This window comes from Canis lupus, chromosome 38 (genome assembly GCF_003254725.2).
Source record: "Canis lupus dingo isolate Sandy chromosome 38, ASM325472v2, whole genome shotgun sequence".
Classification (NCBI taxonomy): Eukaryota; Metazoa; Chordata; class Mammalia; order Carnivora; family Canidae; genus Canis; species Canis lupus.
In genome coordinates, this window is record NC_064280.1 from 18,330,458 (window position 1) to 18,437,688 (window position 107,231).

General features: G+C 46.0%; 1 protein-coding gene and 1 long non-coding RNA gene across 28 annotated transcripts; one reads left to right on the forward strand and one right to left on the reverse strand.

Annotated features, from left to right (window-relative positions):
* Positions 1 to 3,385: 3,385 nt before the first annotated feature.
* On the reverse strand, positions 3,386 to 24,451 carry LRRC52 (leucine rich repeat containing 52). Of its 2 annotated transcripts, XM_025420918.3 has the most exons (3): positions 24,153 to 24,451; positions 23,512 to 23,925; positions 3,386 to 3,861 (listed from the first exon to the last, which is right to left on the reverse strand). In XM_025420918.3, the coding sequence occupies exons 2-3, from the start codon at positions 23,921 to 23,923 to the stop codon at positions 3,536 to 3,538; spliced, it is 738 nt and encodes a 245-aa protein (XP_025276703.1). In that variant the 5' UTR covers positions 23,924 to 23,925; positions 24,153 to 24,451; the 3' UTR covers positions 3,386 to 3,535. The 2 variants fall into 2 exon arrangements, with proteins under 2 accessions (XP_025276703.1, XP_025276702.1); XM_025420917.3 differs by having other exon boundaries at positions 23,512 to 24,449.
* LOC112643077 (uncharacterized) lies at positions 17,852 to 86,094 on the forward strand. 26 transcript variants are annotated; one of them, XR_007409096.1, is made up of 19 exons: positions 24,485 to 24,579; positions 29,162 to 29,284; positions 29,542 to 30,874; positions 35,913 to 35,958; positions 41,020 to 41,167; positions 46,529 to 46,638; positions 46,809 to 46,958; positions 53,169 to 53,354; positions 55,984 to 56,578; positions 56,911 to 57,128; positions 60,500 to 60,634; positions 66,797 to 67,006; positions 71,758 to 71,840; positions 72,235 to 72,330; positions 78,963 to 79,160; positions 83,464 to 83,618; positions 84,058 to 85,365; positions 85,492 to 85,566; positions 85,677 to 86,091. It is a non-coding gene; the product is annotated as an uncharacterized LOC112643077 (long non-coding RNA). The 26 variants fall into 26 exon arrangements; XR_007409094.1 differs by having other exon boundaries at positions 85,700 to 86,091; XR_007409083.1 differs by having other exon boundaries at positions 84,058 to 84,549; positions 85,282 to 85,365; positions 85,492 to 86,088.
* The last annotated feature ends 21,137 nt before the right edge of the window (positions 86,095 to 107,231 follow it).

Genomic DNA, 107,231 nt, shown 5'->3' on the forward strand with positions numbered 1-107,231 from the left:
TTCTATTGCTCGCCCACTTTTTACAAAATGCAGTATGCCACGTGGCTTGCCCTGCCTTGGTGCTGGGGGGCTGCGGGCCACCTGGTTATCCAGGTCAGAAATTTGGGCTCCTTCCTTGATTCCTTTCCTCTTTCTCTGTCTACTCTGTCTCTGACAAAACTCTTAAACTCATTCACTTCCTTCTGTTCCCATTGCCACAGTCCCTGCTCTGTCACCCTCATGTCTCTCTCAGAATACTGCAATTATGCTGGTCTCCTGGCTTCCTGTCATCCCTCCCTCTGCTTTCTTCTTTACCTTACAGCCAGACTGAGCCTCCTAAAGCACAGATTAGACCATGTGATTCTCGTGCTTGAAACTTTGAGTGCACTTCAGGGTCCATGGGGGAAATTTCAAATTCTTGAGCACGGGGAGGGCGGTGGGGTGGACTGAGAACTTAGTTTACCATAGTGCAGTGTCTTCCTGGCACACAGACTACAACTGCTTGCCATTCAGGTTGGGGCCACGATGAATTGTGAGGGCAAGGGACCATGTCATGTCCAGGCCCGGGAAGTTAAGAGCTCCATGCCCAGGATACCTCTTGTCTCTTCTGCAGGGGGCTTCCCAGGCCCATGTTCTAGAAGCTGCCATCCCAGGATGGAGGAGAGCTGCCCTATCCCCATCAGACTTCGCCTGAGTGAGAAATAAGTCTCTGTTGTGCTAAGCCAACGGAGCTTTGGGGCTGTCTGTCACTGTCGCATATGATGGTGCATAGTTCTGTCATGACCTGGAGTAGCACAAGGTACATATGAGGCCCTTTGGTGTCTGGCCTGCCTTTTCCCTCTGATGTGATTTCTCTTCTCCTTTCCTCGGACTCTGTATTCCAGTGACGACATGCCAGGCTCTTACCTGCTCCCAGGCTTTGCACATGCAAAGTGATTGCTTAGAATATCTCCCTGTTACTCAGCCCCTCTTTGCCACCCATTGCCTGGCTGATCCCGACTCAACCTTCAAGCCTTAATTTACATGTCTCTTTCTCTGAGGAGCTTGTAAGATTCCCCACTGCCTCCTGGGTGAGGTGCGCCTCCTCTGTGTCCCTCAGCACCCCAAGCCTACCCTTCACTTTCCACCCCATCCCAAAGTTGCCAGTTGACTTTTGTCTCTGCCAAACCTGAGCATCCCTGTACACACCCTGCCCATTCTCTGTGGTGTCCTTAGGGCTAGTCAGGGTAGGTGCTCAGTCTGTTTTTTGTTTTGTTTTGTTTTGGTGGGAAGTTCCAGCGGATCTTAGAGGAAAAGTCATTGTGCAAAACTGCAATTCAGATTTCTTTTGCTAAGACTTTCTTGGTAACTTAAATTCCCGAGAGACTGTATTGGGTGGTCATTGGGGGAAATAGTCTATAGTCAAACACAGTAGGTCTGACTCTGGTCTTACTGGCTGTATAATGTTGAGCAAGTTACTTAATCTCTGAAGCCTCAATTTCATTATCTAAGGGGAAGAATAATAATAATAGTACCCACCTCACAGGGTCATTGTGGCAATGAAATGTGTATATATATATATATATAAATATATATGCACTTAGGACAATGCTTGCCCAATAAATGTTAAAAATATTAAGAATATCCTAAATAAGGGGCACCTGGCTGGCTCAGTCAGAAGATCATGCAACTCTTGATCTCAGGGTTGCAAGTTCAAGCCCCACATGGGATGTAGAGATTACTTAAATAAGTAGATAAACTTAAAAAAAAAAAACCAAAAAAACACCCTGCTCTCAGGAGAAGATGGAAACAACCTATAAATTGTGGAAAACCAATAAAACTTCAGAAATTACCAGTTGCAAAAACCAGAAGCCCTCTTAAAAAAAAAAAAAGAATGTCCTAAATGCAAATGTGGGATTATATCCTGCAACAGAAAACGGGGGAAAACTAGTGACATCCACATGAAGTCTGAAGTTAAGTAATAGTACTCCAGTTTTGGAATTGCTTCCTTTTGGGAGCTGAACCACTGTAGTGGGAGATAACTTTAGGGGAAACTGGGTGGAAACTCTCTGTGCCATCTTTGTGACTTTTCTATAAGCTCCAAATTCTGCCGGGATGGAACAGTATTATGATACTCATTTTATTCCTGCAATATCCCTGTATGAAGTAGGCACTGCGATGATGGCCATTTACAGCTGAAGAAACTGAGGCACAGGGAGGTGAAATAGCTTGCCCATGGTCACCCCTCACAGTCCACGTAATGGATGAGGAATGATTGGTGGGCTGGGGTTTCAATAGAAGGTGATAATGAACAGTCCCTGAGCCCCTACTTTGTGTGAGGCACCCCCGTATGCGCCGTATCAACAGAGAGTCCCAGGCGGTCTCTGTCGTCATGCTCATTACAAGCAGGAAGCCCAGGTTCATGCAGGGATAAGGATAGAATCGGGAATAGGAACCTAGCCCCAGATTCAGGAGTTCAGACTCCTAACCACTACACTGAACAGATCCAGGAGTCCCGTGGGGTTCCTGTGGGTTTCGGGACAGCTGGCTTCATGGGCAGGGCCTTTGGTGGGAGTCTTGAATGCGTCTTTGGGTTGGGCCACCCCTGTCTTCTGCTCCCTTTCCCTTCCTCTGACCAGTCGGGGTGGGGCTGGGGATCACACTGGTATACATCTCAGGAAAGACAGCAGCTTGTAGTGCACGGGGCGCAGGCTTTGGGGTCAGGCAGCCTGGGGTTCAGCAGTCGTTCGGCTTCTTTTCAACTCTTTGATCCTGAGCTGGTTACTTGGCCTCTCTGAGCTTCAGGGAAACAAGGGTAACAAGGACCATGTGACCCCTCCACGTTGTCGTAGGGGATGACCCAGTTCATTTTGTCCGCGGCTTGCATGATGAGCCCTGGGCTGTGTCAGGAAACATTTCCTGGGGAGGCGGCTTCATGGGAAGTAGAGTGTGTGGACTTTGGGGTGGTGGGCTGTGCTACTGACCAGCTGGGTGACCTCAGTCCCTTGTTTCTCCTGGGCTTCGATGTCCCACTGTAAACTAATGTCAGTATTAGAGAACTGTAGTGACGATCTTGAGATGGGGCGTGAGGTTGGCCGGGGGACATGTTTGGTCAAGTTCTCTTGATGGCAGTTCTTGTCATTGTGTTTTGTGTTTTTCTCCATTTCATTCATTCATATTAATCTCCACTCATCCCAAGTTGTTTGCTCTTTGAGGACAAGTCCTCTCAATCTTATGCTTCTCGCATCCCTCTGCCAGCACTTCAGTTAGAGGCATAGTAGGTGCTCATTATATTCATGAGTTGGCCTGCTTTTGGGGTGGGCTTCCTGAGCATTTAGATGCACGCACCAGCTTTCTAGGCTTTTCCACGCCATCCCGCTGAGCTCAGGGAAGTGTCCTGGGGCTGGTCGAGCAGGAAAGGACCAACTTGTGAAATGGCCACCACATATTTTATTTGTCTTACTAATAGGCTTTGGTGTCTAAGACAGCTGGGGTGGGGGGGAGCGGAAGGAGGAGGGCGGGAGGGAAGGCAGGGAGGGAGCCCGGGGAAGGCCTGTCAGATAGCAGTCTCTGGCAGCTAAATCAGCTGAGGGAACCCGTCCTGGCCCGAGTCCGCCCTGTTTTGGAAGATGCGCCCGCTGTCATCCCCCCTCTGGCCGTGCTCGTCCTCGGCCTCGTCCTCGCTCGCCTTGCGCCGGGCGTTCTGGTAAAGCACGGCACACATGCCCGTGAGCCAGGCGGCCACGGTGCCCGCGGAGAAGATGCAGAAGCCGATGAGCAGCAGGAAGATGTAGTCCTGGCGGTCCAGGTGCGTGATGCACATGTACCGGAGCGGGTTCCCCACCTGCGTGATGGGCCACCCCGCCAGCTCGGCGGGCTCCACGCACGTGGCGTTTTGCTCATCTACGAGGAAAAACACAGCAGGCAGAGCGCTGAAAGAGAGGCCCCTCCAGGGTCCTCGGCCCGAAGGGGACCCGGAGAGGCCATTTGGACCCTGGCTACTCGGGGCGCGGTCTGTGGACCCTGCAAGTACCTGGCCCTCATTGGAAATGCGCAGCATCTCGGGGCACCTGGGTGGCTCAGTGGGTGAAGCATCTGCCTTTGGCTCAGGTCGTGATCTTGGGGTCCTGGGATCCAGCACCACCTGGGGCTGAGCCCTGCTCATCGGGGGGCTGCTATTCCCTCTCCCTCTGCCCCTTCCCTCCCCACCCCCACTTGTGCTCTCCCTCTCTCTTGCTCTGCTCTACTAAATAAATGTAAACTTTAAAAGATTCAATTTGTAAAAATAAATAAATAAATGAATGCAGGATCTCAAGCCCCCCCGCCCCCCCCAGCTCCTGAATCAGAATCTGTGTGTCAACGAGGTGATATGTGGGCATAGGAAGGTGGAGAAGTACTGCACCTGCACCCACACTGCTTCTCGCCCCCGCGCCCCCCTTCTGACGTAGCTGCATTCAGGTTGCCTCCTGAAAATGGACTTCTCTTGTTTTCTTTTCTTTTTTTTTTTTTTTTTAAGATTTATTTATCTGAGTGAGAGGGTGGAGAGGGGCCAGGGGAGAGGGAGAGAGAGAGAATCTCCCGCCAACTCCCTGCTGAGCATGGAGCCCTAGCAGAGCTCAGTCTCTCGACCCCATGAGATCATGACGTGAGCCGAAATCAAGAGTTGGGGGCTTACGGACTGAGCCCCCCCCCCGCCCCCCCCCCCCCCCCCCCCCCCCCCCCCGCCGCAGCAGCCCTGTGCTTGGCTCCTTATGGATCCTCAAGGAACAAGAAACCATAGCAGGGGCAGGGAGGTTGGAAACAAGCAAGCGCTCCATGGAGTGTTGACACTCCACAGACCCCCACCCACACCTGTCACCTCCCTCTCTGCTCTCCCTTCTTGGCTCCCACCTCTCCCCTGCACCTTGTCCCTTCCCCTTCACCCAGGCCTCAGTCCAGCCAGGGACCACGAGGGCATCACACCTGGCCCAGCTCTCGGCGGGGACAAGATTCCCTGGAAGTGCCTCCCGTGTGGTCTCCGCTCAAGAAGTTGGGGTGTGGGGAGCTCAGGGGAAGGGATAAGCAGTAGGGGAGGCCGTTCTGCTTCCCAGTGGGGGGAGGTTGGCATCACTGGCTCATCACACGATCTACGTTGAGTCTTCAGTCCTTTTTAGCAGCTGACTCAGCCGCCTGGCTTCTTCTCTGAGCCCCTCCCTCTGTCAAATGCTATGGACTTGAGTGTGTAACAGAAAGCAAAGTGGGCTCCGGAGCCAGACACACCAGGGCTCAAATACAGACTGTCACTTACTAATTGTGTGAATCTCGGCAGGATATCTATTTCCCTCTCTGAATCCCATTTTCTCATCTTACACATGCAAAGAACGTTACCTGCTTGCAGGGTGATTGAGAGGACCTCATGGGCACAGGCGAGGAGGCAAAGCCACTGTGCCCGCTGCTCCGTGTTGCACACACAACTCAAAACTCTGCCCTCAGCCCTGCGTGTTCCTAGCTCCATATGCTCCGCAGCGCTGATGCAGAAATGCCTGTGTGTGTGTGTGTGTGTGTGTGTGTGTGTGTGTGTGTGTGTGGTGCCAGGGGAAATACATCCAGCAGGCATTACATAAATGAGCTCCAATGCAGAGTGGAGACCAGGGCTTGAGATAATCGTGCTTAAAAATTGTGACAGCAGCTAATATTTTCCCCGCCCCGACTACATGCTAAGCCATATACGAAACGTCTTGTTTCATTCTTCTCACGACTTGGGCCTGCACGATACTGTCCTTGTTTTGCACAGAAGGAAACTGAACCTCCCAGAGTTTCTAGACAACCTGAAGGAGCTAGGCGGGAGACGAGGTACAGGAAACACAGACGAGCGGAGGCGGGAGACACAAAGAAGCTAGCGTGGACAGACGCTTCCCCTAAACTTTCGGGGAGATACTCCAGGCTACGCAAAGGCATTCCTCTCCTCGGTGACCAAGGAGGTTGGGGAAGTCGGGTTTGGACTGGAGCTGGCAGCAGGGGAATTAGTGAAAGGCAGTGCAGAAGTGAGCGGGGTCAGGGAGAGGCAGTTGGGCCTGGGTGGCTGGAAGGAGCTGACCAGGCCGAGCGCCGTCCAGGGCCCCTGCAAGCCGGAGAACGTTCCCGTGCCTCACGTCTGTGCTGGGGCACCTGCAGTGAAGCCGTGGCTCTCAGGAAGACGGCCGAAGGCCGCGATGCCTGGGAGACCTGGCTGGTGGCAGAGGCTGTAGACACGGGACTGGAAGGCCACGCACAGTGGTCTCCTCCACTGTGCACAGAGATTACAGAGGGGAGGAGAGGAAGCTGGTCCTCTTGGGGGGCCCTGCCCCAGGGGGGAGCTCTCAGGACAGGAAACGGGGTGGGGGCTCCATTACACTCTGTCGGGGGGAGGGGGAAGGCACACGATTGCACCTGTGGTCCTCTCTCTCCGCTCAGCCTGGCTAGAGGGTGTCGGGGCTTGGGTCAGCTCCCCAGACTCCAGAGACGGGACATGGGACTATACACAGGTGTGTTGGGGACAGGCAAGTGTGGGATTCTGTGGGCCTAGGGCTTATCTCGTTCTATTTTAAGAAGATTCAGCTTTCAGCCCAGGGCTTGAGCGTCAGACTAAACATGAAACACGGCAGTCCCGTTTGGGAGCATTACCTTGAAAGGGGCAATTAGCAGTGATTTTAAGGCTTTGTTAGGTTGCTCTTAAGTGCGGGCATGTGGGTGGCTCTGCGGGGAGGGAGGCCTGGGTTTTCCTACCGCTGCCTTCTTTTCCCAGTCACTGCCAAGGTGGGGGACCGCTTGTCTCCTGGCAGGTCCCCCTAACCCCACTCCCCCCGTTTCCCAGCTCCAGACTATTTCACACACACAAGCCAGATTTCCCGAAGCCCAGCTCTCGTGGGGCTGACTCTGGCTGGAAACCCTCCTCCGCCTCCCCTGTAGGCCTGCGAGTGACATGCAGACGGCCTGGCCTGGCGTTCAGAGCCCCCAGCGTCTGCCCCCTTCCATGTCTCCACCACCCTCCCCGCTTCTTAGCGCGTCTGTGACTCACCCTTGGCTGCGCTCAAATTAAACTATTAATTCCTTGATTGCGTCTTGCCCGTCTTGCCCGTTGCTACACTGCTCTTTCTGTGTCGAAAACCTCTTCCTTCAGTGTTTGCCCGGATCAAGAGCTTCCTGTCCTTCAAAGTCTGTGTGACTGTGGTGCTCCCAGGAGCACTCCCGCTGGCCTCTCATCCTCAGAGCTCAGACCACCTGTGATCGCCCCTCCTGAGCCCGCCCTGGCACCCTTCCTGTCTCTCTGACAATCTCCCTTCTCCCTCGCTCGGGGGCTGCTTGCCAGAGGAGGAGCATATCTTTTCTTCTCAAGCAGACAGACAAAACTCTTGAAGACCTAAATCCGTGTCTGATCATTCTTGTTCCTGTTAATAAGACGTATCCTTCATTGAAGGAATACTTAATTTGAGGGGGGTTTTCTGGTAATATTTTTATTGTTGAATTCTATCGTTCTACAATGGCCAGAGACATCCTCTCCATGATTTCAGTCCTTTGAAATGTTTTGAGGGGGCGCCGGGCACCTGGGTGGCTCAGTCGATTAAGCACCTGCCTTTGGCCCAGGTCATGGTCTTAGGGTCCTGGGATTGAGCCCTGCATCGGGCTCCCTGCCCCATGGGGAGTCTGCTTCTCCCTCTCCCTCTGCCCCTTCCCCCTGCTTGTGTGCTCTCTCTCTCTCTCAAATAAATAAAATATTTAAAAAATTATTGAGAATTTGCTTTATGGTTGAGCATAAAGTCATTTTTAGTAAATTTTGCATGTGCCTCCCCCCGCCCCCGCCCCCCTGGAAAGTGTGTATTCTGTTTTTGCTGACTCTGTCATTCTGTGGATGCCAATTAGGTTGTGATTTTATACAGGTCTTCTGTATCTTTATTGACTTTTTTTTTTTTAAGATTTTATTTATTTATTTCAGAGGGAGAGAGACAGAGAGAGAGCAGGGGGAGGGAGAAGCAGACTCCTCACTGAGCAGGGAGCCCGACATGGGGCTTGATCCCGGGACCCTGAGATCATGACCTGAGCTGAAGGGAGACGCCCAACTGACTGAGCCACCCAGACGCCCCTTGACTTTTTTATTAATATCTTTACTGACTTTTCTTTTTAATCTATAAAAACTATTATTTCTTGGTTACTACTAGTCTATTAATTGTCTATTGGCTACTGGGAGAAGGATGTTTAAGTCACCCGTTTTTTTTTTTTTTTTAAGTCACCCGTTTTGATTGTGCATTTACGTACTTCATATATTTCTGTCATGTTTTGCTTTACATATATCGAAGATATGTTATTAGACGTGTAGAAAGTTCCTCCTGTTACCTGCTCCTGGCAGATTTGCCCTCTTTCCACTGAGCAACATCTCGTTATTTCCAGTAATGCTTCCTGCCTTAGAGTCTACTGCCTTTGACATTAGTAAGGCTCCATCAAATATCTTTTGGTTAGTATTTGCATCATTTATCTTTTGCCATCCTTTTACTTTTAATCTTTCTATGTTCCCATATTTAACATATGTTTTCTATAAGCAGCATGTAGCTGGGTTTTGTTTTCCATCCAATCTAGCAAAGTTTGTATTGTAATTATTCCATTAACATTTAATGTTAGGGACGCCTGGGTGGCTCAGCGGTTGAGTGTCTACCTTCAGCTCGGGGCGTGACCCTGGTGTCCTGGGATCGAGTCCTGCATCGGGCTCCCTGCATGGAGCCTGCTTCTCCCTCTGCCTGTGTCTCTGCCTCTCTCTGTGTGTCTCTCATGAATGGATAAATAAAATCTTGAAAAAAAATTTAACATTAGACTGACATGTTTTCAACCTGTCCCATTTATTTTATGTCTCTTTCTCTCTACTTTGTTGCCTTTTATTTTATGATTTCATTTCCTTTTCATTAGTTTGTTAATCAAACATTCTTTTCCTATTCTGTCCTGATGACATTAGAGACTATAGACCCATCTACTGATCTTGGAGTGCGTGCTGGGCATCAGAGAAGGTGCTTTTCAAAATTAAACTCTACTCTTGATCACCCCACCGGGCAGTTTTAGTTATTACTCCCATGCTACTACCAAATAAATAAATGGTTTATCAGTACTCCCTCTCTGGCTTTCTTGATTTCCTTTCCTCTGACAAAAGGCTACCAAGTTCTGTTGTACTGCTGTGAACTGCACAACTCCAGGGCCTTCATTCATATTAGGAACAGATGACTGGCCCCCTTGTCTCTCAGCCCCATTCCCTGGGCCCAGGGCACTTGTCCCAGTTCAAACTCCCAGGTACGATTACAGGTGTCATTAATGTTTAAATTCTTCCTGCAAATAGTTCCTAAGGAAACATAGACTCCCCACTTTGTTTATTTCCACACATAGCATGCTACTCACAGGCAGGAAACCTGTTTGCCAGACTCACGTGTCTGGAGGAGCAAGGGTTTCTGTGGCTCAGAATCACATGTTTTGCAGGAGCCCAAGAAGTCTCCCATTCAGAAAACTGGTTTGAACCCAGTTATTATAAGACAAACCAGCTTGTGGTCTCCTGTAGGTTCCCAAGGAGTCGAGTGCAGGCTCTGAGCCCCCCATGCTGAGTGGATGGTTGAGCCTCCCTGTGGTGACAACGTACAGTGAAGGATGGAGTTTGGAGGCTCCCTTCACCACTAAGCTGTCCCTGCCCCCGAGAGCGCAGCACTGGTTTCTAGCAGCTTACCCACTTTGTCCTAAGACTTCCCCCTTGAACCCCAAGAAAGACCTGATTCCCCCATTTCTCCTTAGTAGACTCTAGCTTGCTTGGATGTAGAGTACTAGATGCAGAGTACTTTGTCTCATTTTTTTTTCTCCAGCTCATTGTGTATTTGTCAAGGAAGTGGATTGACCTACTCCTTTGTCTGCCTCTTCCCACTAGATTAAGAGCTCCATGAGACACGGGGTTTTGTCTGCGTGGTTCACTGTTGTACCCTCAACACCTAGAACAGCACTTCACCCATACTAGAGCTCAAAGCATGTTTGTTGAATGAATGAAATGTTACTTGTTGTTAATACCCCTTGGGGTCAATGTCATTGATATCATGCTCGGCTAGAGGCTAGTGAACCTGGGGAGATAGAAGGCCAAAGGCAGGTCAGCTAATCCCTTGCCTCCTTGGACTCATTTATGCCAGATAAGTATTAATCCCTCATCCCTCGTGAGGATTCAGTGAGCCACGGGGTGTGAAGTCCTGGAGGAGTCAGGAAGAGGTGGTCCCCAGGACCAAATAGAGGAAAGACAGCCTTGAACTGGAAGGAGAGACTCCTCTGTCCTCTGAGGCTGCAGAGAGAGAAGGGAGGGTGAATGTGGATGGGGACAAGTGAGGATGCAGGTGTTGCAGGCATGGCATCAAAGGTCCCCAGTACTAGTCCCCAATTCGTACTAGAGAACTGTTTGAGAGCAGAGGCCCTCTTTGTTTGGCTTCATATGCCTAGTGCCTGGCACACAGTAGATGCTCAATAAATGTCTGTTGAATGCATACAGGGGAGAATGGGTAGGTTCATTGATCTGATCTCACACAAGCAGTTCTTAAACCCTTGTGTCTTTGGCCTCGTGGTTTAGGACCAGTTCCCGACTGGAATTTGAAGGGACCACTGTTATGTTTGTCTACATTCTGGGTGGCCCGGAGGAAATGACTCTCTGGGGGGGAACCTAGATTGGACCACACAGCAGCCCAACACCACCAAAGTCAACCAGCCAGAAAGGCCCCCTTCTCAGACCCGCATGCGGGGTCCTCTGAGCATTGGCTTCTACCTTTCCTATCTAGAGCTCATCACCTGTCTGTCTCCTCTGGATGGCGTGAGCCCAGGTTCCACAAACTCCATGGGCCAGATCCAGCCTGCAGCCTGTTTTTCCAAATACGTTTTTATTGGAACACAGCCATGCCCATTTACTTACATATTTCATTTTTTAGGTATTTATTTGGGAGAGAGGCACACACGAGAGAGAGAGAGAGAGAGGAGAGAGAGAGAGCGAGCAGAAGTAGGGACAGAAGGGTGGAGGAAGCAGCGGACTCCCAGCTGAGCAGGGAGCGTGATGTGACCCCAGGACCTTGAGATCATGCCCTGAGCTGAAGGCAGATGCTTCGCTGACTGAGCCACCCAGGCGCCCCTATTTATGTATTTTCTATGACTGCTTTCAGGTTACAGATGGCAAAATCGAGGAGTTGCAACAGAGATCCACAAAGCCTAAAATATTTGCTATCTGGCTTTTTATAGAAAGCAGTGCTGATTCCTGGTCTAAACCAGCCCTGGCATGAAAACTTAAAGGTTTGGATGATTTGGGCTTAGGCACTACAATTCTTCTCTAATACATTTTCCCCCCTTGGTTAAAGAGTCTATATTTTGGTAAAGGTTAAAACTGATTCATAGCCTCTTGGAACATTACAGGAAAGCCCTTCAAATCCAGCAAGTTCAACCCGATTGTTCCTGTGCTTTAGAGGTGCTCGAGGCTACAGGACTGGCCTTTTGGACAAATGGTTGTATATGGGCATGATGTGCAGGTGCAAAGACCCCTTTCCCTCATAATACCTCCTTACGCACTCGTCTTATGTACCCAGAATGCTGCCAGCAGGAGATAGACCTTCCATCCTGCCAACCAAATAAGGCTTAAAGAGTATGGTCTTGTGAAAAAAAAGCTAACAACAGAAGCCCCTTCCCCGGGGGGAACCCATGCTGTCATCTTCCTTGAGGAAGGTTTTGATGGGGCAGGGAGCCAGCTCCATGGCTGGGCTGGGGGATGGAGCCAGGTGGTTCTTGGAAGCTAAAGGCAAATGCTAGTTTCTGCTCAGTTGGGTCTAAAGCTGGGCCTGCTTAGTAACTATCCATCTGGGGTCGCCTGGGGGACTCTGTTGGCTAAGCAGTCATGGTCAAGTCATGGTTCCTGGGGTCCTGGGATTGAGCCTAGCTTTGGGGCTCCTTGCTCAGTGGGGAGTCTGCTTCTCTTTCTCTCTCTGCCTCTCTTCTGGCTTGTGCTCTCTCTCTCTAACTCTTTCCTTTTTTTTTTTTTTTTAAAGATTTTATTTATTTATTCATGAGAGACACACAGAGAGAGGCAGACACAGGCAGAGGGAGAATCAGGCTCCCTATGGGGAGCCCAGTCCGAAACTGGATCCCAGGACCCCAGGATCATGCCCTGAGCTGAAGGCAGGCACTCAATCACTGAGCCACCCAGGGGCCCTAACTCACTCTTAGATAGATAGATGATAGATAGATGACAGATAGATAGATAGATAGATAGATAGATAGATAGATAGATAACTACCCATCTGCTTGGAAAATCCCAGGTAGGGAAGGTAGTAGAACAGTGGTCCTCATGGATAACAGGCAACTTAGAAAAGCTCAGTAGCAGCAGGGCTACCACCGATCACCGGTCACCCACACAGACTTTGGGAGCTCTCCTTGCTTCCTCTCTCATATCACGAGCCGTGTCTCAAACCACGAGCCATTCCTGTTAGTCTTACCTTCCAAACACATCCCAATTCTTATATTTTCCCATCATCTGGACCGTTACCCTGGTCCAGGCCACTATCCTCCCTCACCTGAGCTGTGACAGCCCTCCTCATCTGTGTCCCTGCTCTGCCCTCAGTCTCTCCCCACCCAGCATTGGGAGCCCTCTGCAGGTCCTAGGTCATGCCCCTTCCCTGCTCAAAACCCTTTCGTGATTTCCTGTCACACTCAGGAACAAAATTGAAAGCCTCTCATTGGCCTAGAGGTCCTAACTGACCTGGCCTCTTGCTAATTTTCTGTCTCCTTCCTTCATCTGTCTCCCCTCTGCTCACCCTCTAAGATAAGCATGCTCATTCGACCCCAGGGCCTTTGCATTTGCTCTTCCCTCTGTCTAGAAAGTTCCCTTCCCCCACATCTTATTTCCACAGCTTGTCTCCTTACCTTACTCAGTTCTCTGCTCAAATGTCACCTCCTCGGCACCACCCAACAGAAACAATCTGCCTTGTCCTCCATCCCAGACACACTCTCTCCTTTCTCTTCCCATATTTTCCTCTTATTGTCCCTTGACATCAAGTCCTATGCTTAATTGCTTATTTATTCCCTTCCCGCTAGAGTGGAAGCTCTGTGACGGCACATCTGTTTCTGTTCTCAGCTGTATGCTCGGGCCTTGGCACCTGGTAGATGCTCAGTAACTGTTAGTGGAACAGGAGAACTCAGGGGCCAGGCCCAGCTCCTCCCCACCCCGTGCGGATGTCAGATCAGTCAACAAGGCCTGTGCCTCACCTCAGCCACATGCTGTGGCCCAAGCATTGTAGCTGTTGGAAGAAGATATTGAAAATTGCGAGGGTTTGTTAACATGACTCATCCTAGTCCTCACTACATTTTAATCGGATGTATCAGACATAATTAGCTGTTCTTTTATTTGGGTTGAGGGGAAGGACAAATCTATCACTGTTCTGATAAGAAAAAAAAAATCACCGTGTATGGGCTAAGCATCGCATTTCATTTTTAAAAATATAATGCTGTCATTTTGAAGGTTTTAAAACACCCACTCCCACCCCAAAAGCTCTAGCTCCCCCTCACCCCCGCCTAAATTGGACTCTCTGCGGACAGTGCACGCAAGCACACGGAGGGCAGCACCACAGCAGGACTTACCCTGTCTGTCTCGGTCAACCCACATGGCTGTCCCCCTTCTCTGCACCCTGTGTGGCTTTCGCAGTCACCACCAGGAATTGTCACGGCAATGACAGTAGCTAACATTAGCTGAACATTACTACGTGCATTTCTAAAACTTTCATCTGGGTCGTTTCATTTAATCAGCACAACAACCCGAGAAATAGGCACGAACCTATCGCCGTTTTATAGGCGAGGAGCGTGGTTCTTGTGTAGATTGCGGCCCAGCTGGTAAGTGATGGAGGCAGGATGGAAAACCAGGTAGTTTGAATCCAGAGCCTATCTTGGTTTTGCCTATTCAACGGGGAGTATGATCCTCTTGAGAACAAAGGGATATTTTAGGATCACCTACTTGGGCTGGTGCTACCAAAGCATCATAGAGAACAGCGTGTGAAACTTGTGTACTCTTCTAGATATAAAGTCATCCTTTGTCTTTTATCTCACTGAAAGTAGAATAGGGACTCTCGGGCAGGCCCCTCGATTCCTTTGCCCCATGTCCTCACAGTTATGCCATGTGCGCTTGCCCTCGCTTCCTTCTCCACAGCCCCAGAGGAGGGACCTTTTCCTGTTTGAGGCTGACCCTCCATTTCATTCTGGAGTCCACTCACTCCCGCCTCCCCAGGGGCTTTACCCCGTCAGTTACTCTCCCTGTCCTGTGTCTTTGCCCTGCATCGACTCTTCTCAGCAGCAGATAAACACCTCCATGGACCTCTTTGCTCCTAAGAAAATAAGTACCCGCTTTGTACAGTTCCCCTCCATCTATCGCCCTAGCTCCTCGGTCCACAGCCAAACTCCCTAGAAGAGTTTACATTTTTTTCAAGTAATCTCTATGCCCAGTATGGGGCTCGAACCCACGACCCTGAGATCATGAGTTGCATGTTCCACCAACTGAGCCAGCCAGGTGCCCCAAGTTTACATTTTTTTTGCACCTCTTTTTTTTAAAAATATTTTATTTATTTATTCGAGAGAGAGAGAGAGAGAGAGAGAGGCAGAGACACAGGCAGAGGGAGAAGCAGGCTCCATGCACCGGGAGCCCGATGTGGGATTCGATCCCGGGCCTCCAGGATCGCGCCCTGGGCCAAAGGCAGGCGCCAAACCGCTACGCCACCCAGGGATCCCCTTTTTCTGCACCTCTTTTCTTCCTTGCTATTCATTCTGTAGCTCACTGCGCTCTGGTGTCCACTCCCTCCATGCCATGGGAATCATCCAAGACATCAGGGACCTCTTGGTAGCTAAATCTGATGGACACTTTTCAATCCTTACTTGACCTGCTTCCACTCTTTGAAACTCTTTTCTTGGCTTCTGTGAGTCCACCTTTCTCTGATTTCGTTTCTCTTGCCTGGCTGCTTCTGCCCAGGACACCTTGTGCGTGGCTCTTCTTGGCCCTTCTGTATGTTGGCATTCCCCAAAGCTTCTGTCCTTGCCCTGTTACCCACCCCCTGCCCCTGTTCTAAACTCCTTTGCTGGCTTATCTCATCCTTTGTTTGATTTCAATGATCACCAGTGAGCTGATGATTCTGAAATATGTATTCTATTCTTCTGGATTTCAGGCCAGAATGTTCAAAGGCCTCCTGGTTCACGGGGCCCCTCCCACTCAACACGCTCAAGATGGGACATGTTCTCCCCTAAGCTCCTCACTACCCTTCCTCCAAGAGTGTCCATCTCAGGGAAGCCTCCAGAGCCATTGAAGCCAATTCTTTTCTGTTATTTTCCACATCTCATTTGCTCATTGATTTTTCTCAATAAATATTTATTGAGCCTTTTTCCTGTGTCAGGCCCTGAACTAGTTTCTGAAGCTTCAGACATGTTCTTTGCTCTCATAGACCTTACTATCAGGGAAGATAAATGTTAAATATACATATCTATTAATTACTTAGAACTTGCCAGAAGTCATGAAAGGAGGACTGGGAACTTGGGAGGGTCTGGTTCAGTCCCGAGTCCTATTCCTTCTACCTTTGAAATGGTTCCTTCTGACCTGTCTAGACTTCTTCATCTGCTGCCATAGACCATCTTCCTCCCTTACCTGGATGCCCACAGGAGCATCCTAGCCCTGCATCCAGGCTCACCTGCCTCCCAGAACTTTTCAGGATGTACTGCATGTTCCCCAGAAAATCCTTCAAAGGCCCTTCATGGCTGGATCCCTGTTTCTCTTTCTAGCCACATCCACACTCTGCTGGATTATCTCCAGGCTGGAGAGCTCTTCACTTCTAGAGATAAGGAAACTGAAGTTGGCTGCTTTGGCCAGCCTTGCACAGCTGCCTTCCAGAAACCTGAGTGGTGCTGGGTGACCAGAGAGGCCATGCACAGAGGTCTGGCATTTTTGAACTTGAAGGGACTTCGGGTCACCTACTTTCAGGGATTTCAAGTGGGTTGAGCTCAAGAGTGTGTGAGAATTACTCAGGATCCTTCCTAAGCTGCACGTGCTTGCCACCCCATCCCTCCTTGGCTTTTCTGGGTAGTTTAGGGATCACTGACCCACTTGCACCCCTCTTAGCCCCCTTATTGCCCTCATGAGGCTGCTCCTCTGGCTCTCAGCAGGGTGTTTGTGAGAAGGAGGGAGAGACAAGCTGGCAGAGCAGCTGACGGCCTTGGAAATGTCTGCTGCCCAGCTGTTCCCTTTCTGGGTGTCTGGTCCCTGCAGCAATTTCTCTGGTGGAGAAGATGGGTTAGCATTAATAGTGGAAGAGTGTGAGGACCTGAATTCATTCCGGAAATCTAAGTCTTGGCACAGTTGTAGATGACTTTGTACTTGGTGGGTTGAAATGGGGCCATTATCCTATTACAGCAGCCTTGAATACAGGATGAAGTAGCGCTGGAATGAAACGAAGATGTTCTCTGCTCAAAATGCCCTCAAGATGACGTGGACCTGAAACAGCATATGACCCAACCCATCTGCTCCCCGCAGATGTCCCCGAGTGGCTTTGTCCGCTGCCTCTGTAGCACTCCTGCCCAGATTCCTCTTTGATTCGTGGGCACCCCCCCATCGGGTCACCCAGGATTGTTTAAGGACTATAATTTAAGAGCTGACAGAGGGACACTCTGTCCCCAAACTACTCCCGCTTCTACCCCTGGTAGTCTGTCACTTTCTGAACTCTGTTTCTGCAAATGCTCCTTGAGGGAGACATGTCAAAACATTATTAGCCACTAACATCTCAGTGCAAATCAGTTTATTCACCAGTGGGAGCAGCCACTATAGATCTAGAACAGAAGTCATTGTCATAGGGTTTCTCAAAATATGGTCTAATGATCTGCACAGTCCAAAACCAGAATCTCTGGATATGGGGCCTGAGGCTCCTGTGCTCATTGGAATTTGAAAACCACTGGCTGAGGAGGCCAGGTCTGGGAGGACAGTCTAGGGCATCGAGTCTCCTGGGGATGGACGCACTGTTCTAGTCAAGTAGACAGGAGGTAGGACAGTGCAGGGGTTCCAGACTGCCTACTTCCTAATTATGTGCGTGTCCTAATTATGTGACTGTGGACTGCTTCTCCAGGAGGGCCTCCGCCTCAGCATCGATCCATTGCACTGCCCATTTGGGACCCCGTCTGCTGATCCCTGCTCTTCTCCCACAGTTAGGTGCACCTTGTCTTTCTATTTATGTCCATAGACTACCAGCTAGATGGGCTTTAGAGAGTATCTAATCCTACTACCTTTTTATTTCAAAGACAAGTGAGTCTCAGAGGGAAAGTGACTTGCCCCACATCACACAGTGCATTGCGGGGACCAGGACAGGACCTCTTGGCTGCCTGTCTTTCTTTCTTTCCTCCCTTTCTTTTCTTTCTTTCTTTCTTTCTTTCTTTCTTTCTTTCTTTCTTTCTTTCTTTCTTTCTTTCTTTCTTCTTTCTTCTTTCTTTCTTTCTTTTTTTCTTTCTTTCTTTCTCTTTCTTTCTTCTTTCATATTCCATTCATCTACTTGAGAGAGAGAGAGCAAGTGAGAGAGAGAGAGCACGAGTGGGAGGAGGGACAGAGGGAAAGGGAGAAGCAGACTCCCTGCTGAGCAGGGAACCCCCCCACCCGCCGACGTGGGGCTTGATCCCAGGACCCCAGGATCATGACCTGAGCCAAAGGCAGATGCTTAACTGACTGAGCCACCCATGCGCTCCAGGACTTCTTGGCTTTCAATTGCATTTTCTCTCTCTTGTATCCCAAGATTGTCTTATGAAAGATGGGAATTATGACGTCTTTGTGATGAAAGCACCCCAGCATTATGCCCAAAATGTTGGGCATATAATGATCATACAACAAATATTTCAGAGTCAAATGGACGGGGATGTATCTAGAGTAAGAAGAGTCATGGCATGAGGGGAAAACACTGAATCTGGATGTCAGGAGATCTCCGTGTTGGGCTTGGCTCTATAGCCACTTACTTGTGAGGAGGTGAGATTTTTTTTTTAGGAGGCAGGATTTTAAAGTTCCATCTCAAGCATCTTATATTAAAAGGCTACCCAAGGAATACCTGGATGGCTCAGCGGTTGAGCACCTTCCCCTGGCTCAAGGCGTGATCTGCGGTCTCAGGATTGAGTCCCACATTGGGCTGCCTGCATGGAGCCTGCTTCTCCCTCTGCCTGTGTCTCTGCCTTTCTCTCTCTGTGTTTTTCATGAATAAATAATTAAAATCTTTAAAAAAAGGCTACCCTAATATGGTGGCCAGTGGCCATTCATGGGGCTACTCACATAATTTAAAACAACATAAAAATTAAAAATTCAGTTCCTCAGTTGCTCTAGCCTAATTTCAAGAACTCCATACCCACGTGAGGCTAGTGACTACCATATTGAACAGCACAGATATAGGCCATTTCTACTGCAGCAGAGACGTTTGTTGGACAGCACTAGACGAGACTGTGGGAGAAGAGAGGATGGAGTCCAGGATCCTTATGTCCAGGAGCTTAGAATTGCGCATTTTTGAAAGCATCTTTGGAGGCGCTCAACCCTGTCCTACTAGGCAGTTCTATCCTGGGAAGAGTTCAATTGCCACTCTCACCTTCAAAGAGCATTAATGCCTGGGAAATTACAGTCCCAGCCAGGAATTAGTCCTCCTATCTGCTGACCAAGCCATAAAGAAAATGGAATCTGTGGGTCTGTTTTTAACTCTGCATTGATTAGAGCGTCCTGGTGACCAGCACTTTATTACTCACCCCTGTTTCTGCTGTGATTTTCATGTTTGCAAAGTGAGTATGTGAACTTTTTGAAGATGGAACAGTTTTCAGTGCATCTGGTGAGTATACCATCAGAGGGTTTTTTTTTTTTTTTTTTTTTTGATGAAGACCTTTGATAATAGCACCAAATTTCTTGCTAGTGTGGGAAAATTTTGATATTCCTATTCAGTATAGCTTTATGATGAAAAAAGGTGAATAAAAACAGTTTAGCCTTCCCCACAGGCCCTTTATGGGGGTGAACTGAGTCAACATGTGACATGGGGGAGGCACATATTACTGCCTTCATATCTTTTGTTTTAAGATCTCCCCATTTCTTTCCTGGACCTTGGCTTCCTTCAAGGTTCCCCTCTGTTGCCGAATTAATTTTAGCTAACTGTATTTCTCAAGAATTCACTTCTGCCTCTGATATGAGAGCTGAGAAAGGCTTGGGGACACTGGTATTATTCAGCCCCAGGGTTCATATATTTTGTAGGGTCCTCTTCCAAATTTGAGCACTTTTTGGGACTCAAAGGGATAAACCTCTAATGGCTAATTTTAGCTCAGTGGTAGACAGTGGATGGGGGAAAGTCCTCTTCAAATAACAAAATCACACCATGTAGGTGACTTCTTATACCACAGTTGGACCTCCTTGCCTTTATCCCTTGATAGCTGTCTGCATGTCTACACCTGTTGCTGGAAGTGGGGTTTGTCTTTAGGTAGAACTTCAGTTCCAAATTCAGGTGATTCAGAATCACTTTGCTACTACTACTGGCAAAGCCCTGAGTCTTATGATCTAGGCTGAGATCAAGCCTTGATTTGGCCTTCTGGTTTTGTTCCCCAGTCTGAACTCTTGTGTTCATAACTTGCCTAATACCCAGCTCCCTCTAAGACTCCCTCTGTCCCATTTTCCCAGGATTTAGAGCCCTGGGACCTGCTGATCACTTTTCAACATCCTATCTATATCCCTCCCTCCCCCCGCCCTCCCCCCACCATGCATCCCTATAGTCATGTTTACCAGACAGGGCACACTGTCCTCTTGTTCCTTGTGTGCTGAAACTTCCTGAAGTCTACTGCTTATCCCAGGGATCACCTGACTGATGTCTGCTATTCTCTTAAGTACCGTGTATCTTTCCCACATCTGCCAACCATTTGTTTATTGAATGCTTTTTGGTGTGCAAGACTCAATACTAATGGAAGTTTGTAAGCGTTCTCATCTCAGCAGCCTAGACAGGTTGGCTCTATTATTATACCTGTCTGAAAGATGAGGAAGTTGAGGTTCAGAGAGGCTAAGTAACTTCTCAGATATCCTACAAATAGCAGGCAGCAGGGCTAGGGTTATAATTCAGGTCTGTTTCACTCCAACCTGAGCTCTTTAACACTGGGCTCCCCTCCCTGCAGGGTGGTTGCCATTCCTCACCTGCAACTGAAGCTCTCCCAAGTGCCTCCTCTACCCAAAAGGCATATGGAGGCCTCTTTTGTCCTGCTCTGTCCAGTGGGGTTAGTTCTGCTGTACCTGACTGGACCAGGAGACATATATGGTGCAAATGATCATAGTCATGTGAGTCTCCACACACAGTTCAAGGTTCCCTCCATGAGCACTTGTTTGGCGCATAATAGGACTCAATAAATATTTAAATGGATGAACAGATGAACTAAGTGGTAGCATGGAAATTCCTTACTTCACTGCCTTGCTATTCAAGGGATCTATATCCTGCCCCTCTATTATCTTGCTCACCTTAATACTGGACCACAGGGAAAATCTCCCAATGCTAATGTTCAGTATCTTCCTGGATCTAAAGGGAAAGCCATCTTTAATTTGGATTCTTCTTTATAAATAACCATGTACTCAGCTCATTTCAGAGAGATTCTTCTTATATCTTGCAGTGTGGTACATGGCGAGATATGTACTCTCCATTCTAGAACATGCCAAAGATCACCTTTCTATAGCAGGTGTGGTCTAATAGGTGAGCCTGTGCTTTAGTGTTTGTCCGTAGCAAAGATATTTCCACTTATCAGGGGCATGAATCATGTGAGAGTCATACAAAATAAATCTTCCATTATGTTGAGGGCTAAAGGGCAAGAGAAGCACCTAATGAATTCTACTGTGTATGCATTCAATTTTATGTGTATATGTGTGCCCCTTCATGTACGGGTATGTATCTACACGTTGAATGTGTGTATGTGCATTATGTATGTGTAATATGTGGGTGATTGTGTGTGAGTAGCTGTGTATATGTGTACACATATACAGTATGTGTGTGTGTGGGCACATCTTCGTGCTTGTATGTATATGGGAATATGTATGTGTGTTTGCCCTTGTGTTTATGCATATGTTTGTGATGTTGTATGTGTATGTATGTGTGGGAACGGACAACCAGACTGACTGAGATGCAAAGGTTGGGCTCCTTCTCTGGGAGTTTGGGTGGGTCGGGGTGAACTTGGACTTATAGGAGGAGTGCAGGCCTGTGATGAGTTTACATTGGCTAGAGCTCATTAGCCAACGGAAATGATCTTGGGTGAGCTCCATGTGTAGTCAGATAGGAAATAAAGCTGTAATTTAGATGCCGTGGCCATATGCTTCTAACATGACTTATATTTATAACTAAGCTGACTTATAGGATCACAGTTATCATGTAATTTGGGGATTTAAGATCTAGTAGTCTCATGAAAAAAGACGAATCAGAATCAGAAGATTAAAAAAAATTTTTTTTTTTTTTGCTATTTACTAGCCATGTGATTTTGGGTCAGTCTATTTTCTCATCCACGTGATAGGGTTAAAAATACCAATCCTAGCCTCTTCCACAGGCCCAGGGAACAAAATTTAAGGGTTGGTATTACACTCAAAGTAAAGAAAATGAGACAGTATGTGTGAGAAAACTCTAGCAGCTGCAAAGCTCTCTACAAAGATAAATTGTTCTATGACTAGCCTTGGGCTCATTAGTGTTTTTAAGAGATAACAATTGTTAGCCAGGGCAATGAGACCATAGTTCTGCATGAAGTGGCCTGGGCAGGTTCCGCTAGGCCACCAAACAACAGAGAGAGATGAGCAGACCAGTTGTTGTGGGTGCGTGTTGAGGGAGGGGGCTCACACTGGCCAGCGACTAAAAGTTTGTCTATCTCAAAAGACAGACTCTTCATTCATGAGGAACTCATGGGCTTGACAAGATAGATACCCGCTTCTGATGTTTTTTAAAACGCACAGTGAAACAGATCTGGTTTATAATCCTATTCAATCCCGGAATGAAATGAGTCAAGGAGTCCAAAGCAGTCAGCCTGAGCATTCTGAGAAGACACGACTCTGTAAGCAGAATTTTGATTGAGGGAGATTTGATGGCCGGTAAAGTGGTAGGCTTAGGGACTACGGGAGAAGCCAAGCCATGTCGCCCTTTTCAGCTAGGGTAGGAGGTCCTTCTGACTACTTGGTGGGCTCTGCTCAAGGAAAATATATACTTATGGTGGGCAGGGGACAGGAGAAGATGAAGCTCTCCATGGGCTAGTTACATGAACATTGACAGGAGAATCACATTGAATGCACCAGTCATTGAGAAAAGTAGAAGACATTCTCTCTGGAGAGGTAAGGCAACCTAGCCAAGATAACTGTTCCTCTGTTCTTTCATGATCAGTATTCTTAAGAAGATACGTCTGATGAAGTTCTTTCCTTTTGATTTATTCTAGCTCAGCTTGAGGGCCAGGTGCCCAGGGCGCCAAATGTGAGAAAGCCACCCGCTCTTACTATCTCCCTGAATCTTGCATCCCAGGAGGCTCGCTTGCCTTACCATAGTCCAGGCCCTGCCTGGAAGACATGTTAAGACCCGACCATTGGAAGGAGGGCCAGAAGGGCACATTTTCACTTGCTGCCACCATTCAATGCCCTCTCCCCCAGATCCCCTTAAAGCTTATCATTTTTGGCTAGGAATCTTTCTGGGCCTTTGCCAACCTGGGCAAGATATCATGGTGGAAGTTTCAGAAGGTGCCGATGCATGAAAATATCTTCAAGAACAGACACTCAGGGAAGGGAGAGAAGACATGGTTTGGACAGGCTTTGAGCCCAAAGTCCAATTTTGCCAGATTACATCAGTGGCTCTGGGCTTTCTATGAGGAATGATTCACATTTCCTTGAGGTCCTGAGTGAAGGAGATACTGATAAAGTGGGATAATGGGAGGATAAAGGATGGGACAGTAAAGTCACTGAAAAGAAGAGGGGTTTGAGACACTGGAGTGCCCCAGGGACCACGGCAGAGGGGTGGGGACAGTGGAAAGCCTGGCAGCACTGGCTTGGAAATCTACCAGGTAAGACTTGAGAATCTGCCAGTGAGATTGAAACCTCCTGCTGGACATGGTGGGCGCTGGTGAGCTGTTGACGGATGCATGCTCACCCTTACTGGGGGGCACTCTCACTGTCTAGAGAGCTCCTGTGGCCCTCCCCCTACCTCTATGGAACTTTCTCTTCTGTACATCATACTGTTGGATCCTCTATGGCCTACTCATGACTGAATTTACTTTTGGATCCTGGAAAAATTCAGTCACTGAATCCAACAGATTGAAATAGTCCACCCATGGACTACGGTGACCCTGAATTTCTTACTTTGCAGTTACAGACTCATTGCCTCCTGAGTCAACCCAAGGATGGATCCTGCAGAGCAATAAGAATGCTTTCAATCAGCTTACCTCAGAGTTTTCTCCCATCCTGACCATCTTTTGACTTTACCTTTTCTGGAATTAATTCCTCCTCCTCCGTCACATTCTTGTCCCCACACCCAGTCAAACCCTCACCTGGATGGTTCAGATGGGACACTATTAAGTAGATGGTGAAGTCCAGGAAGGAGCAGTTGCACTTCCACGGGTTTTCACTCAGATACAGGGTTTGTAGAGTTAGGAGGTTTTGGAAGGCAGCATTGTCCAAGGTCTGCAAGCCGGTGTTTCTGAGGTCCAGGTATCTCAGAGAGCTGGTGTTGGCAAAGGTATACTTGTTCAGGGAGAACAGGTGAGGGTTGTTGGAGATGTTCAGCTGCACCAGGTTGCTGAGCATGGAGAAACTGTATGGGGAGATCAAGGTTAGGTTGTTGGAGCTGAGATCGAGGTAGATGAGTCTGAAGACCCCGATGAAGGTATAATCCATCACCTCGCGAATCAGGTTATTCCGACAGTCCAAGTAAACAAGGTCACTGAGGAGTCCTAGATTCATCGCTGGCAAAAAGGTGATGCGGTTATCATTCAGGTACAGCCTCCGGGTGTTCAGGGGTACATCAGGGGGGTATTCGGCTAACTGGATCCCTGTGCAGATCACTTCCTGGGCTTGACACTGACAATTATTTGGACACTTTGACCCCGATACCAGTCCCATTCCAAAGGAAAAGAGTAACCACCCGGGCCCAGGGCCTGAAGCAAGGGACATAGTAAGAAGCCGCAACTACCCTCCTTCCACCTTCCTGCGGGCGCTGTCCCTCTGTTCAGAAGGCTGCCGAGGGGCGGGGTGGGGGGGAGGGGCGCTGGAAAGAACTGTAACACCCTAGCTTTGTGCAAAGCAATTTTCCATTACAGGAGAACTGAACAGAAGTTGAAACGCGAGGCCCAATGCCCCGCCGCCCGGCTTGGTGGCTCTGCCGACTGCTCACTCCCAGACTGCCGCTGGAAGCTTGCCCGCTTGGCTGCTCTGAAAGGTCTCACCCTTTCCCTGCGTTTGCGAGTGAAGGGGAGCCAGGGGAGAGCCACATGACAATGAGGTTGCCAGTTGACACCTTTGTGATGTCAGCAGCCTCAGGAGACTGCCTGGCTGAGGGAGGGAGAGTCCTGCCTCTCTCTCCTTCTGGGTTGGTGTGGTGTGGGGGTGTGTGTTTCTCGGTAAGCGGGGTGTCCCTGGGGGAATCAAGGCCTACAGTGTGGTGGTGGGGGGCTGTGCACCGGTTCCGGTGTGTGTGTGTGTGTGTGTGTGTGTGTGTGTGTGTGTATACCAGCTTCCCGAGGACGTGTAGTGGAGAATTAGATTAGCTTGGATCCCCTAATCCACAGGCTATAGGGGAACCTTGGAAGTCTCTAGCACAACTCCCCTTCTTTACTGATAAGCAAAGTGCCTTGCCTAAGTTCAGTTCTCAGAGTGGGTCTTTTCCTCGGGAAGTGAATTCGAGTGGGTGCCAGTTTTTGGTGGCGTTGGGAGAGGATGGGAGAGGGGATCTCCTTTGAAAGTAGGAAAGGGAATTCCTCTAATAAGGTAGTGCTCTTCAGATTGTGTTCCTAGTGTGCGTACAGCCCTGTCTGAATTTGGAATATATATGTGTGCTAGTATTTTAAAAAAAACCTTTAGAGCAGGTGTAAGGTACTCCCCTTAACACAAAACCTGAATGTATTAACTATCTGAATGCAATGATATGAACTATTTCTTACCATTACTATTCTCCTTGACTTTTAAAATAGTGGGTGCCTCTCTAGAGCTTCTAGTGGGAGTTTATATTCATTAACTGTTTGAGGGATGATGAGAGGCGGGAGTTTTTTGGAGGGAAGGAGAGAGAGCCTGGAAGCTTGGGAGTTAGGATGTATCATCTACTCCATGGAGGAAGGGACCCTGGGCAGAAATGAAGAAAAACACTTCAGGAATTAAGATTTACACTTGGGGGAAAATAGGATTTCATATATAACCTAGCTGTGAATGTTAATAAAAGAACGCAACCTATATTTAGCTCAGCACAGTGCCTGGCACCTGGTATGTAATAAATATTTATTGAATGAATGATGCGTGAATGTCTCTGGTGGTTTGTTCCCTTTCTTGCTTCTCTGCCAAGAGAGAAATTAATAAACTCAAGTGGATTTGTGGCTGGTTAGCTAATGCTTGATTATGTTTACTTACTCAGCATTCCTAGGGTGACTGGCCGTGAATTAAGATGATGACTTAGGGGTGTTTACCAAATTGAAAGTGACCTTAGTTAAGTAGAAATTTCAAACACTTAAAATAATGACCCAAAGGATAGTTGTACTAATTGAAACAGGACTTTATTGATAGGGGAGCCACCCTTTCCTTATAATTAAAAAAAAAAAAGAAAAAAAGGTCCTTGCTAGATCTTACAGGATTGCCTGGAGAAGGGTTTGGCCCATGAAGGCTATGGGGAAGAATTAATTTCCAGAGTGATGCGGGACCCCTCCTCTCCACCTCCCCCATCCCCCCATCTGGTCCCCAGCAAGTAGAAGTGGAGGGTGTGGCCTGGAGGGGAGAGGGCAGGGGATGTGGTGGGGATGCTGCATTCCCAGTGGGCTGGGCTTGCTCTCTGTTTCCTTCTGGTGAGATCTGATCGCTCACTGGTTTGCCAAAGCTTATGGGGTGATTTTTTCCTGACTTTCCACCTTTTCTTTTATAGCTCTCTCTCCCTCTTTCTGACTCTTCCAGGGGAGCCCATGTTTCCCTGTTTACCCATTTAGTTTCTAGCTTCCTGGCGGGGAGGAATTTTCCCAAGACAGCAGCCTCTGGCTCAAGCTTAGCTGCTTGGCCTTAGGATGGCAAGTGCTCTCACTTAGATAAGCCTCAGACACATGAAAAACACCAAAGTTATTGGTGATACCAGTCAGCTCTGTCTCTTTCTTGGAGCATTGGCATTTTTAGCAAACCATTTAGCAAATGGTTAACGTCGAGGAACAGTCCTTTGGCCTGAGGTAGCTGCGTGTTTTGTGGTCCTGAGGCCTGTAGACCCCACAGGCTGGCTTCAGCTTTGCCAGGGTAGACCAGATCTCTAAAATGCATTCCTCATTTTGAGACCTGAGTATGTTATTTGCTGAATAGAAAATGACTGGACTAGACAAAGGAGAAGAGAGAATGTAGCCTTTCCTGACTACTTGATCTCAGAGCCTTTATTTTTATTTTTTTTAAAGATTTCATTTATTTATTCATGAGAGACACAGAGAGAGAGAGAGGCAGAGACACAGGCAGAGGGAGAAGCAGGCTCCATGCAGGAGCCCGACGCGGGACTCGATCCCGGGTCTCCAGGATCAGGCCCTGGGCTGAAGGCGGCCCTAAACCGCTGAGCCACCCGGGCTGCCCATGATCTCAGAGCCTTTAAAAGAATTTATCTTCAAGGAACATCTACAGGTCTCTTATTTCAGGGATCCTGCTTTGGGCAGTTCTGGAGGAGGCTGTTTGCCCTTGGCGGAGTTGCTTAACATCTCTGGGTTTTAGTTTTCTCATCTATATATTAAGAGAGGTGAACTAGAGAATTTCCAGCTCTCCTCCAGGTTTCCAAACTCCTACAGAGATGGGAAGGTTCCAGACACCACTGCGAGCCACTAGGGGCGGGTGGAAAGGAGCGCCTTCCTATTCCAGTCTGACTACACCGTGTGGCCCCACTTGGTCAGGTGGCTGCAGAAACAGAATTGCTCTCCCCTGGTGAGCCACTGGTGCAGATTCAGCAGCAGCTGAACACCTTAGTGTTTACAGCTGCTTCATAGGCCCACCTCTGCCCCCGAGGTGGCTGGAGTGACCGTCCTCCCATAGCACAGGTGCGGATCAAGCGCGCATGCTGCGGACCCTGGTGTCAGTACCAAGCCACTGGCTGGGGCTGGTCCTGGGCCGGTCCTGGGCTGGCTTCTATTTTTAGGCTGTATCTGATGGAGTCACTGCCTTCCCTGCTTAACGATCCCTTGTCAGTGCCAGCGTGCCTCCCCTCGGCCTCTCAGTGATCCGAAAGTCCCCGATGTTATAAGAGGAAAGGGCAGGGTGAGGTGGGGCGAAGTGGATGCGACCGAGGCACTCGGTTTCTGTCCCTCCCAGGGCCTGGATATCCTTTCTAGAAAACAAAGCAGGATGCTTCCCTGAGGCCACCCCATGGCCCACCCCAGATCTGTCAAGACCCATCTGTGCAGGGGAGGATAGAGGCTTAAGCCTTAAGACCCAATCCCTAGGGACAGAGATTCAAGCAACTACACAGTGCCTGGCACAGTGTGAGCAGTCCATACACGTAGCATAGATATTCCTCCCAGATGCATACGCACAGGCCAGGGGGAATAGAGTTCTGCTTGGGAGAGACCTAGAAGGAAACCCCTGTGCCATTTTATTAAGTTAAAACTGCTCATGTGTTCAGCTCAGGACCCTAAGTGGGGTTAGCAACCTGGGAGCACGTGACTCAGAACCTCGATCTGCTTCCCGGGCCAGGAATTTAGTGGGTGCTGGTCTAAGGAATGTTAGAATTTCAAGGACTTTGATGTAGGAGCTGCTTATGACACCCAGTTCACTCCAGACACTGTTTGTGTTGCTTTCAGCAGGGCTGTCTCAGTGGGTATGGGGTTTGGGGCAAGTCCCACGGGAAGCAGATATAAAGGAACAGGAAGGGTGGCCTGGAAGGGAAAAGAAGTCCTAAAATATGTCAGGAAGCCTGGGGCCTAAGGGCCAAATATATCTGTCTATCACCTTCTATCTATCTATCTATCTATCTATCTATCTATCTATCTATCATCTTTATCTATCATATATCTATCATCATCATCATCATCTGTCATCTATCATCTATTTACCATCTATCATCTATTTATCATCTATTATCTATCATCTATCATCTATTATCATCTATTATTTATCATCTATCTATCTGTCATCTATTATCTATCTATCATCTATCTATCATCTATCCATGAGCCTTGAGTCTGTTTGGTACCAGCTAGAATGAACGATTTTTGCCTTTTCCCTTCATGCCACCCGAGTCCTGCTCAGGAGATGGACCCTTACACAGTGCAGGCCAGAGGAAATCGCTCCAGTCCCCCTCTTTCCCAGGGATGCCCATGTTTTCAGGCTGCTTCCACATTATACATTTCGGTAGCATTCATTACCCCAAGGAATCCAAGGGAAGCCTTGAAATTGCATACCATTTTGGGGGGATTGGATCACATTCTCAGCTTCTAACAAACTTCTATATACTGTTGCCCATGGCTAGGCTCATGTGCAGTGGTCATTATGCCCGAAACTCGCATTGTGACTGCCCAAGCCCATTGATTTGGGAGGAGAACACTGGGCTCTCTTTCAGCACGGGAGGGACAGCGGTGGTGTCGTATGAGCTTCAGAGTGACTCTCACTGAGTGACTCTGGGCAAGCACTTAAGCTTTAGGGGGCATGTTTCCTTTTTGATAAAATAGGGATGCCAAGTAATTGCTTCTTCAGGGTTGTTATAAAGATTGAATGTGATTTAATACAGCACAGTATCTACCATTTATATTCACCCTGCCAGACATGTGATCCTCCCAGCAACGCAGTGAGTCCTGTGGCATGACCCCATCTTATAAGTGAAGAAAAAGATGCTCTAAGAGGTGCCATCTGTCCAAGGTTGTTACAGAGCTGATGGGTGGGTGATGAAGGCAGGATTTGGCGAAAGTTTCACTTCTGAGGGCACGTTCTTAGTTACTGAGCTGTACCACCATATATGCAAATGCTCCAAAATGCTCCTGTTTTTTACAGGCTCCAAGGAGTAAATTGTCCCCTCCTAGGTGCTAAAGGGTACATGAACTTCAGGCCAGGTCAAACCACTGATATTATGTGATCTATTTACACTGGGGGTTCCTCATCTTTTAAAAGACAACGGTAGGTAACTTTATTTTATTTTAAAGATTTTATTTATTTATTCATGAGAGACACACAGAGAGAGGCAGAGACACAGGCAGAGGGAGAAGCAGGCTCCCTGCGGGGAGCCCGACGCGGGACTCCATCCCAGGACCCGGGGATCACGCCCTGAGTCAAAGGCAGACGCTCAACCACTGAGCCACTCAGGCGTCCCACTTTTTAACTGTAATGTCTTACGTCAACCTTTGAGATTGTTTTGTATAATTTTCCTTTTGCAGGCAAGGAAGCTAAAAGGAAAAACAACTTTCCTAACCTCACTGAACGAGTGAGTGGCACAGCCAAGCAACAGTTGACTTGTCGATGCCTGAGGTGACTCCGGTTCCTGGGTAGCCACTATGTAAGGAGGAGTTCCTTCCAAGACAATCTGGAACATGCTCTATCCATTGAACAGGCCGATGGGCATTTCATACTTGCCAAAGCCCCAGATGGTGCCGAACCACTCTAGTGGAAATGTCTCTGTAATCCAGCATGGTGACCCTGCCCCCCGGCCTGCCCTTCAGAGCAACCTTGGACACTGAAATTCTAAAGCAGTGTTGGCCTTTTGTGGTGTCTCAAGAGCAATCCGTACCTCACAGAGGCTCTGGGAGGTTAGGGGGAGGACAGAAGGGAGTTGAGTCCTTCTCTCCTTCAGCATTCCTAGTGGACAGATTTTCAAGACAATATGTCATGTGGGAGGTAGAAACTTGGAGCACAAGTGCCTAGGGCAACGTCAGAGTTCCCGCACTGGATGCCATGGAGAGGGGCCCTCTTGGCATCTGGTGTGGAGATCAGAAGGGAGACCATTAATCCTGAGAAAGGTGGGTGAGAAGGTTTCTGAGTCTCACACAGTGTTTCTGGTGTCTTTGAAAGGCTCTTAGTGTTTTGGAAGGGCCGGCTGTCAGAGGTACATGGAGTGATATGGGTGCGTCATGGTGATATTCCCAGGACAAATGGGGGGAGGCCTGGGGAGCTCCCGGGAAGAAAGCTTACTCTACTATGGGTTTTGCCCACAAACCTGCTCCCATGGCAGGGTCTTCCTAGAGCCTTACTTCTTGGACAGATTGAAGAAGTTACCTCTCCGGCCTGTCTATGGTCCCATTGATACCAAGTTGGGGGAAAGCAGATAGTTGAGGGACCGGTTGACTTTATGATAAATGCTTTTGCCCCCATCACCAGGCTGACTCTCAGTCTGAGCCCTGCTCGACGAGACCCCGAGTATCCGAGGGTCAGGGGCAGGATCACTAACCTGTCATGGGGTGTAAATAGCCCCTGTTTCACGGAGCGTGCTATCTACCTTCCTGGAGAGCTTGCTTCAGACAAACGGCTTTCCACTCCCCAAGCCAGAGAGGATGAAAGGTCAGAAAAATGCCTCTGAGAAAATCCTGGTGCGTGCGTCCTGCTGCGTCATCTGGCCACTCGCCTTCGCCCCTTCTCTCTCAGCCTACAGCTGCCACTCTTCTGTGCAAAAACGGGCCACGCTGGGTTCTCTCTGAGAGAGATTCTTTTGCTGTTGCCCTAGTAACAGAATTATTAAACCAAGTTCCAGCCTCGGGAGTATTTGTGCCTGGTGAGGTAATGTCTGTCGCATGCAGCCTTTCCATTCCCACCCCACCCCCTCGCTTCAGGCCCTCTGTATCTCACACCTAGACTGATGGACTCAGCTCCTCCCTGGCCTCGATGCCTCCTGCCCACCCTGCCCGCTGGGGCAGCTCCCAGCTGAGCAACACCCTTTCTCAGGCCCAGAGACTGTGTTGGTCAAGTGCCCCATCGGCCTGGCATTCAGAGCACTCCCCCCACCCCCGCCCCAACATCGTGGCCCCCTACCACCTTCCTGAAGCCTACAGTGCTCCCTGCACTTCAGCAGAGCCCCTGTGCTTGCAGGCCAGCGACAGGGAGTAGATTCTAGAGAAACAAGAGCAGAGAATCCACAGGACTTAGGTAGTGCCTGGTTGGCTGAGAGGCAATAAGTACTGCGGAAGGTTTCAGCATCTGGGCTTTGGAATGAGACTGTCTATAGAATTTGAGCTCTCTCACTAAATAGCTGTATGACCTTGGGCAAGTTTTTTTTTTTTTTAAGATTTATTTATTTATTTGAGAGAGAGACAGTGCATGAGCAGGGGGAGGAGCAGAGGGAGCCGGAGAGGGAGAAGAAACCCACTCCCCAGCAGAGCCGGGAGCCAGGCAGGGCTGGATCTCAAGACCCTGAGATAGTGACCCGAGCCAGAGTCGGAGGCTTAACCCACTGTACCCCGCGAGGTGCCCCTGGTGCAGGTGTCTTCACCCAAATCTCAATTTCTTCAAATGCAAAATAATGACAATAATGGTAGCTTCCTCCTAAGGGTTTCTCTGCCCAATTAAAGGTCTTCTAGGTGCTTAGCCTCGTATCTGCGCACATGGAATCGGGCCGGCAGCGTTAGCTGTGCTGGTGAAGGTGGCTGGGAGAGGCAGAAGGGTGGCCCCGTGAGAAATGGAGCCAAGAGCGGCACTTGATTTGGGCAAGTGGGTGGAAATTGCACAGATAAAGAATCCAGGTGCAGAAGAATCTGCTTGTGACAACAGATGATGTTTTTATTTTGGAGCTTATGGAGTTTGAGTTGTCACAGCTCACTTGTACTGATTGTCACGGAGTGCCAGGCCCTATGCTGGCACATTCCATACATTCTCTCTTACATAATTCCCACAGCAGCCCCCTGAGACGAGGATTATTAACACATGGCAAGGCTGAGCGGCTTGCCCAGTTGTTAAGCAGCAGCAGAGCTGAGATTTGAACCCAGGTCTTGGGGTCTCAAGAGGTTGCACACTTTCTTACCACTGTGTACACTGCTTCTTAAAAATCTTGATTGTAGTTAGGAAGTCAATCTGTGTGTGTGTGTGTGTGTGTGTGTGTCACACATATGCGCTTTCAGTGCCAAGACGGTCTTTGGGGGAACATGATGGTTTGCACTGCTTCCTGCCAAGGCAGTGGGCAGCCCCCTCATCTGGGCTCCCTGCGTGTAAACTTGGCCCCGAGACTTGGGGACATCTTTTATGACATGTGCTCTCCTGAGCTCGTGCTCAGGGTTGGTGGCTCCATGCTCACCTCTACCCTGCTCGGATGGTCTCATTCCCAATCTCCTCCCACGTGTGTCATTGGTCTTGAAAGCGCATTAGCATCTCTGAACCTCAGTTTCCCCGTCGGAACAACTCAAGCAGTTATAGAATCGCAGGAAGCATCGAAAGAGATAGATGTTTCTTGAGGAGAGGCGCAGCCTCTGATTTCTCAACATTCCCAGAGCCCGGGCCAGATCTCTGAATGAAAACATGACCCACCGGCTGCAAAGGCTAATCTATATATGGTGCTGGGTCCACCCCTTTGGTTGGATCCTACTGAGATTGCTTCCTTTTCCACTTGTCCTGCTGTCCTGGTTGGTTACCCCGGGTTTTGTGCTTTGGGGATGACTCTGTTTAAACTTTTGGTGTCGGCTAAACCCTAATGGCAGAATTGGGTTACAGCACCGGTGCTGGGTGTTGGGTGTCTGCCCATATATGTGGTGGGGGATGGGGAGGTGGTGGGAGGTGGCAGGTGCAGAGGGACAAGGGGATAGACTGGATCGTATTTCCTCCACAGACTTTCCTTGTAACAGGGAAAGGTGCTCTGAGAACAGGAGGGGCATGAATTTACATGTAGTAAGTGGAACCCATGTTATGGTTGAACCTTAAAGGTCAATGTGATGGTATCAGGAGGTGAGGACATTGGGAGGTGATTAGGTCATGAGGGTGAAGCCTCATGAATGGGATTAATGCCTCATCACGGAGGCCCCAGAGAGCTCCCCATCCCCTCTGCCCTGTGAGGATACGAGAAGTTCGAGACCCCAAAAAAGAGACCCTCACTCTTCAGGACCCAGTTCAAATTCCTCACCCAACCATACCAGCACCTTAAATGGGGATTCCAGCTCCCAGAACTGTGAGAAGTAAATATCTGTTGTTTATAAGACACCCGGGCTGCAGCATTTTGTTACGGCAGCCTGAATAGACAGCAGGGTACAATAAGTTGGCTTTTAACAGGAATTTTCTGTTCTTTTAATAATAACGCGGAGACTTCTAAAATATTTTTCCCCTTATCATTCCAGGTATTGACACTTTCAGTAACCTGCATCTGGGTTTGGCCGCTATTTAATTAAGACTTAGACCTATAAAAATGCACATTTAATACTCAGAGTAAACCCTTGACTTGTTCCCTTTGAAGGTAAACAGGTGAGGTATCTTCTTGAACTCAGAATTCTGAGATAATTAAGATTAGTTGCCATAGAGAGAGAGAGACAGAAAGGCATTAAAATGTATCATATTTTCCATGTTTAGGAAATTCATTTAGTTAAATATTCAAGGCCACAAAATCTACCCAGACCCAGATACCTATTAATCTGCTGCCCACATAGCCTCCAGAGTGATCTTTCTTTGTCAGGAAAGCCTTCTAATTGCTCTGCTCCCCTGCTCACAAACTTTTAATGGCTCACCGTTGTCCTGTGTACAGATCGTGTCCCAGACCCTCAGGACCTGACCCAACCTCCCTTCCCCAGCTCATTTGCTACCTCCTAGCCACATAGGTGCTCGCTGGCACCTGCTGGCACTTGCAGTGTGCCAGGCCTCTCTACATTATTTACCCTTTGGATTCTCTTTCTCATCCTCTCGCGGCTTTGTGAGCTCCTGCTCACTCCTCAGGACCCAGTTTAAATTGCACACCCAGTGTGAAGACTGGGCCTCTTCAGATTCTTCCAGACAGAATTATCCTAGGCTTTCTTGGGCTTTGTACTTTTATGACAATTCTCCTTATAATGTACAATTATACATTTTTCTCACTAGACTGAGAGTGTCTTGGGACCCAGGGACCAACTCATTATATGAATATGTATAATTCCTTATATGAATATAGACCTATTCACATGATATCTAGCTCATAGTAGGCCTGAATCACTCTTGTTAGGGGAAATTAAGTGAATGGCATTACATTGCCAGTTAATAGTATGTGTTATAAAGTGTGATGTCATAAAGGTTTTTTTCAGGGAATGAATGATCTGACCTACTGTTTTCTGTGGTGTTCCATATAAAAGCTCTGCAGTGCTTTGTTGAAGGGGGGTTGTCTTTGCATGCCTGGCTGCAGTCGCGTGAAGCTAATCTAGAGCTTACTGCCACCCCTTTGGTTAAGTAGTAGAAAGGGCAGATGTAGAGGCCACAGAAGAATCACTTCTTTCATGATGCCAATTAGTATCCCATGGACATCTAGACACTCAATGATGAGAGGCATTATAATTTGGTGGTTAAAGTGTGAGCTCCAGGGGCACCTGGGTGGCTCATTCAGTTAAACATCTGCCTTTGGCTCAGGTCTTGATCCCAGGGGCCCCTCGTTGGGCTCCCAGCTTGACAGGAAGCCTTCTTCTCCCTCTCCATCTGCCCACTGCTCCCCCTGCTTGTGCTCTCTCTCTCCCTCTCTGTCAAATACATAAAAATCTTTAATAAAAAAAGATAAAATACGGGTCCTTGGGTGGCTCAGAGGTTTAGCACCTGCCTTTGGCCCAGGGCGTGATCCTGGAGACCCGGGATTGAGTCCTGCATTGGAGTCCCTGCATGGAGCCTGCTTCTCCCTCTGCCTGTGTCTCTGCCTCTTTCTCTCTCTGTGTCTCTTATGAATAAATAAATAAAATCTAAAAAAAAAAAAGATAAAATATGGAGTGAGGTGTACACGACTCTCAGCTGTTTGGCAACTTCTTGACTTTGTCTTCATTTTTGTTAGGTGTAAAATGTAGGTAATCACATTATATTCCTGAACTGGGTTTGAGCATAAAGGAAATATTCAGGCCACACACACGGGCACCCAGCATCCAGGAAAGTATTTAACAAAAGGTAGCAACTATTATTTTCCTGCGATTTTGTAATGGTTCTGAGCTACTAATAGAATGTATAACAGGAATACAAAATGGTACACTCATGAAAGTTTCCCCGAAGAAATAGCAACTGCAGTAATAATTACTGATTTGCTGGCAAGTTAGAATATGGTTTATTATTAATAGCTGTTTGAGTACTGTCAGGGGTTAGAGCCAGTCTCAGAAGATTTCCAAAAGAACTACATAACTAAGGTCCTCAGAGGGAAGCTGCTCAGATCCCTAAGGACAGCAAGACCAGCGGATGAGGTTCCCGGACTGAACAGTCCAAGGATGTGTTTGATGAGGCTGGGACACAGCTGCGTGAATTCAGACCTCCAGCATGGCCACACAAAGTGTGTGCCATGCAGGCAATCTCTCTGCCCCTAATGCCGGATTGCATGAGACCATCGCCTCCTGTCCTGCCTGGGAAAGCCCCGAAGATGATGAACTTTCTCGAGGCTTTGCATGAAGGCTACAGTGGTGGCTGCCTCTTGATTCTGTCCCGGTCACACCCGTCCCAAAGCTTCTCATGCATTTTGACCATAAGAGTGTGAGCACGTCACCTCTGATGAATACATTTATTAAAAATTGACTCGCGTGTCCTTGGTATTTTCTTGAACATTCCTCCCTTTGATAATACATTACTGAAGCAAAGAGTTGCTTATTTAATGTGCTCTGCTTTTACCATGCTTTGCTTTCTTTTTCTTTTTTAGAGGAAAGAGGTTCCTGCAGTCAAAGTACACCTGGTTGTGAAGCGTGGTAAGGAAAGGATGTGTGTGGGAGTCTGTGAAAGAGGCTGAGGTCTGGGATTGCTAAGGTGTTTTCTGGAGCTTCCAAGAGTGCCCATGGGCTGGCCCTGAGCCCTCGTAAAAGCCACGAGAGACCAGAGCCCCTTCTGAACCTCCAGAAACTTCTCTGGTTGTGAACTCATTCTCTTCCTCCTTCCTTTTGCTTCAACTCCTCTGAAAACCACGTGTGGAGCTGAGGGACAGGCTAACTCAGGGGTGCTGGAATGGAGATCTAGCTGGAAAGAGTCTGGAACCAGAGATTTGGGCCTGAAGTTTAGTCCTGGTGCTTTCTTAAACTCATTGTGCAACCTTGGACAAGCACTTCACTCTCTAGGCTTCTGTTTTACCGTCTGTGAACCAAGGCAGCTGTGTCTTTGGATCTTGGGTTCTGTGAAACTAGGCCAGGGACAAGCAGTGGGACAGGAAACAGCCCCTTCATCTCCTCCCAAAGGGCGCATTTCAGCTGTCCTTTACGAACACCTTGTGCAAGCCAATGATGCATGATTATGAGACTGGTGCAATCTGGAACTGGCAGCCTGGCGGTCTGGGACAGCCAGGAGTCACCAGGAGCAAAGGCGAGATTTAACCTGGAGACAGCAGGGCTCTGAACTTCCCTGGGAGGAGAGTGGAGAGGTGCCCTTCCACAGGGAGCCACCAGCCTGGGAGCACGCTGGAATAGTATATTTGTATGAACTCAAACTTTGGTCTTTGGTCTTGGTGATAAGGAATCCCTCCTCACCCCATAAAACCAAACCAAACTAAAACAATATTTAGAGGATGTGGTGACCTTTATTTAGAGAAATCAAGTGAACTGGACAAATATGAGGACCCTGGTGGAGCAAGAGGGTAAGTTGAGGAATTTTATCACTAAGCAAAACAGGTCCAAATTAGAACAACACAAGTGACAGGACAAAGGATTTGTTTTTTAATTGAAATTAGTTCATGCCCCTGGAGAATAACTCAAACAGTTCAAAAAATGATCACCAAAGAGTACATTTCTCTCCTACTCTCACTCTTTGGTCCCCATTCATAGGGGCAACCCACCTTTTACAATTTGTGTGTCCTTCCAAAGGTATTCTGGATGTCATCTGCATGTTGCTTTTATATGTAACAATATACTTGAAGATTGTCTTATAACAGCATGTAGATTCATCAATTATTTCAACTTAAATATTTGAGTGCCAACCAAGGGCCAGTTCCTACTGTTCAGGCTCTGAGAGTACAGCAGTAGAAAAGCAAGATCTCACTCCCCAACATTCTAGGGACATGACCAGAAAATAAACAAGTAAATGAAAATTATGTAATATAATGTTAGGTAGTGATAACTGTTGTGAAGAAAAATTTTAAAAGTATGGATGCTTTGATTTAATACTTTATTTAATACCTTTATTTATATTTTTAATTCCAGTATGTTTATTTTTTAACGGTTTTAGATGTAATGCTTATTTTTTTATTACGTTTTTAATTTTAATTCCAGTATAGTTAACATATAGTGTCATATTAGTTTCAGGTTTCCAATATAGTGACTCAACGCTTCCATGCATTACTCAGTGCTCATCATGATAAGAGTAATCTTTAATCCCCGTCACCTATTTCTCCCATCCTCTCATCCACCTTCCTTCTGGTAACTAGCAGATTCTCTATAATTAAGAGTCTGTTTCTCCATTTTCTTGGTTTGTCTCTTCCCCCCCCGCCTTTGCTCACTTGTTTTGTTTCTTAAATTCTGTATATGAGTAGTCTTTCTCTTATTTCACTTAGCATTATACTCCCTAGCTTCATTCATGTGTTGCAAATGGTAAGGTTTCATTCTTTTTCTAATGACCAAATAATATTCCTACACACACACACACACACACACACACACACACACACACCACGTCTTATCCATTCATCAATCAATGGGCACTTGGGCTACTTCCATAATTTGGCTATTGTAGATGGTGCTGCTATAAACATAAGGGTGCATGTGTCCTTTTGAATCAGTGTTTTTGTATTCTTTGGTAAATACCTACTAGTGCCATCACTGGATTGTAGGGTATTTCTATTTTTAATTTTTTGAGGAAAATCCATACAGTTTTCCATAATGGCTGCACCAGTTTTCCTTCCCACCAACACTGCATGAGTGTTCATTTTTCTCCACATCCTCACCAACATTTGTTGTTTCTTGTGTTTTTGATTTTAGCCATTCTGACTGGTGTAAGGTGGCATCTTGTAGCTTTGATTTGCATTTTCCTGATGATGAGTGATGTTGAGCATCTTTTCAGTCATGGTCTGTTGGCCATCTGTTTGTTTTCTTTGGGAAAATATCTGTTCATGTCTTCTGTCCATTTTTTAATTGGATTATTTGTTTTTTTGGTTTAATTTGTGTAAATTCTTCCTATATTCTGGCTACTAATCCTTTATCAGATATGTCATTTGCAAATATCTCCTCCCATTCCATAGGTTGTCTTTGCTGTGCAGAAGCTTTTTATTTTGATATAGTCTCAATAGTTTGTTTTTATTTCCCTTGCCTCAGGAGACAGATCTAGAAAAAAATTGCTATGGCTGAAGTCCGAGAGATTATTACCTGTGTTCTCTTCTCGGATTTTCATGGTTTCAGGACTTAGATTTAGGTCTTTAATCCATTTTGAATTTCTTTTTGTGTGTGGTGTAAGAAAGTGGTTCAGCTTCATTCTTTTGCATGTTAACTGACCAGTTTCCCCAACAGCATTTATTGAAGAGACCATCCTTTTCCCTTTGCATATTTTTGCCTGTTTTGTTGAAGATTAATTGACCATGTACTCATGGATTTATTTCTGGGTTCTCTATTTTGTTTCATTGATCTATGTGTCAATGTCAGTTTTGAACCAGAACCATACTGGTTTGATTGCTACAGCTTTGTAGTATAACTTGAAATCTGGGATGGTGATGCTTTCAGTTTTGTTTTTCAAGATTGCTTTAACTATTGGGGGTCTTTTGTGGTTTTATACAAATTTTAGGATCATTTGTTCTAGTTTTGTGAAAAATGCTGTTGGTATTTTGATAGGGATTGCAGTTAATCTATAGATTGCTTTAGATAGTAGGGACATTTTAATAATATTTGTTCTTCCAATCCATGAGCATGGGTATCTTTCCATTTCTTTGTGTCATCTCCAATTTCTTTCATCATTGTTTTATAGTTTTCAGAGTATAGGTCTTTTACCTCCTTAAACAAGGAGAAGAGTGACCTCACACAAGGGTGGGAGCATGGACAAAGATCACATGGTGGGAGGTGTATCTGGCCTGTTAGAGGAACAGGAAGGTGTGGCTGGGGAAAAATGAGGTGTAGTTGGAGAGGAAGTCACAGAAGCAGGCAGGGGACACAACACATAGACCCTAAGACTGTGGTAAGGAATTTGGCTTTTATTTTAAGTGACACATGAAGCTATTGGTGGTTTGGGCAGGAGGGTCATAGCTAATGAATTTTTTAAATAAAGATACTCCTGGCTGCTGTGAGGTGAACACTGTCAAGGGGCAGGAGTGGAATTGAGGGTGACCAGGTGGATGTGGTATTACTCAGGAGGCAGGTGACAGTGGCTTGATCTAACAGATTTATATTCTGGGAATAGAACCTACTGAATGTGGGGTGTGAGAGAAAGGAAACAAAATAATTCTGAGATTCTTGATCTGAATGGGTGAATGTTTTGTATTTACTCAAATGAGGAGCCATAGAGATGGAGGGGCTAATGTGGTGATTGCCATTTTCTGGCTCAGATGTGTTAAGCTCAGGATGCCTATTTTATGCCCCAATGCCAACATTTAGAAGGCAATAGGATATATGAATCTGGAAGGCATGGCTTATATTAGCACTGGAGATAAGGAATTTGGGTGTCATCAGGTGATATTTTAACCCCTGGGCCCTGAGAAGCATCAGAGATTGAATGCAGACAAAGAATGTAGGGAGAAGGCCAGGACCAATTCCAGGGTTCCTCTAACATTTAGACGTTGGAAAGAGGAGGAAGGATCAGCAAAAGAGACTGAGGGGGGACAGCCAGGGAGGAAGGAGAAAAACATAAGAATGTGTGATCCTGGAAACTGAGCAAGCATTGAAAGTTTTGGCTAAATCTCCCATTTTTTTTCGTGTCGGTACTGCATTCCATTGTACGGCTGGGTCTTAGCTTATTTAACTAGTTCTTTCTCCAGTGGCATTTAGCTGGTCTTAGTCTTCTGCGAGTAAACAATGTCATAGTAAATGAGCTGGACTTCATCAGTAGTTCTGGGGAAGGCAATCATAGGGAACTGGTTAAAGTCCTCTGGCCTTGAGGCAGAATGACTAGCACTGGCTTGTGGAGAGCACCATTTTCACACATGTAAATGAATATTAGGGAGTCAGAGTTTAAGAGTAGGAAAGACCTTTTGAAACCACTAGTCCTAGCCACTGCTTCTATGGGAAGAAAAACCAAACTTGTTCAAAGTCATCTGGCTCTTTTTTTTTTTTTAATTTATTTTTTATTGGTGTTCAATTTACTAACATACAGAATAACCCCCAGTGCCCGTCACCCATTCACTCCCACCCCCCGCCCTCCTCCCCTTCCACCACCCCTAGTTCGTTTCCCAGAGTTAGCAGTCTTTACGTTCTGTCTCCCTTTCTGATATTTCCCACATCTGGCTCTTTGACGCGGCTGATGTTAGGACACAAACTCTTGACTCTCTCAGTCCACGTTTGGCAGAATTGCCTGTTGCATGCGAAGGCATTTCAACTCCCTCAAACTGATCAACTCCCTCAATTCCCTCAAATTGGCTGGGATGCAGGATGTCAATATAGCTTGATTGAAGGCAGTGAGGTGTAGATGAGTTAGCAAAGATTTGGGGCCAAACCAACCTGGACTGAATCCTGTTTCCAGCTTTTACGAGATGTGTATCAGGGTCCTTGACTCTGAACATTGGTCTTTGTCGAGTGGCGATATCACCTATCACAGCTGATGTGGTGGTGTAGGCCCCCTGCCCCACCCTGTGTGGTGCAGACAGGAAGTGAGAACTCCCTTTCCCCCAACCTGCTTCTTCTTCCTTCCAGTGCCGTTGTTATGAGAAGCAACTTGGAAAGTTCCTCCTAAACCTTGAAGGAAGCAAAGAGCTCAGAAAGCAAACCAAAAGCAGTATTCTGTGGGGATGTGTGTAGTTTAAAGTTCTGTTCTGAAAGTAACGTCCTACCTCAAATGTCTGTAAGTAAATCATGAATATATTAGACCCATCACTCTGGGAAGATATGTGGTAATAAGACTGAGAACAATTAAGGAAAACAGAAATCCTTTGATCATCTTATTTTTTGAAAGGTTTATTTATTTATTTGAGAGAGATAGAGATAGAGATAGATAGATAGATAGATAGATAGATAGATAGATAGATAGAGAGAAGGGGCAGGGGAGAAAATCTCAAGCAGACTCCCTGCCGAGTAGGGCTTGATCCCACGACCCCTGAGATCATGACCTGAGCCCAAACCAAGAGTTGGACACTTAACCAACTGAGCCGCCCAGACACCTCAGTCTTTATTTTAAAATAAAACCCCTGTTTATTCTGAGTATGAAAACTTTTTTTCCCTGATTATGATGCTTTTGGCAAAAACATAGAAAATACAGAAAAGTATGAAGAAGAAAGTAAAAGGAATGCATAATTCCATTACCACTATTCACTTTTGTTTTTTTTTTTTTTTTTTTTTTTTTTTTCACTATTCACTTTTGGATGAGCTTTCAGTCTTTTTTCTATGCAGGTTTGGCCATGGGCTGCTCGAATGTCCCTTCACTAGAGAGCTGGTGAGGTCCTTTGGAACTTGCCTCGGCATTTGAGCCAAAGTCCTAGTTTTCTAGAGCTGGCTCCAGCTGGTGCCTAAGCAAGGCTGTGCCACAACTGCCTGGCTGTTTTTCAGGCAGTTTCTCCTCAGATGGCTGTTAGCTTTTTATTTGCTTTGGGACATATGAAAGTTCTACGTTTTTATGTAGACTGATGGAATAATTTTTTCCTTTTTTGACTTCTCCCAGTGCTTTTATGCCTGAAAAAAATCTTTCATTGTCCAGAGACCAGGCAAATCTTTTAACTACATTTTCTCCTTTTATTAATAGTTTTATTTTTTAAGTCTTTAATCTGTCCAAAATTTATTTTGTTTTACAGTGCCAGGTGAAGGATCTAGATAGATCTCTTCTTAAATAGTTTTCCTAGCACCACGTATTGCTTGACCAAAGGCAAGCTTTGGTCACCTGCTTTAATGTCCATTTCGTTACTCAGAGAGGATGAAGGAAATCCTACTTCACAGGGCTAGGTTGAAGAAAAAAGAGGTGATGAATATGAAAGCATTTTATAAATGCTCTAGAAATGTTAGTTTTTGCTGTTGTTCTTAAGTGAGAAAATCAGGTGTGAATCCTTGTTTGGTGTAGTCTTGTCCCAATCCACTTATGAGGACAACCCCAACAGGGCTGGCCCTCAGATCCCCACAAACCAAAGGCTATCAGACACACAGAGAGGTTTTAGGATGCCACAGAGGAGTTCAAATATAAGCTGTTCATAGCAAGTACAGTTCAAAGGTGCATATGTTTATGGGTGAGGAGTGAAGGAGAATTTAGAATCTCTAAATGGGGTGGGGGTGGTGATCCATCAGGGAAAGTGGCCAAAGCCTTTCATGAGTAGACAGTATCTGATGAGGGGAAACACTTAATTATTTGTCTCTGACGTCCTAAAGGACAACAGAAAGGGTGGGATTTGAGGAATGATGAGAGACACATGGCCTGGCATGGTAAGAGGGAGAGTTTACCAGGCATGCTGTTGTTTTGGAGCTGGCTCAGGGGCTGGTTGAAGTCAGGCTCAGAAGGGTGAGTTGGACTGTGCTGTCGTGGCATGGCCATGATTTCAACTCTTCCTTTAGTCAAGAAGAGAGATGTCTTATTTCTCTTTAGAGGGAGATGCAAAGACGGTTTGCTGGCAGATAGAGCCAACTCATAACCACCGAGGAGAGAATAGCTGAAGATCTAACATTACAAGGAAGGCTCTCAAGATTTAACCATTTCACCTCCAATTATTTACTGACTTGTTTTTCTTCTTTCCTCTCTTTAAATCTACAAGCATGTTTAAAATGTGTTTAACAAGGGGGGGCTACAGGAGGTCTGGAGCCTGATGGAACCCGTAGAAGTATACTGTGCCTAAGAAATGGTAGAAGAGAGAAGTATGGAAGATGGAAATTAAGATGAAATACATTCTTTAGGAATTCTGTCTCCTTCATTTTTGATTTAGGGAGTTCAGTACAGAGGGCAGGGCACAGTGGGGATGCAAAATGTACCGGTTGGTTGAGTTAGGGAGGGCACAGACTAGAGAAATACCCTTTGGTTAACCAAGAGTTAACATGGTGCTCTTGAAGAGTAATCGGTGGTGGCTGAGTTATGGTAATGCTGCACATTCCTTGCTAAGTGCACATTTCCTGTGCAGGACGTGGATTTGATGGGGCCTTTTCGAAGTAGGTGACTTAGGTGGTTCTTTTTATTGGGGGGCAAATCCAGATAATTTGGTCTGGCTGTGGAACCTAACTTCCCATCATTCCTCATCATGGGGCCTTCTTCCTAACCAGCACATCTATGCATTCCCCAAATCTAAGTAGACTCCTCAGATTCTACCTCCATACCTTTGTGTATGCTGCTCCTTGCAAAGGCTTCACACTCTCCTCTCCCCTCTCCTGAGATCCTACTCTCCTCCAAGACCCAAATAGAGCTTCTTTTCTAAAGCTGCCTTGAAACCCTTCCAACTTTCTTCCTTCCTCTGCACTCTCCCCCTTCCCCCTGTCTGGATTCCTCTCTCACTGTTACTGTGTTTGTAATTTATTCACACTCATATACTCTGATGTAAAGTTAGTGTTTTATATGAATATATTCAAATGCCCATTTAGATAGAGGTGCCTGGGTGGCTCAGTTGGTTAAGCGTCTGACTTTTTTTTTTTTTTAGATTTGTTTATTTGAGAGAGAGAGAGAGAAAGAGAGAGAGCAAGCACAAGTGAGTGCAGGTGGGGGGAGGGGCAGACAAGAGAGGAAGAGAGAGAACTCTTAAGCAGACTCCCTGCTGAGTGTAGAGCCTGACACAGGGATCTAACCCAGGACCCTGAGATCATGATCTGAGAGCTGAAATCAAGAGTCAGACACCTAACCAAAGGAGCCACCCAGGTGCCTCAAGTGTTCAACTCTTGATTTCGGCTCAGGTCATGATCTCAGGTTGTGAAATTGAATCCCATGTCAGACTCTGCACTGGGCATGGAGCCTGCTTAAGATTCTCTCTCTCCCTTTTCCTCCCTGCTCCAAAATCTCCAACTAGATGTTTCTTATTGTCTGAGACCTAGTTATATATTTCCTTACTACCTCCCTCACCTCCCCACCACCATAGTGCTTTGATCAATCTGGCCCCAGACCAGGTACCCAACAGTTATTTGATAATTTGATGATTTCAGAAGATTCCATGATGCTCATCTCTAGGTAAATTCTCTTTGTGATGCTAACATGGCAGGAACAAAGGCAATCCTTGATTCAGCTTCAGCACACTGAGTTTACTGTCAAGGGGAGCAAAATAGTTGCTGTGAGGGTACATAAGCAGCCCTCACAGCAGTGTTCCTCCTTCTGAATTCTACTGGCAAGTCTGGCTTCATGGATGAAAAGCAAAGGAGGCATGACCCAGCCCTTTGTGTGCAGGCCAAGTGTGGGAGACAATGAACACATTGATGACTGGAAGACAGTGTGGTAAATATGATAGGAGTATATAGGGAGGGTTATGGGAGCCTAGAGAGAGGGCTTCAAAATGAGGTTGGGGTAGGTGCTCAGGGAGGACTTTCTGGAGGATGCATTGCTTAACCCAAATCTAGGCGTGGAAGAGAGGGAGGAAAATATTTTGTTCACCATCACAGTCCAAGTCAGGAAAGGGTGTGTGGGGAAATGTAGAAAGGGAACTTTTCTAAGATAAAGTTATTTTACAAAGAAGCAGCATTGGGAAATCAAGGGAATTTAATTACAACTGCCTCACGAGCAGGGTTTGAAAAGGAGTGGGAGGCTCATGGAAACCTTAATTGCTGAGAAAAGTTAAGAGGAGAAATATGACAGAAGTAATAGGTCTGTATGTATGTCATGTCTGATTTGTCATTTTTCTAGACAGGCACTCTGCCTCCTGCCTTCTTCTAGGTTAGAGAAAAAAAGATCCTTCAGCTGCTGAGGTGAAGATACCATTTAGGATGCAGAAATGGGACTTGGAAGTACTCCTGATTCCTTTTAGGGAAGAAAAGGTCCATCTCGGGTTACCTCATTGCTAAGAAGAATAATAAGCATTTGTTCAGTGATAATAATGTGTGAGGTGCCTGAAAGAGCCCTGAATCAGGCTAAATAATTTCTTCCTTCCTTTAGAAAATAAAAAACAGCTTGCCTGATTTCTCTTCCAATTTATTCTTGTGGTTTTCCATTCCTTTGGAAATCCAGGAGGATGCTTATTTTATGAGCTTTTGTAGACCAGCCCTTCTACATTCAGAGAGGGTGTCCTTGTGTGCATTAAGCCGGGTCTTTAAGATTAATGCAATATGCAGGAAAATGTGATAAATGATACGGCATTAGCAACTTTTAGTTTGTAAAGTGGCTGCATGTTGAAGGCATCTGGAAAAATTGTGGATCGCAGCACCACCAAAGCATAAGTAACAGATGTCAAGGCAGAGGAGTGGCCAACTGAGAAGGATGAAACTAAACCCTCTGGGTTGTCCACACAGGTATTGTTAGAGAGAAGGAAGGGTGTAAGGATGTTTCAGCATAGAAGGGCTAGAGGAAACAAGTCTGTTGGCACAAAAAAAAAAAAAAAAAAAAAAAAAAAAAAAAAGGAGAGAGAGAGAGAGAGAATCAATGTGGCTGAGAAAAAAAGAGGCTCCACACACAGGTAGAAGGGTAGATTAGCTCTCCTCCAAGGTTCTGCCCAACTCAAACTTTGATTTCATGACTCTCTGAAAAAGGACTTAAAGAGGATTTTTTTCATAGACTCTAATATCTCATAGGCCAATATAATTATAATTATATAATTATATATAATTAGCATATTAATATATTTGGTTTATATATAAAATTTATAAATTATAACTATTAAAGCTCAGGAAAATTATGTATATAATTATATATTATACTAATATATAGAATATACAAATATACATTTAAGGTATATACATAAATAATTATCTAAACATAATTGTATAATATGTATAGTTTTCTTGAGCTTTAACATTTTACATTTGTGTAGTATTTTACACTTTGTGGGGACTTAATCTCACAGACTCTATTAGTTATCTGTGGCCACAATGATGCCATGTGACAAAGAACCATGCAATCTCAGTGCCACACAACAATGAGTGTTTATTGCTCATGTGTATGGAGGTTTGCTCGGTGGCTCTGTGGGCCTTCTAGGCTTGCTCATATAGCTGGACATCTGCTGGCTGTCAGTTGATCTAGGATGGCCTCGAGCTGAGGTGACTTGGGTGACTCAGCCTTGATCCATGTCTCCTATCTTTGAACAAACTAACCCAGACATGTCCTCAGGTGGCAGAAGAGGTGATAGAAGAGGCACAAGAGAGCAAGCAGAAACATGCAAGTCCTTGTATACTCATAGACCAGCTGGAGGAAGTCACAGGGATGAGCTCAGGGTCAAGGTATGGGGAAATGTGCCCCTTCCTTTTGGTTCGAGCAGTTGCAATGTCACCTGGTAAAGGCTGTAGATATCGGTGAAATTATAGCAACCTACCACAGAGATATTGCCTCACTTAATCCTTACAATGTAATCCTTTACCCTTGAAGACTGGTATTATTTCTGCTCTTACAGCTTAAGACATGGGCACCAAAGAGTTCAACATGGACCAGAGGAACTGGAATATTGGTTCTCCTGTTATAAAATCAAGGCACTTTTTATTGTTCCACACTATGCTTAATGAAGAACATGAATTCCAGGAGTTTTGTCAGAGACTTCCTAGAGGTAGGTTGGTCAAGTAAAGTGTGTGGCCCTCAATGTTGTATGAGTTGGAGAATACACAAACTTTTACTTATCTATTCTTATCATTCTATATAAAATGATATTTTAATAAAATAATATATCCAAGGAATTTACTAGTTATCTAAGAAGTAGTTTATTTGTAACTAGTTGGTTGCTTTGTATATTTGTCAGAGTAGGCGAAATGTTGGAACTAAGTACCCCTAAGTCTTAGTGATGTGGTAAAAAAGTTTATTTCTTGCTCATAATGGTCAGAACTCGAGCACGTGGCCACATCTAATAATAAAGAAGGCTAGTCAATATAATTTAACTGTCTGGAGAAAAGAGGATATTTGTAAACACTTAGCAAGATTCAAAGGAATGGAGTCTTTGTTTTGCAGGAAGGCTCAGAGGTATGTAGTAGGTGATGGGAGGTATAGCAGAGAAAGATGGAAAAGAGAAACGAACCATAGCTTCAGACTTTATCCAAGAAATGTGTGGACCCTTGAATCTAAGACATAATGCACAATTATACTCTCCAGTCAGTAAGATGACCCTTATGAATTAGGAATTTAAGAATTTAAATTTGATTATGTCACTCCTCTGCTTAAAAGCCTTCAATGTCTATGTTAAGAATAAGGGTTAATGTGTGTTACACAGTCTCTCAAAATGTATCCTCTAACTGTCCAACCTTATCTACTGCATGTTCCCATCTGCCCTTATTTTCTTAACTACCATGGTCTTTTTTACTTGCCTTAAATATGAGGATCTCTCATCTGTAGACCATTAATCATGCCTTTTCTCCCATCTGTTCAGAATTTTCTTTTCTGAAACTCACTTCTCAATCTTTCTTTTTCTGGCTAAGACTTACTCCTTTGTCAGTCCTCAGCTTAAAAATCACACCCTCCTAATGAGAGATAGGTCCAAGATTAAGATATTGGTCTTCACAGATCCAAGAAACTCAGAGAACATCAAACAGGATAAATACCAAAACACAAACATAGCATTCAAACTACAGCTAAGAAAAAAAAGACACACTGCATTTAGATAACAGCTCCAACAGCCTTCTTGTTAGAAAGTCTACAAGCAAGAAGCCAGTGGAGTAGCATTCTTAAATTGCTGAAAGAAAAAAAAAGGTCAGCCCAGAATTACATACCCAGGAGAAACATCTTTTGAAAATGAGAGAGAAATAAAAAAAATATATTTTTAAGATTTTATTCATTCATGAGACACACACACACGCACACACAAAAGCAGAGACACAGGCAGAGGGAGAAGCAGGCTCCATGCAGGGGGCCCGACGTGGGACTCAATCCCAGGTCTCCAGGATCATGCCCTGGGCCGAAGGCAGGTGCTAAACTGCTGAGCCACCCAGGGATCCCTGAGAAATAAAAATCTTATCATACAAACAAAAACTGAAAGAACTTACTTCCAGCAGACCAAGGAATACAAGAAATGCTAAAGTTCTTCAGGCAAATAAAAATGATACCAGACAGACTCCTGGATCTACACAAAGAAATAAAAAGCACTGAAAATGGAACAAATGAGGATAAGTTTAAATATGTTATTTCTTAAAATATTTTTCTGCCTTGTTTTCTCCTGGGATTCCAAATACATGCGTATTAGCCTGCTCAATATTGTCCCACAGTTCTTGTGTACCCTATTCTTATTTTTTTAAACTCTTTTCTTCTTTGGATTTCAGTTTGGGTAATTTCTATAGACCTATCTTTAAATTTATTTATTCTTTCCCTGACTATTTCAAGTCTACCGATGTGCGTACTGGAAGCATTCTTTATGTCTGTGACCATGGTTTTTATTTCTAGAATTTCCATTTGATTCTTTTTTACACTTTCCTCTCTTGATGGAAGTTACCTATCTCTCATCATGCATGTTTCCCATCTTGTCCATGAGAGCCTTTTAACATAGTTATCATATTTATTTAAAGTTCCCTATTTGATAGTTCTGACATCTATATCATATCTGAGTCTAGTTCTGTTGATTGCTTTGCCTCTTGACAATGTTTTTGTTGTTCTTGTTTCCTTGTATACCTTGTAATTTTTTGATGAAAATCAGACATCTGTTTAGGCTCTCAGAGACTGAGTTAAATGGTTGTTACACCTGGCAGTGGGCATGTCTTTCCAATTCTTAGCATTTAGTGTGGGGGATCGAGCCTACCTACTTAGGAGTGGACCAGTTTAGGCCTTGTTGTTGCTATGGTTACTTTTAGTAGAACACAGTTTTTAAATTCCTCTGGTGTTTAGGCTGGTTTGCTAGAATGTATTTTTCCTCCAATGTCTGCTCTATCCTTGGATGTACATATTCTCTTTGCACTGTGCTTCTGTGGTGGTCTCTCACCATGCTTTTGCACCTCTTTCAGCAGTAGAGTGCTATCACTAGTTGCTAGATGCTTGCTAGCCTGGTGGTTGGGAGGCATTCTCCGGTGTTCTGATTAAGCCTCAGTTTTCTAGCATCTCTAGATCTTGGGAATGTCCTTTACCTCTAGCTGTAGCTCTGGATCCAGAACATATTCCTGCTCCTTCCCAAGGCTATAGTTTACCCCTCCACTCCCACCTCCTTTCCCCCAGCTACAATAGCTTTTTCACCAGTGTCCTAAGAGTGACAGGGTGTTGCCATTTCACCAATATTTCAAGGCTAAATTTAATAGGGGATAAGATCCAGGTGGAATTTCCCGCCTGGATGCATGTCCCAGAGCGGCTGCTACTTCTTTTTCCCAGTCCATAGGACGCTACATGAAGACTTGTGTCCTATTCCCAATCTTTTTGGTGTATACTTAATGATATCTGTGGAGGAAACCCCACAAGAGGGTGTGAATTTGCCTTTGTCTATGTCCCCAGGAGTTCTATAGTCTTTTGCTGGCCTAAGCTCAGCCTTTAGCAATTTGTTAAAATTTTTAGGTGAATTATTCTTCTCTGGGTCCACTGGCATTGGCCCCAGATAATTAAGTGCTTGTATTTATCTCCCTCTGAAGGTGCCTATAGTTTCCTTGGATTAGGGGGTAGCTGGTTGTCCTTCAAGATGGACAATTTTTCAAGAAAAGTTGTGAATTTGCAGATTGTCCAAACTTTTTTGGGTGTAAGGGTAGGAGTGATGTTCCTTCCAGTTATCTACATCCTAAGTGGGAAGCTAACACATAATTCTTAAAACGTTTGCTTTTCAATTTTTCCATTTTACGAGAGTGTAGGACAGTATTTATTATAGTATCATTTCCAGACCATCTGTATCAGAATGAAAAGCTTATTAAAAATGCTGATTCTGAAGCCAGCTCCAGGCTTATAAATCTGAAAATCTAAGGGGCATTCATCTTACTAAGATCCTCAGGTAATTCTCATGCATTTTGAAATTTGAGAATTGTTGAATTCAAAGTTAGCCATGAAGATTTATTGGCAGTTATAACATACCAGGCATATCACAAAGATTATCTTATTTAGATCTCATGGCAAACCTATGATAGAAGTACTTTTGTCATCCTCTTTATAGACTATGCAGCTGGGTCCCAAAGAGGTTAATTAGCTTTTCCAAGGTAACACAGCTGGGTTGTGGCAGGGGCCAGATTTGAACTCAAATAGTCTAATTCTAAAGCCCAAGATCTTTCTAAAAATTGAGATACAATTCACATCTCCATGTTTTAAACGGTACAAACAGTGGTTTTTATTATAATCACAAAGATTATACAATCATCACCATCTAATTCCATATTTTATTTTCATCACCCCCCAAAGAGAAATTTGGTACCTGCTAGCAGTGGCTCCTCATTCCCCATTCCTCCAGCTCCTGGCCACCACAAATTTACTGTCTCTATGGATTTGTCTTTTCAGGGCATTTCATGCAAATGCAATCATACACTATGTGGCCTTTTGTGTCTGGTCTCTCTTTTTTTTTTTTAATTTATATATTCATGAGAGGCACAGACAGAGGGAGAAGCAGGCTCCATGCCAGGAGCCGGACGAAGGACTTGATCCTGGGACTCCAGGATCACGCCCTGGCCCAAAGGCGGGCGCTAAACCACTGAGCCACCCAGGGATCCTCTTGTGCCTGGCTTCTTTCATTCAGTAAAGTCAGAAACCTTAACCACTGTGTCAGAAAATTAGAAATGGGATTGTATCTGCTTAGACAAAAAGGACCAACACCTGGCAGCTTGCTGGTGCAGGAAGAGACAGGATCCCAGGAAACAGACAAAGATCCCATTCAATTTAATGAAGACTAATAAAGACCACATGTGTGCCAGGGGGAGTGGTTTCAGCACCCAGGGAGCAGGGTATCTGGGTTGTGGTCTGGAGTGCAGGGTGGGGTGTCCACTGCCTGTTCTGGCAGTGGGTGGCTGCATTTCCTGCGGGCTTCAGATACCAGGAGCAGCAGGAGAAGCCCAGGGGCACTGAGGAGGCTACGGGCATTTGAATTTTGTCCCCGCGGACATGTCTGCAGAAGCCCCAAGTCTATCACCCTGGGAAGCTGGGCAGTGGTGCACAGCTCTGGGCTGGAGAAGCGGCCCCCCATGCAAACTCAAGTTCCCCAAGCCTCAAGAAATGGTGGAGGAGCTGCAGAAATGCCTTTGTCAGGAGGTTTGGTTGAAAGTCCTCATGCTTTGCAAAAGTTTGTGGGTTTGGTTTGTTAGTAAATGTTGAAATGAAGAACTGGCGTTAAAATGGAAAACAATTTGAGCACCTCCTGAGAGCAGAATCTAGAGAGGGGTACTCCGTATTGGTGCACATCGGAATCATCCCTAAGTATGAGAAAAATAGATTTCTGGGTTTCACTCCTGGGAAATTCTGGCTCTGGGGTCTAACCAGGGCCTCAAGTCCTGTGATGCTGAGAGGCATCCTCAGGTGATGGTGATGTAACTGGCCGAGGACAAGCTGGCAAGCACAGCTGGAGGATAATAATTCTCTACTTTTAATGTGCATGTGAATCATCTGAAGATCTTATTAAAATTCAGAATCTAATTCATTCAGCAGGTCGGGGATGGGGCCAGAGAGTCTGCATTTCTGAGAACCACCCGGGTGCTGATTTGCTATTTTGGGAACCCCCCTTTTGTATGGCAGGGCTGTAGGGGACACCCGGGTAAGGATAGAAAGCCCTGGTTCTCACTTAGGGTGCCTTCTGTCAAGGGCAGCAAGTCCTGCATACAGCTGATTTTAAGCCAAGGCCAAGTGGTCTGTCCCAGTAAAGACCCGAATACATTACACATGGAGACACCTCTCTCCCCCCAGACATCACTGCATGTTCATAATGGGATGTCCAGAAAAAAAATGTAAAAATGTAAAAATGTAAAAAAAAATGTGTAGCAAGAGAGGAAAGGGTACTTCATATTTGACACATATTTCCATCCCAAATGGTTAACATCTTCAGAAAAAATATGGAAGCTAAAGAGGTAAGCCCTAATTTTCCAGAAAATTCACTGATGTGGAAAACTTCATTTCCTGGTAATGCGGGGTAAATCTGTGTTTTGTTGGGTGCTCCATATGTTGGTGGTCATGAATTGTTCCGTTTTATTATCCTCATTAACAGGGATAATGCTTGCTTTGTAACAATCATCATCACCATCTGGAGCCTGGAAAACCATAGTTTGAGGCTCAGGTAGAAAGAGGAGACTGTCTTGATGGGAGTCTGAGCTCACTCATTTCCCTGCTGCCCCCAACCCTCTTTGCATCCAGGGCCTTGGCTGCCCAGGCACAGAAGAGCCACACGGACAGATGTGATGCTAGTTCTGGTTCAAGAGAAAACAGAGACAAAGCAAAACAGAACGAAACTCAGAGACTGCAGGGAACATTGGGCTTTGACTTGGCTGTTTAATTTCATTTTAATCTTAACAGGTATTCATCAGGTGGCTTTCCACATGTGTTCCCCTCACAGCCCTGGTGACCTTTAACTATGCCAGGACGGTGTGACAAGCTGGCTGATATGACTGTCACCACTCTTCCAGCTCTTGGGGTGAATTGGATTTGAGCACCTGAGTGTCTTTGTGCTTCACAGAGGGTTGTCTTGTTGGGAGGAGGTGGCTAGAGGGTCAAGGCCTGGTAACCATAGCAACCATGCACACCTGCCCTTGTGGGTTCTTGAAGACGCACCTCCAGACCTTTCCCAGACCTATCTTTTCAAGCTTTCCCAAACTGTTAGCAGCACTCTGGGAGTGGCTCAGCCCTAACATGTGGGGGCCAGTTCAGGAGCACTGACCTGTCTTCTTGGTACCTTAAACAGTTAGTGCCCCACAGGGAAGAGGAGGAGTTAGAAGAACTGGGGAAGTGATGAGAACAACATGAGCAAAAGCTGGCCAAGGAAATAAAGCACCTGCTTTTGATCACTAAAAACAAGATAAAATGCTCACGTTAGAGAATGCACTCAATCTGCTGTAAGGAATTACACCTAAAAGTTTCCTGGAGGCAGGTAGGTAAGTGAGTCAGAGATGGTTTTCTAGAGAAGGTGAAGCTCCAGCAGGTTTTAGGTGAGGGTCGGGGGAGGCAGAAAGGGACAAAACTCTTGGCGGAAAAAGGGAGGGGATGTTAGTAGTTCTTCCATAGGGGCTGTGTATTGTTTCAGGGGCACAGACGGGGTGGGTACTGTGAGCCTGAGCAAATGCAATGGGGGTTTTGGGTGCCATATGGCTGTGGTTTGAGGGCCTGATCCATCATCATAAGCAGCCAGTTCCAGAGTGGGCAGACAATAAAGCAGAAATCAGGCTTCCCCAGGTTCTGTCTTCCCTGAACTTTCCAGCCTTTCTCCCCACTGTGAAGACTCCCCCCTCCTCACACTCCCCCTCCCCAGTGGCCTATTCCTCGCATGTGGCTTCTAAAGCATCAGTGCCATCCCATCAATTGGTACCAGATTGAAAAGAGGTTGAGACCAGATGTTGACACTGTGCTGAAGCTTAGAACATCATTGGGGGTCAGCCAAGTCAACTCTTTGTGGTTTCTTGACCGTTTCTCTGCTGGCATGTGGACATTCGCTATGAATAGCAAATGTTTACACCAAAGAAGTGCATTCTAGGAGGATGTGCCTTCTAGCTGACCTTCGCTTCACCTCCCCCTGTCATCTCCTAGAAATGAGGGCTTATTGTTGGAGATGGAGCCAACAGTTATGTCTTGAGTATGAGGAATATTTCACCACATGGGGAGGGGGGGCAAATAGTGATGTTTCCCATCACAGTTATTATTATTTTTTTAATTTTTATTTATTTATGATAGAGAGAGAGAGAGAGAGAGAGAGAGGCAGAGACACAGGCAGAGGGAGAAGCAGGCTTCATGCACCGGGAGCCCGATGTGGGATTCGATCCCGGGTCTCCAGGATTGCGCCCTGGGCCAAAGGCAGGCGCCAAACCGCTGCGCCACCCAGGGATCCCACCATCACAGTTATTATAGGATGGAAGGGATAGAAATATGCAGTCCGAAAAAAAAAAGAAATATGCAGTCTGATTTGCACTGTCTGTTCTTCGGGGAATGTACATACAATATTAGACCTACCCCATGTTGCATTTGGTACTGATTTTGTGAGCTCATGATCCCGTTCTCTGTAGACAGAAGGTGACACTGAGACTTCCTCACGGATCCTGTGCAACTGTCCTGTAACTTACTGGGTGACCTTGCACTTGGGTTCAGTTGGGTGAACTTACTGGGTAAGCTGGTTTCCTCAGCTGTCAAATAAGAGTGGGGATAGTTAGACTAGATGATGATCAATGTCCCTTCCAGGGACGTTCCATCCCTAACCCTCTGTGACTTGCCTGGGTGCTAGGCAAGGCTCAAATTCTAATCACTGACATGTCCATGAGCCCTTTCCATCATAGATGTTAGCTCTGTCCTCTGTGTCTCTGGGTGAAAAGTGATACATTTTTTGTAGGGACCATGGGCACGTGTCCAGTTGCATACCTGGAATGTGCAAGGCCATGAAGTGTCCAGAGCTAAGTATGAGAGGTAGTAAAGCAATTCTCTGAAAGCAATGATAATTTATAGCCAGTAAAATTAAGTGCAGCTATGTTTAAAGAAAGATAAAATACCTGTCTTAAAGCAGTGGTTCTCAAAGTGTGGTTCCTGGACCAGCACCATCTCAAGCATTGTTTGAGAGCTTATTAGAAATGCAGATTCTTTGGCATCACTCATACCTGAAGAATCAGAAATTGGACCCAGCCATCTCCATGTGATTCTGATGTATGTTGAAGTTTGAGAACCACTGGCCTAAACACACAAAGATTATTCTATTATGGAAAAAGAGGTCTGGGGGAGGACCACCCTGGGCTGATAGAATGTCACCACGAACCTTAAACAGATCACCCACCTGTTTTACCAGACCTGGTTCTGAATGACTTTGGTTTGCCTTGAAAGATAAATTCCATTTTCAAAGCAAAAAGACCAAGTATAATTTGGTTCATCTATTGAAAAGAATTCCTAAATAGGGATTCTAAAAATATTTTGAGCAACTGACACCATTGTTGGGCTGTGTCCTTCCTAATGTGAGGTACTGCTCACATGAACGTATATAGTCTTTGGTGCATTTGTTTAAAAATTAACCTCATTTGGGCGCCTGGGTGGCTCAGTTAGTTGGGCATCTGCCTTCTGCTCAGGTCATGATCCCAGGGTCCTGAGACTGAGTCCCACATTGGGCTCCTTGTTCAGTGGGGAGCCTGCTTCTCCCTCTCCCGCTGCCTGCTGCTCCCCCTGCTTGTGCGTACTCTCTGTCAAAAAAATAAATAAAATCTTAAAAAAAATTAATCTCATTAATTCATGGTCCTATATCCTATCAGTACAGTAACATAAGGTCATATCTTGTGGTCCTTCTGTACCCCCCTCATAACATTGCTGATCCCTGGGTAAGTTTTCAATGAATAATGATTGGATTAAACTGATGACTTCATAGAGACCAAAGCAAGATAAAAATCAAGAATCAAACTCTGATCTGGATAACCAAATCAATGTAAAAACGTTTCTGAATCTCAAACCTTTGGTTCTCAGTAGTAGAGGTTGTTTTTTGTTGTTTGTTTTTTTCCCTTTTTCAATAATAGTTTGGGTTGTGTTGTTTTGAGCAGTGGACTGAGCGTTGGGACCCAGATTAAAAGCTCTGCCTTCACAAAAGACATGAAGAGAAATCTCACAGAGGAAGACATAGACATGGCCAACATGCACATGAGAAAATGCTCTGCATCACTTGCCATCAGGGAAATACAAATCAAAACCACAATGAGATACCACCTCACACGGGTGAGAATGGGGCAAATTAACAAGGCAGGAAACAACAAATGTTGGAGGGGATGCGGAGAAAAGGGAACCCTCTTACACTGTTGGTGGGAATGTGAACTGGTGCAGCCACTCTGGAAAACTGTGTGGAGGTTCCTCAAAGAGTTAAAAATAGACCTGCCCTACGACCCAGCAATTGCACTATTGGGGATTTACCCCAAAGATACAGATGCAGTGAAACGCCGGGACACCTGCACCCCTATGTTTCTAGCAGCAATGGCCACGATAGCCAAACTGTGGAAGGAGCCTCGGTGTCCAACGAAAGATGAATGGATAAAGAAGATGTGGTTTATGTATACAATGGAATATTACTCAGCTATTAGAAATGACAAATACCCACCATTTGCTTCAACGTGGATGGAACTGGAGGGTATTATGCTGAGTGAAGTAAGTCAGTCGGAGAAGGACAAACATTATATGTTCTCATTCATTTGGGGAATATAAATAATAGTGAAAGGGAATATAAGAAAAGGGAGAAGAAATGTGTGGGAAATATCAGAAAGGGAGACAGAACGTAAAGACTGCTAACTCTGGGAAACGAACTAGGGGTGGTAGAAGGGGAGGAGGGCGGGGGGTGGGAGTGAATGGGTGACGGGCACTGGGGGTTATTCTGTATGTTAGTAAATTGAACACCAATAAAAAATTAAAAAAAAAAAAAAAGCTCTGCCTTCAGGATTAGGCAAGGCACTCACTTTGCATCTCATTTCCCTTCCCAATAGGCAAGGGGTTTTTACAAATCTTGCCCAAGGATTGGACAAGAGCTGGTCTATGAGTCTGTCTTTTCTAGAGGGGATGGATGTGTATGCAGGGCCTCCGCATTAAGAGAATGGGCACATTCTCAGTGGCATCGCTAGAGGACATCAGGTACCTGCCCTCGACCCCATACTCCTTCAGATGTGACTACTTTCCATCGATCTGTGTGTGGGAGAATCACGGGGTGAGTTTGAGGACAGAATAACACAGTGAGTTTTCATCTCTAACCTAACTGAGAAGCCTGGGTGGTTTAGAAAATTGGAATAACTTCCTTTCATTTTCACATAGAGCTGTGGTTTCCAAGAGAAAATATCAATGTTTTTGACCAATTCCTAATTCACAAAGACTGGAAAAACCATGCTCTATTTGCTTAGCCCCTGTGCCGTGGGCCAGACTAAAGAATTGCCTGCTTATGCAGGCAGACAGCAAAGTTGCTTCTAGATCAGACTGCCTGGCTGCTGCTGATCAGATCAAATCAACAACATCTAATGGGCTCCTTCCAGGGCCAGTGCAGGGTAGCCCAGAAGACACAGGGCTGGCTTGGCTGACCCCGCAGGTCGTCTACTCACCCTTCATTCCCTGTTTGATTTCATTTCAATCATAGATTGCCTCCCCCAAAGACCTCTTGTATATGGCAGAGTAACTTTTTTGGTGTTTAAACCTCAGCTATTTGGGGGTTTTCCATTATATACAGTTGCATCTAATCCCAACTGATACAGGTGGTCCCTTCTCAAGGGGCTTCATGCCTGTGGATGCTGTGCAGCATGGTACATTCGGGTGCATGCACGTGTTCCCTACCATAGAGTGTGTCGCTCTTCAGTCACAATCTCTGAGGACTGGAGCTAGCTGCAAGGGGACTGACTGCAAGGGCTTAGCAGGTATTTCGATGGTTAGGGTACCAGGCTTCTCTAGTACCCATGAGAGGGTCATAGGATTTTAACGGTGACCTGGTTTCATTCCTTCACCACCTGTCCTCCTCCACTTTGGGACCAAATTCTTTACCTGGTACATGTGAAATGGAGAATTCAAAGAATCACTAGGGGCTTCTGGGACCTGACAGGAAAACTTGGACCACTGAATCAACAACTCTACCTGAAGCATGAAGTGTAGACAAGACTACATGGGTGATGATCTCTCTGAAGTGATTTCGTATGGTCTGGATTTCAGCTGCAGAGTGTAGCCTCACGAACTAGGTTCAGGCTTGGCTCTTTGAGTGTTCTCTGCATACATACAGGACTTTTTAATTAGATAAACCAGCCTCAACTCAAGCTGACCGTGGATCCCAGCTCATAATTCCAACTAAGCCTATGGTGGCTTTAAATTTATAGTGAGTTTCAATTCACCGTTTTGGAGTATAAAGTTCTATGGACTTTATTTATTTATTTTTTTTAATTTTTATTTATTTATGATAGTCACAGAGAAAGAGAGAGAGAGGCGGAGACATAGGCAGAGGGAGAAGCAGGCTCCATGCACCGGGAGCCCGATATGGGATTCGATCCCGGGTCTCCAGGATCGCGCCCTGGGCCAAAGGCAGGCGCTAAACCGTTGCGCCACCCAGGGATCCCTCTATGGACTTTAATACATGCACAGTCTTGCTACCACCACAAACAGAACATAGAACAATTCCAACACCTCAGTGAATTTCCTTATGCCACCTGGTAGGGTTTTTTTATGAGTAACTTTATTGAATTATAATCACATGCCATACAATCCACTTATTTATTGTGCAATTTAATGGTTTTTACTATATTCACAGAAAATGTGCAACTACCGACAATTTTAGAACATTTTCATCGACACAAAGAGAAACCCCTTACCCTTTAGCCATCCATCTATCGTTTTATCTTTGCCCAGTCCTAAGTAACCACTAGTCTACTTTATTTGCTTTTTCAAATATTTTATTTATTTATTTTGGGAGGGGGTGAGGAGCAGAGGGAGAGGGACAAGTTGACTCTGTGTTGAACATGGAACCCTACGCAGGGCTCAATTTCAAGACCCCAAAATCATGACCTAACCAACATCATGAATCAGATGCTTAATTGACTGAGCCACCCAGGCACCCCTCCACTAATCTACTTTCTTTTGCTATAGATTTGCCTGTTCTAGACATTTCATATAAATCAAATTATGTGATATGTGATCTTTTGTTACTGGCTTCTGTCTCTTAGCAAACCATTTTCAAGGCTTCTCCACACTATGGAATATATCACAACTTCATTCCTTTTTATGGCCAAATAACATTCTATTGCATCGAGATACCACATGTTATCAATTCATTCATTAGTTAATGGACATTTGGGTTATTCCCACCTTTTGGCTATTGTGAACAGTGCTACTATGAACACTTGTGTACAAGGTTTTGTTTGAACAACATGTTTTTGGTGCTTTTGGGTATGTAAGTAGGAGTGGATTTGTTGGGTCATGTACTTTTGTGTTTAATTTTTTGAGGAATCACCAAATTGATTTCCCACACTGGCTGAGCCATTTTATATGTGCACCGGGTTCTAATTTCTCTGCATCTTTACTAACCTTTGCTATTTTCTGTTTTTGCTTATAGCCATCATAGGGGATGTAAAGTTGCATGGTAGTTTTTTTTTTTAATTATAATAGTCTTACAGTCCAGGTGAACATGTGGAGATTTTTGTCTCATTTTTTGCCTTCAATTGATAGAAACCTAGCAAAATGTAGGCTTTCAGAATGAGAGCTATAAAGGAAGGTTGGCAGAGAAAAAATGACTAAAAAGAAATTGTCTAATAAACAATATGAGGAAGAGCAAAATGTTATATGAAAATCATGGGTCCATGGGGTGTCTGGGTGGCTCAGTTGGTTGAGCATCCAACTCTTGGCTCAGCTTGGGTCATGATCTCATGGGTTGTGGGGTGAAGCCCCTCAGGGAGGTCTATGCTCAGCACAGAGTCTGCTTGAAGATCCTCTCCCTCTGCTCCTCCCCCCACTCACATGCACACACACTTGTGCTCTCCTTTTAAAATAAATAAAATATTAAAAAAAATCATGGGTTCAATATGCACTTTAGTCAATACATATTATTTGCTCCTACTATGTGTCAGGCTCTGCTAAGCACTAGGGGCTTAAAACTAGTTAAACAGGAACAGAGCCTTTAAAAATGTTTGTTGTATGGAGGGAGCGCTTAGAGGAGGGGAACTTCACAGTCTAGGTATCAGGATGGCTTTCTGGAGGTAGAAGAATGAAAAGTAAAGAAATTCTTATCAGAAAATAAGGCGCACTAGAAGTATTTGAGGGGGAAAAACCCATGCTGGGAGGTTTGGGAAATATCCTCTGGATGGCCTTCTTTTTTTTTTGTTTTGTTTTTGGCCTTGAGGCTACAATCTTGATTAGAGTCTGATTTCTTTCATTTCCCAATCTGCAATGGGTGGGTATAATTCTTGAGGAAAATAAATCATAACTAAGACTTTTGTAAATATTGCTAGCTTTTGATTATTTGCACTAATTAAAGGGGAACATATAATTCAGGATGGCAACAATGTAAACAGGGCTTATATTGACTTTGGAATATGTTTTTTCGTTGATTCCCAGATGTTGCTGTGTCAGATGTTCTCAGAACACACATGACGCCCTAGGAAATGGAGTCTGAGGTCCTTTAGGATGATGCATTGGACTAAGCAGAAAAATTTTCTCTTGACAATGCTTGTGGTTCACACCTTTCCTGTGGTGAGAATTAATTGGGTTTTAGGTTTTCTGTCTCTTGATTTTTGCTAGAGAAGAAGAATTGTGAAATCTTTTGCTCTATATTAGAGTGGGAAAAATCCTCAGAGGTCACCCATGCTCCCATTCTTTCTTGGTATCATAAAACCTTATTGCCAAATTCAGGGGCGACAAAGAAATTATTTTGATATGACAAAATTCTTTTTTTAAATGTTTAAAAAGATTTTATTTACTCATGAGAGACACAGAGAGAGAGGCAGAGACACAGGCAGAGGGAGAAGCAGGCTCCATGCAGGAAGCCCGATGTGGGACTCTATCCCAGATCCTGGGACCATTCCCTGAGCCGAAGGCAGATGCTCAACCACTGAGCCACCCAGGTGCCACGACAAAATTCTTTTGATAAGACTTTGTGGCTTTTTAAACAAGCACAAATAACTTATTAAGTCATGTCCCAACTAGCACACTGGACATTGTTATAAAATATACACAAACCTACAACGGGCCAGATTTTAGATGACTTCTGAGGGGTCACCAATAGAGAATAGACCCTAATCCCAAATAAATATTACCAACTGGTCAAAGTAAGAAACAGATTCACATATGTACAATAAAACCTGAAAATCATTTGCATTACATATGTATAGAGAATTAGCAACATCTTTATTAAATTTTATAAGAAAGTTTTGGAAAATAAAAATCCTTGAGTATCTGATTTGAATGAATGATAAAAAGTAATTTGTTATTAGCACATCAGTTATGTATTTGTTTTCTATTGCTACATAGCAAATTATCCCAAAACTTAATGGCTTAAAGTAATAACAATAAAAATTTATTATTTTATGTAGTTTCTGGAAATGGATTAGCCAAGTGGTTCTGGCTCAGGGACTGTCACAAGACTGCAGTCAAGCTGTCAGCTGAGTCTACAGTCCTCTGAGGGCTTGCCTGGGGCTGGCGACCTGCTTCCAAGATCGCGCACCCACATGGCTGGAAAACTGGTGCCTTGGTCCCCTTTCTAGTGAAACTTACTATGAGACTGAGTATCCTCACCACATGACAACTAGCTTCTCCCAGAGAGCGAGGCAGAAACAGCAATGTCTTTCATGACCTGGCATAGTCCTACATCATCACTTATGCCATATTTTATTGACCACACCAAGAAACTCTGATGCAGTGTGGAAAGACTGCACAAGGGTGTGCATAGCAGGAGATGGGGATCACTCGGTGCCATCTTGGAGACTGACCATCACAAGTTATTAGCACGTAAATTGGAAATGAGTCATTCAAAAAGAGAATTGGATTAAATGCTTTTATATTCTGGCAATCAGCATCTGACTACTACTGTTATAAAAAAAAACTCCAAATGAGTGAACCCAAATTATGAATTTGAGCTCTTTCAGGATGAGAGTTTTATGATCATCAAGATGGATCGGGGTTATGGAAGATCATGTATAATAAGCCAGATTCTGCTCTTTGCCATTCTAAGCATAGAGCCTTTGGGTACTGGTACTCTACCCAGAGTCTCTGAAATATATAACAGGTCTTCAACAGTGATTCCATGCCAGCTCTTGGTGTCATCTCCACAAGGCTACTCAGCTGGCTTGGTTCTAGTGGTGGTTCAACCATTTCTCCCTATATTGAAGGTGCTCTAATGTCACATGGCACACTCTCATGGGCAACCCTCAGATTACATGCATTTCTCAGAACACTAAGTGTTACCCCATTTTTTCTTTTTAATTCAAGAAACACATTAGTATACCAGTGAATGAGAGAGAGGGGTTATCCTAGGGGTAAACTCTCCACCCTGTTCTAATTTATACAAATAAGAGAAGCCTGTGTATAAATAAGGCATTTTCAAACATTAGTGCATTAACTATTCGTAGTAACAAATCTCTTTCAATCTCTTCTTCACCCTGAGATTTGAGGGCCTGGGTAAGGACACTGGCTTGGTGAGTTCAAATCTGAAATGTGGGCCGGCCTGTTAGTACTTCCATATTTCTTGGTAGGCTTGCAAGCATACATCACTGATTGTAAGGTAAGCTGAGTAAGAGTATTTGTGTGACTGGCTCCTGTCCATTTAAATGGACTTGGCTGCCCTCAGTATTAAAAGCAGAGTTGTGGACATGCACTTGCCACCGCCTGAGCGTCTTCAGACTATCTCCTGTCTTCCCACGTCAACTCAATGGTTTTGTCTTTATGCCTCTAATTCTCCAACCCTGTTTTCTTTGTACCCTGGCTCTGGTATCCACCAGGTCTCGGGGGGTGGGGTGGGCAATGACTGGTGTAGACATGTTCGTTGAATTCACTCTCTGGATCTGAGCAACCTTGGCTGAGCTGTGCTGAAGCACTCTTCCCTTCTCACTAGCCCTTGGTATGAGTCTGTCCCTGTTTCCATATGGCTCCAGTGGCCACAAGTGGGGAGCACACACCTGTTATTCCACAGAAATGCATCAGTACTTCTGAGGGAGTATGAGTCAATGACTATTAGTTAGGATCATGATCATAATTATAATCAATCAAATGAATTTATTGTAATTCACTTCAAATTCCAACAAGTGTTCCTTAAGGCTTTTTTATTCCTTCCTTAATACATGAGAGTATTTACATGGTGAATTTTCTTTTCTCCCATTTAACACATGAGAAAACCAAAGTTGAGAGGAGGTGAGCCACACAGCTACTAAGTTACGGGGACAGGATTAGAATTTCAGCCTTCTGACATTTGGTCTAAGTGATTTTCATAATGTTATAAATGGTACTGAAAAATGTCAGAATAGAAAGTGTCATAGATTAAGATCAGTGGATTATTTGATGGGAGTGATTAATGAATCTTTTAAGAATGATATTTTAAGAAAAACTGGACTTCATTTTTTTAAAGAAAATGTGCAACGACTTTCACCATTATGATGTGAAAATTGTCTTCAAGCATTAGAAAATTAAATGTGACTTAATTAAGTTGGAGAGAAGGGCAGTGGCAAGGGGTGCCTGGCTGGCTCAGTCGGTACAGCATAAGACTCTTAACCTGAGGGTCATGAGTTCAAGTCCTATGTTGGGTGTGGAACCTACTTAAAACATATAAAACTAAAAGTTAGAAGGGCAGTGGCAAAAGTATCAGAATTATTGGGTATTTGGAAAGAAGTGCAGTTTAGTTCTTCATGTATATACTTCAGTATAGAAAGTGAAGAGCCAAACTGCTAAAAGTGTTCTTAATTTTCAAGTATTTATTGCAAACCTACTGGGGATGAGGCATTTACCTCAACATGGGAGAGTGTGAGGTCCATAGTTTGTGGACTATTATAACCCGAAATATCCTTTGAAGGTATTTCTAATATATTCTCTGTGAAACATTGTTCTATTTTGGGTGGGGCTGTTGTGGAGAACATGGTGTGCATGGTGGGCCACATGATGCTGTATTCCTTCCTAATGATGGAGCGACCTTCTCAAAAACCATAAGACTCAGAACCTACTGGGTTTCTACAGGAGGAAGTTTTAACAAACAGGTGAGATTCATTTCAGTTTGGTAATACTCATGGCTTAGGAATAATGTGTTATCAACAAAGGAGTGTGTAGAGATAGAAGAGAGAAGCGGGTTCAGGCTCTCTGGTCATCTTCTGCACGTCCAGTCAGTGGCCCAGAGAAGCTCCACAGAGAAGGCTGTGGCTTTGCTTCTGGAAGCCCCCCAGGTATGACTTAGCATGATACAGTCTGAGAAATCATCAAGGCCACCCAAAACACTGGCTGGTCAATTGATCTCATGAAATTACTCAGTATAACTAATGCTTTCATTGAACTTTTCAACTTTTTTTTGTTGTTGTTTTCTGGATTGGAGCAGTACGTGGGGAAGAAAACAGTTCTACCAAGAGTTTTCTCTAGGGGTTAAAAGCATAACCAGTGATTCTCAATGTGTGGTCCAGCATCATGACCGTTCCTGGGGAATGTGCTGGAAATGAAGATTTCAGGCCTCACCCAGAGCCACTGAATCAGAAACTCTGGGTGTGTGGCCTAGAAATCTGTATTTTAGTAAGCCTTCCAGTTGATTCTTAGGTTTGAGAGCTGTTGGGATGTTGGGAGATAGAAGTTAAGAGCATGAACTCTGGACTCTTTATTTCCTTTGCTGGAATCCTGGTACAACCACTTATTAGCTGTGTGACTGGGAAAATTGCTTGATCTCTTTGTGCTTTTCTAACTGTAAGTATCTGGAGAGAATTATAGTACCACCTTCAGAAAGTTGTTTTAAGGATTAAATTTGTGAATATACTTAGAGTAGTGCCTGGCACATAATAGCTGCTCAATAATGTTAGCCAGTATTATCTGAAGACATTCTGTCCTAGAAGAATGGGAGAATTTCTCTCTCTAACCCCTCTTTCCGTGAGAACCTGTGAAGTCCTCTCATGCAGCTTTCTCTGAGGAGTAGTTGGAGGCTGGAGTTCCTGGGATAGAGCAGAACACAGGACAGGTTCAAAGCCCTGTCTTCACAGCTTATGTACGTTGCCCTAGAGATAGCCCCGAATTATGAAAAAAAAAACAAAAAACAAAAAACAACAAAACCCTTTCCCTTTCAGCATTGGTAAGATCAGTTTTTGACCTGTGGGACAGAGAATGGATTCCTTGATTGTTTTTTTGGGAGAAACCCTAAGTATCTGAGGGAACACACATGTATTGCAAAATTCACCCAAAAAATCAGAAAGTAAAATCACCTAAAATTAACTTTAAATATTTTAAAAGAAATTCTAGCTTCGCCAGATTTTCTAAAACCATGCACTGGGTGGTGGTGGAGAGGAGGGCATCCAGAAAGAGCCAAATGGCTATTTGATGTTATAAACTCTCTCCAAAGACTGAGGATCACTGTTGCCACATTTAAGTGGGTTATTTTCGAAAGTTGCTACAGACACACTCATCAACGTGGCCTCGAGACCCACTTTTCCCGTTGCGATAGGTGGCATCGTGATTCCCCTTCTCCTGAGGTTTGAAACTTTGCCAAGATGAAGTGCAGCTTGACTGAATTAAGTTCTTGTCAATAAGATGAAAAACACCAGATCAATTGGGGTTTTTCTTTTGGCAGCCCCCACCGCCAAGCTGGCTCATCTATATGGCGGATCCACTCAATCATGCAAAAGTAGTTGCTGACATGACCAGAAAAAGTGATTTGTTTGGGAAAAATGGTTGGGATTGGAAAGAGCTGAGATTAAACACAGGAGCTCAGAGGTTTCGTGCTCTGCCAGAGCAGCCTAAGGGCTCTGGTGGCCTCTTTGTCTAATGTCGGTGGGGTCACTAAATAGGACCCCACAGGTCAAGCTGGGTCAAGGTCTTTGGACGAAAGCACACAGGTGGTCCATGACGTGCAAACGAGTGTCCTCGAGATCCTAGCATTTCTCTCATGGTCCAGACCCGACGGCCTGTTGAAGCCAAAGGGAGTGAATTCTAAACTTCTAGGTCCAAGAGCCAGAGTGAAGGAATAGCTCAGTATTCTGGTGATGTGTGCTACGAGGGCCGAGCGCTTTTCTTATCTCAGTCCATTTTTCTCCTAGCTCATCCCTCCTCTTCGAACTTCCCAGTGAATTAGGCTGTTGCTTTGACAACAGCTGGGAAGGGCGGTGGGGGATGGTGGAGTGGAAGTCTGGAAAGCACCACGTCACTCTGGCAGAAACGCTGATGAGACCCAGGAAAGAGCCAGAATGAGATGTTAGCTTGAGGATTGCAAACAGCAACGTGGGATGATTTACCCTGCGCTGGGGAGAGGCTTCTCTTACTCCCTCACCTGCCCCCGGGAAGCCTCTAGGCCCCTGAAAAGAATGGATTTCTCTCATGGGACAGGGCTGGTGTCTTGCCAAGAGAAAAGCGTACTGATAGCAACAGGTCGAAGCCTCGAGTCGCAGCAGAATTTATGATGGGAGTTTATCAGCCCGGGGGGAGACAGCGTGGGTAGGCCTGGGCCGCGCCTCTCCCCGCTGGAATGCTTTGCTTGATCCCTTTGCTACGTGAAAAATGAAGTGCGGTGGGCTGGTGGGGAGACCTCGTAAAGCTTGGATGATCACACAGGCTTAGGTACTGCGCCTGGCTCCAGAGCATAAGGAATACCCAGGCAACACCAGTTAGAGGGTGCGGACATAAATAATGGGCAACTCCCATAAAAAGGTCAAACATCTGATTCCACATACATGTTTTTTCTTCCAGAGCTGAATTGCCTAGAGTTGAATGAGTGTCAGATTTGCATCCACATCTCCCCTCAGCTCAGCTCTTCACTTCCAGATTTTTATCCCCAGGGTGGATTAAAAACAGAGCTCCTTCGCGGGAAGGCGATGGTTTCCATCCGGAACCCTGTCCTGGCTTGCCTTGTCTTTTCTCTGTCATCCTGAAGGGAGAAATATCTTGCATAGCCTCAAGGTCAGTGGTGAGCGCCTTGGGTTTGGCAACGAAACGAGACCCTTGGAAAGCTTGTGTCTTCACGCATACTTTGCTGATATTAATAAGGCTCCGGCATTCTCAGCCGGGGGTCAGGGGTCAGGGGTCAGGCGGCCATAAACCTGGCCCAGGGAATGTTGTGTTGGGCTGAATTACTTTCTCACTGACCTAATAAAAAGACTGAAGAAGTAAAAAATAAAAAAATAAAAAAAAAAGGAGAAGAACTATTTTCTCTTTTTCTCTTCTTTTGCTACAGAAGGAAAGGATTTTAGAAAAAAAAAAAAACTATTTGCTTTTGTGTTGGGTCTTGTTTTTGTGGCTCTTTAGGGCTAATCTTCTGCAAAAGCACCTGAGAATAAATAAATATGTCAACTGCAATAGCCTATTGGCCTAGTTTCCCCTCCACCCCTTTAGATTTCAGACTCAGCAGCTGGAACTTACCCCTTGCCCCCCAACTCCCCAGGGACACACCTAGAGCTTAACCCTGAGCTTTGAGTTTGATTTTATTACTGGTTGAGGCATGTTAAGGAGACCAAGGTTAGGAGCGGGCTGAGCTGGAATCAGTTTCCCTTGCTGCTCTCTGATCACATTCTGGCCCAGTCTTCAGTCCCAAGCTGGGCCCTGGTCTTAATGATCTGTTCTAGCCTTCCTCCTGTGTGTCCTCTATAACACTGGCCCTTCTAGCCATCACCTTCCCCATGGGGTCCACTGGTCCTTCCCTTGGTTTCCAGGCAACCATTTGTGAACTGGTTCTCTCCCTGACCTCTCTTGAGTCTTCACGACCTCCTTGGCAGGCTTTCCTCTATTCCTCCCCACCCCTGAAATGTAGACATTTCTTAGGGCTCTGTCATTTGTCATGTTCTCTTCTCCGGGTAATCTTATTTACACCTGTGATGTTGATTACCAGGTCTAGGCCAGTAGCTCCCAACCGTCGAGACTAAGCTCCAGACATGGTTTCAGGACTTTCTGGCCACATCTACTTGCCATGCCCTCTAGTAGCTGAAACTTAACACATTCCAATCTAAACTCATTGTCTTCCTCCTCAAGCAGAACTTGTTCTGGTCTTGCTTTTGGTGGATGGGTTACCATCCACCTAGTCCCTCGAGTAAAAAAATCTCAGAGCCGTCCTTGACTTTTCTCCCCACATTCCCCATGTTCAAACAATCCCATGTTCTGATGTTTTCACTTCAGAAATGTTTCTTGAGTCTTGCCTCTCATTTCCAGTGTCCCTGTTCACTGCTATTATTTTGGTCCTTCACCTGTAAAAATATAATATTACAATTCTTGAACAAGCATCAGCTCAGCAGATATTAGTTGTAAGAGTGGAAAACCTCTCTAGACCCAAACAGACTATTGTGAGGGTTATAGGAGATGTTTTATGGAGAGCATATTTAGAACAACGATTGGCTTATAGTAGGAGCTCAGTAAACATGAGTTGTTAAATATTATACATAGGAGCTGTTTGGAAGCAGGGACTTTGGGCCCAGGCTGCCTTGTTTACACTCTAGTTCCATCGTATACATTTCTTGTGTACGTGATGTCTCTGTCTCCATTTTTTTCATCTACAAAATGCAGATGATTATAATACAGCTGTTGAGGATTAAATGATTTAATTTATGTAAAGCTTTCCAAACAGAGCCTAGCATATGATGAGTGCCCAGTATGTTCACCCTCACTGTTATGAGTTTCCTGTTTCCTCGGTTTCTTAGTCAACATGTTGGGCTTTGTTTGAGGAAATGTGCATTATGAGTTCTTTTGAATGGCACTCTAAAATTACATTGAGGAAAAATCATCACCTCATTTTCACCAAGTATCATCTCTGCTATGAACTTGATAAATATTGCATCACAGTCTTTTTGTAGCATTTTATAATAGTTCTTTAGGGTGACCAGCTGTCCTGGCTTGCCTGGGGCTGAGGGGCTTTCCAACATGGGGGACTTTTTCTGCTAGAACTAAGATAGTCCTGGGCAAATCAGGGCAGTTAGTCATCCTGTCCTTTATCTTGAGTATCTTGAGCTCTTCTTCTAAAGCTTGGCTTCTACACATAATTCCCCAGGCATGTTTCAGAGGCTGAAACAGAAGGCATAAGTCAAGGTGATAGGCTTTCATAGCACATTGGGAGCATGATCTGTGAGGCCTCACATGCCATCTTCTGTTCTTATCCCTCAAAATGCCCATGTTCTGGGAATTTCTGGCACAGATGAAGGCCTGTTTCTTACTAGGGAGAAGAATGGCTTCTGTTTCCTGGATTTGTGCTTACGCACTATAGCTCTCTTCAGCTGAGTCTCTGCACTGAAGAGCAAACTGAGGTCCTCTTCCTCATCCCCCAGGACTTCTCTCCAGATGGATGCAGGTGGCCACAGGGTCCTGGTGGCACCTGACAAGCTCTGCGCATAGCCATTGCATAGAAGACTATTTGTAGTGAAGTGGGTGGGGGTACTCCTCCCCATCAAATAACAAGCAGCCTTTCCCTGGTCCACTCCCGGGGCCTCTCCTCCCGTGTTTCTAAGTTGTGGTCTCTATCTTCCCCTATTGGCACCAGATGTATTTTCATAGAAATCAATTCACATCATTTCCTGGCCCTCCTACAGCACCAGTGTCAAACCCCTCTCCAGACCCTTCTTCTGATACTCCTTGGGTGACTTCTGCTTTCATAATCCAGAGGTCACCACCATTCCTCAAAGACCACCAGACCTTTTGGATTAGTCTGCTCAGGCTGCTGGAGCAAAATACCATAGACTGGGTGGTTTAAGCAACACTTATTTCTCATACTTCTGGAGGCCGGAAGTCTGAAATCAAGGTGCCAGCCTGCTTGGTTTCTGGCGAGGGTTCTCTTTCTGGCCCATGACAGCTGCCTTCTCTAGCTGCATCTTCACGTGGTAGAGAGATGAACCCTGGTGTCTCTTCCTTTCTTAACAGGGCACTAAGCCCATCATGAGGGCTCCACCTGCATCCAGACCTCATCTGACCCTAATTGTCTCCTGGAGGTTCTGCCTCCAAATACTATCAAATGGAAGATAGGGCTTCACTTTTTAAAAAAATATTTATTTGGGAGAGAGAGAGAGAGAGAGAGAGGGAGAGAATGTGTGCACACACAAGGTGGGGGATGCAGAGGGAGAGGGAATAGCCTACATGGGACTCGATCCCAGGACCCCAGGATCATGACCTAAGCTGAAGACAGACAATGGAGCCACCCAGGTGCCCAGAAGATAGGACTTCAACATATGAATTTGGTGGGGGGAACACAATTCAGTGCATAACACCTGTTGATTAACTCAGGCTTCCATGCATGCCATTTGCTCTGTCTTGCATACCCTTTCCCTTTGCCAGACCAATCCCTATTCATTTCTTAAAACCCATATAAAAGCTTATGTCCTCTGTGAAGCCTTGCTTGGCTCTCCTCTGGGCTCCTTGTAGCATTTCGTCCAGCTCTCCGTTAGAGAAGTTGCCACTTTGTATGAGAGCACATTTACATGTCCATCTTTCCCTGGAGTCTTTGAGTATTTTGAGGGACTGGGCTTGTGCAGTATTCTTCTCAAGGCCCTGTCTGGCACAGGTATGGTTCAGGCATTGAATGACAGGATGAAAGGGGCAACAAAGCTGCAGCCTGGACAGCAACAGTTAACCTTGACTGGGAGCACTTCCTGTGTGCATTATAGGCCCCATTTCAGTCCTTGAAGGAAGGCGGAGGTACTATCCCCATTTTTTCTCTTTTTTTTAGATTTTATTTTTTAAGATTTTATTTGAGAGAAAGAGTAAGAATGACAGGGAAGGAGCAAAGGGAGAGGGAGAGAAAGAGAGGGAGAATCAGGCTCCCCACTGAGTGGGGAGCCCAAGCAGAGCCCTATCCCAGGCCCCCTGTGATCATGACCTGAGCCAAAGTCAGTCCTTAACCGACCGAGCCACCCAGGTGCCCCACCCTTCATGTATTAAGAATTGATGTTCTCTCTCTCTCTCTCTCTCAAATAATAAATAAAATCTTTAAAAAAAAAGAAAAGAGGGGGGTTGCCTGAGTGGCTCAGTCTGTTAAGTGTTTGCCTTTGGCTCAGGTCACGATCTCAGGGTCCTGGGAGCCAACCTGGCAATGGGCTCTCTGCTCAGCGGGAGTCTGCTTCTCCCTCTCCCTTTGCCCCCTCCTTGTTTCTGCTCTCTCTCTCTCTCAAATGAATAATAAAATCTTTAAAAATAATTTAAAAAAAGAATGGATGTGCTAACCAGATTTCAGTGTAACTCCTAAGGCAACCTCTGAAAAACAGTTATATGCCATTTCCTTAACCTGATGTCATTTTTAATTTGTATCTGGAAGTTATAAGACTGGTTTTCTTTTAAACTATCCTTAGAGAGGATGCTTCGTAGAGCCACATTGACCTTGCCCTTGCTGGTATGAATCAGGCTTATGTGCCATTTGAGGCTGTGCCTCTCATTTGTTTTCCAGGCAATTTCCATGTTAGCTTGAGCTGGTGCCCCTGGTCTGTGCCACACACCTGTTTTGGTGTATAATTTGAAGAGCAAAAATCACTCAGTGAAAAAAAATTAAGTCAATACACAAGCTAAGGCTCCGAGAACATTTCAGTTAGGGGGACAGGCTTGGTTACTGCTTGATTGTTCTGGCCACCTATACAGGATAATAAAAATGACTGTAATTTCTTGACCACCTTTTGTGTTTCAACATCCACACTGCCTTAATCCCCATGATCGTCCTATAAAGTAAGTGGACTTTCTTCATTTTACAGAGGAAGAAGTCTTGTATCAGAAAGTCGCAGGACTTGCCCAAGGTCTCCCTGGACAGAACAGAGGCCTTGGGAACTGGACCAAGGTTAGTCTTACATCAAACCCCTACCGTCTTCACCTGTGTGTTACAGAGTTGGATGGTGCTGATAGCATAGTGTCTGCAGGCACCCAACATCCCAATCTAGTGTGTGACATCACCAGCCTGTGTTCCCTGAGTGTGACCTCGTGCCCATTGCTGGCCTCAGAATCTCCAGCTGGCATTCTGCATCGCCAGTTACCTGGGCAGCCTATGCTGGAAGCAATGCTTGCTCATTGTTCTGTAGGGTTGGAGGTTCCTCTGGACATTTCCCCAGGCAGAGGGCAGGTGGGGCCAGAGTAAGGATATAGTGGGTGACAGCTGGCGTAGTAGCGTGATAGCAGGGACTCGGGCTGACTTGCTTAGTGAGATGTGTTTAAATCTGTCCCTGACCTTTTCCCAGGCATTCTGTCTCCATCTTGTCTCTGCTTCTGGTGTGAAGGTTCTGGACAAATTTAATGATGAATAATGACGAAAACTCAAGAAATGTCCCCATGAGGTAGGATTTTTTATCTCGAAAATAGGGAGTCCGTGGGCAAGTGGAAACTCCAGGCAGCTCCCAAATAAAGACCTGGGTGGCCGTCCTCATTCTTTCCCACACGGAGAAAATTTTGATGGAAACTGTAATTCTGCAGAGCTGGAACAACTTGAAAATAGTTCTCCAGGCTATAGAGTCTACACCACGAAAACCAATCTGATCTCTTGAGCCAAAGATCAAACGTTTTGCCAAGATGTGGTTTTCCAATTGTCATTTCAGCTTCCAGGTGGGGAAGCAATTGTTTATAAGTTTTAATACACAGAAGCTAAGTCTCTGTTGCCACGAGGAGGGAGTTGGTTAAAGCAACTAACTGAACAATTTGGTCTACACACCTGGAGATTTACTGACCGGTGTCTAGACATCACTGCGTTTATCCCGGTTTCAATTTTGTGGTTTACCAGTGTCCAGAAGTTTGGTTTGATTCAGAACTTCTGCTTTTGGAATCTGGCCTTGAATGAGTGCTTCCTTGTATTTTATTTTATTTTTTTTTTTGGTTCTCCACAGCTGGAATCAGACACTAGATAGTGTGAAGTGAAGTGCTGAAGCCATCCACTGTGGGCTTCCAGGATGGCTCCCTGGCTGTGGGAGGACAGGGGCCCCGTGAGGCTCACATGGACTCCGTTCTTTTGACATAACATGGGCTGGAGAGACTCCAGCTCTGGTATTTTATATTTTTCCATGCTAGTGGTTCAGCCAGCACATGGGAAATGGGATTTGGGTGGGGCCTCCAGGCAACAAATCCAAACTGAAGTGAGAATGAGTCCTCTAAGGCCAACTGTGAAAATGTACATGGGCACGCAGCCCAAATGTCTGAAGGACAGTGGGAAGGGTTGAAGTGGGATCAAGAACACTTTTAGTGACACATTGAAAACACCACTTATCCAACCTGGCAGTTCTTTATGTGCACTGAGGTTGGGTTATGGGAAGGGCCGCTGAACATTGTCTCAGATCAGTAAAAAATGGCGGAGGCACAGCATGAGGAACCTATTTTGAAGATGTTTTAGATTTTTTTGCTTGATTGATAGATACATTCCTTAAAAGAGAAAGAAAGAAAGAAAGAAAGAAAGAAAGAAAGAAAGAAAGAAAGAAAAGAAAAGAAAAGAAAGAATAACCTTCTTATGAGGCAAAGTAGTTAGCTTTGAGTGGGATCCTGGGATGTATCAATCATCGATTACTTTCCTCCTCTAATTGCTCCTGCACTCCCAGGAGGTAGGTCTCTCAAGCCCAAGGGGATGCCAGGGACAGCGGCTGCTGGGCTTCTCAACTTGGTCCTAACACTGGACTCCCTTGGGGATATTATAGAAATACGGATGCCTGGGCAGCATTCCAGGCAAATTAAATCAGAATGCCTGCCCCCCTCACCACCCATCCACATGTTTTAACACCCTTTCTAGGCATTCTGCTGTGCAGTCAGGGTTGAGAAGCACCAAACTAGTCGAATCTGACATGAAGAAATTAGGTGTCCAGACCAGACTCTCATTTAGCCCCCTTGTGCCACATTAGATCGCTTCTTTTTTTTTTTTTTTTTGTACTTTTGCCATAAATTAAAAGCACACTTCAAAATGTAGGTTTACCAAGTACCTTTAAGAAATGGATTTCCTTTTAAGGCAAACAGTGATTTAATCACCACTGCACCAATGCTTTTCTTCAGGAGCCTCTGACTGGTGTGAGTTTATTGTCTGGGGTCAGCTGAGCTGAACGTGGGCTCCTTTGTGGCTTCTCTATTGCTGGCCTGACAGGCTGGCCGTCTGTTTCTCCTCCAGGAACCTTGCACACTCCTTTGATTCACCTTGTTTTGGGGAAACACTCTCTGTGAACCTCTAGCTGGTGATACATATATCTCCCAGAGAAATGTTTCACAGAACTTGCTTCATCTGGGGACCATGTGTCCAGGAGAGCTATGGTGTTTTGGCTGAGGGCACATCCACACACCTGTGCCAGCATTAACCTACAGACATCTGGTTACCAACTGAATGACAGCCAGCCATGTAAACTTACTGTTTTATGTTCAGCCCACTGTATTGGCCCCAGTGCAACTAAAACTCTTAGCTAGACTTACCACTTAAGCACTTATAAACAAGATTTCAAGATGTTCTATGAAAAAAATTGGTATTTCTTCTTGTGTTAAAAGAATGGACAAATCAGGGCATCTCTGTGGCTCAGTCTGTTGAGTGTCTGACTCTTGATTTAGGCTCCGGTCATGATCTTAGTGTTGTGAGATGGAACCCCATGTTGGACTCCACGCTCAGTGTGGAGTCTGCTCGAGATTCACTCTCTCCCTCCTCCTCTGCCCTTCCCCCTGCTTGCACCTTCTCTCTCTCTAAAGAAATAAAATCTTTTTTAAAAAAGGAAAAATCTATGATGTAATTTTTAAGGTATTTAAAGAAATCACCTCATCTAGACTAATGGTCTTTAGGTTGGGCCATATTAGACTCTTCTGGGAGATTAAAAAAAAAAAACCTCTCACCTGGACCCCACCTAAGAGATTCTGATACAGTTGGTCTGGGGTGGGACAAGAGTGCAAACACTTCTGAATCTCCTCACTGACTCAAGTGTGAAGCCTGGGTTGATCCTAAAACAAGGCTTTGAGCTCTGGGTTTTTCACTGTGACCTCAGTGCTATAGCCATTTCATTCATTTTATTTATTCAATAAATTTATGTTTAAGAGGAAAAATATTTTTGAAATACTTCCCTTAGTATCTTTTCCTCCAATTGTCTGTAGTTTTTTTCTTCACCTTTGCAACCTCATTATGGCTAGAGCAGAGATTTATCACCCGTGGGAAGGAGAAGGTGGGTCCTGCCAAGAAAGGTGATTTGCAACCCTAGATGCCCTTTAGAACCACTTGGGAAGCTTTAAAAAATTGCCAGTGTCTGGGATCCACTCCAGACTAATTAAATCAGGACTGGGGGGATGGGCCCAGGGCTTAGTATAAAAGTGTTCAAGCATGAGGCTTTTCTGTTATGTAGCCAAGGTGCAGAACGATGGTTCTAGTAAGAAATAGATAACTTAGCAACTTGCAATGAGAGTCTTATTTATTAAAATCTTGCATAGTGTAACCCTAACGTTTGAGGTTAGGGGAAATCATCTAGGTACTTGTAACTGGAAAAGATGGAGGTTAGTTATATTATTGACATGATTTTATGTTTTAATCTTATATTTATTGAACAACTACTATATGCAAGGAAAGACCTCCTGGGAACTTTCTGTTTGATTATTCTGGGTCAGAAAGGAGACCAGGGTGGATATATGGGTCTGGGTCCCATCAGGAAAGAGATGGCACCCCGCACTGGATATCTGAGTAGGATTTAATAACTGGGGACTGTTGGGATACCTGGGTGGCTCAGCGGTTTAGTACCTACCTTCAGCCCAGGGCATGATCCTGGAGTCCTGGGATTGAGTCCTGCATCGGGCTCCCTGCATGGAGCCTGCTTCTCCCTCTGCCTGTGTCTCTGCCTCTCTCTCTCTGTGTCTCTCATGAATAAATAAATTAAATCTTAAAAAAAAAAACAGGGACTATTTATCATGATACAGGTAGGATTTAGGGAACCTGACAAGGAAAGGTCCAGCTCGTAGGACTGGCTAGTAACAGGGGGAGCCATGGGCATCCCCAGGCTGGAGGGGCCAGGCCGGCTAGCGGTGTCGGGAGGGCATGTGACAGAAGCCGTGAGCAACTTGAGAAGGACATGGCTTCACACGGGGACCCTTCCTGTGTAAGAAAATTCCAGTTGAGTTCCTGTCTCATGCAGCCAAGAGTACTAAGTCATTCACACCTGAGCCTGGGGTTGAGGAGGTACAGTGACAGGGTCTACATCTCGAAACTGGGTACACAAAAAGGAGGTGGCGGGTAGGCCCTACGTCCGGCGTGGAAAGCTGGTATTCCAGTAGTTCCAGAACCACTGGCTCGTCTCATGGGACACTGACTCCCCAGCTCACCAGGGCTGGAGCTTCTAGCAGCAGCACAGAAAATGTCAGCACATCGTTCATTCATCTACACATTTACTCATTCCTTGGAAATGGAGAAATAGTTAATGGCTACCAACTGCTAGGCCCTGTTCTAGGATATCAGAGCGTGGCTTCTTGCGACAGGAGCTAGAGCAGCAATGGAGAAGCCCCAAAGGAGCCCATGTTTGACTCAGGTGGCCCCAAACAGTAGACCTTCACACCCGTCAGAGGGTCATGGATGTGGTGGTGATTAGATCACCACTTCCTCTAAAATAAAATCCATTTCTTAAAGATGCTTTGTAAACTTAGAGTTTGCTTTATGCTTTTAATTCATGGTAACACCACAACAAGGGAAAGCAACTTGGTGTGGAGTGGCAGTGCTGAAGAGGAAGTCGGCTTTGACACGGACTGGCCATGTAGCACTCCACTGTAGCTCTGGAAATTTCTGCTGTCGTTTTCCTAGGTGTCAGGATGTGACTTGGGCACTGGCGGTGGGGTGGACGGGTGAGAGATGCTGCTAGAGAAATTCAGGAAAGGAGGCCCTTCCTTGTGGCTAGAGATGGTTTCCAGAAGAAGGGAGTGATTTGAATTCATTCACAAACACATTTGTTGGAGGACTACAGGGCTAGGTGGCAGGGACCCCCGGATCACGATAGAACCTTTGCCCTCAAGGAGCCCGTGGCTTCATGGCGATTCAAGTGAGCACGACATTGTTTATCTGGAGTTTTGTGGGGTTGTCTGAGAAATCTCTTGAAAATGGCTCAGTCATCTTCAAAAGAAGGATTTGACAACTTGCCCCACACTAGCCTGCATATTTGTGACTTGCGTGCTGTGTGCACACATGTGCTCGCCTGTACACACGACCCTCATCTAGAAAGACTTCTCTACTGGGATGAGGTGGGGGGGGAAGGAGGGAGCACCAGTAGTTTTTTTTCTTAAAGTCTTTCTGGTGCAAACGTAAGCAGGATCCCAACTCAGCACAGGCTGCAACGGTAAGAAAAATCAGATCTACACGATCTGCTCTCTTTGGACTCAAAACAAGGTGACATCGGCAGGATGTTGGGATTTCAGGACGAGTCCTAGAGTCCAGTCAAATGGCTTCACTTCATGATTCCTCAGAACAGGGACTTGTTTCCTGTGAGCCCCTCAACATCTTTGGCGGTGGTGGTGGTGTGTGTGGGACTTTGGCCGAAATCTTTGAACACCAAAAGCAAAGCCAAAGCCCAGAACGAGGCACGTGTCTGAGAACACGTGGAAGCCCGTGAGGTTATTGTGCTTCCCGGGGCCCTTGTCATAATGTACGTGCCTTCCGTCCCAACTTTGAGCAAGTGACCGTTTGCTGAGATGTGAGGGTCTATCGCTCGTAAGGTTGATGGCTATGGAGATTCATCCAGAATAGACCAACGGTTATCATTTCAAGTTGCAGGCTGGTTGGCCAGTGCTAGTGTTTGCCAATGGGGAGCAGCACCAAGGGAGACAGGTGTACCAGTGGGGGGATCTCAGTGAGAACCCGAGACTGAACTGGGTCCCAGAAGGAGGAGCATGGGAGAGGATGGATGTGTTGATGAGATCTATTTAGGGACATCACAGAGGTACCTTTTGAAGAGAGAGGAAAGACAAAAGGAAGGACCCCCTTTATAACCTGGAAGTTTGGGGTCTTCTCAGTTCCCGAAGACACAAGGGTATCTCATCATTGTGGGTGGATGCCCCTTGAATGCCACAAATTTTCTTTCTGCATGTACCCAGGGTCCTTTGGGGTGTTGATGCGGTCCCACAGGAGTGGGACTCCCAAGGAGCCAGGAATGGTGGCTGCCCCTTCCCGAGGTCATCCTAGCATCTCCCACCCTGCTGTTGTCAAGCCTCTGACCTCATTTGCTTCTGACGTGTCTCCTGAACTTCAGGTGACCTATATTTAGATTATGTAAAAAAAGGATAGAAAGCAAATGGCCTTTTTGCGCTAAGGTCAGAGTTCAGCTGTGCTTGATAATGTCGCTTTGATCTCCAGGACCCTGCCTGTCGAGATCTATGGTGTCTGTCAACCAACTTCGCCCTGCACTTGACCTTTTGCTTGCCTGGACCTGTAGTTATTGCCAAGACTCTAATCCCTCAGCATGTCACTTCTGGAAAAAAAAAATCCCAAAGCTTGAGATTCAGGCATTCCAGATTCTGCTCTGGCCCCTCACAAAGACGTTTAATATGAAGGCTTTTTGAAATTAAAAAAAAAAAAAAAAACCCAAGAGGGTGAAGAAGTGGTCTTCAGAGGAAATTTCAAACAAATGATGGGATCAGTGATGCAGAACTCAGCAACAGCAGCTTGCTTGGCCAGAGGCTTCCAGAAGGCACTTGGAAACCTAAGTGGATTCTAACAGAGCTGGCTGGGATGGAGAGATTCTTTGCTGCAGCTCCCCGTCTGGGGGCAGGTGACCCTTCAGCGATCAAAGACAGATGCTTCTCTCCTGTCTTTTCGAGAAGTTCTCAGCATGTTTTCCTTTGATTTGCTCATTTTGATATTTTATCACCCTGGCAGCTAAAAAGTGCTTCCTTATGTCCAGCTGGAATCTTTGCTACTTAATTTAAACATCGATTTTCCATCCCTCGTCAATTTGGGTTATTTATTTAACTTTTTTTTTTTTTTATGGATCCTTTCCAGATGTGCGTGTGGTTTTCCCAGTGTGGTGCATCAGCTTGGACAGGATACTCTCTGAGGTTCTGATGGCTACCCAGGACATCGGGGCCATTGGCCTCAGACTCGGGAACCGCCCGGTCCTCTGTCTGCCGAGGACCCATTGCTTGACCTTGGACAAGTCGCTTTCCCTGTCCGGGCATCATCACGTCCCTCCTCCCTGAGGTGAGGGAATCCATCGCACCACCTCTGAGATGTCTCCCAATTTGGATAATTGTGTGATTTTGCTAAGAACACTGGATCTGAACAGGTCATCTGTGCTTAGCATGCAACAGAGACCCGAGGAGGATTTGGCAAGCAGGATTCAGCCCCAGGGATGGCCACCGACGGTTTCTATCGGCACTGACTGAGCCTTTCAGCCGAAGCCCTCCGTCCCTCCCAGGAGCCATCTGTCTCTTGTAGAAGTAGGTGCCGGCACCAGTGGTGAAGCACCTTTCTTCACTAAGTGCAGCAGGTGTCTTGGAGCACTCGGGACCTGTTTCTAGTCCCTTCTTTGCTGTCAAAGCCAATCTGTGAAAATGCCTCTGTGATTCCAGAAGGAAAACAAGTGCCCGTGAGGAAGAGGTTATAAATACATCCAATTATAAATATATCCCATTAAAAATAGATATTGACGAGCAGCTCCAGACAGAGTTGGGCTTGGCAGGCTCGGCCGAGGAGAAAAAAGTAGCCTAGTGTCCAGAAAGTCATACAGCTGACTGTTGAACAACATGGGTTTGAACTGTGTACATCCACTAAATATGTGGATTTGTTTTGGGAAATATAGCCCAGTACTGTATTTTCCCTTATGGTTTTCTTAATTACATTTTCTCTTTTCTGGCTTTATTGTCAGAATACAGTGTTGAATACATGTAACATCCAAAATACATATTAATTGACTGTTGATATGATTGGTAAGGCTTCCAGTCAATAGTAGGCTCTTAGTGGTTATGTTTCTGGGGAATCAGAACTTATATGTAGATTTTCAACTGTGTGGGCAGATCGAGGGTGGGGAGTCAGCTCCCCTAACCCCTATACTGCACAAGGGTCAACTGTAATATTTTCTTGAACTGTTCCTCAGTAATATCTTTGGGGTTGTAAATGACTCTTAATTAGCTACTAAGTCGGGCAGGGTGGTCAGAGAAGGGTTTGGCTTAGAAAGTCCAGTATAAATAGAATTAGGACTCAATAAATACTTCCTTTCCCTATGTCACAGAACTTTGACCTTTCTTCAGTGAAGGGTTAGGGGTGACTGTGTTCTGGGACTTTGGAAAGAGAGTGTGGCACGCAGTCCCTAACATCCCTGGTCTTTATAAACTTCAGGGGGCCCCTTGGAAGGATGGTGGAAGGAACGATGACTCCAGAATCAGAGGGCCCGGGCTTCCACCTTGGGTCTAGCATGTTCCAGTTGGGTGACCTCACGGAAACCCATTCACTCCTTAAAGCCTTGGGTGTATATTAATGATGATGTGAGGTGATAGATGAGAAGGCAACCTAGCAAAATATCTAGCGTGTGGGAAAGACTCAAACTTTAATTTCTTGCAGTGACTGGTCAGTCTGGGGTCAGGGCTGCTGGAGGGACCACAGCACAGTGGCTCAGGGACGTGTGCTGCAGCTGAGACGCTCCTGGGACCTCCCTCAGGCCGGGTGATGAGCGCCTATCCCCACTGTATGGGTTTGCTAGGGCTGCCGTGACATATCCTGGGTGGCTCCAACAGCAGGAATCTATTTTCTCTCAGCTCTGGAGTCTGGAGTCTGAGAGTGAGGTGCTGACAGGGTTGGTTTCCTGGAGGACTCTCTGCTGGGCTTGCAGATGGCTGACCTCTTGCTGCCTCTTCACCTGGCCAACTCTCTCCTGTGGCCACCCCTCTCCTGTGGCTACCCCTCTCCTGTGGCCATCCCTCTGTGCACATGCACTCAGGGGTCTCTCTGCATGTACTGCTCTCCTCTTCTTAATAAGGTTGAGGGTCAGATTGGATCATGGCCACTCTAACATTGTCATGTCAACATCATCATCTCTTTATTTTTATTTTGTTCTAATGTTTTGACTTATTTATTAGAGAGAAAGCACAAGTGAGGCGTGGTGGGGCAGAGGCAGAAGCAGACCTTGCTAAGCAGGGAACTTGATGACTTGGGACTCGATCCCAGGACCCTAAGATCATGACCTGAGCCAAAGGCAGACGCTTCACCCACTGAGCCACCCAGGTGCCCCATCATCATCTCTTTAGAGGTCGAATTTCCACAGTCCCATCCTGAGGTACTAGGGTTAGGATTTCAACATGGGTATTTGCAGGGAGGCAGAGCTCAGGCCACAAGGCCAAGCACTCACTGAGCCTGCCTGTGGAGCTGAGATCGCAGGGCCGTGGAGGGCTTTGCAATCCTGCTCCCCCATGAGAGTCTATGCTCAAGGCCCATCCTCCCTGCTCCCTCGCTCTTCCTTTCTCTTCTGGGAGGAAGACTCCAGCTAACACTTCCATTTTGACAACTGATCACCACTCCTTTTTATTTTTTTTAATTTTTATTTATTTATGATAGTCACACACACACAGAGAGAGAGAGAGGCAGAGACATAGGCAGAGGGAGAAGCAGGCTCCATGCACCGGAAGCCCGATGTGGGATTTGATCCCGGGTCTCCAGGATCGCGCCCTGAGTCAAAGGCAGGCGCCAAACCGCTGCACCACCCAGGGATCCCCACCACTCCTTTTTAAGAGGAGATTCTCGATGTGTGGTTCTTCAGGTTTATAAGCAAGGACTCTGAAGTCCTTGGGTTCTGGGGTGAACCCCTGGGAATCAGGGGGGCCTCTTAGAACCACCTCATACAATGGCTTCTGAGCATTGAAGGCTGTGCTCTTGGCTGGCCTGTGTGAAGCCAGGAGACTGGATGCCAGAGCCACACCCCAAGGGGACTGAAGGGGGTTCCCATCTTCTGTGCCTCCCCCTTTGCTTCCCTCAGCACCCCTCCTACATGGTGCCTCATCCAAAACTCCGGACACTCGGCCAGCTGTTTGGAACGTAAGAAATAACCACAGCCAGAGGCATCTTGGGCCCAAACTCACAATCCTTCCTCCCTCCCCCCATCCCCTTCCACCCTTGTCTCCTCTCGGTCCCCCTCCCTTTCTCCTCCCCCTTCCTTTTCTCTCCCCCTCCCTCCCCCTCCCTCCAGCCCCCCCCAATCTACCTCCATTTTATTGCTCATTTTCCAAGTGCCTCTGTGTCCCCCCTTCCCATTCTTATCTCTCTCAAGGCTTAATTTGGTTTCCTAGAGACATTGGGTCTTTGCCAGTCAAGGTCTGATCCATGAAAACATAAGTATTTACCAACCTAACAATTATAGCCAAGCCCTATGTTTCTTCTATAAGCACGATCCCTTCTCTTGCAATGCTCACCTAGAGTACTAGCTTCTCGTGAACAGGATGGGCCCTCAGTGCAATGCCTCCCACATACAAAATACCCAAACACTGAAGAAAGCAGTGCCGCTTTCAAGAATAAGGCTACCCTCTGAGAAGCTCAGGCCTGCAGTTAGCTCTAAGGGAACACCCTCGGTGACCCAGACCTGGGGTTGCAGTGTGCTACCGGCGTGGGGCTTCCTTACTCTCGGTGATGCACTGAGCTTAGCCATAGATAGAGCTACGGCACTTATTTAAAGAACAAGCCACAAATATGACTCCTGACAATAAAATATAAAACAGGGCCCCCTGGGAGGCTCAATCGGTTGAGCATCTGCCTTCAGCTCAGGTCATGATCCCGGGGTCCTGGGATCGAGCCCCACGTTGGGTTCCCTACTTCACGGGGAGCCTGCTTCTCCCTCTCCCTCTGCTGCTCCCCCTGCTTGTGCTCTCTCTCTGGCTCTCAAATAAATAAAGAAAATCTTTTATATATATATATAATCTTTATTATATATTAATATATATTAATATATATAAGATATATCTATCTATCTATAAAGCAGAAAATCATTTTGTTTACATAGACATAAATGTCTGGGTAAAATGCAATTTTGTCATGATCATCCATTTAAAGAAATATTTTCCCCTCTTTTGGCTTCCGAGTTAGAAATTCTGTCCTAGGGCAGCCCCGGTGGCTCAGAGGTTTAGCGTCGCCTTCAGCCCAGGGTGTGATCCTGGGGACCCAGGATCGAGTCCCACATCATGCTCTCTGCATGGGGCCTGCTTCTCCCTCTGCCTGTGTCTCTGCGCCTCTCTCTCTGTCTCTCATGAATAGATAAATAAAACCTTAAAAAAAATTCTGTCCTAGGTACTTATTCTAATAAGATGGGGGCGGTGGGCTCTGAACCTGGTCCTAATCTCATTTCTGCCCCTCACTGCCCCATGGGAGGAAGCAGAGGGCACTGAGAAAGCTGAACAGCTTTTGATCTCCCATCCCTGACCTTCCCTACATTCCTCTCCATTTAGTAGAAATAAGAAACAAGGGTTGGGCACAAGCGTGAGACGTGCCCTTGTCCTTGTTCACCCATCTACGCATTCAACAGTGACTTGTTCAGCACCTACTGAGCCAGACGTTTTGCCAGGACCAGGTGCTACAGAGACGAGAACATCACAATGCCTGCCTGCAAGAAGCTCACGGCCTGCCGGGGGAGCAGGAATGCAACCAAGTCATTCCTGTATGCTGAGATACGAGAAATAGGTACGAAACACTGTGGGAGGATGGAAGAGGGGTCTCCCTCTTTGCATGAACGGAAAGAAGGTTAGAGACCTTGGAATGAGGCCTTGAAGGATGAGCACAGTTCTGCTTGATGGATTGGAGTGGTAAGGGCCACCTAGCGCTGTGGTGTCCCATATAGTAGCCATTAGCCACAGGAGCTGTTTGGATTTAAATTACTTAAAATTGGGGCAGCCGAGGTGGCTCAGCGGTTTAGTGCCGCCCTCAGCCCAGGGCCTGATCCTGGAGATCCAGGATGGAGTCCCAGGTTGGGCTCCCTGCATGGAGCCTGCTTCTCCCTCTGCCTGTGTCTCTGCTTCTCTCTGTGTCTCTCATGAATAAATAAATAAAATCTTTAAAAAAATTACTTAAAACTGAACAAAATGACAAACTTAGTTTCTCAGTTGTTCTGGTCACGTTTCAGGTGCTCAAAAGCCACACCTGGCAAGTGGTTACCACGCTGGACCGGGAAGCTACAGAACGTGTCCATCCCTGCAGAAAGTTCTATTTGACAGAGCTGTTCTGGACAGAAGGACAGCATGCTGACTTCCCGGACACCATTAGCTTTGGTCTGAAGATGCTTTTTTGTGCCGTGGGCCTTCGAGCCTTCAGAGCTGCCTCGTGGATAGAGAGTGGTCCACGGGGCAAGGCCTGGAAAGCTGGGTACCCAGTGATGACAGCGTGGGCCTGGTGGATAAGCCCTCCTCGGGGGGCTGGGCTGTGGATGTCTATGCTGCTCCTGGGTCCAAGCAGTCATCAGCAAGGACACAGCAGCTGCCTCGAATCTCATGCTACCTTGACATCTCCATTGGACATCCAGTGGGCATCCAACCCAGAACCCCTCGCCTCCCACACCCACCTGCTCCTCTGCAGTCCTGCCCCTCTTGGTTGATGGCACCGCTCAGGCCCAGACCCCGTGAGTTGCCTCACCTCCTCTTCTTCTCACTGCTCTATCCCTCCACCCAACCTCTTGGCGAGTCATGTTGGCTCTACCTTTCCCATATGGCAGGTGCTGACCACTTCTTACCATCTGCACTGCTGCCCCTGGTTTTGAAACTCCATTATCTCTCACCTGGATTTCTGCAGCGGCCTCCTAGGTGGTGTTCCAGCTGTCCCTCTTGCGCCCTCCCATACCTTCCGTCCCCAATAGAGCAGCTGGAGTGATACTGCTAAGAGTTAGGTCATTTCAGGCCTCTGCTTCAAAGCCTCCCAGTGCCCCCATTTTACTCAGAGTAAAAGTTAGATTCCTTACAATGTCCTGTCAAACCCTCTGTGACCATAGGACCTGGCCCCCTTCCCTCTCTGACTTCATCTCTTCCTCTTCTCCCCCTCATGTCCTCTGCTCCAGCTACGCTGGCCTCCTCCCTGTTCCCAAGGGCCTTTGCTCTGGCCGTCCCCTCTGCTTGGAAAGCCTTTTCTCCAGATAGCCATATTCCTTCGACTCTTTGCTCGAATGTCATCTTCTCAACAAAGCTTATGACAATCTTATTTAAAATAGTAACCTGCGTGCCTCCCTGTCTTTCCCCCAGCGTGCTCCATCCGCTTTACCCTGTGACACTCTTCCCTCACCTACCACATAGCACCTCCCCTGCTTCTTCATTTATTGATTGATTTTGCTCATTTTTGCTTCTCCGTCTCCCCTCACTAGAATATAGGTCAAAGGAAGGCAGGGGGCTTTGTCGGTTGTGTTTCTGGAGGTATCCTATGTGCCTAGAACACACCGTGGTTGGTGGTAAGTATTTGTGCTGTTGCTCTCATCCTTAGCCGCTCTCTGCTGCTGGGGGTGGGGTGGGGGGAAGGTCTCCTGTACCCAGGAGCCAATCTGCAGCCTGGGGTGGCAGTCCTAGCTTCTCTTTAGGATTGCCAGGTCAGGCTTCAGGAGTAGACTGGCCTACGGAAATTCTCGAGCTGAAGTTGAAGGCTCAAGCCTCAGGTGAGCTGACTCCAAATGAGTCTTCTGCTTTTCTGGGTGGAGCTGTAAGGAAGGGCCCCTGGGCAGGGTGGTGGGTTTGGGACACCCCCCACCCCCACTCCCCATTGCAGGGTACAGTTTAGCGCCCTTGCAGGATGTGTCCAAGGCAGCTGTCTCTTTTCAAAACTGCTCCATCATGCCCCCCGGTTGTAAGAGCCTCACGTGAGCATCTCTGATGATTCAGGAGCTGAATGGGAGGGGGAGGATTTCAGGCGTCAGAGCGGAGCTCCTCAATGGGTGGATGTGGACTCTTGAGTGCACGCACAAAGGGAGGGGAGGGCGGGCAGGGAGTGGAGAGCTCTGGGCCCCCCGCCCCCACCCCTAAGCGGTGGATTTTTCCTCTGTTCAGAGGGAACAGTAAAGCCTGCCTGTCTCCCTTTCAGTGTTGTGAGGATCAAGTGAAATAATGTATATGAAAATGTTCCAAAAAGAATAAAGAGCTTTGCCAGAATGAAAAATTGCTTTTATTCCAAATGATAAGTCAAGGGTGAGATTTCTAAGAAGTCATTTGTGTGGGCTGTTATCTCAAATCCTGTTTGTTTTAAAAAAAAAAAATCCAGGCCTGCCCTAGTCAAGAAAGAGGGGAAGTGTGCTATATGGCTTCTCAAATCTGTGGTCCAGCCACCCCCTCCACCCACCACCAAGATGCACATGTACTGCTCATCTGGGGCCTCAGCCTTGTGGAAAGTGGGGCCCATGTGGCTTGGTCATGAGGGTGGACCCACCTGCCTGCAGAGCTTCACTGTTCCCCCCGAAGGGTAGAGGGCAGTTGGGTTACTAACTTTGTTTGTTCAGGACCTGGGTGGGGACATCCGTGCTGTGCCAGGGGCCATGGTTATTGTCCACCTCACAGCACATCTGTGTCTACACTGTGATGATTCTTATTGTAAAAAATGAGAAAACTGAGGCTCAGGGAGGTTGATCATCTGTCCCAGGCTGCACAGCTTACTGGTAATTGGCGGAACTGGCATCGAATTCAGGTCTGTCTGGTTTCACAAGCCAAGCCCTTCCCTTGGTACTGTGCCCCCCATCCCCGCCTTCCCCGGGTCAGGGGACGGGCTCCAGTTTCAGCTCTTTCCCTTAGATGTGTGACCAGTGGCAAGTCGTTTAAACGTCTCTCGTGCATTTCCTCAGCCGCAGAAGGCAGTGATCACTTTGTCCCTCGCTGGGTGGTTGGGAGCATCGAATGAAATAATGTACACGGAACCATCTGAATATTGCAAAATGTCGCACGCAAGAGACGAATGACTATTACAATTTCGGATGCATTGCTGCTGTCCTATGAGGGCTTTGCTCAAGAACCTTCCATGAGTCACTCTTCCCTGGCCTGAGGGCTCCCGGCCTCCCGGGTTCCGGGCCTGCGCTCTCACTCTCTGTCCTCCACTCGGCCTTCCTCTGGGCAAGTGGCACATCCATGACCATCTCCCTGCCAGCACGGCTCTCTCCCCTCCTGCCCCACCCTTTCAAACCAAAATGCCAGTAATGACCTTGTTGATAACAAAATTAGCAAATAGAACTGCTGATTCTAGTCAATTGGGATCAATGAAAAAATGTTTTTCTTTTTAAACGTATCATTTATTTTTAAGGTCAGGAATATGTGGCTATAAATAATAATAATAAACATGAATATTAAAAAGTAAAAATATATAATACACTAGATTTCAGAAAAAGCATACATTTCAAAAAAGCGGGGAAATACAAGGAATGGGACTTTATTTATTTTAGAGAATCTACAGAATCATAAGATCACAACAGATGGACGGTTAAAAGTATTTGTTAGTGAAACCATAAGTAATTCATCAATTATTTATGTAATCCTCAAAAGGAAGACTTTACTTGTATTTTCTTTTCATTGTTGTGTCTATTCATATGCTATCCATGTCAGGGGAAAGTTCACTTTGTTTTGCCATCCTTTTCCTTATCTCTCTAGTTCCAACTTAAATGCAACTTTTCCCATTAAAAATTACCTTTGATCTTTCAAGTAAATTTAGCTCATGTGTCCTAAAATATCTTATAATTTTCATCTATTGTTCATTCTACTAAATAAATGTTTGTTCATGTAAAATAAACCAAGACAAATCTGACATCCATCTGGTCGGCCTCCTCCCGGGAGCCCCCCCTCGCAGCCTTACCTGCCTGCGCCACGTGCCTTTCCATGTGCTGCCCGGTGGCTGGGTGCAAGTGCTCTCCAGGTGTTTCATGGACTTGAGTGCTTCCCTGCAGGGAGGTTTTCGGGTCCTGCGGGGTTGTGGTCATGGGTTTGTGCTCCGTGAATGTCCTCACAGTGCCTCATCCGGTACTCAGGACCCATGAGTTAAACACTCAGGAAATGTCAACTTAGGGACCGAGGCAGAGTCTTGGATCCGTGCTTCTGCTTTCTCCTGTCGTGGCAGGTCATGGAGATCCTGGCACTTTGCCAGGCAGCCTCCTGCAGCCGCTAGGTCTCCTCCGGAAGAGGCGACTTTGTGCCCGAGCCCCCTCCTGTGTGCCTGGCCGGGCCTCTCCATCCTGGGCCCTGAGCTGAGCCCTGGCTTGTCTTCCAAGAACCTCGAGAGCAGAGAGCAGTCCCGACCTCCCTTGGGCAGGTAACAGGTGCTCAGCCCTTACACGTCACCAGGACAGGACCTTGATCTCGAAGGATCACGGAGAATCTGCCTCGGATTCCAAGGCTTCCCAGGTGCTTTTTATGATTCGGAATGGAGGCACAAGTACCCCTCAGGGAAGGGACGAAACAGGGAAAGTGTGGCTCTGGGGTCAGTCAGTCACAGCGGTTTGCACCCTGCCACTGGGCATGTTACTCCATCTCTCGGGGCCTCAGCGTCCCCGCGTGGAAACTGTGGATGACAGCAGCACAGCCAGTGCAGCGCCGTAGTGAGCATGGCTTCGAACTCCATCTCCAGGCCTGTCTGCCAGCCCCGGGTTCAGGTCTCGGCCTAGATGTCACCTTCCAAGAGACACATTCCCCCAACCCTAAGGGAGTCCCTGGCGTTGTCATGACTGTAGCACCTTGTCCATCCTTTCCGGCCCATCCTACAATCTGGAATTATTATATTGGTGTACATGGGTGTTGATTCCCGTCGAGAATGTGAGCCCCACGAGGGCAGGGAACACGTTAGTCTTACTCACTGTCGTATGGCCAACTCCTAGAACAACGCCTGGCCCTTAGGAGGGCGTCGGGATGTCTCAGTTCCCTTTTTCTTTTTCTTCCCCAGTAAAGGGCATGTGTTCTCAGTGTTGGGAAGCTCCTGCACACGTCAAAGAGGCTCCCAGTCACCACAAAAGCCTTTCCTTCAGGAGGAGATGGACCAGTGGGGGGCAGGGAAGGACAAGTACTGGTGGCCTTTTAATTTTTTTTATTTTATCTTATCTTACTTTATTTCATTTTAAATTTAATTTCAATTTGCCAACATATGGTATAGCACCCAGTGCTCATCACATCACATGCCCTCCTTATTGTCCATCCCCCAGTGACTCCATCCCCATCCCCGTCCCCTCCAATGACCTCCAGTTTGTTCCCAGAGGTAAGAGTCTCTCATGGTTTGTCTTCCTCTCCGATTTTTCCCCCATGAAACTGAATGGGAATGGTGACCTGCTGAGCTGCTTTGGGAGTGTCCTCTGCCTGGGCAGTTGCTGCCCAGAATCCTCCAGGCCACAGACAGGTCTAGCCTGCTCCCCTCCCGACCACCCAGAGAGCTGCTGAGCCTCAGTGTTTCTGGGGATAGCAGCCTGGCTTTGCCATCCTCCCGGTGCCTGCCCCTCCCTCCCGGGGACTGCCAGGCATTTCCCAGGTGGCTGGTGCACGGCCAGGGCCTGCCGAGGACGCTGTGGAGGCTGTGACTTTGTCACCTCACACGTGCACCAGGAAGATCGACATGAATGTGTGCTTGGGGAGAGGGAGTGTTCACTCAAACTTTTTTTTTTTTTTTTTTTTGAGATGAGAGAAGAGAAATGAAGGACAGAGAGAGGGAAAAGCAGAGGGGGAGCGGAGGGGGAGCGTGAGGAGGGTGGAGAGAGAAATGTTGGAACAAAGCACTTCTTTTTTCCCCTTAATCTCAGAAAGGTTTGAATGGGTGGGAAGGGGCCATTGATAGGGACAGTTTGAGAAGGCAGGGATGCAGGGCAAGGAAGGGCCCATCATGGGGCAGAGTCCGGGGGGCCCACTTCCCCGGCTTGCTCAGGACTGAGGGGCTTCCCAGGAGGTGGGAAGAGGCACACAAGGGACTTCTGCACGGACACCCAGTGGGGCCCCCTGGCCCGACCCAGCCGGCCAGGCATTGGCACAGGTGTGACATTGGTGGAGAGGGAGGACAGGTGACTGAGGGGACAGGGTTAGATGCCTTCTGAGGCCTTCCAGGGAGTGAAACTAAGCGCAACTCCACAAAAATACATTCCCTGGGCAGCCAAGTGATGCTGCGAAGCCACCTAAGCTTGCCAGGCCTCATATTCCTCAACAAAGGGGGTTGGATGATGTCCGAGGTGCTTCCAACCCCTGTTGAGCTGTTGCGAGTCAACGGTTGAGGTTGCTTGTGATGGGTCTAAGGACCCTGGCTGTTCTCAGGAGACAGGATCAGGGGTCTCCAGGGGGACATCTTCACACAGCCATGCTTCTGGCTTCCCTGGAAGCCTCTTTCCAATCCTGCTTTGGAGGACGTGGCTTTGGGACAGTGGGTGTCTACAGATTTGTCCGCCCTCAGGAGGCTCTGCTGCCCGAGTAGGGTCTGGGTGAGCCAGGCACCTCTCGGTGACATCAGTCTGCAAGAGGAGACGTGACTTCAGCACAGCAGCACCATGTGGCGTGGGTACAAGTGACAACAGCAGGGCGCTGGGGGTGGGGAGGGGGGTGTTGGTGAGCTGATAGGATCACTCAATTATTTCTTTACACTAACACATTGGGCTGAGCCAGCACCTGAGGCTTGAGTTTTGCGGAGAGGAGGTCCCAGAAGAGAGGCCGCTGGTCATCCTTCAATCTGGGTGGTGAGTGCGGGGCAGGGGGGGGAGGGGGTTGTCGCTGAGTGATTAATGCACATGTAAAATACAGGTATGGCTTTATTTTCCAAGCTGGTGGTGCAGGTCATGCCAATTACATTAGTGTTTGAAAAGCAGCAAAGCAAACCAAAAATACTACGTACGGGTCTGTAATAGTGTTCATGTGTGTAGTATGTTGGGGGGAGGTGACTGCAATCCCAAATCAATAGGGTCGCTGAGTTATCTCTGTCGAGTGTTCAAGGCTATTACTTTAAGTGAACACAGGGCGGTTAGCTGTGTTGGGTGTAATCAGTTTTGGACTCATTGGGCAGATTGATCTCTCCCCTGCTATTTGGTGTTCTGGAAACATCAGCAAAGTCTCCCCCGCCCTCCCCTGCCCATCCTCCTCCTTCCTCCTCTTCTTCCCGAGGCTTCCGAGAAGCAAAAACACAATTCTCTCTGCTGGCTGGGCTGCAAGTTTTCCACTTCACATCATCATCATTTGTTCTAAAAGCAAAATGCAATTTTCTGCGACTCTTTACACTTCTGTGTGTGTGTGCGTGTGTGCCCGCGCGCACACACGCACACACACACACAGCCTCTGTGCTCAACAATGTGCTTTTTAATATAGAGAAGGAGCAAAGACAACAGGTCCACTATAGTCTTGCAATATCCCAGGGCAGGGAAGCCAGTCCCAGTCCAGTGAGAAACATTGTGCCCATTGAGGCCGCTCTCTAGCTCCAGGCGGCTCACAATCCCAACCTTTGTGACCACCGAAGAATCATGGCCTGTCCCCATCCCCTCGGACTCCACCCTGCTGGCCCCCAAAGGTCACGGACAGTGATGTCACGGAAAAACATGCGGTCACAGAGCCTGTCCTCAGAAGAAGCGCTGGAGACTGTTGGTGGAGTTACCCATTCCCTGCCCTCTGACCCCCAGCCCAACCCCAGAGACTCTCTCCAGCTCAGAGGTAGCGCATCAGTCAGTGGGAGAACTGCCCCCTGGCCTGAGTGGCCTGAGTGGGATCGTGCGCCAAGGAGGTACAGCAGTCTGCGGTGCCCACCCTCCACCCAGGCACCCACCGCTACTGTCAGCGAGGACTGAGCAAGGGGACCCTTGGACCCCTTGGTCCCATTGGACCTCTGCTGCTCATCTGCTCATCTGCTTTAACCCCGTTCTTGCTGGGCCTAGCTCTACCTCTTGCATTCATTCGTCTTTTTTTTGTTTTGTTTTTTGATTCCTCTCTCCCCCCTTTACCCTCTGCACAACTGACACACACAGAAGTCCAGGTCCACACACACACACACACACACACACACACACACACACGACGGTCCCCATTCATCCGCTCTGAGAGTGTCGGCCTTGTCTAACTCCGGCCAGAGAATCCAGGAAAGCCCTCACCGACAGGTAGACGTGCCATTAGCTAGAGCTTACACACACCTGCCTAATGTCTGGGGACACAGAACTCCCGGATGCTCTTGGGGGAACATAGAGAGGATCACAGAGAAAACAGCAAAATGTATAGTAAAACTGCATTGCCTGAGCATTGTCCATGTGTCCTAAGTATTCCACATACATTATTTCCCATCCACTCCTGGGAGAAGGTGTGTCTGTTGCATTTTAGTGCAAAAGGTGAGTCTGTGTGGTGAGGGCCAACACTGGGTGATAGACGTGAAACCAGGCTTTGACTCCAAATCTGAGACCCTCTGTACAACAGGTCACTAGGATTATTTGCACTCCAGAAGGGAAGATGTGTGCTGATACATGTGTGTGTGGTGGGGGCTGGGATGGATGGTTTAAGGAATTTGGAGCCCTGGTGAGGGGTGAGATGGTGCTGGGATGTGCTTTCCTTTAACTCCATCTTCCCTGATACTTGTCTCCTCCTCTCTTCTTGGGATCAGGGCCTTTCAACTCAACTCTGCCCAAGGCCTTTGCCGTAATGCCCACCACCCGGTAACCTACTGCCGTCTAGAAAAAGTCCTGGCTCTCAATCTGGTAGCTCGTCTCTGCTTCCTTCCCCACTCAGGCCACTCTGCATCACCCACTGTGCCTCAAATGTCCATGCACCTGCTGATTCTCAGCCTCTGCGTTGGCGTTGTCCTTTGCCTGACTCTTCTCTTTCCCCTCACTCTTTTTGGTGACCTCCTACAATCTTCTGAGGCCCAGCTTGTGACACTTCACCTAATCCTGTCTTCCTATAACACTGCACATCTGATCTCGCACTCCAAAGACAATCAGAGCTGTATTTTAGAAAGATCACTGTAGGGATCCCTGGGTGGTGCAGCGGTTTAGCGCCTGCCTTTAGCCCAGGGCGCGATCCTGGAGACCCGGGATCGAATCCCACGTCAGGCTCCCGGTGCATGGGGCCTGCTTCTCCCTCTGCCTATGTCTCTGCCTCTCTCTCTCTCTCTCTCTCTGTGTGTGACTATCATAAATAAATAAAAAAAAAAATTTAAAAAAAAAAAAAAAAAAAAAAAAAAAAAAAAAAGAAAGATCACTGTATCAGGTGGTGTAGACGTTGGCTGGACAAGACAGCAGGGGCTAGGGAGGACATTTGGAGTCTATTTCGACTATTCTGGAAAGAAGGGTTCTTGGCTAGGGGTGGGGATGGGTTCTGAGGTTGAGACTCCGAGGCGCAGAACTGAGTTTGACATCCTGTGTCAGAGTAAAGGAGGCTAGCGCCTGTCCAACGTGAGTTTTGGAAGGTTTGCCTCTTGGCAGGGGACTTTCCGTGAAGACCTTTGGAAGACCCTTTCAACCCTTTCACTGAGTCTGTTATAACTGTGGCATTCTTCGGGTTGCTCAGAAGGCAGGAGCTCTAAAAATAGAAAGCCTTATTATTACCGATTAAATTTCTTTCCACCTACAGAATTTTCTGAAAGTAATAAGAAGAGGAAGCCTGAGTCTGTGCTGAAGTGTTCAGGAGGCAGAGATGTACCAGGAGGCAATGAGAGAGGTGGGGGGGCATAGAGAACGTGAGGCCAGGGAGGTAAGAAGGAGTTAGGGGAAAAACCACTGATCAAACCCACTGATGGGTGAAGGGATCTTCCAGAGGGTGTGCACCCTAAGAGAGAGGTGCATGTGGAAACTATAGAATTCCCACTGAGACCATTGCCTGAGCCACTAAGGGACAGCGGTCTTGGGGTACAATGACTTTGCCCCCGTCTCTGCCTCAGGGTAATGCACGAATGCCCCCGATCGCTGTGACAGGTGTGGAGCTCACTACCCCCCCCTCCTACTCTCCTGCCTCCCAATGCATTTAATGCTCATGAAGATCCACCTGCAAGACCTGCTACTGCCTTGCAGTTTCTGAGGATGGCATTCCCGGAGACTAAGGATCTATAAAGTCATATGGACAGATGAATCTAAAGAAAAGAAGAGAAGAAATGGAAAATACTCTGGTTGTACATTTTATGTATTTTTAAAAAATGATCACCCGAATTGAATCAGTGTCAAGGAATACAAACCTGGATTCACCCTATAGCTCTGCCTTAGAATAATTTAGAATGATTTTAGTGCCTCTTTCTTAGGACCTGAGAAAGTCCAGGTCACTTTCCATGTGTCTTCCATAGGTTCTCTTCTCCCACAGGACTTCACTCCTTGGTCCTGGGTGCCAACCTCAGGCATTCCTGCAGGAGTGGTCTCATCTCCGTGGGCTCCATCGGGACTTGGCGGTCAGCCTTGACACGTGGCTCTTCTAACTGGCTCGGGCTGTTTGATGGAACTATTCCAAATTGCCATTTGTTCATAGGTTAAAAATAATTGGATAACAGCCTTTTCACATGGTTTGACATGGTAACTCCTCTGAGCTTCCTTTTCTGCAAAATGGAGGTCATAAAGGGTTGTTTAATGGGTGTAGGGTTTCAGTTTCGCAAGATGATAAGAGTTCTGGAGACTGGTTGCTCAACAATGTGAACGTACAATGTGAAATTTTAACTGAGTAGATTTTAAAGATATTCTTGGTATTTTAGGGACTGACGAATCAGGCGGCACCCTGTTGGGAAGGGGGGGCTCGGAGGAGCTGTACCAAATGAAAGACTTCTATAGTTGGAAGGGAGCAGGAACAAGGTTATATTGGGTGACTAGAAGGTTACTTTCTCTTTAGGGGATGGCAGGGGTTTTATAAGGCAGATCACCTACCCAATGCTGGTCAGGAGATCCCTGATTGGCTGGTTTATAATTCCACCTCTGGTGGAGCAGAAACTGTAACTAGTTAACTGGGTTTGGGGACATGGGGTTTAGCATTAGCAACTCCATTTTGAGCCTGCCATCTTGTTTTTAACAGTACTCAACACTACTGGACTCCGCACTTAAAAATGGTTAGGGTGCTAGTTTTGTTGTGTTTTACCACTATGAAAAAACTAGAGATAATAAAGTCTGCCTCCCGTCACGGTGAAGATGGACTCAGATGGTATGTGTAACTGCACAGTTCCTGGTGCAGGGCAAACACTCAGCTCGATAAATGCTAACTTTTTTTTTTTTTTTGAAGTAGGTTCCTAGCACAGAGTCCCACGTGGCACTTGAATTCACAACCCTAAGATCAAGATCTGAGCTGAGACCAAGAGTTGGACATTTAACTGAACTGAGCACCCCAGATGTTAACTTTTATTAGTAGCATTAGTCTTGATAGTTTCTCATTCCCCAAATTGGTATTCTCTTTCCCCAGGCTAAAATCAGGTTGTCTCTCTAGGGGAGAGAAAAACTATAGGAGATCATCACCTGGCAAAATCTCCAAAACATTCATCATTGACATTAGGTTCTCCCTGAGGCTGGAATCTGCATGTTTTTATAATAATAACAGCTAATGCACATCTTAACACAAATGAGCTCACTTAAGCCCCGCAAAACCCTAGGGAATGGTCTAATTATTTTCATCACTTGTCTGAAGTCACATAGCGAGTAAGTGACAGTCCAGAGAAGGCCGTTTCTTCCAAAGCCTACAGTGTTGACCACTACATCATGGTCTACACCCAGCTCACCACTGCTTTCGGATCTCTAGCTTACAGCCACTTTAAGCAGCAGGTGTCTCTTTAGCTGTGGCCTTATTCTCCTGTAATGCCAGCCATCAGCTCGGGTTGGCAGGACACCTGTATTTCAGACACCTGGGCAGTGTTCAGGTGGGGAGAGCTCTAGGATGGCTCCAGAGGTCACTGGCTACTCGTAAGACTGCTTGGTTCTAACATGCCTCCACCTCACAGCTCTGTGGTGACTCCATTTACCCAGAAGTTCTGTGTATTAGCCTTGCATGTTCTTCAATCACTAATGAATTAAAGGAACCTAAGCATAGATAAGAACTACTTGAGCGATAAAGGACAACAGAAAATGAAAAGTAGAGATGTCCCTTCCCCTTGCCACACCTGGGCCTAGTCTCTAGTTCTTCTGATGGTTATTTGTAGACTTGAACTATCTAAATGCTTTGATGCCTTCCTCTTGGTTTTTCAATTTTAAATAGCGTTTATAGGTTTGTCACCAGGAGAGAGAAAGGATATAACACATTTTCAGTAACTGTAACCCTGCTTCTAATTTTGCTGTTTTGTTGCTCTTCACCTGTACCATTTAAAATAATATATTTAAGTTTATGCTTTCAAAAGATTATATTTCTTGATATTTCAACCTCAGATGGTACTTTCTGGTTTTGTACTGCAAAATAAGGAGTTCGCCTCCGTCTGTGTTTGGACGTCTGTATCAGTTGTTCTCTTACTTTTCCATTGCTTGCTTGAAATACTTATGCTCTGTTCCGTCACTATCCTTAGGTCCTCTGTGTTTGGTGTATACACTGATTTTATAGATTAAAAATCAATGAGTATTTATCTTATGATTATTTAATTATTATTCTCCCCAGAACCGAGCACTGTCATTAGACCCATAGAATGATGCAATTCTCTTATTGAAGGCATTAAACATGGGGGCCTTTCAACTGAGGCTCTAATGTTTTGGTAGCCTACCTAAGCAAACCAAAATCTAAGCCAGAGTCAATTCCTATCAGTGCACTTGTATCCAAGAAAGCAAAATAAATTTATTTATTTATTTATTTACTTATTTATTTTTTTATTTAATTTTATTTTTTTAGAAAGCAAAATTTAAGAGCAACCAATCACAACAGCCAACTGGGCTTTTCTAAATAAGACAACTGCTTCACTTTAGTCAATGAAATAACTTCCTCACTTTGCTCATATTTTTGCTCTATAAAAGTCTCTCCTCCACTTCCTGCCCACCAGGTGCCCCTAACCACTTTTGGCTTGGCACTAGTAGATTCTAACTGATATTTGCTCAAAGAAACTCTTCAAAAGTGTAATGGGGCACCTGGCTGGCTCAGTTGGTTGGGCATCCGACTCTTGATTTTGGCTCAGGTCATGATCTTAGGGTCATGAGATAGAGCCCCATGTTGGGCTTCACACTGGGTGTAGAGTCTGATTGGGATTCTCTCCCTCTCCCCCTCTCCACCCCCACCCTGTGTTCATGAATGATCTCTCTCTCTACTCCCTTCAAATTAATGTGTCTCATTTTATCTTTTTAACACTAGACTTTTCCATTCAAAGTTGTGAAATGCTCCCTGAATCAATGTCAGGTGGATTCAGTTTTCATACATTCTGTCCATGCTCAGAATGGTGATACATTTTTATTTTTGTATATTGAGACTACAACTTTTTAAAAATAAAACTCTGCTAATTTTATTTTTCCTGGTATTCCTAACTACCTCTCCTCATTCACAAACAATACTATTTTTTTTTAGATCATCCAGCTTCTCATTCTAATTTCTTGTTATATGAAATGTCCTTGACTTTAAAAAAATTTTTTTTCCAGCACTGGACCTGAGTTGAAACATCACTGAACACAAAAGTTAAGAACACCCTTAGCACAGGTGAGGACATCCAGGAAGCCAGCCAAAGTTGTTCCAGGTTTCCCAAATCATAGAATCGTGAAATCTCACGTGGCCTGCTGGAGAAGGAACTGGATCTGGTTTGCACATACCACCTAGTTTCTCTGCATCTCAGGATCGGCTTCCATAAGACAATGATGGCTATCATTTTATTGAGCATATATGAAGTGCTAAGCATAGCATTCTAAGTGCTGTATATACCTTATCTTGGTCCATCTCCAAAATAACCCCATGTGCTAGGGCCAGTAATCATTGCAATTCCAGACACAAGGGGCTGAGATTTAGTAAGACTAAGCAATTTCTCAAGGTGGTGAGTCGCAGAGGCAAGGCTTGAAGCCAGGTGGCCTGACTCCAAAATCCACACTCTCCTAGCTGTGTTCCGCTGTTTCTCTGAAAGAATTTCTTAGCTCCCTTTCCACAATCAATATGTGCCAATGATCCTGTGAGCATTTATTCTTTTAAGTATTGATAGCATCTGCCCTCAGGTCCATAAATTTTAAGGGAGGGCCCTCGACTCTGGAAGATATTTTTCTCAAGGGGCTCTGTCCTCCTTTCCTAATGTACTTGCTTATTTTCTAGGTCCCCTAGAGAACTGTCACAATAGGATTTCAATTCATTTCACTTCTGGGTTACTTTTACTCTTTCTGAGCCCCATGCTCTCTTCTCTCTCAGATTTCTGTTTGTTTGGCTGAAGTATGCTTTCAAATGATCATTATGAAAAGGTTGCAGTAGACGTCAAATATCTGACCTTTAGCATACAGTTTTAGTGATGACAGTCTGATACACATTGCTTTATAGATTACCAGCTTTATTTTTTCTATTATTTAGGTTTTACGTATCTTTGGCATTTCTAAGCTCTTACTGGGATATATTTGGGTGATGAGCCTAGCCGGTATTTTTTGTAAGCTCCAGGCATTTGTCCTTCATTCTTTGTTTTATGATTTTCTCTGTTCTCATTTCTGGAATGCTCTTTACATGGATTGTCTGCTTACCAGGTTGATCATCTAAGTCTCTTAACTTTTTGTCTGAAATTTTCTATCTCTGTCTTTATGATCTATACAATCCGGAGGTGTTTTTGGATTTGTCTTCCAGTTCCTTTATCGACGTTTTCTCTTTAGTCACTGTGTTTGTAATTTCTAATCTCCCTTTCTTGTCCTCTGAATGTTTTATTTTTATAGCAACTCTTTTTGTTTTATGTGTGTACTGTCTCCCTGAATCTTTCTGAGCATGGGAATTAGAATCATTTAAAAGGTCTCTTCTAGGAGTGCCAGGGTGGCTCAGTTGGTTTATTGTCTGCTTTTGGCTCAGGTCATAATCCTGGGGTCCTAGTACTGAGCCCCATGTCAGGCTTCATGCTCAGAGGAGAGTCTGCTACTCCCTCTCCCTCTGCCCCTCTCCTTGCTTGTGCTCTCTCTCTTAAATAAATAAAATCTTAAAAAAATAAAAACAAAAGGTTTCTTTTGTTTTCTCTGGGGTGTTTTATTTGTTCATCTAGATTCTTCTGTGATGCTGAATTTTCTCAAATACCTAGTAGTCTTTGGAATTCCACTCCTATTTTTTTGAATGAAGGAGAAAGTTTATTAATCTCTGAAGCCAGCATGAATTTCCTTTGCAGATGTAGAGTTCTGTTTGTTTACTGGGTCTCTTTCCTCAACAGAAGACAATTAAGGTCATAAAATGCCTGCGCTCATGCTAAAGTCTTAGAGATACAAACATATATAATGGGGTAAGTAAATGTAAAATTTTGATAAGATTTGGTGAGAAATAGCAGGGCTTTATGAAGGAGTATAGTGGGGAGATCTAATTTAGATTGGAATTTTAGGAAGGGCTTTTCTGAGGAGGGGACATTTTATACTGGGTGTTGGAATATGGGTTGGAGTTGCCTCATAGAGTTGGCATAAGAGCCTTGTAAGCATCAAGGATAGCATATTTAAAGTCTCTGGAGCAGGAAAGGGTGTGGCATGTCATAGGCACTGTTGTAGGACAGCTATGCATCTATGACACAGTGATGGAGGGCAGGAGCATGAGTTTAGGGTAAAGAAGTAGCCAGGGGCCAGGTCATGGGGACCTTAAAGATCAAGTTATGGTAAAGGAAGTTACTTTTCAGTTCAACTATAAATCATTAAAAGATTTTAAGCATGGGAGTAATATAATTAAATCCACATTTAAAAAATCTATTGTGTGGCTAATGGAAGGGAGAGGGTAACAGTGGAAATGGGGGGAAAAGGAGGTTTTTGTAGTAGTCTAGGCAGAAGAAGATGGGAAACCAAGCTGGGTATGTTAAAGATGAAGAGAAGAACTAACAGAATTGGGTGGTGGACAAGGTTAAAGGAACAAGGGGCAAGGTAATTTCACGGATGACTTATATTTCCGGCTTGAGCAACATAGTGGATAGAGAGTCCATCTTGGGATGGAAGACCCTGGAAGAAAAGCAGATCTGCTTTTTTCTGGAGGCAAGATCCTGAGTTGAGTTAGGTTATGGCAGGTGTGAGTTGGTTGTGAGGCATCCAAGTGTAGGTATCCAGAGGGCCTGTGAATACTTGGGTCTGGAGAAGATTGTGCCAAGGAAGCCAAAAAGGATCATGCTTCAAGAAGAGAAGAGAACAGTCAGTAGGGCTGCATGCTGTCCCATTGTCCAATAAACAGTAGCTAAGACATATTAATTCAAATCTGAAGTGAAGAGGTTTTTGACAACCTTGGAAAGAGTGGTTTTATTAGAGTGGTGGCCATGGAGGCCAGACTATGTGGACTGAGAAGCAAGTGGAAGGTGAACAAACTGATGGGTATGGGGTGGAGGTGGGGAAGGGTGCTGAGACAGCACCTTTGGGAAGGGGAAGAGACAGCAGGGCTACAGTGATCTAGAATAATACAGATTTCCACATCAAAATTATTCACTAGATTATTCACTGCCCTCGAGAAGGGCCAGAGCCATTTCTTATACTTTCTGTCCCCTAGGCCAGCACAGTGGCTAGAATATGAGAGATGAGCAAACCACAGTTATTGAACCTCCTGGAATATATGAAGCCTTGGAAAGAGAACCATTCTAATGTTTCATGGCAGGTAGAGATTGCTCAACACCTGGGCTGCAGTACTGTTGCTGAGTTCAATCACAGGTCCAGATAATTGCAGGCTGTCTGTCAACAGTCGTGACTTGTGTAAATTATCATTGTCAGCCTGACCTCTTGGGGTTAAGCTGCTGAAGGTTCTACTTCAGAAAGAGCAAAAGGCTCTGGTGGGCCTGCTGGTAAACCTCAGACACTGGTTGTAGAATCCAACAGTCCTCTCAATATAAGAACTGAAATTTTTCTTATGTTTAGTGAATACCTACTATGCCCTGTATTTTCATATGTTTTCTCATCTTTTCACAAATATCTCATATTCCCAACCATCGCTCACATTTCACAGATGAGAGCATGAAAGCACAGAGAAGGTAAGTGTATTTCCCAAGGTCAGTCATACATGCTAAAAATAGCAGAGTCAGGATCTGAACCCAGGTCTTCTGATTTCACACGACACACACATTACTCTATAAAGGCATATGGAAAATCAGCAGGATAGAAGAGGAGCAAGATGGGCTTTCATGGTCCAAGAATCTTGATAGCTCGTCTTTTCAGCGACTTTCGAGGGACATGAAAAGCAGATGGTAATTAAATGATCCTGGGTGGGAGGAAGGGGAGGAGAAGGGAGGGGAAGGGTAGCTGAAAAGATTGATTCATTAATGGGATAAGATTCAGGTGGGTGGGCCCCTGAGCTGCTGTGCCAAGGGGATGCTCATAAAACCTTCATTTTTTGGCTCTAATCTTATGGCTCTTTCAGGGAGGTGAGGGTCCCAGGCTTTTTTGTTTGTTTTGTTGTTCCTCAACTATGTGACTTATGAAATAAAATGTATAGAGGGAAGGGAGCTGTGATCTCTGATGTACCAATGGAAAAAAAAAAAAACAATGAACCAGTTCAGAAAACTACAAAATATTTTGTTTAAAATTTTAAAAATATTTAAATTATTTTTCTCATTGTAAATATAATTGGTAATAGGAAAAGGTAATAGGGAACTTATAAAATATTGAGGGTTTTTCAGGAGAAAATAAAAAAATCATCTAAAAATTCTATGACCTACAGTCAATCGTTGTTCAAATTTTGCCTCATTCCAGTCTAAAGAATATTTTTTGAAAAGGTCCAAAGCCCCTTTGGATTCACATAAAATATTAAAAGGAATCATAGACAGTCCCTCCTTTCCCCTGCAGGCAATCACGTTAATCTTGCATGAACAGAGGAAGGAAAGAATCTAGTTGTTCTTAAAAATCCACAGAAAAGGAATATTCTTAGCCACTCGTGCTATGACATTCCTGTGGACCCCACATCCTGGTAGCAGGGAACTCTTTTGTTCTAACTATAAATAATCCTCTTTTTTAGACCTACCTTGTCTAGTCCTGGCAATGGTAGAAACATCTCTGTAGTCAATAAACACAAAGACAGCCACTCAATCTGCCCTTGAGGCAACTACTATTTTACCGAAGGACCCAAGCCAAAAGATGAGAGAAAACCCAGAAGAAAACAGTCTCCATCACGATGTCTCAGGATCCCACTTGTAACTGATGACCTAGCAGGAGGTAAGAAAAAGGAAACAAAGGTTAAGGAGGAGACACTTGGGGAAGCTTTTTTAATAACAGCATCATAAAGACGTCTGTGAACAGATGTTCTTGTCTTAAAAAACAAAACAAAACAAAACCTAAAGATCTCACAGCTGGCCAGGGGAAGCTGGGCCCAGAACCCAAGATAGTAAGACCCCTCTGCAGAAGCTAATGTGGATAAAGTCCCCAATCTGGCATCTGGAGCACGCAAGACTCATTAGGCGTGAATCCCCCACCTTATTCCATCTAATCTCCTTTCCCGGCCTTCTGGGCTGTGTGGCGTGTCCTCAGGTGGACAGACAATATTTTAATAGAGTGATGAAGTTTGATGGCATGGAAATCAGTATTGGCATTGCCCTGCTAGGCACAGTGCGCAGACTCTGGTTCTCCACGTTGGTAGGACTCATGGAGAACGTCATCAACCAAGAGGCTGTGCTGAACCGAGTTACAAGAGTACTCCCCAAAGTCATTCATTGGTGAGTACGAATAAAACCCATGTTTCTAGTTTTTTTTTGGGAAATTCACCACCTGCTTTTACCCACATTTTTGTGTAAGTTTATGTCTTTAAAAAACACTGGGGGCTACCAGGTTAAGTACCCGGGGAGCTCCTCAATCGCGGTAGCAGCAGAAAATCTGGAGATAGTCAAGATCCACGCCAGCTAGCAGGGCGCAGACAGGAGAGGCAGGCATCACTTACTGTCTGCTCATTCCTGTTGGTGCTTACTCTGTGTCTATCCATGTTTGCATTTCCTCCACCCCCATCCCGTGTGCATCCCCACCCCCCCTTCCCATCTGCAGGCTCCCTATTCTTATCAAAAGCTGCTCCTCTTCTCCAGATCATGTAATGCCCGTTACCATGGCACCCGGTACTTCACGTTATTAAGACAATCTCTTTATTAGTAAGCTCGCTCCTCCCAGGAAGCCAGGCGCCTCAGAGCCCATTTGACAAGATGATGAACCTGTGTCTTGGGAGGCTTAGGGACTGTCAGGGGGTCAGGACAGACGGGCTCAGGGAGCTTGGCCCTCACACCCCACTCGTGGATTGTGCCTCATTGCTTAGAGGGTGACTGGGACTCACAGCCCTGTCTCCTTTCATTGCCTTTCTTCTCTTCACACACTTGTAATAATTATACATGTTATCACACTTCACATTTTTTACAAAAGGCTTTCAAATACATCCCTGCTTTCACTCCTCAGTGTCCCTGTGAACTAAGAATTTTGTGCTCATTTTAAAGGCTGAAGAAACTGGAAGCTGACAGCCAGGGAATCTGACTGTTCAAGGTCATACACTCAGTACCAATGGCAAAGCTAGGATGCAAACCAGACCCTCTGCTGTCCCTACAGCCACTCCTCTTATCATAGACAGACAGACAGGCACACAGATAGCCAGACAAAAAATTCTATGCCTCTTCGGTGCTCAATAATTATTTGTTGATTTATTAGACTAAATGTATCTGCATTTGAATCAAATGTGATGTTACTGACTCACCATCATTGGCTTTGGACTACTTTCCCAGTAGAGGATGAGATTCAACAACTTCCTTTCTCTTTCTTTCTTCCTTTCTTCCTTTCTTCCTTTCTTCCTTCCTTCCTTCCTTCCTTCCTTCCTTCCTTCCTTCCTTCCTTCTTCCTTCCTTCCTTCCTTCCTTCCTTCCTTCCTTCCTTCCTTCCTTCCTTCCTTCCTTCCTTCCTTCCTTCCTTCCCTTTCTTTCTTTCTTTCTTTCTTTCTTTCTTTCTTTCTTTCTTTCTTTCTTTCTTTTCTTATTTCTTCCTTCTTCTTTTTTTGCACCTGCTGTGAATAACCCCCCCTGGAAGTTTTGGGGAGTACAAAGAGTGCCCTATATCACCTGTATTCTTAGATGGTGAAGGATGAGTAAAACACACACTATGTACACAAAGCTATAATCCAGCACAGAGTGTGATAAAAGCCAGTCATCCATGCACCAACTATTCATTGTCTACCCAGGATCCAATGATGAATGAAAAAGATGTGGCCTTGCATCTGTGGAGCTTTCTGTCTGTGGAGGGAGACAGGTGTTAAGCAAAGAGTTCTACAATTGTTAAATGATATGTGCTGATGAAGGTGAGTGGATGTTTAACCAGAGAGTAGAGGCAAAGGTCCCCACTTTGCTGAGGTGCAGGGATGGGAGGTGTAGCATGGAAAGCTTCATGAGGAAAAGACTTTGATCCACGGAGGTGGTATGATGCGCCCCGCCCCTCCTCCCCCCCACGGAAACTGAGGTCCCTGCCTCATCACAATTAGGCCAAGCCCTCAGTGGACATTGAGAAAAGAGCATGAATTTCAAAGGGCAAGAAGGAGGGGTTTTTAGTAGCAGCCAAGTTCAATGATATTAGTCTGTGGAGATGCTTCACGTTGGGAAACCCAAGGTCACATGGCTAAGCTAGTTGTGGCTCACAACAGGGAGGTACTCAAAGCTGGGAGGTGGGGGTGGGAGTTTCAAGAGCAGGGAGAGAGAAGGAGATACAGACAGCCACACAGAGAAGAGGGAGAGGGGTAGACGAGAGAGACAGAGACAGAGAAACCTACCTGGGCAGACCAGGAAGAAGTGGCGTGTAGATGCCCAGCGAAGGACCAGCTAGGATTCAGCCAATGGGGATGAAGAGTGGGGAGGATGGTGTTCCAGGAGGATTAAAGCAGCTCGAAGGAAAGCAGAGAACAGACAAGGAGCGTGCCAGGTGTGTTTGGGGAAGAGTATGCTGTGCACTTTTCTGGAGACTGGAGTGCGCTTAGTCAAGGAAAGGGCTGAAGATTTGGAGACATGGAAGGGGACCCAGTGTAGACACCTCTGTGGGCAGAGGGGGAGCCATGAAGGTATCTGGTCCTAGGAGGCACATCAGAGCTATGCATTAGGAGATTAATCTGTCGGGAGTGCATGATGGCTGGGGCGGGGGCTGCTGGCAGCAGCCCTTCCACCTCACTCCCACTGTCCTCCTGGCCTACCATGGGCGAACCGATCAATAAGTAGAAGTTTTAACACAGTCCTCTGCCTACTTTCCAAAGGAAAAATGGTGATTAATTTTAGCCCTAATCGTGATTGCTTTTTAAAATTACCTGGCATGACTGATCCTTCCCTCAAGTCTAGAAGGGGTATATCCCTGCCCCTCAAATAGTTGGGGGAATAATGGATATTCAAGAACTATTTATAGGATGGATTGAATTTCCTCCCCTCTTGCATTAGCTCTGGGTGGCCTGAAGTCCTTGGGAGCTGTTTTCATCTGCCAGCATGTCAAGGGGAAGTCCTTTCTGCTGCCCCCTGCCTTCTCCACCTCTGATTTCAGAGTCCTTCCAGGTGTGGCTGGCTCGAAGCCTGTGAAGGATCTGGAAAGGGCATCTGTGCAGGGCCGTGGCGGGAGGGGCGGCATCGGCCTCAGATGTAGGCTTTAGGTGGCGGCACAATGGCTCCAGTCCTTAAATATCTGTGCCCAGCCTGCTGATGTGTCTGAAATTACCCCTTAAGAGTCACTGATGTTTGGGCAATTTTAGAAATAACGCTTCACCCTAACAGCTGCCCATGGGTGACGTCACAGGCAGCCAGAAAAGCCTTCCTCTCCTTGGGGGCCATTGAGTGGCGGGAATCTGCTTCTAGATCTGCCCCTCCCCCGCCGTCCTTGGCTCCTGCAGCCTTGGCTCTAACTGGGCATCTCCTGGGGCTGCTTCTGCCAAACTGTTCCTCTTCGGCCAACCCTCTGTACCCTGAATGCTTTGAACTATTTCTTGTCTCTTGGGTCTACTTTCCCCAACTAAGACTTTCTCAGACCTGTAGTTGCAGGCAAACACCCCCTCAGCCCCATCGGACCTCACCCATTTTCCAGAAACTTCATCTGACCAGGGCATTGGCCTCTTGTCTGCTGAGGACAGAAGTATGGACAGTTCAAGGATTACATCTACAAGGTGAAAGGTGGGAGGGAGAACACAATATTTAGAGTCAAAAGAATTCCCTAAGCTTGACTCCACACTACTTAGAACAACCGTGACTTTAGGAACTCAGGCTGTGAAAAGACATTAATGTTGGCTCTGCAGGGTAACCAGGAGGCACCGATGAGTCATTTCGAACACTGCAAGGTGGCATGCACACCAGGTTATGACTGGACCTTCTCTATGTACCATTGCATAAAGCTGTGATTCTTAAATTTCAATGCTTATCAGAATCACCTGTGGAGCTTATTAAAGACCCTCCTGCCCAGGCCTTCTCTGGCCTGAAGATTCTGATTCTGAGGGTCCAGGCAGGGCTCAGAAATCCCTAGATTTAGCAAGCTTCCCAGATGAGTTTCATGCAGATGGAGCCCGGACCCTTTGAGCAACCCTGCTTCAGTGGTAAATGTCTCAGATCGCCACTTTCTCCACTAATTCTCTTTGGTGTCCCATGGTTGATCCCAGGTAGATTGGGCCTTGTGTGTCTTCTGAGGCTACTCTAATACCCTAAGTACAGAGATTCCTCAAGGACAGGCTGATATTGCTGAACATTGACTTAAAGGCCTTCCTCGTGCCACACCTCTGCCCCTAATCAACTATCTCTCTGCCTTTAGCCATTCCTCTTCATTTTTGCTGTTAGGCAGAGTTACCTGAATGCTGGTGGTTAATGCAGCTCCCACTCAGTGCCTTCTGGAACTAAATGCTTTCTGGCCTTTTGGGATTAGCTGCCTGGAAATAGAGTTAGTTATACAGTGTTTGGCTTTTGGCAGTAAGAGAACTATGTCTTGGCTGAACATTGACTCAAAAGGCCTTCCCTGTTACAGAGAAAATCATTACAGCAAGATAAATCCTCATGTCCTAATATCCAACATCCTTTCTGAGTACAGCCCCCTTGGGTTTGCTTTTAATAATATTTCATACTTGCTTATAAATAAGCTATAAAAGCATGTTGTAGACAATCAGGTGTTATGCACAGGGGAGATTTCAATACCATTGCTTATATAATTGCAAGCCCTTCCTACGATAGAATACCTGAGAACAGAACAAGGTCAGTTTCACCAAAGTCCTCCTTCGTGGCATCGACATGTTCCTTCAGAGGGAACAGAAGAGTGGTTTTGTTGCCATACAGAGCCCACGGCCAGGCGCTTATACATGAAAACCCTGTCAAATATAACAGACACTTGCCCTTATGTAAATATAGCTCTACAAGTGGTGG

What these genes read in the sequence shown, in the direction of transcription:
- LRRC52 (XM_025420917.3), bottom strand. Translation starts at nt 24,133, where the DNA reads ATGTCCCTTGCTTCAGGCCCTGGGCCCGGGTGGTTACTCTTTTCCTTT. An exon ending in GTCCCATCTGAACCATCCAG is followed by an intron (nt 3,862 to 23,511) that starts GTGAGGGTTTGA and finishes TTTTCCTCGTAG; the next exon opens with ATGAGCAAAACGCCACGTGC.